The sequence below is a fragment of the Mixophyes fleayi genome, chromosome 1, assembly GCF_038048845.1.
Source record: "Mixophyes fleayi isolate aMixFle1 chromosome 1, aMixFle1.hap1, whole genome shotgun sequence".
Taxonomy (NCBI): Eukaryota; Metazoa; Chordata; class Amphibia; order Anura; family Limnodynastidae; genus Mixophyes; species Mixophyes fleayi.
This window is the reverse complement of record NC_134402.1, coordinates 454588203-454732381: the sequence shown is the minus strand read 5'-3', so window position 1 is coordinate 454732381 and position 144179 is coordinate 454588203. Positions and strand designations below refer to the sequence as shown.

General features: G+C 45.0%; 1 protein-coding gene across 1 annotated transcript; it reads left to right on the top strand.

Annotated features, from left to right (window-relative positions):
- The first annotated feature begins 60068 nt into the window (after positions 1 to 60068).
- On the top strand, positions 60069 to 130563 carry LOC142102186 (von Willebrand factor A domain-containing protein 5A-like). Its single transcript, XM_075186885.1, has 19 exons — positions 60069 to 60170; positions 66660 to 66727; positions 75133 to 75335; positions 77173 to 77395; positions 77982 to 78151; positions 83458 to 83599; positions 84011 to 84180; positions 91660 to 91748; positions 92195 to 92339; positions 94370 to 94449; positions 96549 to 96663; positions 97354 to 97512; positions 98211 to 98314; positions 99173 to 99381; positions 107739 to 107831; positions 116838 to 116885; positions 120189 to 120391; positions 128380 to 128506; positions 129886 to 130563. The coding sequence occupies exons 2-19, from the start codon at positions 66673 to 66675 to the stop codon at positions 129963 to 129965; spliced, it is 2415 nt and encodes an 804-aa protein (XP_075042986.1). The 5' UTR covers positions 60069 to 60170; positions 66660 to 66672; the 3' UTR covers positions 129966 to 130563.
- The last annotated feature ends 13616 nt before the right edge of the window (positions 130564 to 144179 follow it).

The following is a 144179-nucleotide window of genomic DNA, read 5'->3' as shown; positions in this document are numbered from 1 at the left end:
ACCTCCCTCCCTCCATCCGTCTGTCCCCTAATCTTAGCTCCTTCAAACAGGCTCTCAAAACCCATCTGTTCCTCAGGGCCTACCAGTCATCCACCTAAACTTCTCCATCCTTGTTCTCCTCACCTCCCACTTCCCTGTCTGCTCTTGCGCTTGATCCTCTACACTGACTCATCTTGTGCCTGCTGTCTGTTTTCCCTCCCGTTAGTATGTAAGCTCTTTTGAGCAGGGCCCTCTTCCCTTCTGTCTCATTACCATTTCACCTTCTTCTACGTCACTGTACTTGCTATGCCTGGAGATATTGAAGTATTGGTTATATATTTGTTTTACTCTGTACTGTTGTACCCTGGTATACTGTCTGTATAGTCTTTTTGTATTTTGTACGGCGCTGCGGATACCTTGTGGCGCTATATAAATAAAGAATAATAATAATAATAATAATTCATTTCTCCCTCACAGCCCTCCCCTGTAATTGATCCACCTCTGTAATTTATGCTTCCCCCTCGCATACTTTCCTCATATACAAATATTGGGCAGAGGAACAGATGTCTCCGATATCCCGCACCATGCTGCTGCTCGGTGTCACTGATTGGCAGGTGATGACCTCTCCGAAGCACCCAGCTCACAGTCACTTGGTGATATTTTTTTTTCTTGTGGCACGTCAATCCTGGGAGCAGTAAAGGGTTTGTCCTGTACATTAAGTCATTGACCAGCCATTGGAAGGAGCCAGGCTGTTATTTTATGCCCTGTTGCATTTATACCTCCATTTTTTGATCGCAGATTCTCAAGACTCCTTTTTTCCTTTGCCCTTGTAAGAAGCATTAACATTACTGATGCAGGAGAGGAATGTATGACCCGTTATAAATCATCAAGGCTTTAAGTGAGAGATAATTTCTTTCAAATATACTGCATTATAAACCAATATATTCTATATAATGTTAAATAAAATGGTAGGAGAGATACTAAACGCTCCACAGACCCTATCTCTGTAATACGCATATGGTATTCTCTGACAGAGATTAGCAGACTATTATTAAGTGTATTTAGGTTATTCATGGTGTGTAATATGGTACCAGTTAAATTACAGCATTCAAGTATGTCATTGACAGCTTTACACCTTAAGCAACGCCCCACATGACCTTGGATTGTTCACTTTCCTGATCACTAATGTTTGATGCCAGCGATGTATTGTACAACCTAACAAGATTTCTTTGTGCTGTAATGGACACTACGGAGTGACAATAAACATGGGTGACAGGTCAGGAGACATATTTTATTTCCCCCTTTCCTCTGTGTTGTCCAGTCCCTCTTAAGGGGATCTCGGTGGACATCCAGGTAAAAGGCTTCGTGGCCGATGTATCCGCGACTCTCAAATATAAGAACCTGGAGGAGAAGGCGATAGAAGCCGTCTTTGTGTTCCCCATGAACCAAGATTCTGCTGTCTACAGTTTTGAGGCAACCGTGGAAGGGCAGATCTCCAAGAGAAGAAGCAGGTAATAAGGAATAAATAATATTCAAATTATCAGGAATATTTCTTTTTGACTTATTAGTATACTATCCGAGTCGGAACATCCATTTTTATTACTTATGCTAATTACTGAAATATAAAGATGCTTCACAATGTCTGCCTGTTGTGTAGAGCAGTTCTACTTTCATGTTACTTTTAATATTGTTCATCAAAATGTTCAACAAAGAAATGCCAAAGTGCAACCGAAAGCCGCAATAGACGTCCCATTAAAAGTATAGGATGAGATCTAAAGACCGCCACCTCTGAGAGCCTCTACTGATCCATATCTGTGATGCATTTATCATTGCACAAGACTTATTTTCCAAAAAAACATTTTGATCCTTTCCTTTTCCTTCTTTTTGTTACAGATAAGTTGGACCTATCACATCTATTTTTATGATGTTTATTTGGTAGCCAATGTAGGCTTGCAAATATAACAATATAAAGTAGAATACATGTAATGTAGAATTCCCTTGATCTCTGTCAATACAAAAAGCCTTATGTATTGCCTGGGTAACCCAATATGTTCATCTAAATATTGCCCTGTAGTGTTGAAATTAGATATCCTTGTTTTCATCAATCGGCTTTCCAATTCATCTAATGTGTCTTTATCCTGGGTAAATTGATGGCTACTATGCAATTTATAGATAACAAATGTATTTATTTAATTCACACACAAAATATACAGGTTTGTTGTCAGTAAGAAGCTTATGGGAGTAAAATGGCACATTAATGAGGGCAATGATACAGTGATTTGTGCAGTTCCTTGATTCAACTCATCTAGGCTAAAGAAAGAAGCTGAAGATATGCCATGATGACATGCCATTTACTGCTCTCCTGGTGTATAGAAGATAAACTTAGTTAACCATGGACCTTTAGATTGGGCTAACATATCAGCTAAGACATTTGAAGAGGGTGGGTTTCGAAGGGGGAGGGGGAAGAGCAAGACCCTAGGCCAATAAGAAAAAGGGAGACAATGGTGTCTAGAAAAAATATAGGCATCACTAGGTGACGAGACAGCCAAGTGGCATTCAACTTTTCCAGGAAAACTGCAGGGCGAGACTTCCTCTTGTGGCTTTTGCGGGATTGCCACTATTCATGTCAGGGTAGTGAAAGAGGGCTGAGAGTGATGCTTGCTTCTGTATGCCTAGCGTCTTGAAAACCAGTGCAAGGTCCTCCAGGTTATGGAGCATTGCAGATACACCTTTGTGGGACACAGTACGCTGAGAGGGAAGCACCAGCGGAATTTGATACTGTTTTCTAAGTTTGTCTGTCAACAGCATAAAGAAAGTGTCTTTGCTGGAGTGTTTGTAAACACAAGTCTTATAATATCTGGATTTTATGTACATTGAATTAATTTTCCTGAAGCATTCTGGATTTTTGTTGAGCTCCTATTCAACTTTTTAGTAGTGTAGGCAGCATATAATGTCCAGTGGTTGGCTGTCTGCAGGCAGTGCATAAACAGTCATTGTCAGGCGCCGTTCCGCTGTCTCCCCGGGACGGCCGCCTGTATCTGTGCCCACCGCGTCTGGTTGCCTAGCAACCAGACGCTAAAGTTCCGGCCGCTCGGCGCGGCCTTCTGCGCATGCACGTCCCGTTGCTAGGCAATGGGACACTGCTCATAAGTCTCGGCGGCAGCCAGGAATAGCGCTGCCACCCACAAAGCATCCTGTTGGCCCCTGACACTTTATAAGGCACTTCCTGTTACCTCACCAGTGCCAGAGTATCAGGTCTTCCTGCCTCCAGCATTCTGTGCTACTGCTCCAGCATTTGTTCCTGACTTTTCCTTGATTGCCTGTGACCTTCTGACTCGGACCGTTTTGACCACCCCATTTGGATATTCCCCTTGTACTGCGCTACTAGATTGTTACTGACCCGGCTTGCCTCACCATCCCTCCGGATATCCCTGTGTACTTCTATTACCTGAACGTTACCGACCCGGCCTGTCTGACACCCCTACTGTATCTCGCTGTTGACTTGTGGAAGGACCGCGACCTGCGTGTCCCTGCAGCAGAGTCCATACCTCCTTGCTGGGGTCCCTGGTGAACACCAGGGGCACGTTAGACTTCGCACCTTCTTCCGAGCTGCGCCAACAATAGCAGGTACGCTATATAAGTTGTGACAGTATACTCTGGCCATGACGACTGAGGGGCCTGGTGAACCGTCAGCTCGAGATTACTCCTGCATCTGGGTCAGCGAGTGGAACAACAGGAAGCGGCTCAGGCTCATCTCCTGCAATGTGTTCAAGGTATTGCAACCCGTTTCGATGTTCTTCAGGGTACCTTGTCCACCCCTCCAGCCATAACCTCCTCTATGTCTGCATCTTCCAGTGTGGTTACGGTCTCTACACCGGCCTCCTGTCTGCGCATTCTGACACCTGAAAAAATTTACGGAGATCCCAAAAAGTGCACGGGTTTTCTGAACCAATGTGCCATTCAATTTGAGTGCAACCCAGGAGCCTTCCCATCAGAATGCACCAAAGTGGCATTTATCATCTACCTCCTCAGCGGTCAAGCTCTTGCTTGGGCCTCACCATTATGGGAATGAGGGGATCCCCTCCTCAGCAGCACAACCTCTTTCATCAAGGCCTTTAGAAGAGTCTTCGACGATCCCGGAAGAGTCGCTTCCGCAGCTTCTAGCCTGTTAAACCTCCGTCAAGGCGACCTGTCCGTGGGTCAATATGAAGTTTAATTCCAGACTCTGGCTTCCGAGTTAAAATGGAACAATGAAGCACTGGTAGCAACCTTCTGGCAGGGTCTGGTTGATTGGTTTAAAGATGAGCTAATTTCCAGAGAACTCCCTGCTGATCTCGATGCCCTCATCTCGATGTGTATCAAGGTGGACTTGCACTACCAGGAGCGCACGCATGAATGTCCCTCTAGTAAACGGTTCATTCCGCGGCTGGCGCCTCTGTTCCAAAATCCCATCTTGCCAGTAGATGAACCTATGCAAGTAGGACGTTTCAAATTGTCCCCGGAAGAAAGGGAGAGATGCTTCAAGCAACGCCTGTGTCTTTATTGTGGAGATCCGGGACATCTTCTGAGAGTCTGCCCCAAAAGACCGGGAAACTATTCCTCCTGAACGGTGGCAGGGAGGCCGCTTTAGGAGAGTCCACTGTTGCTCCCTACTCCAAAAATTCCCCAGAATTTCTCATGGCTGTCATCCTGAGCACCACTAAAGGTCCCTTCTCCACCACAGCCTTTGTGGACTCCGGCTCCTCCGGGAACTTAATTTCTGCAGATCTTGCCTCGCAGCTCCAAATACCTTTGAAATCCTTGCCTCAACCGAAATCTTTGATGGCAGTCGACGCTAGTCGTGTCATCAACGGCTCCATCTCCTCCGTGACCTCTTCAGTTCGGTTGATGGTAGGAGCACTTCATAGCGAGATGATCCAACTTTCGGTTCTGCCTAAGTCCATTAACCCCCTCATCTTGGGGCTACTGTGGTTAAAGATGCACTCACCTCAAATGGATTAGGGCCGCGATCGAGTTACAGCGTGGGGATCAGGATGTCTTCGTAGATGTTTATCCAAGGTGTTGCCTCCCAAGACTCAAATTATGGCTCACTCCAAGCTATCTAATCTTCCTGCGGCATATATGGAGTTCCAAGATGTATTCAGCAAGATTGAAGCAGAAACCGTGCCTCCTCATCGTCCCTGGGATTGCGCTATTGTTTTGTCTCCTGACCAACCAATCCCCAAAGGGCGGAACTATCCATTATCTCATCCAGAAACATTAGCCATGTCCCAATACATCACAGAGAACCTAAAACGGGGATTTATTCGTAAGTCTACATCCCCGATGTGGTGCAGGCTTTTTCTTCGACCTTGTATCGATTATCGTCCTCTTACTCGCATCACCATCAAAAATAGATATCCACTACCTCTCATCTCTGACCTCTTTGACAGACTCAGTGGATCTCAAATTTTTTCCAAATTAGACCTCCATGGTGCCTACAATTTGATTTGCATCAAAAAAGGGGACGAATGGAAGACGGCCTTTAACACCAGAGATGGGCACTTTGAGTACCTGGTGATGCCCTTCAGCCTCTGTAATGCCCCAGCTATCTTCCAAACATTCGTCAATGATATCTTTCAGGACCTGTTATACACTTCTGTGGTGGTGTATTTAGACGATATATTAATATTTTCTAAATATTTGAAATCCCATCAGGAACAAGTGAAGGAGGTCCTACGTAGACTCCAGAAACACCATCTCTACTGCAAGTTGGAGAAATGCGTGTTTGAAGTCACTCAGGTACCTTTTGTTGGTTTCATTGTGTCAGGTCAAGGTCTTTGTATGGATCCCACTAAGGTGACAGCCTTCCTGGATTGGCCTCAGCCACAAGGCCTCAAAGCGATCCAAAGGTTCATTGGCTTTGCAAACTATTATCGCCAACTTATTCAGGGATTCTCCTCCATCATTGCTCTCATCACAGCCTTAACCAGGAAGACTGCCACTCCTAGGGTTTGGTCCCCGTAAGCCATGTCTGCCTTCGCAACACTAAAAAAGGCATTCTCTTCAGCTTCAGTTCTTTCCCAGCCAGACCAGGAAGGACTTTTCTTCCTAGAAGTAGATGCATCTTCTGTAGGTATTGGCGCTGTGCTATTTCAAAAATATCCTTCTGGCTCACACAACCCGTGTGGGTTTTTCTCCAGACGATTCCTTCCTAGTGAATGTAATTATGGAATTGGGGATAAGGAGTTACTGGCTATCAAAGATGCCCTGGAAGAGTGGCGACATCTGTTGGAGGGGGCCATATATCCTGTTACCGTGTTTACTGATCATCTGAATCTAGTATTCATTTAGGAAGCTCGTTGCCTTCACACTCGGCAAGCCCGATGGGCATCCTTCTTTGCTCGAGTCAATTTGACGCTCACATTTTGTCCTGGTGCCAAGAACGGTCGAGGAGATGCATTATCCCGCTCAATTGATGATTCTGATCACCTTAAACCGTTGGTACCTCAACACATCATTGATCCTTCAAACATTGTGGCTCTCACCAGAACTAAGTCTCCCTCTCCTCCTCCAGGCCACTCATTTGTGGAGCCTCACCTACGGCTTAAGACTCTGCAGTGGGCTCATTCATCCCGCATTGCCGGTCATGGTGGAAGTAAAAAGACTACAGCATTGCTTTGTCGTCGTTTTTGGTGGCCTACTGTACGGGCTGATATATGCAAATTCATTTCTTCCTGTACTACCTGTGCCCAACACAAGACTTCTAGAAAAGCTCTGGCAGGACTACTTTGACCACTTCCTATCCCCAATGTTCCCTGGGAGAGTGTGGCTATGGATTTCATCACAGATCTACCTCCCAGTGCAGGGTTTACCACCATCTGGGTGGTCATTGATCGTTTTTCCAAGATGGCATACTTTATTCCTCTCCCTGGATTACCCATTGCCGGTCGTCTTGCAGACATCTTTATTAAAGAAATCTTTAGGTTACATGGCTGCCCTAAGGAGATTATTTCGGACCGCGGAGTCCAATTCACCTCTCGGTTCTGGAGAACCTTTTGCCATAAATTGAGTGTAGAACTAAAGTTTTCTTCGGGGTATCATCCCCAGACCAACGGGCAGACTGAACGAATTAATCAGGACCTGGAGACTTTTCTTCAGTGTTTCACTTCTGACAACCAGAATAAGTGGTCTAAATTTCTTCCCTGGGCAGAATTCTCCCATAACCAACATGTTCATGAATCTACAGGATTTTCCCCGTTCTTCATTGTTTATGGAAACCATCCTGTCTTTCCGGATCCCTTTCCAGTGTCCTCCTCGTCAGTTCCAGCCGTAGATACCCTCTACCGAGAGTTTGCTCTTATTTTGGCTAAGACTAAGACAGCTCTACTCAAGGCCACACAGCATCACAAGATCTTTGCAGACCGTCATCGTAGGTCCACTCCCCTCCTGAAAGTAGAGGACCAGGTGTGGCTATCCACCAGGGACTTGAAATTAAAAGTCCCTTTGATGAAGATGGCGCCACGTTTTATTGGTCCTTACACCATCCTACAAGTCATCAATCCTGTGTGCTATAAGTTGAACTACCTCTTTCCCTGAAATGTCATAATACTTTCCACGTATCACTACTGCGGCCATTGGTACTCAATTAATTCCTTCGGTCTCCCTGCCAACCTCCACCAGTACAAACTTCTACTGGAACAGAATTCAAAATCAATCGGATCTTGGCCTCTCGCATTCTTCATGGCAAACAGCAGTTTCTCGTCCATTGGAAAGGATATGGTCCAGAAGAGAGATCATGGGTGGACAAGCAAGACCTTCATGCCCCCAGGATTCTTAAGAAATTCCTTCAAACAGGAGGAGGAGGAAGAAGAGGAGGGTATACTGTCAGGCGCCGTCCCGCTGTCTCCCCGGGACGGCCGCCTGAATCTGTGCTAGGCAATGGGACACTACTCATAAGTTTCGGCGGCAGCCAGGAATAGTGCTGCCGCCCACAAAGCATCCTATTGGCCCCTGACACTTTATAAGGCACTTCCTGTTACCTCACCAGTGCCAGAGTATCAGGTCTTCCTGCCTCCAGCATTCTGTGTTACTGCTCCAGCATTTGTTCCTGACTTTTCCTTGATTGCCTGTGACCTTCTGACCCGGACCATTTTGACCACCCCTTTTGGATATTCTCCTTGTACTGCGCTACTAGATTGTTACCGACCCGGCTTGCCTCACCATCCCTCCGGATATCCCTGTGTACTTCTATTACCTGAACGTTACCGACCCGGCCTGTCTGACACCCCTACTGTATCTCGCTGTTGACTCGTGGAAGGACTGCGACCTGCGTGTCCCTGCAGCGGAGTCCATACCTCCTTGCGGGGGTCCCTGGTGAATACCAGGGGCACGTTAGACTCCGCACCTTCTTCCTAGTTGTGCCAACAATAGCAGGTACGATATATAAGTTGTGACAGTCATGAGGTTTGTGGGATGTCCTTGAGCACCCCTCTGGCCCTCAGGTACCCCTCTGAGCCTGCCTTAGTTATGGAGTTCTTCATGGCATCTTTCACACATCTCTTTTGACTGATTGCACACTTTTTGCAGATGAGAAAGCAAAACAGTCCTTTCCTCCTGAGTATTTTCCAGGGTTTAGACCCTGGTTGTAACTGACTGAAGGTTGACGAACTGTGAGTTTTGCTCATTTGCCCATCTTGACCTCTCCTCTATATTTTGCTGCGTTGGCATGGTGTTGAGGCTTCTATGGATTTCCCCCAGGACTTCATTTAAAATAGGGATCGGTCTGTTTGGGACTTTTGAGGGAGTCTCAAGCATGTCAGGAGAGCAGGAGGCTGAGGAGGTTGGGTTCTTATGTGCATGTGAAGAATTTGAGTTCTTAGCAACTTCCTTGGTTGACCCTTATTCCTCCTTTCCCATAGACCAGCACGAGCAGGTATATTACTCTTGTTAAAGGTTTTAGACCATGACTGGTTAGCATTATGAAGTAGAATGTTGGAAGCCGCCATCTCCCATTAAAATAGGTGGTTATTTTATGGAGACTTTAAATACGAGCCATGTGGGATATCAGATGTGGCTCCAGCGTGCTGGCCAGGTGATGTTAAAGATATAGTAGAAAGCTTAGGTGTATAATTGGAAACCTTATGCCAGTCACATCTCTACTTTCTGTAAGTAGTGAGGTCTAGAGAATTTAGGTAGTTCTTCCCCAGCAGGGATTGAAATATATTTCCAGAAGAGAGAATGTATAGCTAGATAAAGACTCTGATGGGTATCACATAAAGGAAGACACACGAAGGTGAGCAGGAATGCAGCTGCACCAGGAAATGTCCACAGGGTGGCAGCTGTGGCTTACATGTGGATAGCATGAGGCTGAGTAGTCTGGAGCATATTGTGAGCTGTGGAACAGTAATTAAAACTCTGCAAGAGTCTGTTTTATTTTCTCTTTGAGTACACAGCAGCAGGATAGTTATATGGCTGGTGACTGTTAACTATTTAGGGGAGGAGCTGGGTGCCTGTGCATTATATTGTGCAGCCAGGCCTATGCTGCATTCTTTCTCTACTAGATGGGGGCATGTTCCGATGTCTGCCTCAGCTGTTGAGTTGGTCCATCTGAAGTCTCCCCTGGCTGCTGTGTAATAGTGTTCAATAGCACTGGATTGGTCAAATATGCATGATTGGGCATATCATCATCACCGTTTATTTATATAGTGCCACCTGTCTGGTGCAAGAGCCCAGATTTACATAGAAGCAGGAAGGGCCTGATTACCGACGGCGGTGACGTGGAATGTCGCCTCGGGGACCAAGAGAAGCGTCTCATTCATCATCATCACCATTTATTTATATAGCGCCACTAATTCCGCAGCGCTGTACAGAGAACTCGCTCACATCAGTCCCTGCCCCATTGGGGCTTACAGTCTAAATTCCCTAACACACATACACAGACTAGGGTCAATTTGATAGCAGCCAATTAACCTACTAGTATGTTTTTGGAATGTGGGAGGAAACCGGAGCACCCGGAGAAAAACCACGCAAACACAGGGAGACCATACAAACTCCTCACAGATAAGGCCATGGTCGGGAATTGAACTCATGACCCCAGTGCTGTACGGGCAGAAGTGCTAACCACTGAGCCACCATGCTGCTCTTGTTTAATGAAAGTTTTAAATAAATAAACAACAAAAAACATTTTCAATCCGTTCGCGGAAAAGATTCTGAGATTTGTGTTTCAGAGGTCTATGTTTCTCGTACATAATGAATGTTATTAAGAGCCGCCCACAGGTTTCAATGCAGTAAGGAACAAAAACTCCTCATTTACCCATGTTTCCCTTCCTACTTCCAAACGAGATCTTATCCTCGATACAAGAATTTTCTCTGGTTTCTATTCATTTTTTTTATTCAAAGTGTTTTTTCCCCTTGTTGAACATTTCACTGTTCACACCCAATTTCCAAGGTCTCTTGATCTTAAGATCTAAAGTTTGATGCCTAGTTCACCCCCATGTGCTTGTGGAAGGAACACAGTTTTGTATGTGTCTTGTACTGCTCAAAATCAGGAGTGGACAAGTTAGGGATGTAGGGCCTGAGTCATTAAGGCAAAAAAGGAGTAAATGTTCTCTGGGACAAACCATGTTTCAATGCAAGGGGTGCAAATAAGTTAAATACTGGCTATTTTTTCATCTAACACACAAAAACTTAATACCTTTATTATTACACTGAAATTTAATGTTGATCTAGGACATGTCCTATCCCAACTATAAATCTGTCCCCACATTTTAAATTTACCTCCCCCTCCAATGCAACATGGTTTTGCCCAGGTGTAAATGATACTCCTTTTTTATGCTTTGCTCTCCTTAATGACTCAGGCCCGTAGTTTCAATAGCTCAGACCTTTACACCCCTGTGGCTTCAGTATTCCCTCGGGGTGCAGAGAGGAGAGGATGGTGTCAGGACCTGGTGTTAAGCATCTATCTTCAGCTTCTATGTCTGCAAAACCATAATAGACCAAGTTGCTTGTTTTTCTTGTCTGCCCTACATGTGTCCTTTTTGCACCTCATCCTATCTTGCCTGTCAACATTATCTGACCAACTTCCCTCCTTCCACCTCCCTTATCTCTATTCTATCTTTTGTCTCCCTCTTTGGTTGTTCTCCATTGTCTTATCACTTCCTTTGTTTGTCCCTCCATCTCTTGTCTGCATTTATTGTCTCATATCTGCATCACTCTGTCCTCATTGTGTCTTGTTCCACACTGTTCACCCCACCTTTGGTCTTCTGCCACCTTTGTTTGTCCCAAACATATTTTTTGCCCCATTAGTTTGTTTCCCATTGCAACTTGTCTGGTGTGGCCTTGTAGGTCCTATGTCTTGAATCTCGGTCCTGAGCTTTTCTTTAAAATTGACATTGAGTAAAAAGTAACCCAATCTCACTATAATGCCTCACAATGGACTGATGGCCGTATGGGCACGGGAAACAAAATATAACCACTGCAATTTTTTTTGCTATGTCACTGTTTGTGTCATCCAGAAATCTGATGAAGAAAAATAATCATTACAGGGGGGCACTAGTAGGACCCCATCTCCTATGGGTGGAGCTTAACATCAGTTGGTTCTGTAAAGCACACCGTATTTAGACAAAAATTATTTACCAGTAGCCCCCCAAAATATTTGTCTTGTTCTTAGCTGAACTTTTCTTAATATAAATAAATGGTGATGATGATGATAATTGGTTTAGGAGTGAAAATATCTGAGCAGAAGGATTTGAACTCATTAAACAATGGATCATTTATTTTCTGTCCATGCTTCCAGCAGATACTTTATTGGACATAACATAGTGAGACCTGCAGAAATTCTGATGCCGCTAAACTCCAGATAGGTAACATTTCTCCTCCTGTATAAACCCATATTCTCCTCCTCTGCAGAACATGGACCCGGCAGTGTGGGCGACACTCCTGGCTGTGATCTGGCTTCACGCCTCCTGTCAGGAGCAGAGAGATGAGTGGGAGTTACTGGAGGAGAAGGCCATCTCCTGGATTAAGTCCAGAGCAGGTAAGTGCGGAATGAAGCAGGACAGTGTTTTTGATTTAAAAAGAACCACCAATGTTTTTGTGTGGTTTGTTAGCTTAAATGTAGTTAAACATATTTTCTGAAAGTTATTTTCTTAGCTGTGTTTTGTTCCAAGGATATGAGTGACTGCATTAACCATGATATCCGTAACAAGATTCATGTCTAGTCTAGGGTAAAGTGTGCAGTTAAATAGTACAAGTGCGATACGAGTCAGCCAGACCTACAGGCAGCGTGGTACAGAGAAAGCAGTGGGGTTTGGAGTATCACTGTAGATCTGTCCCAAACGTTATTACAGTCACCTATCAAGGAGGCAGAAATGCTGGGAGATTGTTTAGCGTCTCTTCTTCCAATATTACATTTGTGGAACATACAGCAACATAAAAATGTACAATAAGAGCAGGGTCCAGTATGACTATTTTTGACAAATGTTACTCATGTTAGTGCAGTTGAAAGATGACCATACGCACCGGCCATCAATGGTCATCTCCCGACCCCCATGACGGCTTAGGATCATTACATGGATAGCGGTTGAGTCGAGCTCAGTCACTGCATTATTGCCTGATATTGATTGCAATATCGCTGCACATGTGGGCACTTGGGTGTGGTACTGCATATCGATGCTGACTACCCCAACAAGACTCACCCCGACGTGACTATTCCGAAGAAGCTGGTTCTCGTATAATCCTTTCTAAAATACATTGTACATGGGTGCATACTTACCTCATCCTCTTAACAACAGCGAAAATGCCATGGGCATAACTCATCATCATCATCATCATTTATTTATATAGCGCCAACATATTCCGTAGCGCTTTACAATTGGGGACAAACGTAATAAACTAATAAACAAACTGGGTAAAACAGACAAAGAGGTGAGAAGGCCCTGCTCGCAAGCTTACAATCTATGGGACAATGGGAGATTGACACATGAGGTTAAGTATACATTTTGCATCTTGGCCCAGCCAGACTGCAAAGGTAGGGTGACTCATAAGCTAAATGATCCTGTCACACAACAATGTTGGTCCGGGGGTAGTTGTCTTGTGTGAAATTGTGTAACAGGCTAAAGGTAGTGAGGTTAAGATGGTGGTTGAGGAATATTATAAGCTTGTCTGAATAGGTAGGTTTTCAGAGAACGCTTGAAAGTTTGTAGAACAGAGGAGAGTCTTATTGTGCGAGGGAGAGAGTTCCATAGAGTGGGTGCAGCCCGAAAAAAGTCCTGTAACCGGGAATGGGAGGATGTAATGAGGGTGGATGAGAGACGCAGATCTTTTGCAGAACGGAGTTGCCGAGTTGGGAGATATTTTGAGACAAGAGAGGAGATGTATGTTGGTGCAGCTTTGTTGATGGCCTTGTAGGTTAGTAAAAGTATTTTATATTGGATTCGGTAGAAGACAGGCAGCCAGTGTAGAGACATACAGAGTGATTCAACAGAGGAATAGCTATTTGCAAGGAAAATCAGTCTTGCCGAAGCATGCAAAATAGATTTTAGGGGTTTGAGTCTGTTTTTGGGAAGACCAGTAAGGAGGGAATTGCAATAGTCAATGCGGGAGATGATTAGTGCATGAATTAAGGTTTTAGCAGTGTCTTGTGTGAGATATGTGCGGATTCTGGAAATGTTCTTTAGATGTATGTAACATGATTTAGATATAGAGTCAATGTGGGGAACAAAGGATAGGCGTGAATCAAGGATTACACCTAGGCAGCGAGCTTGTGGGGTGGGATTTATGGTCATGTTATCAACAGAGATAGAAATGTCAGGTATGCTCTTGTTGGCGGGTGGGAATATTATTAACTCTGTTTTAGAAAGATTAAGTTTGAGTTGACGAGAGGACATCCAAGATGAAATGGCATTAAGACAGTCAGTTACACGGGACAACACAGATGTCGAGATATCAGGAGAGGATAGATAGATTTGGGTATCATCCGCATAGAGATGATACTGAAAGCCAAAGGAACTTATTAGATTTCCAAGAGAAGCGGTATAGATAGAGAACAGCAGAGGACCTAGCACCGAGCCTTGTGGTACTCCAACTGATAGGGGAAGCGGAGCAGAGGTGGCTCCAGAGAAATTAACAGTGAAAGAGCGATTAGAGAGGTAAGATGAGAACCAGGATAGAACTGTGTCTTGAAGACCTAGGGATTGCAGCGTTTGTATGAGAAGAGAGTGGTCAACGGTGTCAAATGCAGCCGAGAGATCAAGGAGAATTAGGAGAGAGTAATGGCGTTCAGTCTTAGCAGTGATCAGATCATTAACAACCTTGGTCAGCGCAGTCTCTGTGGAGTGTTGAGAACGAAAGCCAGACTGAAGAGGATCCAACAGGTTGTTTGCGGAAAGAAAGCGTGTGAGGCGAGTGTAGGCAAGTCTCTCTAGAAGCTTGGAGGGGCAAGGGAGCTGAGAGATGGGATGGTAATTTGAGAGAGAGTTTGGGTCAGAGTTTTGTTTTTTTAGAATAGGAGTAATCACTGCATGCTTGTATAGTGATGGAAAGATGCCAGTAGAGAGTGAGAGATTACAGATTTGAGTTAGAGGTGAAATGAGCACAGAAGACAGGGATCTACCAATTTGCGAGGGAATAGGATCAAGAGGACAGGAGGTAGAGTAGGAAGATAAGAAGAGCGTAGAAATTTCCTCTTCATTTGTGGGGTCAAATGAAGAAAGGGTGTCAGAGGGTAGAGGGAAGGAAATGAGCTGATGGCTTGTTGAGGAAGAGGATACCATTTCTAGTCTGATCTTGTCAATCTTGTCCTTGAAGTAGGAAGCAAGATCCTGAGCACTGATAGTAGATGGAGGGTTCGGGGTGGGAGGATTGAGAAGATGATTAAATGTATTGAAAAGGCGTTTGGGGTTAGAAGCCTGAGCATAGATAAGAGATAACTGTTTTTTTGTCAACTTTATCAACAACTAAATAGCATAATACTCGAGGCGCCTGAGTCATTAAGCACACATACTGCGTCAGCTTTAAACTGCACGTAACTCGGCTCTACATACTCCCGACGTCAGCAAGGAACGGATCTCAAGGTACATGTGGTGATGACTATGGATGCAGGTTTACTCTGCTGTACTAGACCAGACACTGAAGAACACGTACATTACCTCTGTGGAAGATAAAATCTCAAAAGAATACACAGAAAAAAAAATATATTCAATTAATGTAACATGTCAATATTCTAGTCATTTAAAGTTATACATTGAAAAAAAATATGTTTTTTTCTTGTTTCTTTTTAGACATTTATTAGGGTTTTCTTAATGTCTACTGTACATAAGACATTTTTACAGTTGCTCACAAATGTTATAGCTGTATACTCAGCCGTCAGCACTAGTAATTGGCACTAAGACTAGATCTCTAGCTGAAGCAAGAGATACGGCAGAAAATCAGTGTACTTCTGCGTGCGCCTGAGGATGACTTGCCCGTGGCTGCACGTGAACGCCCTTATTGTTCATTGCATACATGCAAGCGCCTATTCCGCACCTCATTCCCACCCTGAAATCATACACTGTAGTAGGGGTCTTTCTGCTCGAAGATGACTAGGACGTGGCTGCGTTCTGTTGCGTATCGTCTGGTACTGAGCATGGGCAGAGTGATTTTGTGGATAATACGCACAAAATCAGCAAATATGTTCCTTAATGACTCAGGCGCGATAAGTCTGCAACGTGTGTAAGGTATTTCCAGGTTCAGTCCCAATGTCTCGTTACCATACAAACACATGTGCATCCGGCTATAATCTACAGTCATTGTTTAATATGTTCACAGGCTCCTCCCTGAGCGAGTTTATCAGAGCCGGGAATGAGTTGCTGAAATCCTCAGTGGATCCTAAAGTGTTCGGCCTGTGAGATAAGGAGATCGGCAGAGGAACCGAGATGGCGAAAGATTTTCTTCCTGGATGTTGGAATATGGCTGCAGTTCAGAATGTCGCTCGCTGCTTCTCCTCTTTGCATGGATACAATTTGCAGGAAAACATTTTTCTTTTTTGTGCCTTGTTAAATCGATCTTCTTTATGAGCCAAACCGAAGTCAGAAGGGTTCAGTTTATAAGTCAGAGAAAGGGGAATATTATCCATCATCACTGTATAACCATTAATGTCCTATGATGCTAAGTCTAGAACCCCTGGATATCTGAGATTAGAGAATGACACTTGAGTGAACATTGCGTTTAACAGTTTTCAACTTCACATTTCCTCTATTTCCGGACACAGACCCCATAAATGTACCTCTACTTGGTAGGGTATAATTATATATATAAGTCTTGCAGCCCTCTTGGTGCATTAACTCATAATCTGACCACTGACTGTTTCTAAACAAGTATTTAACCAATTGTCATAGTGTCCAGCAGTACTTTACTAACCTTACATATCATTATGATTAAAACATCTCCAGTTATTGTTAAGGATGAGCGGGCTCGGATTCCGCTAATCCGAGCCCACCCAAACAGTGCGGATCCGACGGGATCCGAGCACTGTTCGGGTACTTCCGGCCGCCAAAGGAATCCAAAACGAGGCTATGACATCCAAGTCTCGCGTCGGATCTCGCGAGACTCGGATGTCATAAATGCCCCGCTCGCAGCCGCCATCTTCATTCTCCCCTGTGGTTACAGAAGAGGGAGGTTGTTGAGATCCTGTGCTCTGTCCTGCTGATTAGTTTAGTAGTCAAGTGGTGCTTTATCCTGCTGAGTCCAGCAGTACTTTGTCCAGTGCTCTGTCCTGCTGATTCCAGTGGTGCTTTGGCCAGTGTCTGTCCTGCTGAGTCCAGTGGTGCTTTTGTCCTGTCTTTTTTTCTGCTAAGTCCATAGTAATTTGATAATTATCCAAAAATCTTAAAAAAATAAAAATAAAAAAAAATACCAAAAAAATAATTTAAAAAGTATTAAAAATATTATAGAGCAATATATTCTTGCAGTCCCAAAAAATAGGAACTGCAATCAATATTACTACGTTCACTGTTTCTGCAGTCCAAAAAAATAGGAACTGCAATCTATATTACTACGTTCACTGTTTAAGCAGTCCAAAAAATAGGAACTGCAATCTATATTACTACGTTCACGGTTTAAGCAGTCCAAAAAATAGGAACTGCAATCTATATTACTACGTTCACTGTTTAAGCAGTCCAAAAAAATAGGAACTGCAATCTATATTTCTACGTTCACTGTTTCTGCAGTCCAAAGAATAGGAACTGCAATCTATATTTCTATGTTCACTGTTTCTGCAGTCCCAAAAAATAGGAACTGCAATCTATATTACTATGTTCACTGTTTCAGCAGTCCCAAAGTGTGTGTGGTTTAGGGGTACGCTCTCTTGTGCTGCATATAATGGAGTACAAACATTTGGAGGATAAAGTAGGGAAAGATCAAGACCCACTTCCTCCTAATGCTGAAGCTGCTGCCAGTAGTCATGACATAGACGATGAAATGCCATCAACGTCGTCTGCAAGGGCGATGCCCAATCTTCAACACCTGTGGCTGCGAGGAAAAAGCTCAGTTTTCCTAAAAGACCCGCTGGCGGGGATGCTGAGAACATCTGGGGGTAAATGTATCAAACTGCGAGTTTGCCAGCGCGTTGAAATCGCGGCAAATCGCTACTTGCGTAACCTGTAATACAGTAAATACAGGTTACGCAAGTAGCGTAGCGCATGCGCAATGCGCTACGTTAATTGCGTAAGTGCTAAATACTGTAATATGTGATTTCCCCACTAGCGTGGGAAAATACCATAATACAGTACTTGGCTCTTACGCAAACAGCGTAAGAGCATTGCGGAACGGACGTCCTACTAGGTAGGAGGTGTTTGCGGCGGCTCCTGGCTTTTTATTTTTTTTAACTTCAATCAAGACTAAAGAATCGGGAAATTACAAATATGGGCCCCTTCTGGGTGAAGTGTTCCAGTTAGCACAGATTCGTTTATGGAGGTACAAATGGCTGGGACTGGGGCAAGCCGGCAAGATGGATGTACAAATAATAAGGGACATTGGATCAAGAAAGAAGACATCATCGGTAAGTATTTGGGTTTTATTATTTTTAATAAATATGTGTGGTTTAAAAGAGGGTGGTTAGTGTCTTTATTGTGGGTTTTATTATTTTTAATAAATATGTGTGGTTTGTATGAGGGTGTTGTTGTTTTGTTAACTTTTTTATTTGTGGAACTACAGGGCCCAGCCAGCCAGGAATGTCAGGGCATGTTGGCACTTGTGGTTCTCCAAGTGCCAACATACCCTGGCTGTCGTGGGTATGCTGGTGCTTGTAGTTATACAAGCACCAGCATGGCCACACTTTTTGGCAACCTGGCTGGCTGGGACTTGTAGTTCCACAAACAAAATTGGTGTCAGTTTGTTTTTTTTAACCATTTAGCGCCGTATTACCCTACTACCCACAGCCCAGGGGTAGTAGGAAGAGCCCTAGTGCTATCAGCGCTGGGCTGGTTCTTTCTAGCGGGGGGGGCCCGCTCGTTTTTTTCAGCGGACCCCACTCCCTAGGGAATCCAGCCCAGCGCTGAACAGTCTAGGGTTGGTTAGTCATTATGGCAGGGGGACCCCTGCCGCGCGTCCCCCCGCTATAGTGCCGCCAACCCTGGCTGGTTTGCCTAGTGCTGGTAAAGTGAAAATCGGGGGGACCCCACGCAAAATTTTTCCTAGACTGTTCAGCGCTGGGCTGGATTCCCTAGGGAGTGGGGTCCGCTGAAAAAAACGAGCTTTTAGTGCAGCGGGGAACCTGGTCAGTGAGCGGCGAAGGAGGTTCCTTCCGCAGAACGTTGAAATAATGATGTTCATAAAAATGAATAATCAATTCCTCAATGAAGTACAGCACTGCCCTCCAGATCCTACAGAGGGACCTGTGGTTGTGGAGTCCAGCGGGGACAAATTGATCATGTGTGAGGAGGAGGAAGTACACACTGAAGGGGGAGAGGAATCAGAGGATGAGGATGAGGACGACATCTTGCCTCAGTAGAGCCTGTTTAGTTTATACAGGGAGAGATGAATAGCTTTTTTGGTGTGGGGGCCCAAACAAACCAATCATTTCAGCCACAGTTGTTTGGTAGGCCCTGTCGCTGAAATGATTGGTTTGTTAAAGTGCGCATGTCCTATTTCAACAACATAAGGGTGGGTGGGAGGACCCAGAGACAATTCCATCTTGCAAATCTTTTTTTGGCATTATGTGACCGTCCAACAGTTGTTTGCCATGAGCACAAAGTACGACAGTAGTCCTATGGCAAAGCGAATAACTGCGGCCTTAACAGCTATGTTGGTGTTAGACGTGCGTCCGGTGTCCGCCATCAGTGGAGTGGGATTTAGACGGTTGATGGCTTACCCCACTTAGACTCTCCTGGGGATTTGTGGTGTCAGACAACGCCAGTAACATTGTGCGGGCATAACATATGGGCAATTTCCTTTGTGGCTCCATTATCCCAATTAAAAGGATTTTTACCTGTTGGTGTAATGATGTTATAAACACTACACTTGAAAGCTTGAGCCTTTAAATGAAAAAGTCACTCTTCATTGCACAAAGATTTGCAACAGGGACAGTTTTTTTGTTCCCAAAGTCAACAAATAACACGTCGACGCTGTCTGTCTTTGACATACTTGATGGGATGTCACTCACCGGACTGTGAGTGCTTCTTCCCGGACATTTAGGAACCGTGGCCGTCCTCCATCCTGAGGGACTGCGCATGCGCAGCCCTTTCTAAACCTTCAGTGTATGTTCCTTTAACTTAATTGGCAGATCAGGCAACCTCCCTATATTAAGCACCTGTGGTCAACACCACGTTGCCTGATCTTGGAGTCTCATTCCCCATGAGTCTCTGAAGGTGTTCCTGTGTTTCCTCGTTTATTCAGCCCAGCTGATTCCTGTGGTTTCCAAACCACTTCTACCTCTGTGGTTTCCAAACCACTTCTACTACTGTGGTTCCCATACCACTTCTACCATCTACTGTATCATCGTGACTGTGAGCTGATTCCTATCCGCTGCCTCCGTGCACTACAGTCTTCTAACCACTTCAACTCTACCATGTATTATTGGGACTGTTAGCTGATGTCTATCCGCTGCCTCCGTGCACTACAGTCTTTCATTCACTTCCATTCACCTGTTCATGATTGCGACTGCCAGCTGATTCCTATCCGCTGCCTCCGTGCGCTACAGTCTTCAACCTGCAACTCGTCTGTGTTTCATCATCGTGACTGCTAGCTGATTCCTATCCGCTGCCTCCGTGCACTACAGTCTTCAACCTGCAACCCGTCCGTGTTTCATCGTGACTGTTTGGCTGATTCCTATCCGCTGCCTCTGTGCGCTTCAGTCTTCAGTCCTTGTCAACTCTCCCGTGTTTCCTTGAGTCTGCTGCCACTATTGCTACCCGCTATTCTCTGTGATCAACAGTTCCAGTTCAACTCTGCTCTCCCGTGTCCCATCGTTACTGCACCTGCTGGTTGCTATTGGCTACCTCCGTGTTCCTGCAGAGACCCGCTGCTGCTACTCCTCAGCGCTACTCATCCATCTACTGCTGATCCGCTCTCCACGCTTTCCTGTGTTCCCTGCTGGTCTACCTACCTGTGCGCTGCACCTACTAGACCACCGCTTCACCCATCCAGGGACTTCGCATCCTGCCGGCCTCCTGCCGTTCAGGTATCTCTGCACTCCTGTCTGACTGCCTTCTCCTGAACCACGGTATGCATACTTCTCATTGACTGTGCTGTGTATTGCATACCTTGCTGGACTGTGTTGGTTCTCCTCTGGAGTGTGCTATCCGCTGAGTCTATTGCCATCATTGACTGTGTTATCTTATGCTGGACTACTTCAAGAGACTCTCTATGTTGGCAGTGTTGTTCAGTCATCTATACATGTATATTGTGCATATTACTGTGGTTCAAAGTCAAGGTGCCCGTATATATCTTGTGTTGCAGTCTCTCCCCGTGCACCTCCTCACATATATATTCGGTGGTACAACTTGCTGAAGGCAGACCACTGATCCCTGTTTCCTGTATCACCTGTTCCAGTATCCTCTCACATAGCAGTGGTACAACTTGCTATCGCAGACCACTGACTACCCGGATACCTCCACTTGGATTCCATTCCTTCACTCAGACAGCGGTACAACTTGCTATCCGCAGACCGCTGACTCTCATCACCCCCTCGTTTCTGTTGGACATTCCTCCTCACTATAGCAGTGGTACAACTTGCTACCGCAGACCACTGACTACCTTCACGTGTCCTTTGTCCATACAGTTCCTCGTGTATAACTACCTCCATATTGCCAGTGCTGCTAGTCATAGACTTTCCTGAGCATCTCATCATCTGCTATTTCCTGTTCCGTGATCACCCTGCTACCAGAGTACCATATTACCACCTATACTGCTCTGGTAAGCCTATCACCTGGTGATCCCTGGGTAAAGACTCCTAGTGCCCGTGACAGTAAGATCAGGCCATGACAGACCCAGATACGGAACCTACCGCTAAAGAGATGCTGCAGCATCTGGTCAGCCGTGTGGAGCAACAGGATGCTCGCCAACAGCTGTTACTTCAATGTTACCAATCGTTAACCTCCCAAGGAACATCTGGACAGACTGTTACAGCTAATATTGAAGCTCCTGTGCTTTCCTCCGTTTCCCCAGTGCCATCCCAGGTGTCTACAGCTCCTACGCTTCACCTGCCTACTCCGTCAAAATATGACGGGGACCCCAAAACTTGTAGAGGTTTCCTTAACCAATGTTCAGTCCATTTTGAACTCCAACCTCAAAATTTTTCTACCCATCGTTCCAGAGTGGCCTATCTTATCTCATTGTTTTCTGGACAAGCCCTGGCTTGGGCCTCCCCTCTGTGGGAGAGAAACGATCCAATTCTACAAGATAGTGCCAAATTCATTTCCACGTTCCGAAGTGTGTTCGATGAACCAGGTCGTGTGACCTCCGCTGCTTCCAGCATTCTTCGTTTGCGACAAGGCTCCCATACAGTAGGACAGTATGTCATTCAATTTAGGATCTTAGCCTCTGAACTTCAGTGGAACACTGAAGCATTAGTTGCCGCCTTCTGGCAGGGGCTCTCCGATAAAATTAAAGATGCACTGACTACCCAAGAGCTTCCTTCGTCACTAGAAGATTTGATCTCTCTTTGCCATCGTGTAGATATGAGATTTCGTGAAAGAGAGTCTGAGAAAACAACGGCTGTCAAAGCACCTCTTCGTTCAAACCCTCAATTTCGTCCAGCTCCATCCTCTGTGATTCCCATGGAGATAGGACGTTCCAAATTATCTTCAGAGGAAAGGAAACGAAGAGTAAAGAATAGACTCTGTATCTATTGTGCTGATTCCACGCATATGCTCAGCTCTTGCCCTAAGAGATCGGGAAATGCCAGGCCCTAACTAGTTCTGGAGAGGTGAAGTTAGGGTCCCTGGAGTCCTCTCCATTGTCTATGAAATCTAAAGCCTGCGCTTTTGATGTTACGATCTCCTTTTCTACCAAATCCTTTGAGTCACAGGCATTGATTGATTCCGGAGCAGCAGGAAATTTCATTTCTAAATCACTAGTGAATCAATGGTCCCTACCAGTGATCACTTTAAAAACACCCATTACTGTGACGGCTATAGATGGATCACGTCTCATCAATGGTCTCATCACCCAGAGTACGTCTCCAGTAACCCTTCAGATTGGTGTACTACACCATGAAGAAATTTCGTTTTTAATTCTTCCAGTTACGACAAGTCCGATTGTCTTAGGCCTTCCATGGCTTCAGTGTCACTCTCCCCAGATTGACTGGCGCACTCCTCAAGTTACGTCTTGGGGGTCTGAATGTCACCATCGTTGTCTTTCTCAAGTTATTCCTCTTAAAGTACAGCAATCTTCCATCGCATCTTCCTCCCCGGGACTCCCTCCGCAGTATGCTTCGTTTGCCGATGTGTTTGATAAAGCTCAGTCTGAACGTCTTCCTCCTCATCGTTCTTGGGATTGTCCGATCGACCTTCTACCTGGCAAGACTCCTCCCAGGGGCCGGGTCTATCCTCTCTCGTTACCTGAAACTCAAGCCACATCTGAGTACATACAGGAGAATCTCCAGCGTGGCTTCATTCGACCTTCCACCTCTCCCGCTGGAGCTGGGTTCTTCTTCGTCAAAAAGAAGGATGGATCATTACGCCCTTGTATAGATTTTCGTGGACTCAACGCCATTACTATCAAGAATCGGTATCCCATTCCGTTGATCACTGAGCTATTTGATCGCATCAAGGGAGCTCGGATATTTACTAAGTTGGATCTTCGTGGTGCCTACAATTTAATTAGAATCCGTTCCGGTGACGAATGGAAGACCGCGTTCAACACCAGAGATGGGCATTACGAATATTTAGTAATGCCCTTCGGGCTGTGTAATGCCCCCGCTGTTTTCCAGGGTTTCATCAATGAGATCTTTCGGGACTTATTATATGTATGTGTCGTTGTCTACCTGGACGACATATTGATCTTCTCACAGGACCTGCCTTCTCATCACCAACATGTGGCAGAGGTCCTCTCCAGACTACGGAAAAACTCATTGTTCTGTAAATTGGAAAAATGTTCATTCGAATTACCCCAGATTCCATTCTTGGGGTATATAGTTTCCGGAGTTGGCCTGAAGATGGATCCAGACAAAGTAAATGCTGTACTACATTGGCCTCAGCCAACTACTCTTCGTGCCATCCAGCGTTTTTTAGGTTTTGCCAATTACTATAGACGCTTCATTCAAGACTTTTCATCCATTGCATCTCCTATTGCGGCCCTAACTCGGAAAGGGGCTAATACTAAACAATGGTCATCTGAGGCTCTCCAAGCCTTTCAAATTCTCAAAGAGTCCTTCTCGTCTGCTCCCATTCTTCGACAGCCTGATGTGACACTCCCCTTCTTCCTAGAAGTAGATGCCTCTAATGTGGGCTTAGGAGCCATTCTCTCCCAACGTTCGGAGCAACAAAAATTACATCCTTGTGCCTTCTACTCTCGGGGTCTTCTGCCCGCAGAGAAAAATTATACTATCGGGGACAAGGAGTTGCTGGCCATCAAAGCTGCATTAGAGGAATGGAGATACTTGTTGGAAGGAGCTCGCCATCCGGTGACGATCTTCACGGATCATAAGAACTTGTCATATTTGCAATCTGCTCAATGCTTGAACCCTCGTCAAGCAAGATGGTCTCTTTTCTTTTCCCGTTTCGAATTAATTATAACCTTCAAACCAGCCGCTAAGAACAAGAAAGCTGACGCTCTATCTCGAGCTTTTGTGACGTCCTCTGATGTAGAAGAGGTTCCCAACCATGCTATTCTAGACCCCAAATGTATTTCTCTGGCTGCTTCATCCACCAAAATGCTACCATTTGGGAAGACCCTCGTGCCTCCTACTCTGAGGAGGAAAATCCTTTCGTGGTTCCATGCCTCTCGTTTTTCTGGACACGCCGGTGAACACAAGACCTTTGCGATTCTCTCTCGAAGTTACTGGTGGCCTTCAATGAGGAGAGACGTCAAAGAGTTTATTGCTTCCTGTGATTTATGTTCTCAGTTCAAATCCTCCCGCAGAACTCCAGCAGGGTTGCTGCGACCACTACCCATTCCGTCCAAGCCTTGGACCCATATTAGTATGGACTTCGTTACTGATTTGCCACCAAGTAAGAATCACAATACTATTTGGGTAGTGGTAGACAGATTTTCGAAGATGGCTCATTTCGTCCCTCTGTCCGGTTTACCTTCCTCGTCTACTCTGGCTGAACATTTCATTAAAGAAATCTTCCGCATCCATGGATGTCCGTCTGAGATTGTGTCAGATAGAGGAGTACAATTCGTTTCCAGATTCTGGCGGGCCCTTTGTAAAACCTTGGGCATACGATTAGCACTCTCATCGTCTTACCATCCGCAATCTAACGGACAAACGGAACGAGTCAATCAAGATCTTGAGACTTTTATTAGGATGTTCTCTTCAGCCAACCAAGACAACTGGGTAGAATTGCTCCCTTGGGCTGAATTCGCCCATAACAACATGTACCATGAGTCATCATCCAAAACTCCATTCTTTGTGGTCTACGGTCACCATCCGTCTTTTCCGGAATTTCCTGCCCTCCCACCCACCCAAGTTCCTGCTGTGGAGACTACTTGTCAGACCTTCAAAAATATCTGGTCTCAGGTCAAAACCTGTTTGAAGAAGACCTCTAACAAATATAAGTCTTTCGCAGATAAGAAGAGGCGGGCTATTCCACCACTAAAAATTGGAGATCGGGTCTGGTTATCTACCAAAAATATTCGTTTGAAGGTTCCATCTATGAAATTCGCCCCTCGTTTTATTGGTCCATATAGGATCATTCAAGTTATCAATCCAGTATGTGTTAAACTTCTTCTTCCTAAGAATCTTCGGATTTCCAATGCCTTCCATGTGTCCTTGCTCAAACCTCTCATTATCAACCGTTTCTCGACTCCTCCCTCAGCACCGCAGCCAGTTCAAGTTCATCAGGAGGAGGATTTCGAGATTACTGAGGTATTGGATGCAAAAATTTCGCGAGGAGTCCTCCGTTTCCTCGTTCATTGGAAGGGCTTTGGTCCTGAAGAGCGTTCATGGATCAAAGCTGAAGATCTTAATGCTCCTGCCCTTCTGAAGAAGTTTTATTCCAAAAATCCGGACAAGCCCGGTTCCAGGCGTTCTGTGCCCACCTTTAAAAGGGGGGGTACTGTCACTCACCGGACTGTGAGTGCTTCTTCCCGGACATTTAGGAACCGTGGCCGTCCTCCATCCTGAGGGACTGCGCATGCGCAGCCCTTTCTAAACCTTCAGTGTATGTTCCTTTAAGTTAATTGGCAGATCAGGCAACCTCCCTATATTAAGCACCTGTGGTCAACACCACGTTGCCTGATCTTGGAGTCTCATTCCCCATGCGTCTCTGAAGGTGTTCCTGTGTTTCCTCGTTTATTCAGCCCAGCTGATTCCTGTGGTTTCCAAACCACTTCTACCTCTGTGGTTTCCAAACCACTTCTACTACTGTGGTTCCCATACCACTTCTACCATCTACTGTATCATCGTGACTGTGAGCTGATTCCTATCCGCTGCCTCCGTGCACTACAGTCTTCTAACCACTTCAACTCTACCATGTATTATTGGGACTGTTAGCTGATGTCTATCCGCTGCCTCCGTGCACTACAGTCTTTCATTCACTTCCATTCACCTGTTCATGATTGCGACTGCCAGCTGATTCCTATCCGCTGCCTCCGTGCGCTACAGTCTTCAACCTGCAACTCGTCTGTGTTTCATCATCGTGACTGCTAGCTGATTCCTATCCGCTGCCTCCGTGCACTACAGTCTTCAACCTGCAACCCGTCCGTGTTTCATCGTGACTGTTTGGCTGATTCCTATCCGCTGCCTCTGTGCGCTTCAGTCTTCAGTCCTTGTCAACTCTCCCGTGTTTCCTTGAGTCTGCTGCCACTATTGCTACCCGCTATTCTCTGTGATCAACAGTTCCAGTTCAACTCTGCTCTCCCGTGTCCCATCGTTACTGCACCTGCTGGTTGCTATTGGCTACCTCCGTGTTCCTGCAGAGACCCGCTGCTGCTACTCCTCAGCGCTACTCATCCATCTACTGCTGATCCGCTCTCCACGCTTTCCTGTGTTCCCTGCTGGTCTACCTACCTGTGCGCTGCACCTACTAGACCACCGCTTCACCCATCCAGGGACTTCGCATCCTGCCGGCCTCCTGCCGTTCAGGTATCTCTGCACTCCTGTCTGACTGCCTTCTCCTGAACCACGGTATGCATACTTCTCATTGACTGTGCTGTGTATTGCATACCTTGCTGGACTGTGTTGGTTCTCCTCTGGAGTGTGCTATCCGCTGAGTCTATTGCCATCATTGACTGTGTTATCTTATGCTGGACTACTTCAAGAGACTCTCTATGTTGGCAGTGTTGTTCAGTCATCTATACATGTATATTGTGCATATTACTGTGGTTCAAAGTCAAGGTGCCCGTATATATCTTGTGTTGCAGTCTCTCCCCGTGCACCTCCTCACATATATATTCGGTGGTACAACTTGCTGAAGGCAGACCACTGATCCCTGTTTCCTGTATCACCTGTTCCAGTATCCTCTCACATAGCAGTGGTACAACTTGCTATCGCAGACCACTGACTACCCGGATACCTCCACTTGGATTCCATTCCTTCACTCAGACAGCGGTACAACTTGCTATCCGCAGACCGCTGACTCTCATCACCCCCTCGTTTCTGTTGGACATTCCTCCTCACTATAGCAGTGGTACAACTTGCTACCGCAGACCACTGACTACCTTCACGTGTCCTTTGTCCATACAGTTCCTCGTGTATAACTACCTCCATATTGCCAGTGCTGCTAGTCATAGACTTTCCTGAGCATCTCATCATCTGCTATTTCCTGTTCCGTGATCACCCTGCTACCAGAGTACCATATTACCACCTATACTGCTCTGGTAAGCCTATCACCTGGTGATCCCTGGGTAAAGACTCCTAGTGCCCGTGACATGGGATCTCAATGATGAATGCTCTGTACCATGGTCGTCGAAAACAAGAGGTGTTTACGCGCTCGAACTACACCCTCAGTCTATATGCTGCAGAGGATGTAGGAGCAGCCATATGTGCAGTGGAATTTAGACCAGTTGGAGGAGGTATTGTGGCCCCGGTACCAAATTGAGTACCGGGGCCACTCCACTACGCAGTCCAGATAGATGCGTATCATATATTAAAATACGTTGACTGTTGCTGCCAAATCAAAATTTTATGAAAATGACCTGTCATCGTCGAAAACAAGAGGTAGTGACGCGCTCGAACTACACCCTCTATATGCTGCAGAGGATGTAGGAGCAGCCATATGTGCAGTGGAATTGCGACCAGTTGGAGGAGGTATTGTGGCCCCGGTACCAAATTGGGTACCGGAGCCACTCCACTACGCAGTCCAGAAAGCTACCTCGGTTATTGAGGTTAATAATAGCGTAGAAGTGTAAAAAAAACAAAAAACTGGATTTTAGCTCTTTTTATGCTTTTTTAAAAATAAATCAGAACCCAAAACCCTAAATCAGAACCAAAACCTTTCGTCAGGTGTTTTGGCAAAACAAATCAGAACCTAAAACCTCAAGCGAATCAGAACCCAAAACACAAAACACTAAAAGTGCCCGGTGCACACCCCTAAACACAACAATGACGTTTTGCCTTGATTCAGATTCGAGGACGCGCAAAAGTAGCGCAACGGCTCGCGAACCTACTCAGATCCCCTAAGTTCTGGTGTGCTGGGTTTTCAGAAAGCCGAGACTGAGCATCTCTACTACAAATAAGAGGCATACTGCAGGAGGAACAGCCTCCTTATTTGCAACAGCCTCTAAGAAATCGGCGACTTCTTAATCACCAGTTGATAAACCTAGTTCTTCAAGTCCTCTTTCTCTGTTGGACGCAGACACAGACCCTACTGTTCAAGCAGCTATCACTAACCTAGCACATGACATTAAACTTACTTTCCAGCAAGAACTTAAGAAAGCTATTGTCGAAAAATAGGATGTATTATATATTTTCAAAACAATTTTTTTGTCTCAAACATACACAGACATGCAGGTAACGGTAGCTTATGTGAAATATCCAACCCCACACATGTTCAATAAATGGGCCAAAAAACACACCATAGTTCCTTATGGCCTAGACTTGACAGGTAACAGTCTATCACACACATAGCCAAGACCTAGCAAGTATGGTTTTTGGAGCAATTATGGGTATTATAATCCATCTTGTTGATTGGAGAATATATTATATGTGATATTATGTGTTATAGTATAATATTGGTTATATGAGTGTCACAACAGAAGTGTGATGGAGGATATCTTCTGGTGTTGACGTGCCTGAACATGGAGGGGCGGAGTCTAACGCACCCTTGGTATTCACTAGCGTCCCCGCAAGGAGGTATGGATTTGGCTGCAGAGGGTGCGCAGGTCGCGGTTCTCCAAGACAGTCACCAGCGAGATAGGTGAACAGCGGATAGTCAGACAGGCCGAGGTCGTAACCAGGAGGATGATGCAGTACTGAGTCAGTAGCCAAAGAGTAGTCTGGGAAGCCAAGACGGACCAGGAGAGCAGAGTCAGTGCCAAATCAGGACCGAGAAAGAAGTCAATAACAAGCCGAGTCAGCAGGATACTAGAGACGGAAGACAGGAACAGCGCAGGAGACAGGTGTGAGCCTAATACTCTGGCACCCTAGTGGTGTCAGAGGCAGGTTTAAATTGAAGCATGGTGCTCCTGATTGGAGCGTGAGAAAGCTTCCTCTGGATAGGCAGATGCGAAGCACGCTGATTCAGACAGGAAGCATCGCCGCCGCTAGGCAACAGAACAGCCTAGCATATGCATGCAGACAGACAGAAACACTGCGTACCGTAGACAACGGAACGCTTGCCGCCGGAAGGAGTCGGGCGTCCGTCCCCAGCAGCAGCAGCACTGCGGGGATGGCATCTGACAATGAGGAGGGCACTTGCATATAACAATTGACAGGCCGAGGTCGTAACGGAAGACAGGAACAGAGCAGGAGACAGGTGTGAGCCTAATACTCTGGCACCCTAGTGGTGTCAGAGGCAGGTTTAAATAGTAGCAGAACACTCCTGATTGGAGAGTGAGGAAGCCTCCTCTGGATAGGCAGATGTGAATCAAACAGGAAGCATCGCCGCTGCTAAGCAACGGGACAGCCTAGCGTATGCATGCAGATGGCCGGAAACACTGCGCAACATTGCTAGACAACGGAACGCTTGCAGCCGGAAGGAGTCGGGCATGCAGTTTGTTTTGTTGACGCAAGAACAGTTTGCCCTGTTGTGACTAATGGTACATTTTGACATTGATTCAGTCTTCATATCCAGCATGGTGACCATAGAAATCTATGATCTGTCACTGAGCTTGTTGCAGGCGGTAGACAAATCCTCTCTTTGACTGCAGCATATGTAAAGCGTGTTACAAACTTAACATGGTAATGAGCCCTTATAGAACTTAAGCATAGGAAAAGTCCTTCCATAGCACAGTTGCTCCCAGGAGTATGCACAATACAATCTCATTATTTCATGTTGTGCAATGATTACAGAAAACAAGTAAGTGCAGGTTTAAGTGTTACTCAATTAATATTTCTCCACCACCGCCCATCTAACCAGGTGGCTATAGCCTAAAAGCCTCCGTGGAATACAGCCGGAGGGAGGAGGAATGAATAGTACAAGGTGCCTTTGAGAGACAGGTACATTTTATTTATTTAAGAAATAAAACTTTTATACAATTTTGTTCTGGTGGTTTTTTTTCAGTTTTTAGATGGGGATTTCTATGGTCCAAGGGACTGTTGGTGGATGAAGGGGAATTTCAGTGGCTTTGGTATGGAGCCAGGGACTGTTGGTGAATAAGGGGGATTATTAGTGGGTGAGATATGATCCAAATGAGTGTTGGTGGGTGAAGGGGAAATACCCCTTCACCCACCAAGCCGAGTAGTACCAGGAGAGCAGAGTCAATGCCAAATCAGGATCCAAAGAGAAGTCAATAAAAAGCAGAGTCATCAGGATACTAGAAACAGAAGACAGGAACAACGCTGGAGATCAGGTGTGAGCCTAATACTTTGGCACCCTTGTGGTGTCAGAGGCAGGTTTAAATTGAAGCATGGTGCTCCTGATTGGAGCGTGAGAAAGCTTCCTCTGGATAGGCAGATGCGAAGCACGCTGATTCAGACAGGAAGCATCGCCGCCGCTAGGCAACAGAACAGCCTAGCATATGCATGCAGACAGACAGAAACACTGCGTACCGTAGACAACGGAACGCTTGCCGCCGGAAGGAGTCGGGCGTCCGTCCCCAGCAGCAGCAGCACTGCGGGGATGGCATCTGACAATGAGGAGGGCACTTGCATATAACAATTGAACATATTACGAACTTACGCAAAGCTATCTACACCCTTAATTCAGCAAGGAGGTCAGGCTGTCTACTCCTCAAGTTGCTCCTTCTGCGCAGAAACTGCCCTGTAGAGCGTTTAATGCCGAGGTGCTGGCGCCTGCGGACGGCAATATAAGTGTTCATTTTCTCTTCATTGGCCACATACAAAGCTGTGGTGGAAAGCACGGTTAAGTGTTGCTGGCAGCACCCGCGGCTCGGTACGAGTGAATGTTGCTGCTGACATGTTTGCTAGGAATCATCATCATAATTTTTCACCCGTATTGAGCACAATTTGTACAATACCCACACCCGTATGAAGCAAATTTTAGACTTTAACTTGATCTCAATCAACAATACCCTCATACGTCTCACTGACCTTATTTCACTATACATCACTAACAACCTACAGCATCAATTTTCCAGGTATCCTCTCCTTCCTCTTTCTCTCCAACTGTCAGTCCTATCCATCAGCTATTGTTAAGCCTTCAACATTGCTGTTTTACATATGCATTAGTCCTGTGTAAACTCCATCTAGTAGCCAGCCTAGTATCAACTTAAACTGAATTCTCAGGGTCTCCGTAGTTAGTTTCCAATGCACCATGGGTAATGACAGGAGGTCTCCATTTTAGATATTACATGCTAAGAAGAGGTGCAGTATATATTTCCCCTTAGCACAGCATCTATGGTAAGATATTATGTTAAGTTCTGCATTTATGCCATGTTTTCACAGCATTGTTTCTGTACATATTGTGATTGTATTCTATCATTTCTGTATTACAGTTTTACCACTTGAACTACCATGTTCTTTACCGCTTAAATAAACACCATTCTTCAGATTTTCACATCTAGACTGGATTATTAAAGTAGGAGTATTTATGCTGTCTGTCTGATTATACCCAGGCCAAAGGGAAGTTATAGTGAAGACAGAACAACCATAGTTCACCACACCTGATTATCGGTCCTGAAGTCGACCCACTTATCCTCACCCATATTCACATCCTGCACCACTCCCCTCTCCAGGTCCTATTGTTTATAGGGTCAAACCACGATTTCCACCATCCTTTTCCTCAACCCCACTATTTTGAAAACTAACCTATGTACCCATCTCCTGATTATAAGCCTTATTTACACCCTCAACCTGCCACCCCTGACCCTTTTGCCATCTCTGCCCCTTCTGCCATTTCTACCCCCCCTGCCATCTCTGCCCCTCCTACCATTTCTACCCCTCCTGCCATCTCCGCCCCTCCTGCCATTTCTACCCCTCCTACCATCACTGCCCCTCCTGCCATCTCTGCCCCTCCTGCCATCTCTGCAAACTCCTGACCCTCCTGTCATTTTTCCTTCCTGCCATTTCTGCTCCCCATGCCACTCAATTGACGTCTGCTGCACCCCCACTGGCCTCTGCTTCCTCCCCACTGTTGCCTTTCATATAACGAGTTACCCGAAGCAAGACACATCCAAGCCCAAAATATTTCAAGGCTGGCGAAGAGATCAAGGAAATCAAAATAGCTTGTTTTCTTGGATTTATTACACATTGTAAATACAATTATAAATGATATACAGATTCCTGCATGTGTTATTTGGCTTAACAAAAAAAGTAGGTGGCCAGGACATACTCTTTAAATGTTGCAGCATCAACAGATTCAGGAGGGCTGGGGTCAGCATCTACTACCTCCTGGCCAGCAACTTCGGCCTCTTCTACCCAAGGAACCCCACTCCTAATAGCAATGTTATGGAGCGCCACACACAGAGCTATGATATCACACACAGTGCTCAGCGTCTAAGCAACGTAAATCTGGCCTTTGAAAGACCAAATGCCCGCTCCAGAACCGATCTAATGGCTGTATGTGCCGAGTTGTATGTAACCTCCTGCTCCGTGCGTGGGTTCAAAGTAGGAGTGAGGAGCCAAGGGCGGAAAGGGTACGCAGGGCTGCCAAGAGGAATTCAGGGCCCCTGTACAGCAACTTCATGGGGGCCCCCCCTGTTTCAGTGGAGAATTGGGGCGTGGCTATGGCGGGAGTGTTCATACAATTGGGGCATGGCTATGGCGGGAGTGCTCATACATATTTTTACACATTGGCCCCAGTGCACTGGGTTTAAACAGGTTAAAACAAAAATGGTTACAGGATACCCTTATAACCATACATAAACGCATGCATTTGCAAACTTCACAGTGTTGTTAGTAATGGTGTGCTATCTCACTTAAATACCCGGTCTTGGCTATATTAGTCCACAGGTATAATAACAAGTCAACAGGCTGACATAAATAGAAGTCCTCCTCCGCTGGCAGGAACTCGTTGGTGGTGGTGACTGGAGTTTGGGGCACACATTGCAATGAGAGAATGGTGGGGTGAAGACGTGATAAGGGGAGGTGGGGAGGATATTTGTCAAAGATTCCATACCCAATATTCCCCCATGATTCTCTCTATCCACTGGTCATAGGTGACCCATGCTCTTCCTCTCTTTGCCATATATGATATGACAATGAGATGTTGGGACATGTGACAAGGTTTAGGCAGGAGGTTGGTATTAGGGATGTGCACCGGCGACTTTTGGTGTCTCGTGTTTTGTGTTTTGGATTCGGATTTTCTTGAGGTTTTGGGTTCGGATTTGTTTCGCAAAACACCTGCCGAAAGGTTTTGGTTCGGATTTAAGGTTTTGGATTCAGATTTTTTTTGAAAAAAGCATAAAAAGTTCAAAAATCAAGTTTTTGGGCTTATTTTCACTCCTACGCTATTATTAACCTCAATAACATTCAATAACAATAATTTCCACTAATTTACAGTGTATTCTGAACACCTCACAATATTGTTATTAGTCCAAAACGTTGCAACGAGGTCTCTTTCTGGACTGCGTAGTGGAGTGGTCCCCACAATATAATAAGAAAACCATCAACTGGTCTGAATCGCACCAAAAAATGTACCTGGACTGCGTAGAGGAGTGGTCACCACAATATAATAAGAAAACCATAAACTGGTCTGAATCGCACCGAATAATGTACCTGGACTGCGTAGAGGAGTGGTCACCACAATATAATAAGAAAACCCTGAACTTGTATGAATCACACCAAATAATGTACCTGGACTGCGTAGAGGAGTGGTCACCACAATATAATAAGAAAACCATCAACTGGTCTGAATCGCACCGAATAATGTACCTGGACTGCGTAGTGGAGTGGTCACCACAATATAATTTAAAAACCCTGAACTTGTATGAATCGCACCAGATAATGTACCTGGACTGCGTAGAGGAGTGGTCACCACAATATAATAAGAAAACCATCAACTGGTCTGAATCGCACCAAATAATGTACCTGGACTGCGTAGAGGAGTGGTCACCACAATATAATAAGAAAACCATCAACTGGTCTGAATCGCACCAAATAATGAACCTGAACTGCGTAGAGGAGTGGGTCACCACAATATAATTAATAATAAAAAACCTCCACGGCTCTGAATTCCCCAAAAAAAAATTCTGGACTGCGTAGTGGGGTGGCCCCGATACCCAATTTGATACCGGGGCCACAATATAATTAATACACCCTCAACTGGTCAGAATTCCACCAAACAAGTATCTGGACTGCGTAGTGGGGTGGCCCCGGTACCCAATTTGATACCGGGGCCACAATATAATTAATACACCATCAACTGGTCAGAATTCCACCGAACAAGTATCTGGACTGCGTATTGGGGTGGCCCCGGTACCCAATTTGATACCGGGGCCACAATATAATTAATACACCCTCAACTGGTCAGAATTCCACCAAACAAGTATCTGGACTGCGTAGTGGGGTGGCCCCGGTACTAAATTTGGTACCGGGGCCACAATACCTCCTCCAAGTTCCAAGTGTAGTGTTTATAACATCTTAACACTACACTAATTCTAGCACGTCAAAACCTCTTGTTTTAAATAATGACAGGGCATTTAACTTTTGATTTAATTTTTTGAATTTGTTGGCATTTTCTTTTACTTTTTGAACATGGTAAACGACTGTTGAATGGTCACATAATGCCAAAAAAATTGTTGCAAGATGGAATTGTCCTTGGGCCCTCCCAACCACCCTTATGTTGTTGAAATAGGACATGCACACTTTAACAAACCAATCATTTCAGCGACAGGGCCTACCAAACAACTGTGGCTGAAATTATTGGTTTGTTTGGGCCCCCACACCAAAAAAAACAATTCATCTCTCCCTGTACAAAGTACAAACTAAACAGGCTCTACTGAGGAAAGATGTCGTCCTCATCCTCAACCTCTGATTCCTCTCCCCCTACAGTGTGTACTTCCTCCTCCTCACACATTATAAATTCGTCCCCGCTGGACTCCACAACCACAGGTCCCTCTGTACTATCTGGAGGGCAGTGCTGTACTTCATTGAGGAATTGATAATTCATTTTTATAAACATCATTTTTTCAACGTTGTGAGGAAGCAACCTCCTTCGCCGCTCACTGACCAGGTTCCCCGCTGCACTAAAAACTCTTTCCGAGTACACACTGGAGGGGGGACAACTCAGGTAAAATAGAGCCAGTTTGTACAGGGGCTTCCAAACTGGCTTTTTTTCCTGCCAGTAACAATATGGACTGTTTGACATGTCTATTTGGATGGTGTCAGCAAAATAATCCTCCACCATTTTTTCAATTGTGACAGCATCCAATGCAGCGACAGTAGACATGTCTGCAATGGTTGGCAGGTCCTTCAGTCCGGACCAGTTGTTATCAGCATCCCCGCCAGCTCTTTTAGGAAAACTGAGCTTTTTCCTCGCAGCCATAGATGTGGAAGAAAATGAGGGTGGAGCTGTTGGCATGTCACGGTCCTCTTCAGAGGACAATCTCCTAACCAGCAGGTCTTTGCACCGCTGTAGACTTGTGTCCGCCAGAAACAGAGACACAACATACGCTTTAAACCGAGGATCGAGCAAGGTGGCATGAATGTATTCCTCTGACTTTAAAAGAGTGACCACCCTCGGATCCTGGCAAAGCGTACGAAGGGCTACATCCACAAGAGCTACATGCTTGGTGTAATCGCAATGGTTTACCAGCTCCTCCCTCACTTTCTGCAGCTGCTTCTGCAACAACCTGATCAGGGGAATGACCTGACTCAAGCTGGCAGTGTCGGAACTGACTTCTCGTGTGGCAGGTTCAAACGGCTGGAGAACCTTGCACGGAAATCAGTCTCCACTGCGCTTGACTCAGGCGCATCCCCACTCCTTTGCCTATGTCGTAGGTGGCTGTGTAGGCCTGAATGGCCTTTTGCTGCTCCTCCATCCTCTGCAGCATATAGAGGGTGGAGTTCCAGCGCGTCACAACCTTTTGTTTGAGGTGATCGCAGGGCAGGTTCATAGTTTTTTGATGTGCCTTTAGTCTGCGGTAGGCACTGGCTGAATGCCGAAAGTGTCCAGCAATTTTGCGCGCCACCGCAAGCATGTCCTGCACACCCCTGTCACTCTTGAGGTAATGCTGCACCACCAAATTAATGGTGTGGGCAAAACATGGGACGTGCTGGAAATTGCCCATATTTAATGCCCGCACAATGTTACTGGCATTGTCTGACACTACAAATCCCCATGAGAGTCTAAGTGGGGTAAGCCACTGGGAGATAATTTCCCTCAGTTTCTCTAATATGTTGTCAGCGTTGTGCCTCTTATTAAAGCCTGTAATACACAATGTTGCCTGCCTTTGCACGAGCAGCCATTTTGTAGATGCTGCTACTGATGCAGCTGTTGCTGTTGCTGCGGAAGGGGATGCATCTACCCAGTGGGCTGTCACAGTCATAAAGTCCTTCGTTTGCCCAGAACCACTTGTCCACATGTCCGTGGTTAAGTGGACAGTGGGTACAACCGCATTTTTTAGAGCACTGAGGACACTTGATCGTACTTCTCTGTACATTTTTGGTATCGCCTGCCTAGTGAAGTGGAATCTCGACGGGATTTGGTACCGGGGACACAATACCTCCATCAACCCTCTAAATCCCAGTCCACTGATGGCGGACACCGGGCGCACGTCTAACACCAACATAGCAGTTACAGCCGCAGTTTATACGCTTTGCAATAGGGTGACTACTATCGTATTTTGTGGTCATGCCAAACGACTGTTGGACGGTCAATTGTTTTGTGAAAGACTTAGCGGTCTTACGACTTCCCCTCTGGGAAGATGAACCGACTAACAGCAGCAACAGCAGCAGTGGCAGTAGTAGGCGTACCGCTGCAGGGATTCCTCGGATGAATCCCGTATTGAAGAGGACTCAGTCTGGCTGCTGACTTGGGCTGCAGGACTGAATCTGATGGAGATCGTGGAGGAAGTTGACGAGGAGGGTGTTGCTGGTGTGTATCCAACTGGACCATGGGATTTAGGTGTCCCCTGTACCGATGACGTTCCTAGCCCCAGTTCCTGAACTAACCACTGAACTATGAAGGTTATTCAGGTGACGTATAAGGGAGGATGTCCTAGGTGGGCAAGATCCTTACCCCTGCTTATTTGAGCTTTACATAAGCTACATATGGCCATACATTGGTTGTCCGGATTTGGATAAAAATAACTCCAGACCAAAGAGGTGCATTTTTTGGTCTTCTGACCAGGCATGACGATGGGCTTTTTCATCCCATGGACATCAGCTGTTTCCCCCCCTGGTGCCTCATTTACAATAACCACATCACCATCCTCATCATCAAGTTCCTCCACAGCGCCAGCTACATCATCAATAGCCTCCTCCCGAGCCACCTCTTCCCGTACAGTGATGGGAAGGTCAGGCTTGACAACCACCAACACCCTTGGACTCGCCTTGGGGATTTGTGATAATTTCTCTTTAGAAGCAGAGTTGTTTGCTGTTTTGTTGCCGACAGCATAACTCTCTTCAATTTTTTGTAGGGGGGGGAGGAGGAGGAGGGGCTAAGATCCTTGGGTGAAGCTGGACCATTAGTCATGAACACGGGCCAGGGCCTAAGCCGTTCCTTGCCACTACGTGTCGTAAATGGCATATTGAAAACTTTACGTTTCTCCTCAGATGATTTTAAGTTTCTCTTTTTGCTATTTTTGGAGAACTTGGGCTTTTTGGATTTTACATACCCTGTACTAGGAGATTGGGCATCGGGCTTGGAAGACGACGTTGATGGCATTTCATCGTCTATGTCATGACTAGTGGCAGCAGCTTCAGCATTAGAGGAAGTTGGGTCTTGATCTTTCCCTACTTTATCCTCCAAATTTTTGTTCTCCATTATACGTAGCACAAGATACTGCTGACTGTGTGAACTTGGTAATATTGCAGTACCAATGGGCTTATACTGCAGGATTGGTTTTGCAAATTTTGTTGTAATTAAAAAAAAAAATTAATTAGTTTTTTGTATTTTTTTTTATAACTTTTTTTACATTTTAAACACTTGGGAATATTGGGGAAATAACTATGCCCTTAGAAGCACAGAGCACAGGACACAGCACCACTGGACTGATACTGCAGAACACAGCACAGCACAGCACAGAACTAAACAGCACAGCACGAGATCTACCAGGACAGAGGACCACCTAACACACCCTCCCTCTACCCTGATCATTGCCCGAGTGAAGATGGCGGCGACCAGGGCCTGATCAACCACTAGGCTGACCAGGCTGCAGCCTGGGGTGCTGGGTCCTGGGGGGCGCTGCCCTGTGGGTATTTTTTTTTTTTTTTTTTTTTTTTTAAAATTAATTTTTTTTTTTTTTTCTTCATTCATTATTTTTTTCGGGGTGGGGGGAGGGGGGGTCGCCGCGTGGGGTGGAGGGCTCGACAATCAAAAGCAATGGTGGTCAGTGGTTAGCAACACACAGCCAATCGCCAGGCTGCCTGTTGCTGTGCAGCAGACAGGAAGCAGGGACGTCTTCACTTCCTATCTGCTGATCTGAGGAGAGGAGCGACGCTGGGCACAACTACAGGTTAATTGAAGGGGGGAACTGCCCTGCATATCTATAGGGAGGGGGGGAACTGCCCTGCATATCTATAGGAAGGGGGGGGGAACTGCCCTGCATATCTATAGGAGGGGGGGAACTGCCCTGCATATCTATAGGGAGGGGGGGGAACTGCCTTGCATATCTATAGGGAGGGGGGGGGACTGCCCTGCATATCTATAGGGAGGGGGGGGAACTGCCCTGCATATCTATAGGGAGGGGGGGAACTGCCCTGCATATCTATAGGGAGGGGGGCGGAACTGCCCTGCATATCTATATGGAGGGGGGGAACTGCCCTGCATTATCTATAAGGAGGGGGGGAACTGCCCTGCATATCTATAGGGAGGGGGGGGGAACTGCCCTGCATATCTATAGGGAGGGAGGGGGAACTGCCCTGCATATCTATAGGGAGGGGGGGAGGGAACTGCCCTGCATATCTATAGGGAGGGGGGGGAACTGCCTTGCATATCTATAGGGAGGGGGGGGGAACTGCCCTGCATATCTATAGGGAGGGGGGGGAACTGCCCTGCATATCTATAGGGAGGGGGGGAACTTCCCTGCATATCTATAGGGAGGGGGGCGGAACTGCCCTGCATATCTATAGGGAGGGGGGGAACTGCCCTGCATATCTATAAGGAGGGGGGGAACTGCCCTGCATATCTATAGGGAGGGGGGGGAACTGCCCTGCATATCTATAGGAAGGGGGGGGGGAACTGCCCTGCATATCTATAGGGAGGGGGGGAACTGCCCTGCATATCTATAGGGAGGGGGGGAACTGCCTTGCATATCTATAGGAGGGGGGGGGGACTGCCCTGCATATCTATAGGGAGGGGGGGGGGACTGCCCTGCATTTCTATAGGGAGGGGGGGAACTGCCCTGCATATCTATAGGGAGGGGGGCGGGAACTGCCCATGCATATCTATAGGGAGGGGGGGGAACTGCCCTGCATATCTATAAGGAGGGGGGGAACTGCCCTGCATATCTATAGGGAGGGGGGGGAAATGCCCTGCATATCTATAGGAGGGGGGGAACTGCCCTGCATATCTATAGGAAGGGGGGGGGAACTGCCCTGCATATCTATAGGGAGGGGGGGGGAACTGCCCTGCATATCTATAGGGAGGGGTGGGAACTGCCTTGCATATCTATAGGAGGGGGGGGGGGACTGCCCTGCATATCTATAGGGAGGGGGGGAACTGCCCTGCATATCTATAGGGAGGGGGGGGAACTGCCCTGCATATCTATAGGGAGGGGGGCGGAACTGCCCTGCATATCTATAGGGAGGGTGGGGAACTGCCCTGCATATCTATAAGAGGAGGGGGGGAACTGCCCTGCATATCTATAGAGGGAGGGGGGGGGAACTGCCCTGCATATCTATAGGGAGGGGAGGGGGAACTGCCCTGCATATCTATAGGGAGGGGGGGGGGAACTGCCCTGCATATCTATAGGGAGGGGGGGAACTGCCTTGCATATCTATAGGAGGGGGGGGGGGGAACTGCCCTGCATATCTATAGGGAGGGGGGGAACGACTGCCCCTGCATATCTATAGGGAGGGGGGGAACTTCCCTGCATATCTATAGGGAGGGGGGGCGGAAACTGCCCCTGCATATCTATAGGGAGGGGGGGGAACTGCCCTGCATATCTATAAAGGGAGGGGGGGGAACTGCCCTGCATATCTATAGGGAGGGGGGGGGGGAACTGCCCTGCATATCTATAGGAAGGGGGGGGAACTGCCCTGCATATCTATAGGGAGGGGGGGAACTGCCCTGCATATCTATAGGGAGGGGGGGGAACTGCCGTTGCATATCTATAGGGAGGGGGGGGGGACTGCCCTGCATATCTATAGGGAGGGGGGGGACTTGCCCTGCATTTCTACTAGGGAGGGGGGGGAACTGCCCTGCATATCTATAGGGAGGGGGGGCGGAACTGCCCCTGCATATCTATAGGGACGGGGGGGGAACTGCCCTGCATATCTATAAGGAGGGGTGGGAACTGCCCTGCATATCTATAGGGAGGGGGGGGGAACTGCCCCTGCATATCTATAGGGAGGGGGGGGGAACTGCCCTGCATATCTATAAGGAGGGGGGGGAACTGCCCTGCATATCTATAGAGAGGGGGGAACTGCCCTGCATATCTATAGGGAGGGGGAACTGCCCTGCATATCTATAGGGAGGGGGGGGGACTGCCCTGCATATCTATAGGGAGTGGGGGGGAACTGCCCTGCATATCTATAGGGAGGGGGGAGGGAACTGCCCTGCATATCTATAGGGAGGGGGGGAACTGCCACTGCATATCTATAGGGAGGGGGGGAACTGCCCTGCATATCTATAGGGAGGGGGAGAACTGCCCTGCATATCTATAGGGAGGGGTAACTGCCCTGCATATCTATAGGAAGGGGGGTGGAACTACCCTGCATATCTATAAGGAGGGGGGGAACTACCCTGCATATCTATAGGGAGGGGGGGGACTACCCTGCATATCTATAGGGAGGTGAGAGGGGGGACTGTCATGCATATGTATAGGGAGGGAGAGGGGGGCTGTCATACAAATCTATAGGGTGGAGGGGGGGGGGGGCTGCCATGAAATCTATAGGGAGGGAGAGAGGTTGATATGTATGAAGGAGGGCAGAGGAGGGGGGGCTGATATATGTGACTAGGGGAGTTTTGATGTGACGGGGGGGATAGCTAGCTAGCAGAGTGGAGGTAAGGAAAATAGCTGCAAGGGGGATGGACTGCAGGATCGTGGAGGTAAAGAAAATGGCTGCAGCAGGGGTTAAGGAAAATGGCTGTGGGGGGGGTTGTGGTTAAGGAAAATGGCTGCAGGGGGTATTTAAAAAATACAGCAGCTTGGGGGGCAGAATCTCATGATTGTGTGGTAGTCACATGGGTGGTCTCAGCAATCACTAGAATACTAAATATTAGTGAGATGGGGCTGGTAGAGGTTTGTATTTGATTGACAACAAATATTCAGATATAGCTTATATATGCCTGTCCAATAGGGTACTTTTAGCTGGCCATAATGGAGTGTTTTGTTTTAACTAAAGGGCCTAATCATTCAGGTTTGCATTATAATAACATTTTTGCATATCAAAACAGGACGCCAACTTTCCAGAAGCCAGCGAAAGGATAACAAAGTTGCAAGAGAGAAGAGCAAGAACAGGTAAGAGACAATGGCACAATCTGTCTAAATTTGAATGCTGGAGAATACACCTGAACATTCATATTCAGGAGTGTTCCTATACACCTATATATTCGGAGGAGGGGGGGGGGGCGCTGCGGCCGTATTAGCCTAGGGCGGCCAGAACCCTTAATCAGGCCCTGGCGGCGACTAGCGGGGAAATTATAGGATCCGAGTATCGCAAGATCCGACAGCGGGATTATGACTCCGAGCCTCGGTTTCAAGTTTTCATTTGGCGCCAATACCCGGATCTGTCTCGGATCCGACTCGGATCGGCAACGTTCGGGTGGGCTCGGATTCAGGAAATTTGAGTGCGCTCATCTCTAGTTGGTATATGTTATAAGGGGAGTGTGAGGAGGACATAATGTGACCCAGGACAGCAGAGAGGTGTGGGTGGCAGCTGCATGCGACTACATGTGGTGTGCCAATAATGTATGTGTTCCACCACTGATAATAACAATAAAATCAGCTTACCTTTTGGTCTGTCATTGCCCCAATCTGCCTGGTTACCTTGAAGGCTCCAGGTCACCAAAACTCTGATACGCTCATCCACTGCAGCTTGCTGATAGCAGCTGTGTTGTTGATTTCTCTACCTCTTGATCTTCCCATTCATATGAAATGGCAGGGGCAATGCCAAACCCGCTTAGTTTGAATAGGCCCAACTATTATCTTTGTGAGCTTCACCCAAAACAAGCAGCACCACGTCACGCAAGAGCACAGCAAGGGACTCTCGCGTGACGTCATTGGATCGGCAGACCCGGCGGCCGTCAGAGAAGAGCCACAACCGCACACCAAAACCACCCCCCCCCAGGACAGCAAAAAAGAAAAAGTTCTTAGAAAAAAAAAAAAAAAATTGCCAGAGCAGCCCCTGGCCCCCTGGCACACCCGGGCCCGGGTAAATAGTACCCGTTCCCCCTCCCCCCTCTCGGCGGCCCTGAGGGTATGCGTTGTATCCTATAAGGGGTGACAAGAAAGAAGAAGGAAAAAATATGAATGAAAAACTTCTATGTCTATCAAAACACAAACAACACGTTGTATGACAAACAGTGTCATGTTTGCACCGTAAAAATGGTGGAGTTATTACTTCAGAGAAGCTAAGAGGTCCATATTGTAAATACAACGAGGGTTGGTCCTTTTGAAATGTTGATACAGTTTTCTAACTGGGAAATATATTAGAATGCTTCATGATAATCTGCCAGTATACTTAGCTATTGTTATCCCAGTTGTCGAAGTCAGCAAATTGGATAAAGTCATTTCAATTAAAGTCGAGCAAACTTGGTTGTCTTTGTCTGAAAAGATGCGTACGGTACGCTACGACGTACAAGGACACGCTACGGCGTGAAAGGGCGTACGCATCCACTACACGTGGCAGCAACACTTATTGGTCTTTTACCATACATTCGCACAAACACGCATACTTATAAAATAGTACACATTAATGGTAGTTGCAACACATAGTCAGTTATGTCGAAATATAGTAGTATTTGTATGTTAAATTAGAGTTACATGTATATTAATGAAATACACGGAACAGGTTGAAGGAATCACATCATGAGTGGTATCATAATGAACCTCGTTACATATCCTACTGTTTGGTTCACTCTGCGAGGGAATCGCAGAGTGCATACACAAGTTATGAATGATAGGGAATTATGAACTACTTAAGACTAAGGAATCTTGGCGGGAAGAGCAGAGCATACCCCCTGCAGAGATGACCCCCTCCTTTGGATTCCTTTGTATGAACTGGCCAATGATGACAACCCCTTGGACCTTCCTGAGACCTGGACCAATAGATGCAAGCTATACCATCTTCATTGTATTACTGTATTTGATTGTGTATATAAGCAGCAGCTTGTGATCCAGTGTGCAGACATCTTGTCCCCAGACTTCAGGATTGAATGACTGCACTGGATCCAGAGCGCCTGCGATAAGTAACGGCTGTATTTACTATTACTTCGCTTGAGCATATATATTCTATTATTTGCGAATAAATCTTTGTGCTTTGGAAACACAACTCGAGGTTCGACAATCGTTATTGGTTAGCGACAATACGCACATAACACAGTGTATTCACGAAGAGCAATAGAAGTGTAAAGCAAAGTGTTTTTATTCAGGTAAATACACAAACAAAGATTACTCAGATCCACTGATAAGAACAGGTTTCTAAGGAGGCTGTTTAGTAAAAATGGCAGGAACAGGTATTATAAGTTTTACCCCAGTCCGGAAGGCACAAGGCTGTCCAGGAAAGCAGACAGAGTCCAGGGATAAGGCAGTGATCAGACAAACAAATCCAAAAAGCCAGGCAGAGATCAAGCTAATTAGCGAGGTCCAGAAGTCTGTCCAAAAGGTCAGGGCAACAAGCAAAACAGCGTGGTCCAAGGTACAGGCAAACGATATGGGGTCTCAGGCAAGCAGGCAAGGTCCAAGGTACAGGCAGGGGTCATACACAGAAGTTCAGCCCAGCAGGTATATGCCAAATAGCACAGGAGCAGGTTAGCAGCAGCCAGGAACAAACGGATGAACTGCACAGAGCACAGCTAGAGGCAGGTACTAAAAGCAATGCGACAGGTGCAGTTCTAATTAGGCATAATGCAAGGAGATTAACACCTTCAGGCAAGTAGAAGAGTTCAGGAACAGAACAGCAGCACCTCTGGTGGTATGAGGCACTGCTGCTAGGTACAAACAACAGACAGAGTTGTAACAGCTATAAAACTAAAGCCATGAATATTACATTTTTTAAGTACTACACATATGAAATATACTTATGTTAAAAAAAGAAATAATTTTGCACCTAATTGCCATGCGTTACCATGAGACCTTGCACCCCCTTGCCTCTGTTGCAATGTTTGCCACGTCCCTGATTGCCGGAAGGCAAAGAAGTCATGTGTACTCCCTGGCCACACAGCTACCAGGTCATGAATCTAGAGAGACGGGTCACATATAGCCTGGACATTTATCAATTGGAAATGCTTGTAATATCAGGATGACACGAGGTGGGAGCCGTTAACGACGTACCACCTCAGCATCAGCCATCCCAAAGAGGCTGACACGTGGCTTGAAGACACGCTCCCTGGGCCAGCGACGATGGACTAGCTGTTGGTTTTGGAGGAGTGGACGGCTGTTGCCCTCCTGCGCTGCCACCTGTGCCTCGGACATTTCTAAGTAACGCTATCTTTGAGAGAGAAAAAGAGAGAAGGATGTAGTGGGTAAAAAAATATATTACCTCATGACATTGAAACTTTCATGCCTGTTTGCACATTAAAGATTTACAATATGCTTACACCTACAAGTGAGTTAGCAACACTTATAATGGGACTGTAAAAGAAAAAATTATATGTTAAACAAATAAAACAAGACACACAATTATACATCGTGTCACATTACTAGGCCATAACATGAAACAAAGTAGGAAAAACAAAAAAAATGGCACATTACTAGCGGGATATATGTATGAACAAACAAACACACAAAAAAACGTTAATAATTTATTTTTACAAATTATGGTACTAGTAAACAGTCACATTTTGTTTTGTTTTAAACAAAACAAACTTTGTTAATTGCTTGCAGCTGTCTGAGGATTGTACAGGAAAGAATGCAGACACGCGCAGATGTATACAATATGGCAGCATACAGCGCATGCTTTTATCGGACTTGGTTGGGAAGCATACGTCACAATGATGAACCGGTTTACTTTTGTGTCTGTTGGTGAGTGACCACAGAATCTTAAACTAGACTTCTGGTAGGTGCATACCATACGGCGAAAACCACGTTGATACTTACGGTTGCCCAACCCTGACTTGGACGTCACCGCACAGGAACGCCCTCATTCCGAATTGACTACGACACCACACCCCTTTACCTCCATGTTCACACTCCAAAAATATAGCCAGTAGATAGTGCCTGTTGCATTTCCATTCGTAGTGGACCTGCGTTTGCTGAGAGCCGAGTGTCTCTGTGGTGAGCGTGCGCAGATGGAATTTGTGCTCGATACGCATAAAAAATAGAGATGCGTAACTTAATGACTCAGGCCCAATAGGTGGTCCTTGCATTTAGCCAAATAAAATTGTGTGAGAAGTTGCAAATATTTACTAAACTTGTCAGAAATAAAAAACTACAGTTGCAGGATAGTTCATTGTGCCTAACAATGTGATCTAGAACAGTGTTTCCCAAATCCAACTCTCAGGACCCCCAACAGTGAGGGTTTCCAGGTCACAAGTGAAATAATTATACCACCAGTAGATCTTTCAAAATGCGTCAGTCAGTAATGATTACACCTCTGCTCCAGCAAAGAGATATTGAAAACAAGCACTGTTAGGGGTCCCTGACAGGGGCAAACGCAGGATTTTTAAGGGGGGGTTTCCAAATAGTTGAATTCGGAACAAAGCAAAATAAAGCATAAAAAAATCATTCCTACCACACACTAAAATACTGTACATTAAAACAATCTAAACCCTTCATTAAAATGAGTATTGAAACTCCATATCAAAACTAGCAATGGTACTCCACATTAAATCTAACATTGATACCGCGCATCAAAATAGCATTGATAACACACATTAAAACTAGCAATGATACTCCACATTAAAACTAACATTGATACCGCACATCAAAATAGCATTGATAACACACATTAAAACTAGCAATGGTACTCCACATTAAAACGAACACTGATACCGCACATCAAAATAGCATTGATAACACACATTAAAACTAGCAATGATACTCCACATTAAAACTAACATTGATACCGCACATCAAAATAGCATTGATAACACACATTAAAACTAACAATGCTAATGTACATGAAAAAAACGAACAACAAAAACAAGCAAAAAACATTTATAACATGACACAAGTTTGGACTATATATATATATATACATATATAAGGTTATAATTTGTCACGAACAGCACTCACCTGAGTCTGCGTGACGCATATGTGACACAGGGTCTGTCTAAAATGATTAAATCCTTCCCTATGTATGCCACACACTAGCTTTGCGATACTAATTACCACCACCAAGGTTGTTTCGGATAAGAGCTGACACTCTTATTTAGGAAGCCTTCGGTTCTCCCTAGCATTAATCCAACACAATTTACTTTAATCAGAGTTCACTTAAACCACAAGGTTTGCACAGTTTCAATTAGGTAGCGTCTGGACCAAACTGTCGCGTGAATTCATAAGAACACAGAGACTAGAACTTATTAAGTGTAATTTAATATGGAAAATACATCCACAATGCTTAAGATAAAAAGATAATAAAATGACATACAAATAGAGTGCAATTGTTTCTTATAAAATAAAAAGGATAAAACACAGAATTGATACCTCACTTAGAATCAAGTTTGTGGTGCCGGGAGGAGCAGGAAAAAATGGAACCTCTTCAATTAAACTCCCTCAGAAGAAGAACCCAGGGTTACATTTTCAATACAGTTTTAAAGTCAAGCTACAGGGCCCCCCAGCCCCCTTCCCTGTGAGGTCAGAACCAACAGGAGGGGAGAATGCAAATTAGGGTCTTATGACTTTGCTGTTTGAATACCTCTAAGTCAAGTTTTCTTTACACCGTCCTAACTTTTCAACAGTATGGTTTACGAACATGATTTTACCTTCACACAACAGGTCCTAAGTTTCCCTTCATCTGCATACCACACATGCCTCTGGTATGTATGATATTGGAGAAAATGATATGATCTTTTCCTGTGCCCTTATTCAGCTTGCATCTGTCATTAACATACAACCCAGTCTCTGCAGTCGGCCTGTCTGGGGCCTCCCAAACATGTGTGAGATTTCATTGTCTTGCAAGAGATCTCCTCAAAGGCATTCACATTTGCCATCCTGCCATAAATGGTATAAGGTGCTATCCTTATATACCAGCCCCCCTGGGTGGTTTAACATCCACAATTGTATAATTGTATAACATCCACAATACGTATAATATCCATATAATTGTATATAAATATTGTATTAAAGGATTAAAAAAGTAGAGGAATCCTATAATACAATATTTATATACAATAACACAGCTCTGCATACCCTGCAGGCTGCCCAGAAATGGAGTCTTTGGTCTTTTAATAAAAAAAACTACATCAGATTCATTGTGGGGAGTACCTGCAGCTCTTTTACTATTTAATCTTTGTTATCCATTGAAATAGCCCTACCGTGCCTCTTGAATCCAGCCAGTGATGCCGGGTGTTCTAGGGAGAAGCTGCTGCGCTCGCGCATGCGCAGCAGCTTCTTCTCGACGAACAGGAGATATACAGCAGCCGCGGCGCTGTGACAGACGCGTCGCGGCGGTGCTGTAAGAGGAAAAATATTTGGCATGCTTTGGGCCGACCGATCCACGGAGGGAGGGGGGGGTTTCTGGAGACTCAGAAACCCCCCCGCGTGCACGCCTGCCTGAGGACTGAGTTTGGGAAACACTACTTTAGTGCATCATGCTGTTGAGCATTGGCCACGCCCCTCTACCATTGAAATTCAGTGGGAGGCTGCAGATTTATTGCTGCATGTTCCACTGAATCGATGACACATCAGAGAACATAGGTTTTAGCTGAACAAAATGTGATCTGTCCACATTTTTTTTAGATGTAATAAAACAGGAAGAAGTGTAATTTTCTACGTTAACATATCAGTATAAAATGTAGCTATTTCTGCACCAGGTAACTTATTCAGGCTAATTACAGCATTTAAAAAATTTAATCTGACGGATTAATAATAATCACATGACCCTATTGCAAGGCTGGTGCTGCATTCTCCTGCACCCCCTGCCCGGGGGCGGCACATGCATCGCTCCCTTATACCCCTGTGCTTGCTCCAATGACCCCGCTCTGTAGAGAGGAAAACGGGGGACTCAGAAAGTGTTGACCTGCCTGTGCGTTGCCTGTAGTATGGTGCCTACCTGTCAAGCTTATCTTGTTCCGCTGGGTCTGCCTAAAGTGCAGGACCGTAACTACAGTGGTGTGACACTTGTGCAAGGTTGGGGGGGGACCAGTTCTGCTTTTTTTCTTTAGAGGAGTTAGACCTAGATATTTGGGGCCAGCACTTGCTATGGGAATTGTTGGTCTCTGGTCTGGATCATCTGCCATATTCTACTTTATGGTGTCTGATACAGAGCCCCCACCCCACCCCCAGCTCCCTGACTGGCTCAGCTTACTGTTACATGGAGCGGGGCAGTCAAAGCCAGGGGTGGGAATTAGTCTACAGTCCGCTCCTGGATCCCACCTGGACTGTCACAGAGCTGCATGTAGTGAAGCATTTAGTGACATCATCACTCATTCTGATAAACTCTCTTGAATTATTTTTATATTATTATTTTTTTTAATTCCCAGTTTTATTGGTTGATGCAAGAACAGTGTGTCCTTCTGTTCCCAATGCTAAATTTCACACTGACTCAGTCTTCATGTCCAGCATGGTGACCATAGAAATCCATAATCTGTCACAGAGCTCGTTGCAGGCGGTTGACAAGTCGTCTCTTTGACTTCAGTACATGGAAAGCGCGTTACAAACTTAATATGGTAATCAGCCCTTCTAAAATTTAAACAAGTATGGGAAAAGTCCTTCCGTAGTACAGTTGCTCCCAGGGGTATGCAGAGTACAATCTCATTATTTCCTGTTGTGCAATGACTACATAAAACAAGTAAGTGCAGGTTTAAATGTTACGCAATTAATATTTCTCTGGAAGGGAGCAGTAATGAATAGTACAAGGTGCAAACAAACAAGAGGTATTTCAGTGGGTGGTATGATGGTGAGGGATAATTATGATGGGTGAGGTATAATGCCAAGGGGGGTCTTGCAGTGGGTGAGGGATAGTGTTTGGGTGTGACAGTGGGTATGAGGTACAGTATACTGCATTGATGAATGGGTGAGAGGTTTTTCGGTGAGTGGCGAATTTAGTGAGGAGTAAGTATGGTGGGTAAGGTGGTCCTTAGACCACTGAGCCTGCACTGAGCATTAGTGATCTCTGCTTTTCGCTCCTCAATGCCTGCTCCATTTGTAAGTGAAGACATTCTGGTTTGTATGGTGGCTCAGTGGTCAGCACTTCTGCCTCACAGCACTGGGGTCATGAGTTCAATTCTCGACCATGGCCTTATCTGTGTGGAGTTTGTATGTTCTCCCCGTGTTTGCGTGGGTTTCCTCCGGGTGCTCCCGTTTCCTCCCACACTCCAAAAACATACTGGTAGGTTAATTGGCTGCTATCAAAATTGGCCCTAGTCTCTCTCTCAGACACAGAGTCTGTCTGTGTGTGTATGTTAGGGAATTTAGACTGTAAGCTCCAATGGGACAGGGACTGATGTGAACCATACTTGCCAAATCTCCCAGAAAGTCCGGGAGACTCCCGAAATTGGGGTCAGTCTCCCGGGCGAGCTGGCATTTCTCCCGCATCCCAGGTTTCACCGAGAATCGCGTCATTTGACGCGATTCTCTGTGATTTACGCCATTTTGGAGGGCGGGAGGGGGCGGGACGAGGCCAATCGCGTCATTTGGCCTCGCCCCGCCCCCTCCCACCCTCCAGTCACGCCCCCTCTCGGGAGTTAGCAAGTATGATGTGAATGATGGCTTTACATTTTGTGATATATGTAAATCCATAAATTGGTGTTGGAAGGTTATGTGGTACTTCAAATGCTAATCCATTGTACTACATACTAACAGAAAGATAAGCAGCTGTGGCCACATTTAACACAGTAGCAATGACTGCAACATATTATTTAGTTAGACTCATATCTTCCTGGGTGATAGATGAAGATTTGCATTGTAAAGCTGGGTACACACTGATGCAGTTATCATGCAGCTCACACAATAAACCACCGTTTCATCATATATTCCATTAGTGTGTAGGCTCCCACGATCATAATTTATCTCGCCAAAACACATCGCATCTGTTGATTTGGTTTTACCACTTCCTAAAAATCAAGATCAACGATGGAACGATGTCGGGCAAATGTGACAGTGTGCAAATGTGGAGGACTTATCTGAGTGGGGTCGTTGTCCATCTTCGGGCGGCGGCGGTCCCCTCTGTTCGGTCGGGGCGGTGAGCCAATCAGGGCTCACCTCCCGGCCGTTTGAAACGATGCGGCGGCGGGCCAATCAGGACCCACCATGTTATTGCGTAGCGTCACGTCGACGCTGCGTGATGACGTCAGCGCGTCGCCATTTTTAGTTCGTCGGCGGACGTGTTGCGGAGAGCTGCGGGATCAAGCAAAGAAGTAAAGAAGACAGCGGAGACCAGTAGCGGCAGCAGAGAGCCCTTGTTAGGGCTAAGAGAGCCTCTGCTGCCTGAAGACCGGCGGGATCAAGAGCAGAAGCCGGCGGCAGAGCATAGAGGCGGCGGCAGCGGGGAAGGAGCCAGGAGAAGCTCCCCGAAGACAGCAACAAGTAAGGCCCTTGCGGGCAACAACTCTCCCGGGTCCCCGCCCGCATCTCCTTCACTAAATTCGGGCACTAGGCCCATGGCCACGTTCGGGCACAAGGCCCGTGGGGACAGAGTATTAGGGGCACAAGGCCCAGGGAACTGGGCACTAGGCCCCGATCAAGTAGTGGGCCAGTAGGCCCTGTTAGTAGTTAGAGAGGGGGAGGCTCAGAGCCCCCAGGTATGAAAAGGGCACAAGGCCCTTAGGTAGTTAGCGGCCTAGAGGCCATAGAAAGGCCAGAGGGCCTGAGTAGCAGCTGATAGCCCGTAGGCTATAGAGGGTATAAGGCCCTTAGCAGTTAGCTAGGGAGGCCACAGGCCTCAGTAGGCAGGGGCTAGTGCCCCTAGGTAGCAGGTCGCAAGGCCCTAGTAGGTGGGCTCAGAGCCCTGAGTTAGAGAGGGGGCTGCGGCCCATAAAACATCTGTGTGTAGCTGGGCAGAGGCCCATGGTGTTTAGGGCATAAGGCCCTGGTGGTGTGTGGTTGAGGCGTGAGAGCCTCGTGAGTGTAGGCGCGGTCCTGTGTGAGGTGAGCACACAGAGTTAGGAGGTACAGTAGAGTGGAGGCTCCTGTGGTGCTGTAGCAACCGGCTGGTTGGCTAGCAGCGGTGTGCTCTGGTGAGTAGCATGCAAAGTACTGTATACTGTATTTATTCTGTCTGTGCGGCGAGTATTGTTTGTATTACAGTATTTTGGGGTGTGCTACATAACTGCGTCCAGGGGCAAGACGTCAGGCCCCCATTAAAGGTAGGCTCTTGTTCCCTGTGTTTTTCTGTACTAACCCGTGCTGTGGGGACAAGTGTAGTTACCAGCATACACATAGTCAGGGAAGAACACACGTAGTTTTTCGCGTCCCTTAGGTCCCTGGGGTCGCACTGGTTTCCAGAGGGGGTGACTGAGTGAGTCAGTGGCAGTGCAACACAGCTCAACACAGTTCCAGGGGCGTCCCGTAGTTCAGGTTGAGTGTCCCAGTCCTCAGTTCCGTGCAGGTTCCCTGGCGGTTCCGGCGTGGGACACGTGTTCGATACCCGGGTGCAGGCAGTCGGGCGGTTCAATTTGATCGGCTGTTCCAGGCTGCAGTCTGTACGCGGGTTAGTGTGCTGTTCCAGTGAGCCTCAGTCGGGCCTGGTGCAGCCGGTCCTTAGGATCCATGGGTGACCCCATAGCAAGAAAGCAGCTTCTTGGTACGACCTGGGTGAGGGGGTTAGGAACCGCCCTCCGGTATAGTCTGTGAACACCGGCTGGTGTTCCCCATAGTGGTTAGTGAGTAGTTCCGTTAGCGCACCACACCTAGTTAGTTGTAGCTGTATAGTTTAGTTGCGTTGCCGACCATTAGAGTGTTGTTAGGGTCGGGTCGCTGTTGTAGACAGCTTAGCATTTGTGGGTGCCCATCTTAGTCTCACTGACAGCGCAGAGGGAGGCTGTGTGTTCCTTGTCATCCGCAGGTCTCGGGGAGGTGCAGGAGAACCGGATCGGAAGTGGGAGTGTCCCGGTGAGTATCACGCTCGATTCCCCCTTTCGGTTAGGCCCTCACCGGCAGGTGTGCGAGGTACTTGAGGCGGGACTAGTCCTGGTCTCAAGTGCCTGTAGTCCCCTGTGCCTTGGCAAGAGCAAAGTGAGGAGGCGGCAAGGGAGCTTGGACTGAGAGTGTTCTTGTTCATTGCCGTATTCTCGGACAGTCCTTACTTGGTAGGCTCGGTTTAACTCTGTTTCTCCTCTTAGGTGTTATTCGCGGGCATCCGGAGAACTCCCCAATCTGGGACCGAGGTAGGATCCAGTCATCCACGCGAATCGTGGTAAGTTTGGAGGTACTAGGAGTTAGTCGCCCTGTGAGGCACATCTCCTCGAGGGACCTTACATTTTGGCGTAGTCGGCAGGATTCGCGTTTGCGATGACTGAATCACAACATACCACGCCTCGCGCTCCGCGCAGTCAGCCTAATGTGATGGCTGTGGGTGCCGCACTGTCCCACCTACCTAAGTTCGATGGAAAAAATCTTGCGTTAACTGACTGGCAGGAACGGCTGCATGGCACTGCCAGGTTATATCAGATTACCGACTCCATGAAGGTGGAGCTGGCTCTGAACGCCTTGGAGGGAGATGCCAGGAGAACGGTTCTTCTACGACCCAAACCCAATAGAGACACCTTGGATGCGATCTTCAAGATCCTGGGAGAATTGTATGGCGACACCTCGTCCGTGGCCGTGTTGAGGAAGAGGTTCTTCGGGCGTGTGCAGAGGGAGGACGAAAGTCTAACCCAGTTTGGCAACGCTCTCCTAGAACTGGTGAGAGAGCTCTGGAAGAGAGACCCACGGGGGTCGGGCACCATGGGAGACGCGGATGTTCTGCTGCGAGACCAATTTGCCATGGGGCTCTGGAACGTGCCGCTCCGGCACATTCTTCTGGACAAAGTGCGGGATAAACCTGGCCTGACGTTCCAGGAAATACAAGCGGAGGCTGTGTCCCGGGATAGGGATGATCATTACGGGCCTTATGCGGTAGCCCCACAGCAGGTCCTTCTTGCCAGTAATCCATCCGGAGCAGAGGCCCACCCGTTGGAGAGTTGTGTGAAAGACCTAAAGGAAGCTCTGTTGGCCATGAAGGAGGAGGTTGCACAATTGCGGCAGGAAGTCCGCTGGCCGCGGGATCGCCGAGGTGAAGGGGGACCTACAGAAGAACGAAGAAGCACCCCCAGGTCACAGCAAGGCCCAAGACCAACCATTCGCTGCTGGAGATGCCAATGCGTGGGACATTATGCCCATAATTGTCCTGAACCTCCGAACCGGGAACCGTTAAACTAGAGTCCCTCGCGGTGAAGGGGCCACCCGCGGGGGAGATGGAGGCAAACCCTAACTTCACCAACTCGGCTGACTTGGTGGGGGAGTGCCCTACGGTAGTAGCCACGTTATGGGGGAAACCACAACAGTGCCTGCTAGACACGGGGTCTCAGGTGACCACTATGTCAGAGTGATGTTTTCTGGAGAATTATGCTCACTTGCAGAAGAGTCGGGCCCAAACGTGGATTAAGCTGACCGCCGCCAACAATCTGCCCATCCCTGTTGTGGGAGTAGTCTGGTTAGACATCGAAGTCTGCGGACAGACCTTGGGAAGAAAGGGCATTCTGGTGGTCGGTGGAAAGGAGCTCCGTCACGGCCCGGTGATTCTGGAAATGAACGCCCTACAGAATTTGGATCAGGCCTTATTCCATGCCAAAGGGCCTCGATACTGGAGAGAGTTGGACGTACCCCGGCCTGTGCAGCGGGTTTTCCAGAGGATGGTGCGCCAGTGTGATGAAGAACCGACTGAGTCGGGACTGGAGCTCCTTGGGTACTTACGGACCAACTACCAACAGACGGTGGAAGTACCCCCTGGTCAGGAGGTGCTGCAATATATGGAGGTGAGGACAAACAGGAGATTGGAGGGAAGAGTGGTGCTGGTGGAACCGGCCGGTTCGGGACTAACGGCAGAAAGACCGCTTGTGGCTCGTGCGTTGGCCAGGGTACATCGAGGAAGGGTACCTGTGCGATTATGCAATGTGCAGGACCATATCCAGACGATGGGTCCTGGTACGACTGTCGCTCGAGTTATCACCGTTGAAGCAGAGCAGATTGGAGGTGACCGGCAGATACTTCTCAAACCCGCATCAGAACAACAAGGGGGCCTGGCGGTCCAGGTGGAATGTGACAATAGCCTGTCCCGCGAGTGGAACGGCAGCACCATTTTGGAACAAATGGATGCCTCCTTGGAAGGGATCGAGCCCCGGGATGTTATCCGGCTACAACAGATACTATGGGCCAGACAGAAAGTTTTCTCCCGAAGTGAGGAGGATTTTGGGTACACGGAGGAACTGGAGCATATTATCCATACCGGAGACAGTCTGCCCATTAGGGAGAGATACCGGCCGATCCCGCCCAAGTTGTACCAGGAGGTCAAGCTGATGATCAGGCAGATGCTGGATAGCTACGTGATTACCGAAAGTAAGAGCCCGTGGGCAGCTCCTATCGTCTTAGTACGAAAGAAAGATGGTGCCATCAGGTTCTGTGTGGACTATCGGCGGTTGAATAGTTGTACTGTCCGCAATGCGTATCCGTTGCCCCGGATTGAGGAATCACTAGCTGCGCTAGGGAAGGCAAGATATTTCTCCACTCTGGATCTTGCCAGTGGATACTGGCAAGTGCCAGTGGCTGTAGAGGATCGGCCGAAGACGGCCTTCATCACTCCAATGGGTCTGTTTGAGTTCTGTAGGATGCCTTTTGGTCTCACTAATGCTCCCGCCACCTTCCAACGGTTAATGGAGAGATGTCTGGGAAACCTGAATTTCGACGCTCTTCTGATCTACTTGGATGATATCATCATCTTTGGCCCCACGGTCGAAGAACATCTAGATCGACTCGACGTCGTCCTACAGCGTTTAGAGAAATTCGGCCTGAAGTTGAAGCCGCAAAAGTGTCATCTTCTGAAACCTCGGTTGGAATACCTGGGACATGTCGTGTCCCAGGATGGAGTGAGCCCCACTCCGGACAAGGTGTCTGCGGTGTTGGACTGGAAGATCCCTCGGACGGTGACGGAATTGAGAGCATTTCTGGGGTTAGTGGGCTACTATCGGAGATTCATCAAAGACTTCGCGAAGGTGGCTGGCCCGCTGCACAACTTGTTGAGGGGAGTTGTCACTACGGCTAAGAATCAAGCCATAGCCTGGGGAGCTGCTCAGGAAAAGGCGTTCACGCAGCTCAAAGAAGACCTGACAACGGTTTCGGTGTTGGCGTACGCTGACTTCGAAAAGCCCTTCATCCTGTATACCGATGGAATTCTCAAGGGCCTGGGGGCCGTGCTAGCACAAGTCCAAGACGGCAGAGAACGGGTCATTGCCTACAGAAGCCGGAGTCTGCAGGATTCAGAGAGGAATCCCGATAATTACAGTTCCTTTAAGCTGGAGTTGCTAGCGGTAGTTTGGGCAGTAACCAAGAAGTTCACGGAATACTTGACCGGCGCTGAGTTTAAAATAGTGACCGACAACAATCCGTAGCCTTATCTGGCCACGGCAAAGTTAGGGACACTGCAACAGCGCTGGATGGCTTGGTTGGCCAAGTTCCGATATAAGATCCGGTATCGACCCGGAAAGGCTACTGGAAATACGGATGCGTTGTCCCATTATCCCCTGCAAGGGCCAGAGGGGCCCAGTGATGAGGACAGGGAAGGGGAAGAGATCCCGGATCTGACCCAGTTGACATCTCCTGTTTGTGCTCTGAGTGTGCCCAAGACAACCGTAGATTGGGCCGAACGACAGGCTCAGGATGCTCCATTGCGGTGTGTCCGCCAATGGAAGCAACAGGGACATTGGCCCTCTAGCGAGGAACGGCGTCAACTGCCTATAGCCGGACGAAGGCTATTGCACAGATGGGATCAACTGACTGTGAGAGAAGGGGTATTAGTTCGTCGAGCCTACCTGGAGCAGGAGCTCCGTCCGGTATGGCAGGTGGTGGTGCCTGAGTCCATGGCGCGGGACTTGGTACTGGAAGCTCATGAACAAGGCGCTCATCTCGGGGCGGCCAAGACCCATCAATGGCTACGCAGGCAGTACTTCGTACCCGGCGCTAAGGCGTTGGCGGAAGAGGTCTGCCGAGCCTGTCCACGATGCGGGGTAAGTAAGGCTGGTGAGCAGCATGCGCCCGTGCAAACCATCCAGACGGGGCGACCCTTGGAGCTTCTTATGATTGATTGCATCCTGGTCGGGGAATCAAGTAGTGGTCATAACTACGCGTTGGTCATGACGGACCACTTTACTAAGTTCACCGTCGTCGTGCCCACACGAAACCAGACTGCGGAGGCGGCTACTCGCGCCATTGTGGAGCACTTCATTCGGAGATATGGGTGCCCGGAGCGGATTCACTCGGATCAGAGCCTGTTTTCAGGGACGTCTCATGGGAGGTCTGTGTGACACCTATGGGGTACAGCAGTCCCGGACCACTCCTTATCACCCTCAAGGTAATGGCGACTGTGACAGGTTCAATCAGACCTTGCTGCAAATGCTCAGGGCTCTGGAGGCTGGACAGAAAAACCGCTGGATGGAGTTCGTCCAGGACTTGGTGTGGGTATACAATAACCGGGTACATAGTACCACCGATTATACCCCATACTTTCTTCTGTTCGGCAGCCTGGAAGAGAGTGGCGTGATTTGGAGTTGTCCGTCCCAGAAGAAGCGGACAGTTGGACTCCCAGCGGCTGGGTAACAGAGCAGAAGAGGAAGCTGAAAATTGTCGGGGACGTGGTTAGGGGGCAGCTACGGTCCAAAGTCCTTCACGGACCAACCAACAGCACGGCTTCTCCCTTCGCTGTGGGTCAGCGAGTACTGGTAAGAATAAAGAGGCCAGGAAATAAACTCAGCGATCGGTGGGAAGTGTTACCATATGTGGTGCAACGGCGAATGGCTCTTGACCTCCCAGTGTATGAAGTGGTTCCTGCGGAAGGGACTGGAAGACCGCGGGTGCTGCATCGGAATATGTTACGTCCCTGTGGTTTTCTGGATTTGGCTTCCGATGTCCCGGAGAGAAGTGAGCCAGATCTCATACCCACCCCGACGGGGGTGGATTGGCAGGCACCAACGATCACAGAGGACGTTGATACTCCAGATTCCACTCCGGTGAACGTGGACCCTCCCACACCGCCACTTCTACCTAGAAGATCGCAGCGACCGAACTTGGGCCAGCCTGGAGAACGCTATACTGACCCCAATTTCGTGTGGACCCGGACTTTGTCAGCAGGGACTGCCGACATTAAACCGGGGGGAAATGTGGAGGACTTACCTGAGTGGGGTCGTCGTCCGTCTTCGGGCGGCGGTGGTCCCCTCTGTTCGGTCGGGGCGGTGAGCCAATCAGGGCTCACCTCCCAGCCGTTTGAAACAATGCGGTGGCGGGCCAATCAGGACCCGCCACGTCATCGCGTAGCGTTGCGTCGATGCTGCATGACTATTTAAGTCGGTGCGCGTGCCGCCATTTTCAGTTCGTCGGCGGAGAGCCAAGAAGACGGACGTGTTGCGGAGAACTGCGGGATCAAGCAAAGAAGTAAAGAAGACAGCGGAGACCAGTAGCGGCAGCCCTTGTTAGGGCTAATTAGCGGCCTAGAGGCCATAGGAAGGCCAGAGGGGCTGATAGCCCGTAGGCTATAGAGGGCATAAGACCCTAAGCAGTTAGCTAGGCAGGCCACAGGCCTCAGTAGGCAGGGGCTAGTGCCCCTAGGTAGCAGGGCACAAGGCCCTAGTTAGTGGGCTCAGAGCCCTGAGTTGGAGAGGGGGCTGAGGCCCATAAAACAGTGCACAAGGCTCTGTGTGTAGCTGGGCAGAGGCCCATGGTGTGTAGGGCATAAGGCCCTGGTGGTGTGTGGTAGAGGCGTGAGAGCCTCGTGAGTGTAGGCGCGGTCCTGTGTGAGGTGAGCACACGGAGTTAGGAGGTACAGTAAAGCGGAGGCTCCTGTGGGTGCTGTAGCAACCGGCTGGTTGGCTAGCAGCGGTGTGCTCTGGTAAGTAGCATGCAAAGTACTGTATACTGTATTTATTCTGTCTGTGCGGCGAGTATTGTTTGTATTACGGTATTTTGGGGTGTGCTACATAACTGCGTCCAGGGGCAAGACGTCAGGCCCCCATTAAAGGTATGCTCTTGTTCCCTGTGTTTTCCTGTACTAACCCGTGCTGTGGGGACAAGTGTAGTTACCAGCGTACACATAGTCAGGGAAGAACACACGTAGTTTTTCGCGTCCCTTAGGTCCCTGGGGTCGCACTGGTTTCCAGAGGGGGTGACTGAGTGAGTCAGTGGCAGTGCAACACAGCTCAACGCAGTTCCAGGGGCGTCCCGTTAGCGCACCACACCTAGTTAGTTGTAGCTGTTAAGTTTAGTTGCGTTGCCGACCATTAGAGTGTTGTTAGGGTCGGGTCGCTGTTGTAGACAGCTTAGCATTTGTGGGTGCCCATCTTAGTCTCACTGACAGCGCAGAGGGAGGCTGTGTGTTCCTTGTCATCCGCAGGTGTCGGGGAGGTGCAGGAGAACCGGATCGGAAGTGGGAGTGTCCCGGTGAGTATCACGCTCGATTCCCCCTTTCGGTTAGGCCCTCACCGGCAGGTGTGCGAGGTACTTGAGGCGGGACTAGTCCTGGTCTCAAGTGCCTGTAGTCCCCCGTGCCTTGGCAAGAGCAAAGTGAGGAGGCGGCAAGGGAGCTTGGACTGAGAGTGTTCTTGTTCATTGCCGTATTCTCGGACAGCCCTTACTTGGTAGGCTCGGTTTAACTCTGTTTCTCCTCTAAGGCGTTATTCGCGGGCGTCCGGAGAACTCCCCGATCTGGGACCGAGGTAGGATTCAGTCATCCACGCGAATCGTGGTAAGTTCGGAGGTACTAGGAGTTAGTCGCCCTGTGAGGCACATCTCCTCGAGGGACCTTACACAGGCACTCACCACAGTGTAGGCAGATATCTGTAGTGTGTACAGAGTCACAATCTTTTCAGCAGATGGTTATGAGAGATGGACATCCCAGATCTAAAGGTAAATTCTGTAGATGGGTACACATGATTCTGCATGCACCTCGGGATTTTCGGTCATTGAAAAATGTGTTACAGAATTTGCATCTGAAGTAAAATGCAATAGTCTGTATCCAGTTTAACAGTAAAATGCAGACCCTCCCCTGTATGCTGGATGCAGTATAAACAGACAGGACGGAGTTAATCCAGGCAATCTGACACTGTGGACACTCCCTCCTGTACTCAACACTGCAGGAAGTAACAAACACATCAAGGACTGGAAGAGAGAACAAGCTGTTTGCAGAGGTGCAGTATACGTGCTGTAGATGTAACATGCTGAACAATCGGGAGGCAGGGGGTGCAGATTACACATGTTTATGAGGCATGTAGAATGTATGAGTTCATTTCACAGAGGTACAGTATATGTACTGTAGGTGTAATATGCTGGATAATAGGGGGTGCAGATTACACATGTTTATGAGGCATGTAGAATGTATGAGTTCATTTCACAGAGGTACAGTATATGTACTGTAGGTGTAATATGCTGGATAATAGGAGGTGCTGATTACACGTATGTATAAGATGCATGGAGAGGATCAGCTGATTGCACAGAGTAACTATAGGTGTAACATGCTGGATAATAGGGGGTGCAGATTACACATATGTATAAGATGCATGGAGAGGATCAGCTGATTGCACAGAGGTACAGTATATGTACTATAGATGTAACATGCTGGATAATATCTGGAGCCGGGGGCACAGATTACTCATCTCTACAACCTGTATGAAGAGAGAACAATAACAGTGCCAATTCTCATATGGGGATGTGGCAACGCTTAGATAGAAGGGTGTGTTGGCCTCGGGGCTTCCATTGTAAATGACCCATTGCAAACATTCAGGTATATTTTGTCTTGGGATCAGGTGGTTTGTCCTGGCTGGGAGTTACCCAGGTCCTTAAAATATGGTAATTATGTAACTGTACACATGTGAGGTTTTATACTGCTCTATACATAACAGTTATAGAAAACACTCTCTGTGTAGCATCAGTTCTCTGGGGATTAAATAAACATGTATAATAATATTTCACCAATAAGCCGCCTCCCTCATATATATAACTCTGTAGTTCGGGAGCTACTCACCCCAGGCCGCATTGAAAGGTTGATGGACAGCCGTCCAATCAGCTGGATAGACAACCTTTTCATACAGGCGGTATACATTCAATTTTCTTGGCGTTGTTAGTTGTCAGTACCTCCAGAATGAGTTCTAAAAAGTGTTATATGCAACACTTCACAGGCAACCTGTGGCTCTCCAACTGTTGTGAACTACAAGTCCCAGCATTCTGGTCAGCTCTGGGGCTATGTTAAGTTTGCCATCCCTGTGTGCCCTGTATAATAGACAAGAGTTGACTGCTGTCCTATATACCACAATCGTACCCACGCCTCTTACATAATTTAATTGAACGACATACACACTCTCTCTGCCTTGTTTACAAAATGTTTATTAAAAAAAGACCAATGTAACAATATATTCTGGTTCCTGTTATTCATCCAAAAAGATCTGTCGCTGCCTTTGGTTTTTAACCCACACAAACCAGAGTTTTTCACATATCTCATGTCTGTGACTAGTTGATGGGTTCAGCCACTTAGACGGTTGGTTTAGGACAAGGGTAGGCAACCCCCGGCACGCGTGCCAGACGTGGCACTTGGACCACTTCTTTCTGGCACTCTGGAGGGCTGCAGCTGCCTTACTAAAGCAACCAAAGATAGTCGAAATGCAACAGTTCCATTTTGATAATCTTCAGCTGTTTTAATGAATCGGTTCCATGGTTCCCTTGTGGAACGAATGATGTGTGGATGTGCGTGCGGAGTCTCCAGAGAGTAAGTATGAGGCATAATATAAACTTGAAGCACAACTTTGTGGCACAATATAAAATGGGGGCACATCTATGCTGCATAACATGAATGTTTATTTGTTGGTCTTTTTACTATTAACATTACCATGATATCAGCATGATAAAATAAGAAATACATATACATGCACACATACAACTGGCACTCCTGGGCTTGAAAAAAAAAAATCTGACACACTGATAGAAAAAGGTTGCCAAGCCCTGGTTTAGGAGAGTCACAGTTTTTTAACATAAAGAAAAAATTGCTGACAAATGGTTATCTGTGTTTCTTTATAGTTGGTACAAGTTTTACAGAATTCTTCCTACATACAGCTTCAGCTCGGTTATTATCAAAAGTAATGGGCATATTTACGAAGCTCCTAGCTGTATTATTAGGTAACCCTGTTAAAGTAGGATCGCAGCGGATATCGGAGATCTCTCCTGCGGTCCCACTGTCTTGCGTGATTTACCAAGCTCAGATCATTTCTGGCTAACTCCATCTGATGATGGTAAGGGGTAGTGATGTATAGAAGCCGGGGTCCGTAGATGGTGGGTGAGGAGTTGAAGCAGGGTGGTTAGAGGAATGGACTGTTAAGGAATCCGAGAAAGTGGTGAATTAAATCTGTGTGTAAAATTATGAATACTGATGTGTCAAAAGATTTTGAATTAAAAAGGAATAAGGGGAATATATATAAGTGATTGCATAGATGAACAAGGGATAATGTACAATAGTGTGGCAGACGGTGGTAGTATGGTCGGTATTCATAGGAAACGACTAGGTGGCATGCATTAAAAGGGCTAAAAGAAGGCAGAGGTATGGGGAGAAAAAGAAATGGGGGTTAGGTTGTAGGAAGGAGGAGAGGATGAGGCGCTATGAGAGAGGGTGAAAGGAATGTATATGAATAATTGGGAAGAATAATAAATCAATTGACATAAACAAAATAAATAGATGAAGTAAAAAATGAAATACATTGGGGCAGATTCAATTCGGCCAAGTTAGTGTAGGATTAACGCAGCGTTCGTACGATTACCTTTAATACAGTCATTTTAACCCGGAATTGTATTTGCAGCTCCTAGAGAAGCGAGCAAACATCAGCAATGAAATTGCCATCCTAAGGGTAACAGTGCACATAGTGCACTGAAACGGCCCCACTGAGTGTGACTGCGATGGTCCTCGGTTGTAAGGTTGTGGTGGGGTGTAGGATTACTCCTACACAGAGGCAGGAGATAATATGTATATTAATGTGACGGGTATTACAGACGGGGCCGCCAAGAGAAATTTTGGGCCCCAGTACAGCAACTTCATAGGGCCCCTCTATAGTAGACTAGAAGGGAAACCTATGTGCCGCCGCGCACATGCTTTACACACATATAACCTCCCTCTGCCCACATGCTTTACTCGCATGTGCCCCCCCTCTGCCCACATGCTTTACTCGCATGTGCCCCCCCTCTGCCCACATGCTTTACTCGCATATAACCTCCCTCTGCCCACATGCTTTACTCGCATGTGCCCCCCCTCTGCCCACATGCTTTACTCACACGTGCCCCCCCTCTGCCCACATGCTTTACTCGCATATAACCTCCCTCTGCCCACATGCTTTACTCGCACGTGCCCCCCTCTGCCCACATGCTTTACTCGCACGTGCCCCCCCTCTGCCCACATGCTTTACTTGCATATAACCTCCCTCTGCCCACATGCTTTACTCGCATGTGCCCCCCCTCTGCCCACATGCTTTACTCGCATGTGCCCCCCCTCTGCCCACATGCTTTACTCGCACGTGCACCCCTCTGCCCACATGCTTTACTCGCACGTGCACCCCTCTGCCCACATGCTTTACTCGCATGTGCCCCCCTCTGCCCACATGCTTTACTCGCATGTGCCCCCCTCTGCCCACATGCTTTACTCGCATGTGCCCCCCCTCTGCCCACATTCTTTACTCGCATGTGCCCCCCCCCTCTGCCCACATGCTTTACTCGCATGTGCCCCCCCTCTGCCAACATGCTTTACACACATATAACCTCCCTCTGCCCACATGCTTTACTCGCATGTGCCCCCCCTCTGCCCACATGCTTTACTCGCACGTGCCCCCCCTCTGCCCACATGCTTTACTCGAACGTGCCCCCCCTCTGCCCACATGCTTTACGCGCATGTGTCCCCCCTCTGCCCACATGCTTTACTCGCATGTGCCCCCCCTCTGCCCACATGCTTTACTCGCATGTGCCCCCCCCTCTGCCCACATGCTTTACTCGCATGTGCCCCCCCCTCTGCCCACATGCTTTACGCGCATGTGCCCCCCCTCTGCCCACATGCTTTACGCGCATGTGCCCCCCCTCTGCCCACATGCTTTACTCGCATGTGCCCCCCCCTCTGCCCACATGCTTTACTCGCATGTGCCCCCCCCCTCTGCCCACATGCTTTACTCGCATGTGCCCCCCCTCTGCCCACATGCTTTACACACATATAACCTCCCTCTGCCCACATGCTTTACTCGCATGTGCCCCCCCTCTGCCCACATGCTTTACTCGCACGTGCCCCCCTCTGCCCACATGCTTTACTCGCATGTGCCCCCCCTCTGCCCACATGCTTTACTCGCATGTGCCCCCCCCTCTGCCCACATGCTTTACTCGTATGTGCCCCCCCCCTCTGCCCACATGCTTTACTCGCATGTGCCCCCCCTCTGCCCACATGCTTTACACACATATAACCTCCCTCTGCCCACATGCTTTACTCGCACGTGCCCCCCCTCTGCCCACATGCTTTACTCGCACGTGCCCCCCTCTGCCCACATGCTTTACTCGCACGTGCCCCCCCTCTGCCCACATGCTTTACTCGCATGTGCCCCCCCTCTGCCCACATGCTTTACTCGCATGTGCCCCCCCTCTGCCCACATGCTTTACTCGCATGTGCCCCCCCTCTGCCCACATGCTTTACTCGCATGTGCCCCCCCTCTGCCCACATGCTTTACTCGCACGTGCCCCCCCTCTGCCCACATGCTTTACTCGCACGTGCCCCCCCTCTGCCCACATGCTTTACTCGCACGTGCCCCCCCTCTGCCCACATGCTTTACTCGCACGTGCCCCCCCTCTGCCCACATGCTTTACTCGCACGTGCCCCCCCTCTGCCCACATGCTTTACTCGCACGTGCCCCCCCTATGCCCACATGCTTTACTCGCACGTGCCCCCCCTATGCCCACATGCTTTACTCGCACGTGCCCCCCTCTGCCCACATGCTTTACTCGCACGTGCCCCCCCCTCTGCCCACATGCTTTACTCGCACGTGCCCCCCCTCTGCCCACATGCTTTACTCGCATGTGCCCCCCCTCTGCCCACATGCTTTACTCGCATGTGCCCCCCCTCTGCCCACATGCTTTACTCGCATGTGCCCCCCCCTCTGCCCACATGCTTTACTCGCATGTGCCCCCCCTCTGCCCACATGCTTTACTCGCATGTGCCCCCCCTCTGCCCACATGCTTTACTCGCATGTGCCCCCCTCTGCCCACATGCTTTACTCGCATGTGCCCCCCCTCTGCCCACATGCTTTACTCGCATGTGCCCCCCCTCTGCCCACATGCTTTACTCGCATGTGCCCCCCCTCTGCCCACATGCTTTACACACATATAACCTCCCTCTGCCCACATGCTTTACTCGCACGTGCCCCCCCTCTGCCCACATGCTTTACTCGCACGTGCCCCCTCCTCTGCCCACATGCTTTACTCGCACGTGCCCCCTCCTCTGCCAACATGCTTTACTCGCATGTGCCCCCCCTCTGCCCACATGCTTTACACACATATAACCTCCCTCTGCCCACATGCTTTACTCGCACGTGCCCCCCCCTCTGCCCACATGCTTTACTCGCATGTGCCCCCCCCTCTGCCACTGCCTTATGGAGATGGGTGCAACCTGTCCGGTCCCTGCATAGACTGTCACAGCGCATAGTATGTGACTTGACAGCCTGTGCAGAGACCGCATAGACTGCCTTCCCGAAACCCTCCCCCCCTCCCAGGAAACACAGACACACAAAAAATGCCACAGTAATCAGTACCTGCTATCTCCCCTCCCTGTGCCCCTGATTACAGTCAGTGGTCATGGTGGGAATTTAGAAGTGGCTGTATGGTAAATGTAACTGAATGGCCAGGGGCTGTTTAGCCCCCAAAGTTTTAGGGATTTAGTTTAAACTAATTTTAGATGCTTTTTAACACTATTTAGCAAAATGCACAGCTGTATTATGTGGTGACACTTAATATATCTTTGTATTTTACTAAATAGTGTTAAAAAGCATATAAAATTAAGGCTCTGACCCCCACCTCTTCTATATTACACACCCAGACTGAGGAGCAGATTTATCAATCCTTCTGATACGGAAAAGCGGAGGTGTTGCCCAGAGCAACCAATCTGATTCTAGCTATCATTTATCCAGTACATTCTAGAAAATGATAGCTAGAATCTGATTGGTTGATAAATCTGCTCTGTGACTAACATCCAGTATGCAGAAATCTGTCTCTGACTAAGGTACATGCCTGATTCCTGAAACAGATGCTGAGAATGATGTTAAGTAATGAAGAAATAAATCATACAGCTACTGGTTTGTTCCTTCTGCTGAAGGAAAGTTACTAAACAAAATGTTGCCAAAACTGATGCTATAAACATGGCAGCCATTTTTTTGGAGACCAAATGCACTGAGGCCCATGTAAATAGCTCAGCCACTGTGGCTTCTACATTGGAGACCAATTTGATTCTGACAATTACTCACCAAGTGGTGAATAGACTGAGCAGTGAGGAGACCTACTGTTCTATACCAACCACCGATCACAGAACAATAGCAGCTTACATTTTATTCCTGTTATATGAACACTACTGACTACTTAATATTCTTGTGCTGACACCTGTTGTGTCTTATCTCCTACAGGACGAGTGTAAAGATGTCTGAGCTTCCTCCATGTTGTGGTCTTATCATTGTGTCCTCCAAGAAGCCAGGTGAGATATCTCCTCTGTAACCAGACTGCAGTAAGACTGACACAGGAGCTGGTGCCACACAAGTGGTAGTTACATCTGCCAGATGAGCTGATTTACACTAGGTTGGTCTGACAGTGGTCACATGTTCGGGCTTCTACCAATGATTGTCCAGAACGATGAAACCTAAACTGGATTTTATTGTTCATAATGGAAAAATAACTACATTTAGACGTTACCCCATATGGTGTAGCTCAGGGTTTATCCTCCAGGAATTCTGGATATAAAGAAAAGAAAGTTTTGATCAGTGCTCATCAGTTATATCAAATCAACATATGCATCAGGCTCCGCTTACCAAAAATGAAATGCAAACAAGAAAGTCAGCGCTAACTATCGTGTGCCAATGTTTTTAATTGTGCACACTGAATCTCAAACCATACAAACTATATGCAATCATGAGTATTATAATATATTATCTGTTTACGGATCATAATTAATGTGTCTGAATAGCACAAATTGTGAATGGGTATAAATCTGCCTTTTAAACAGTTGTTGGTAATAGAGTCATCATTCCAAATGCAGTCTTTAGATTAGAACCTATGATATATGGGGTAGATAAGAAAATGTCTCTGCATGCTCTAAATGGAGCAAATCCCAATTCGTGCTAAGAAATCTCTGCAGAGTGATTACTGACCGTTCCTTTAGGGGAGGGGGGGGGGAATAGGCATATAGCAGATGGTATAATGTTAGAATAATACGGAACGGTAAAGACGAGTCCCTCCGGATCCCTTAGCTTGCCTTAAAAGCAATTGATGTGTCTAATAATATCTCACCGAAAATCAGCATTATTCCTCCGGTAATTGGTACTCATTCCCCATAGGTCAGCATAGAACTGTTGAAGTCAGATCGGCAGATTTTAAAGATTAACAGCTCCCATGTAAAATTTATAAGCTCAGATATGCAGACACTAAGGATTAGCAGCGCCCGTGAAGACTTAACTATGGCATTTAAGAATTATTTAAAATTGCGAGTCCTTGATGCCTTTCTCCATCATCAGGACAGTTTCCTCAGAAGGATAAAGTGTATAGATTGTCCAGTTGTAGTGCAGAATATTTTATGTGGCCAATAGGAGGCTCCCACTCATTAGTCGACTGATGTATATTAACAACTAAGGTCGGGAAAACATTGCAGGTGAAATACATCTATACCTAACCAGTAATGGAGTAAATCCCAGTATATCACAATGTATTGGTTTCTGGTGAGAAGGCGTAAAGTACACAACAGTATGTTGTGTGTTAATTTGACAAGTTACATTTGATATTCACTAATTACGAAATTCAAACCGGTCATTTGGCAATATATTACAATACTCTTGACTGCATGTACTTGCTATGGTTTTAGATTCAGTGTTAACAATAAAATAATATTTTTAGTATTTATTGGTTTCTGTGTGGAATCTCTGGCACATGATAGTTAGCGCTGGCTTTCTTGCTTGAGGAGCCTGATACATATATAACTGATTAGTACTGATCATACTTTGTTTTCTTTATATCCAAGACAGCAAAAAAATAAAATCCGTAATGTAATCGGAAATATTTTACAAGTCATTGTTAGGGATTAGAGAGAACCAATAAAATGTACTTTCTGCCTTTCTCACTTCTGCTCCCTCCATATAGGACCTTCTGGCTGTAATATGAGCGTAGAATGTTGAGTGGAAGTGTCAGACTAACTAGAACTATAAATAAATGATGATGAACTTGAACAGTCACTCGATAGAACACTCAGTAGTACTACAACTGTATAGAGGTGTACTCACATCACCTCGGTGCGTGAAGAAATATTTGTGCGCTCATTAATAAAAAAAAGAAAGGAGCATTCCTGCTGGATAAAACAGCACTTCTACTAACACAGAATGATTTAAATGAATCCAAATGTATTTATTTTTTCATTCCGAACAATAATATCTAATTTCGATTTCATGGTTCTGGTCAATTATTGGTAGAAAACCAAAACACCATTTTTCTAGACACTGCCGTATCTCTTACTAATCAGGTAACCACCTAAGAAGTAGATGAGTTGTTTTTATTGTTATTTTGGTTTTTTTTGGTCCCTCTATCAAAACTAGAGATGTTCACTGACCGCCGTGTTTTGGTTTTGGATCTGGATTAACTTTGTGTTTTGGTGTTGCCAAAACCACCCTCGCGTGTTTTGGTTTTGGATCCTTATTTGTTTATGTTTTTTTGCTAAAATCACATAATTTGGCTCTTCTTTTTTTTTTTTTTTTTTTTTTGTTTCTACATTATTATTAACCTTAATAACATTAATTTCCAGTCACTTTTTGTCAAGTGACAAGAGCACTGCTACCCCTCCTGTTTCTGTGTGAGCAATGGCGCTGGATCTCCTGGGCAGGGAGGTACTTATGGAATCCAAATCCCACAAAATCCGACAATGCAACAATGACGTTTTGCCACGATTCAGATCCAAGGACGCGCGAAAGTACCGAGGGGGGTCGCGCGCCTACTCGGATCCCCTAAGTTCGGGTGGGCTCGATTTTCAGAAAACCGAGCCTGAGCATCTCTAATCAACTACCCTTTAGTGGTAAACAATAATCAAAATTTGTCACCCCCTAATTGCGTGTTGAAATGGTTATAATAATGACTAATGTAAATACATGCAATAAAAATGCAAATAAATCTTAAAGTTCCTCTAAAATAAAATCACATATAGGGGCACATTTATCATTCATCGGCAGAATTGAGAAATAGTTATCAATCCTTATCGCATGGATAAGGATTGATCTATTTCTCAAATTTATTAAAAATGGAACACAGAAACAGCAGTTCCGAAAAACTGCTGTTTCTGTGATAAAAAAAATCATACTTACCCCCCTCTTCGGGACGCGCTGTCTCTAGGATCTCCTCCACGTCATCTTCGTTCCTCTTCTTCTTTCCATTGCGCATGTGCAGTTCCACAATTCTGCGAGCGGTGAGTGACAGGGAGGGATCATGTGATCCCTCCACACATGCACTGTCCAGCTCTGCTCTTCGGAGCAGAGCTGACAGCATTGGGTTTTTTCATTTCTGATAATGTATGCCAGCTTCACATGACAATTTCCCGAAAAAAATGTTTTTTCGGGACTTGTTAGATTGCGGCCGGGAGCAGTCACCATTCTGTTGAATGGTGACTGCTCCCAAAGACGAAGAGGAATGCAAAGCAGCAGATATCCATGATATCTGCTGCGATGCACCCTTAATAAATTTGCGGAGGACAGGAGGACACCTTAATGACCGGTTAAAAGCACTATCGTGCTTTATTAAATATGCCCCATAGATCTAAAATAAATCCTACATGTGCATAAAAAATCTCAACCTGATTTCAGGCATGTGATACTATGATTAGGAAAAATTAATTACAATAAATAAATTGTGAATTGTTACGTTCTCATTACTATATGTGGAATAATTATTCTATAGACCCATCTGTTACAAATGAATCGTGGAACTACTGCGCTGGTTTCTGACAGTCTAATTAAAAATCAGTCCACGGTGCTGCATTAGACAGGGGGTAGTAAGAAATGTGATGCACTGTTAGCGGAAAGTAATGAAACGGATATCTGGTGAGCAGCTCAATATTGTCCACTGCTTCCTCTGCGCGTGATATAATATATAATTTTTGTGAAAGTGCGAAGCAGGGAAAAGTTTAGACTCTTCTCTATCAGATGTGGGATGATCTTACCTCAGCTAGCTCATATACTTATAGAAGCTCCTGTTTCACATTAAGCACCCTTTGAAGTTGTTTCTAATATACAACATCTACTCCTATATAGGGTGAGTTTCAAGTGAAACTAGTCCTGACTTTCACATCTCCGCTCCCTTCCCACATTCTCTGCACCAGTTCTTGGCAGGCTGGTAGAGCAAACTAATATTTGCTATAGCGAACTTTTGTCCAACTTAATTCACCCAGGTAATAACTTGGCACCGAGTAGGGATCACTGGTTTCTGTGTTTAGGGGTTTTAGTAAAACGCTCACTAGATCGGTCGGGCACCATCGTTTGCTGTTCTTTCTCTTAAAAACCTGACTCTGTTCCTGCACAGGCATCAGTGATACAATGAATACACTGTTTACATTTATTTATTCAAGGTTTACACAAAGTAAAAATAAATACAGTGCTTATATTTACAGAAAAAGAAATCTGGCGCACAGATTACTCTGGGTATTTAGCTTGTTTATTTTAAGAGTTTAGTCAACAGAGTGACTACGGTCATACTGAACACATTTGCCATCCAGCACCCAGAAGGAGATGATTGCACAGGGCATGAAATAACTGCTATGGGTTGGTCTCCCAAAATGTAAAGTTTATATTTTCCATTGAGAGCAAGTGTCTCCCCCTCTCCCTCATTTTCTCGTCATCTACCAACAATTTATACCTTCTCCTGTGATTCATTTCCCCCTCACAGCCCTCCCCTGTAATTGATCCACCTCTGTAATGCATTCTTCCACCTGGTGTACTTTCCTCATATATAGAGATGGGCGGACTCGGTTCCCTGAGATCCGAATCCATCCGAATTTAGCCTATCTGAGTACCGAGCAGCAGGCTCGGTACTCTCCCGCCCAATCGAAATCGAGGCAAAACGTCATTGTGACGTATTCGTATTTCTGAGCTTGGTTCTCGCGAGATTTGAAAAGCATAAATACCAGCCTCCACAGCAATCCATCGCCATTTGACAGAGGGAGAGATCAGGGTTAGGTCACAGGCTATATTAGCGGAGGGTCAGAGCAATTAGTGTACACATAACTGTTTCTATACTAATCTCTACAATTACAATATTAATACCATTTGCAATTATTAGAGCAGTAATAGAGGAGGATAGAGGAGGTTTTTTTTTTCTTTTTTGGGCACTCCAAGTGCTTTTGGGGTGTCTCATATTCCACAGTGTTTTACACTAAATTTTCTGGCTGTCAAAAAAAGTAATCTTTGTCAGCAATATCTATATAAGACAATATTTTGCACTACAAGTGATTTGGGCTCATTAAAATGGATTCAAAGCAGTCCACATATGAGCAGAATCAGCAACCAGGTTATGTCACCAGTCCTGATGGTAGTGTTCCCAGTACGTCATCTGGGAAAGGCGATGTAAAAGTACATAGTCTTTTTAAATCAGGGAAAAAAACACACACACAACAAAAATGTACCGTGTTGAAGCAAAAAAGAAGTGTAACTGAGGAAAAGTTAAGTGCCGATAAAAGAAAAAAATTGCCAACATGCCATTCTACACACGCAGTGGCAAAGAAAGAATGAGGCCTTCACCTTTCTCTATTAGTGGCAGATCAAAAAATGTTACCGAGCCTTCTTCTTGTACGGTCACTCGTGACCAAGCAAGACCAAGTAATTTGCAGTCTAAAAGTGGTGCGCAACTACTGTTACGCGTCAAAGCCGAGCTGCAAGAAAACAGTAAGGCATTAGAGGATAATGTATGCTCTGAATCAGAAATGACAACAATCCCTGTGGAGAGTCCATCCACAAGTGGTATGTCTAATCGTGAGCATTCTGATAATGTACCCATAAAGAAGGGCCCTTTCAGCAGTTCTGCTGATGTGTACTGAACAGCCCGAGTGTAGCTGGTGATACACCAAGTGACACTTTGGAATTAGAAGAGGATGAGGGTGAGATTTGAGTAGCCGACGAGGGCGCTGATGATGATGCGGTTGATTGTGTAAGTCCTGCGCCAGAGGCAGCAGGGTGGCAGCAGTTCTGGCATGTGAGGTTCTGGCACCAATTTGCACTTTCCAAACACAAGCAGGGATGATGCAGGTGGCAGACCACAACAGTTTGACATCTGGGCTGGTTTGAAGGATTTGACAAAAAAATGTGTGACCTTGACCATAACTCCAACCAATCCTACTATTAACATGCAAAGTATGGTGGAGGACCTATCAGGGATTAAACTGTATTTTTCCTAATTTACAGTCATAAGGTTTGGGTGTAATATACACCCAAAGACAAGTGCTCAATTGCTAAGAGTCATTGATGAAGAGGAAGACAAGCAGGCTTGTCTATAGAATTTGCAAGACCAAGTAATTTGAATTCCAAAAGTGGTGCACAACTACTGTTATGTGTGAAAGCCGAGCTGCAAGAAAACCGTAACGTCAATCCCTGTGGAGAGTCCATCCACCAGTGGTATGTCTAATCGTGAGCATTCTGTTAGTGTACCCATAAAGAAGGGCCCTTTCAGGAGTTCTGCTGATGTGTGCCTGAACAGCCCGAGTGTAGCCGGTGATACACAAATTGAGGATGCCACTTTGGAACTAGAAGAGGATGAGGGGAAGATTTGTGTAGTCGACGAGGGCGCTAATGATGAAGTTGATGATTATGATGCAGACAGATACCAAATTGCCTTTCTCAATTTCTATTTATATTCTAGATTATATAAAGGCCGAATAGTTTTCTATTTTACTCCTAGTGGAGAGGGGATCTGATGATAACAGATACCAAACTACCTTGGTCCATTAATTTTTTTATATTGTTCAGTCTATGCAGGCTGCTTCTCTTCTATTTCACTACAAGTGGATGGGAAGGGGGGGCTTATGCAGACAGATACCAAACTGCCATTGTCCATTTCTTTTTATATTATAATTGTACAGTCTATGCAGGCAGCTTTTTTTTCTTTACAACTACAAGTGGAGGGCGGGGAGGGGTCACAGACAGCCACCAAACTACCTTGGTCCATTAATTTTTTTATATTGTTCAGTCTATGCAGGCTGCTTCTCTTCTATTTCACTACAAGTGGATGGGGGGGGGGGGGGGGCTTATGCAGACAGATACCAAACTGCCATTGTCCATTTCTTTATATATATATATATTTTTATTTTTTTTATATAATCTATTTTTATTGAAGTGAAACAGCATATACATATGTATGCAACAGTATTAACACATAAATATGGTACTTCAAGCATTTCGTTGCACAACAACAATTGCAGATTCACCCAAAGTAGTGTATATCTTCTTAAACCTTCTTATAAAAGATAATAAAAGAAAGAAAGTAAGGGGTATAGGGGATAGAGATAGAAGGGGAAGGCTGGGAGGGAAGGCATGGGGGGGGGGGAGTTAGGCCTCATACATTCCACTGAGCAAACAACACGCTGTCTTTAAACTCAATCCATTCCGACCACAGCACGTAGCATTTCTTTATATATATTCAACTATAAGTGTAGGGTGTAATATACACCAAAAGACGATGGCTGCCAATAGGCTAAGATGGGGAGGAAGACAATCAGGTTTGTGTGCAGCATTAAGGACGGCCTACCAGGGATTAAACTGTTTTCTTCCTAATTTATTAGCTTTAGAATTACCTTGCTTATCCAAGAAACAGGTGGAGCACTAAATTCGGTTATTTTATGCCCAAAAACATTGATTTTTAAACAAAACTGCCAAAACAAAACCAAACAAAACCAAAACACGCAATGGCTTTTTTGCAAAACCAAAACACGACGGTAATCCAGATCCAAAACCAAAACACGGGGGTCAGTGAGCATCTCTACTCATATACAAGTATTGGGCAGAGGAGGGGATGTATCTGATATCCCGCACCATGCTGCTGCTCGGTGTCACTGATTGGCAGGTGATGACCTCTCCGAAGCACCCAGCTCACAGTCACTCGGTGATGCCTAAGACTAACATGGTGTGTGATACCAGGGGCATCGCCTAATTTACCTGCTGTTACTATACAAGGTAAAGAGGGGAGGGGGGGTCTCATGTAAGTTTGGAGACAGCAGGTGGTGACCAGATTTACATTTTGTTTTCTTTTGGCACGTCAATCCTGGGAGCAGTAAAGGGTTTGTCCTGTACATTGTCATTGATCTGCCATAGGAAGGTGCCAGGCTGTTATTTGATGCCCTGTTGCATTTATGCTCAAAACTCCCTTTTTCCTTTGCCTATGTAAGAAGCATTAACACTACTGATGCATGGGAGGAATGTATGACCCCTTATTGACCATCAAGGCTTTAAGTGAGATATAATTTATTCCAAATATACTGCATTATAAACCAATATATTTCATATAATGCTAAATAAAATGGTAAGAGAGATACTAAACACTCCACAGACCCTATCTCTGTAATACGGATATAGTCTTCCCAGAGAGGGATTGGCGGTCTGAGATTAAGTGTATTCAGGTTATTCATGGTGTGTTATATGGGACCAGTTAAAGTACAGTTCAATTATGTCATTGACAGCTTTGCGCCATAAGGAACGCCCCACATGACCTTGGATTGTTCACTTTCCTGATCACTAATGTTTGATGCCAGCAATGTATCATACAACCTAATAAGACTTCTTTGTGCTGTAATGGACACTACTGAGTGACAATAAACATGGGTGACAGGTCAGGAAATATATTTGTTTTCCCCCTTTCCTTTGTGTTGTCCAGTCCCTCTTAAGGGGATCTCGGTGGACATCCAGGTGAAAGGCTTCGTGGCCGATGTATCTGCGACTCTCAAATATAAGAACCTGGAGGAGAATGCGATAGAAGCCGTCTTTGTGTTCCCCATGAACCAAGATTCTGCTGTCTACAGTTTTGAGGCAACCGTGGAAGGGAAGAAGATTGTAGCAGATCTCCAAGAGAAGAAGCAGGTAATAAGGAAGAAGTATTATTCAAGACATTATCAGGAATATTTATTTTTGACTTATTAGTATACTATCCGAGTCGGAACATTCATTTTTACTTATGCGAATGACTGAAATATAAGTATGCTTCACAATGTCTACCTGTTGTGTAGAGCGGCCTTGGCGTTCAGGTTAGGGGTGGCAGAGGACACTAGTCCACTGATTGGTCCTGGCACAGGATCAGGGACTGGGTTCTGTTCTGTTTAGAAGAGGGTAGTAGGGGGTACTTCACAGTAGGACTGAGTACACAAGCTGATTTTGACCCAGAGGTACCCAATGATAGAGCATCCTTCCTCTGCACACATAGCCCTTCCTACTTTGGACCAAATATTCCTCTGTCTGTTGATCATGGTAGCTCCTAGCTCAACTAGTCATGTGGGATCCATGATTGGTGTGTACAGACAGATTGGGTCTCTGGGAGATTATCTGGGAGTTCTACACCCAATGTCACCTCCCTCATCTGATTCCTATGATACATACCTGATCCTGTTCCAGATTGTTACAGCTTTATAGCTTCTTCATACTCATGAGTAACATCCTGTAATATCATCAAACCGCAACTTTGATTGCATTTCCTCTATATGATTACTTGAGCTCGGTGTCACAAGGACTTCTGCCCCCACAAACGGCTATTTTAAACCAAGAGCCAGGGGCACCAAACCGTTTTATCACAAGAATGCTATGCATGTAAATAACTTACATTACAATTAGATTTTTTTTTTTTCCTATGTAGAACTGGTTTCTGAGTTTTGGGTTTTCAATAAAACGCTCACTAGATCGTGTAGGGCGCTATGCAAAAGAAGAAGCCGTTAATAAGGAACAAGTGTTATCAAGAATTTTTTTTTTGGACTAATTAGTATAGTATCCAAGTCTGAACATCCATTTTTATGACCTATGCTACTGACTGAAATATAAAGATGTCTCACAATGTCGGCCTGTTGTGTAGAGCAGACTTTTAAAAGTTTGAAAAATTTACTATTTTCATGTTCATTTTAATATTGCTCATCCCATGCTCAATCAAGAGATGCCGAAGTGCCTCTGAAAAGGTGTAAATAAACTTCCCATTAAGAGTATAGGAGGAGAGCTAAAAACAACCACCTCTAAGAGGCCATTTTACAGAACTGAAATGTCTACTGATCAGTATCTGTCATGTATTCATCATCGCCCGGGGAGAGCTGGCAGATTTTAGCCCGGGGGCCAAGGTTCTACTCAGCAGCCTATTTTAATGGGAAAAAAATGCAGGTGACCCAGCCCAAGACAGCTGACTACGGGACTGGACTGGGGGATAGGTGCCTCCCTGCCCCCTAGCCTGCCCATGATCATCGCACAAGACATATTTTCCAAGAAAGATTCTAATCCTTTCCTTCCCTCCCGTTACAGATCAGTTGGATCTATCACATCTATTTTCATGATGTCCATTTGGTACCCAATGTAGACTTGCAAACATAACAAAATAAACTAGAATACATGTAAATGCTACATGTACTATAGATTCCCCTGATCTCTGTCAATACAAAGCAGCCTTATGTATTGCCTGGGTAACCCAATATGTTCATCTAAATGATGCCCTTGTTTTTATCAATCAGCTTTCAGATCCATCTACTGTATTTTTATCCTGGGTGAATTGATAGCTGCTGTGGAATTTATATAGAGTACAATTGTGTTTATTTAAAGCACCCAAAAAAATATACAGGTTTGTCCCTAAGAAGCTTGTGGGAGTAAATAGCACATTAATTAGTGTAATGATACTGGAAAGTGATTTGGGCAATCTTTGATTTACCAAGTATTGATTCAACCCACCTAGGCTAAAGAGACCTACGATGAGGCCATGAGTCAGGGTCAGCAGGCGTTCCTGCTGGAGGAAGACGAGAGCTCTGCCGACATCTTCAGCTGCAGCGTTGGGAACCTACCTCCCGGTCAGGAGGCTGAAGTGACCCTGAGATATGTGCAGGAACTGCCTGTGGAAGCGGATGGAGCTGTGCGTTTTGTGCTTCCTGCTGTCCTAAACCCCAGATACACCCCAAAAGGTACAGCAGGGGGATGATGGTATTCTCGTTCGAGGCAGTAAATTAGTAGTTGGATCATATTTTGGTTGTAGCAAATCCTATATTTGATTGCAAACTATATAGAACTTTTAAACTAATCGTTAATGGTGAATATCAAATCGCTTAATGAAGAGTGTACAGTGATATATTTGTGTTTTGAGGAGGAGAGTTATGGAGACATTCTGGTTACCGTTGTCTGCCTGGGTGCGCTCACACTCTCTCAAACTCCTGTGTGGCAGCTCTAGATTGTCCCAAATAATGTTCCTGCCATTAGAGAACAAGAGAGTAACATCTGAATGCATAAAGAAAAAAATGTACTAAGAATGTCCTTGTGTTTGTCTCGGGCAACTAGTAGTAGTACATACCTTTATAGTGACTCCTCTCTATTCAGATTTAGCAAGAAACTTGCTTGTCATGTTTCCCAAAATTTTATACTGTACCTACCTCTCCCTCCAGGTTCTTCCCTTCTCTGCCAATTACTGGCAGACATTTTCTGCCATCTCACATGCCTAGGGTTGATTTTATTTATTTTTAACTTTCCTGGTGTCTCTCCTTTGTCTCCATACAGATCATGATGTGAGTGTAACCGCCACACGCCCACAGGTGCCTATTGGTCAGATCCCGTACACCCTGAGTCTGAGCGCTCACTTCCAGTCTGCATACGGCATAACCAAGATAGAATCTAACTGTGACATCACCCCTCTCCAATACACTGATGCTGACAAAATTGCGGCCAAGGTGAGAAGACAGCACCTATGTCATGTGTCTAATGTTTTCTGGGGGTTGTAGAGCAGCCAATCCTTCTTTTCCCTATTTTGCCTCTTGAGTGCAAGATATGCCAAAGTCTACATATGAATGTACGTGTATAATTTTTTTTCTCTAAATTTTTACATTTTTCTTTTATTTCAATGGATGCGTAGTACGGAAATACGCAAAATTGTACATCCAACTCTACACGAGGCCCTGTTTATTTGATTCTAGTTTGTCACATTTAAAGTGCAGAATATATTGTATACATCGGTAAAGTAAAACTCCTGTTTATAAATGATGTGTATATATAAAATGAAATACGACAATAACAAACCTACACAAGTGTATGTATAAGTCTGTACCTTAAATGTCTTTTGGTACTAGATGTTTTACAACGCCATCATCACAAACAAACCATACTGGTTTTGTTAGGGACATTTAATACCTGCCTGAAATGTTAAGAAATTCGCCAAGCACACAGGCAGGCACAGGTGCCTTATGAACAGCCTGTGAAGCTGACACTCGGTTGTCAGACACCTACCAACCTGAGCTTGTTCCCTGGCACAGGCCATTGTAGAGTTCACACAGCTTGCTGCGTGTTCGTCGGTGGTAGGCGACGGTAACTGTCCCTCTACTTCCTTGGCTGAACCTGCAGTGACTGACCACTTACATTCAAACGTGTTTGGATGGGGGTCACCAGGTACAGCAGGGATGCCTCCAGACGAACCGGTCTGGGCACAATGTCAGCCAGTGCAGGATCTGGTGAGTTCCTCCTCATTAGAGAGGACTGTAGAGAAATCCTCACCAACTATTTCTAGGAAGCGTCTGAGTTTAGCCCTGGTTACATGCTGGAGAGGGTCTGACTCTCGGTGTTCTTCCCAGGAGGAAGGTGAAGTGGTATAGGAATCTGACTTGGAGGATTCTTAGTGGGTTGTTGAGGGCTGCTAGACCACAGGATCATTTAGTGTGGCTGGCACTGAACATTCAGGACAACATGGAATCTGAGGAGCCTGACAACTGTTTAAGAGAAAAATAAGTTATTGCTTTGTTTTACCTTCCTGTGGGATGTGGATTTGGATGCTGTTCTTATTTGAGCCAGCTTCAATGGTCTTAGCTCGCCGTACTCTCTATTGTAAGGCCTGAGTCAGTCTATGGAGTCCATGTCTTGATGTTTTATTTGGTCAGGAATTGATTTTTATCATTAGCCAGTCGAGAGGTGGGTAGAGTTCCTTCCTGTTGGTGAATTTACTTAAAACAAAGGGTCGCCTTTTTTGTTCCTTTTCTTCTTTCAATAAGGGGAAAAATGAGGAGCCAAGATGCCTGTTTACTGCTCCCTGCGGAGGGCAGCCTAGAGCAAAACAGGTTTGGTCTTAAAAAACAATCCAACAAGCTTACAGAAAAACCATCTACATGACTGGCGATCTACCTACCAGGCATCTGTGGTGGTAGCCAATCTGCTACTGTTCAGTTCCACTTCAGATTCCTATGTAAGTGGCATTTTGGATTGGGGATACATCATAGATCAAAAGAACTGTGAGGCCATGCAAGATGCCACTCGCACCATTCTGTCCACAGGCGTAATAATTCCAGTTGCAGTGGAGCAGAAGGGAGCAGTGTTTTTATTAAAACCTGGTTTTGGTCCTGTGACACAATGGCCCTCCTATACCACCCTGTCTGTTGTTGCTGGGAACCGGCTGGGCTTACTTTGCCACTGTTCCCTTTCGTTATCCCAAATGTGCCCTCTAACCACAGTAGAAGGGGCTTACAAATGATGCCATCACTGGACTCCTTACCAGCATCCAGTGCCGGTTTTCTTATGGGTAACTGACGCTGCTAGTATACCCCGTTACTGGTGTACCTAGGCTGGTACCCCTGATCTCTTCCTATGGATCAGGGTTGCTGTGGATGGATCCCCCCTGGCTTATCACACTGGCCAGAGCTGCTGGGTAGTGGGCAGAGCAGTGGTACCGGAAGGCTGGGTCCAAATCTCAGTACAGGCGGGAACAAATTAGAGTTGGGTCTAATCTGTAGGTCACAGGGATGGAGAAGTTTCCAAGCAGGTCTTTGAAGCAAATTATGTTCTTTGCTCACACTGGTTGAAGGTACCAGTGAGCAGGTCGAATGAAACCAGAAGAACAATACAGAACAGTGCTTTTTTTATACGGTTTTGGACACCGCCTCACAGGGTAAGCCAGCCCCCTTGAGGTCTGAGCTATTTTTAGTATCAGTATGCAATATGTTTACCCAAATATGGATTTACATGCAATGCAAAGCTAACAATATTTACACTTATCTGTGATATCCTAAAACTTGCTGTGATTTCCTGCATCTTGCATTAGACACAGAGGAAATCTAACAGCAAGTCTAATTAAACCTTCCTGTGCCTTCAGGTGTTGGACCCTCACACAGCAAAAGTGGAGGGTCCCATGTTAATCAATTTAACATGGGATTAACATAGGTCCTTTCTTTAGACAGTTGCAGAATACACATTCCCTCCACTCTATTGCTAACTTGAGAATCCCCAAAGAAAAGTTACAAAACCCCAAACAAGTCATTTTCCTACACCAAAATACACAAAAGACTTCCTCAACAAATGCTTATTGCATAAGGTATATACCTCAAATAATACATTTCCTCTAGCAAAGTTAAAACAAAAAATGATTTTCCTCCACTGGTCTCCGAAAGAAAGATATTTCCTTTACCAAAATACACACAATATCAAAAATAAGTACATTTGCAATTATATAAATAAGCGCCCTGCGCTATTTCCTTTAAATAAATTTATGCTATGAGTTTTTTTTATAAGTGATCCAATCACAGGTCCCAAATTTAGTAATTTCGCCCCAATTTGAACCTAAAGTTCATCAACACCTATGTTTGGGTGATGATGTTCAAATGGAGTCAGGGGTACAGAACAAGACGAGTTTCTGGTATCTATCGACAATGATGCTTGCTTGCATGTCCCAATCTGTGAGGATCACAAATGTCTTCTCAGATTTGAAGTTTGGTCCCTTTTCCAGGTTCAAGCTCCAGGTAGGTTTTCACAGAGTTCATTGCTGCTCTTTTGAGCTCGAAGAATGTGATCATCATCCCTTTATGTAGACCAGGCCTGTCCAACCTGCGGCCCTCCAGGTGTTGTGAAACTACAAGCCCCAGCATGCTTTGCTGGTAGACAACCAGTTGATAGCTGGAAGGGCATGCTGGGACTTGTAGTTTCACAACATCTGGAGGGCCGCAGGTTGGACAAGCCTGATGTAGACGATATCTTGATCAAGACAGTTTGCTTCGGGAACCCTTGGGAGGTGGCACACAATCTGGATCCCCACAGTTGAATTATGAAGTGCCAGAAATCTAATCTTCCCAGAGGCTGGTGTTTCTGGGATTGGTTTTTTGACATTCAACAGCAGAAACAGTTTCTTCCAAGGGAAAAAGATACTCTTTACAAAAAGTAGTACATTGTCTATTTGCTCTCAGAATGATGTCAGTCCATTTTTGCATGAATGTTTTAGGAACTTCCAAAGCCATGCAGTTTACAAGGTTTCATTTCATGCTCTAGTTCTGGGACAACTTCTCTTTCGGATAAAGCCCATCAGGATTCAGTCCTACAATGCCACTGCGGTGGCATACATCAATAATCAAGGAGGCACAAAGATCTCCCTTGCAATGATTGAAAACTGACAATTTTTCTCGGTAAGGAAGACCTACACCCAGGGGAGTCAGCCAGACATAGTCATGATGGCATCTTGGCTGAACCACAAAATGGTTTGTTTCTACTCAATGGCAAGGGATCCGCAGGCGTTACTTATATAGGCAATGGGATTTTCATCTGATTTATCTGTTACCCATCCTTCTCAAAAATAGGTGCTGTTGGTGGCACAGGGTTGGCCAAGACGCTTGTGGTACACAGATATTCTGCGGATGTTAGCGACTCTGTCATAGCATCTCCCGCTAAGGATGGATTTGCAAACCAAGGGACAGTTTTACCATCTAGGATTAGAGCAACTGACTTTTGCAGTGTAGCTGAAGCCATGATCCATAAGGAAAAGGGGTTCTCTGATCCAGGTGTGCAGACCAAGCGTGAAGAGGTAAAGTTTTCATTTTGCCTGGTTACTCCTGTTTTTGCAGGATGGTTTGGATAAAGGGTTGACATTGATTTACTTGAAGGTTCAGATTTCTGCTCCTTCTGTCTCTCTCCAAAAAAGTTGGCAGTTTTACCTGAGATGCAGACTACAGGGGTTGAACCATTTGTGACCACCACATGGTCCTCCACTAGTACCTTTGGACCTGAATTTGGTGTTTGAAAACTTTACAACACCCTCTTTTGTGAACCACTGAAAAATGCAGATGTGAAGTTTCTAACTTGGGGAAAACTATTCCTCCTCGATTTCCATGGCACGGAGGCTGTCTGAACTTGGGAGCGCTATCGGATCTCCTTATCTTTCATGAGGATATTGCTTTTCTTAGGACAAAACCATATTTCCAATCTAAGGTGGTTTATAAATTCCATTAAATTGAAACAATGTGATGCTGGCTTTAGGTCAGTATCAGTCTATGGAGGAAGAGGGACCTCTTCACTTTTTGGAAGTAGTTGCAGATATGTATGAAGAGGATATGAGTTCAGGGAAAGAGTTTGAGCTGTCGGTTGTCTGTGATGCTCACAAGAGGTTGCCCTGTCTCTAAACAGATGATAGCTAGGTGGACCACTTTGGTGATTGGGAGGGAGAACCTGTTAATTACACTATTTAGGCACAATCTACCAGATCAGTGGGCGGCGCCAAACGATGCTTTAGCTGAGCAGCTGTGTCGACGATGACTTCGTCCTCTGTGCATACTTTTATGAAGGTTTAATGTTTTTGCAAGCAAAGATGCTAGTTTTAGTCGGAAGACACTGCGTACAACAACCGAGCTTACCTATCCAATTGTGCAGCTTTGGGACTTCCCAATAAGATGCAAGGGAGAACTGGACTTTAATACTTATGTTAAACCATTTTCTCTGAAGCCATTGGGGTACAAATGGCCCAAAGGACTGAAACAGAGTTACTGCAGGATGGGGGTAGAGGAGTGAGGAGCAAACCGTTGTGAATAATTTAAAACTTACGTCCTGGATGAACCTCTGTACTCCATGTTTCATTGCCCCCCCAACCCTTCAATTGGTTAAGAGAAAATATTTAACATAAGTATAAAAAGGTCCAATTTTATCTTGACTGTCCATCTGATCTACTATAGAATGTAAACCTGATATTAAGGAATATTCAATTGTTCTTTATAATATGATTGCATTTACATGTTTCCAGGTGTCGCTGGCAGAGGGGCACAAGTTTGAGCGAGATGTGGAGTTACTTGTTTATTACACGGAGGTGAACAAACCTAGTGTTATTGTGGAGGCGGGGCTTGAATCTACTGTGAGCACGCAGGAATCCGTACCAGCTTCATCAGGTGACACAATCAAACTACATATGTGCCCTATTGCTGACTTCATACATCTTATACTTTGCCCTATCCAGGGTAGAACTGTCTCCGTGTACAGTAAAAGCCACATTCTGACCTCATGGAGCTTTCAAGTTGTATCTGTAACTTTATTTCTAAGGTTTAACGTGTTGAATTCGCCACCTTATAATAGTCATATTACATTATCTTTATGTATGATACGATGCTGAATGTTTATTAGCACCAGCCTACAATACATTAGCGATGAATATATCATTTCTTAATTCTCTTGTTTTTGGGGGTTTTTTGTTGGCAAAATGGGGGACATCTGTTGTAGACTGATTGAAAACATTGTAAATAAAAGTATTTCCATTCCCTCTAATCATACATCCACATTGCTTTCCCCTCTGTGTTTTATAGGGTCCATTATGTCAGAATCTGTCGTCATGCTGAATTTCTACCCCAGTTTCCCAGAGACCCAGGAACAGTCCAACTGCGGAGAGTTTATATTCGTTGTGGATCGGTCTGGGAGTATGGAGTGTGCAATGAATTCTGAGCCAAATGCTCCACTACGTATTCAGAGTGCTAAGGTCAGTGCAATGACCCCAGAAATGTAATTCTCAAGGAAGTTTTCTGAGTGGGTTACAAATGTCCTGTGATTGGAAAGAACCTAAATATGAATGTTTGTAGGTGACTTGTGTTCAGCTGTGTCAAGTGCAGAGCATTGCATTGCACATTGTGAGCTAAATTAGTTCATCCTTAAGTCCTCTTTTTCCTCTTTCATCCTCCATGTCAACCGTTACAATGTGCTAGTTCCTTCAAGTTTGTGGTAGAGACAGGAAATTAGAAATGCTGCCAAGTAGTATGTAGTGCACTTCCTTCTTTTTGCCCGGGTCTCCGTGCCACCACCGATGACGGTGCCAGCCAAGTAGCAGGGCAGGCTACCTGTACAAAAGTGGGGCGAAAGAGTTCTGGTATGTCCTACTGGAACATACCACCCCACTTCGAGCCCTGGGGATAAATGAATCCAACTAGGAACGAACATGGTACAAAAAGTAAAAATGTAACTCGAGTCCATTCTACAATTGCTTCATTCATTTTTCATTATCTCCTAAAATACTGCCGGCTTGTCTTAAATTTATCATGAGTTAGGGACATCAGGACTATTCGTATTACATGAGCTTTTTGTGTGGTTTATTTTTATTTTCTCTTTCATCCAGTCTGGGGGACACTGCTTTACCATGGGTTGTGGAGGGGAGCTTGGGAGTTGGCACCTAACTAGTTAATGTAGTACTGCTAGCAAACCCCTCCCCTCTACAAACCCCCTGCCTCTTCCTGTACAATCCAGTTTTTTTTAGGTGCCCTGGAGTTGGGCAGCCTTTTTGTTTAGTGCTTAGTTTAATGTTAATTTTCTTTTTTCTTTTAATTTTTACTTTTTTTTCAGGTGGCAGCGCTGGAGTGTGTTCTAATATAGAGAACACACTCACAGCTTGGCAGCGCAGGCATTCCCCTGTCAGCTGAGAGCCAGCGGTTCTCACTGACAGGGACTGAAGTACAAAGTGCCTGATTGAAGGGAGTGACAAGCGGTCTCATGGACCGCTGCACTCCTATAGCCTCCCCGATAACCGGCGCTGCCATTACAGGCATAGAGCGCCGGTTATCGGATAATGGAAATGGCGGCGGCCATCTTGGATTTTGGCTGCAGCGCCGAGGAGAAGGGGGCAAAACCAAGATTCCCCCCTCAGACATAGGAGGGGGGCATCTGAGACCTTCCGCTGCGGAGACCTCTGTCCTAGAGGTCTCCACCACTCTGCCACGATTATGCAAGTTCTTTTGGAGTTTTTTGAGGAGAAAAACATGGAAAAGAACTATAGGAAGGGGGAGCTAATACATAGAGTTCCCCCTCTCCTTACAGAGAGAGAGATGGTCTTTCTCAGGTCTTTTGGCGCCAGCACAAGCCCGGGAAGAGGAACAGAGCTGAGGAGAAAACACAGACTGCTGTCAGATCTTCTCCCCCTGGTGGCCCTTGGGCTAAGTATCACCTTTAATTACACACATATCTGATGTTGTAATACTGGGCTAGCAGGTTTACACTATAGCCTCCTGCTAGCCATAGATATTTTTGGTGTTTACTATTTGCAAGTACAACTTTTAAAAATATATCAGTTGATTACTTGGTATTACTCTGTTCATTACATATTTTTCTCTCCCTCTCTCTCTATTATCTATCTGTATATTCAGCTAGATTTTTGTTTAGTCTGTGTGCTTGGTGTGCCTTCCTTTATAAATATGACAGATAAGGGAAAGGGCTCTATGCCAAAATATTTCACATGTTCTAAATGTAATGTTACATTACTATGTGCTCAGAGGCACCCGTTGGCGCTCTGCATGACATGTGAAGCAGAGGCTTCCACTACACAGACACAGCAGTTTTCAGTCCCACCGTCGGTGGAACCGGCCTGGGTAACCTCCCTTACAGTCGGTTAGCTCTTTAGCTCAAATGGTCCTTCAGTCTAACCAGTTGCTGACTACTGTGGCAACTTCGGTGACTAGTAATGCTAATACGCAGTTAGACCTCCCGGCTTCCTCAGGTTCTAGTGCTTTGAGTTTGCAGGGACCATCCTCATTACAGACTGACCCAGCCCTGGTTGCTACAGAACCGGCGTGGTCTACAGCTTTTATCAGAGGGCTGAACAAGCTTAACCAGCTGCTTGACCCCTCAAATACCCCGCCTGCTAAAAGAAGGAGGCCTAGATATGTTAATCCCCTCTTGGCTCTCTCAGATTCTGAGGAGGAGTCCGAGGAAGAAGGGGAAATTTATTCGGACACTGACCAAGGTCATTCCTCAGAGCAGGGAGAATTGTCTAAAGGCCAATTTGTTAACGATTTGGTTTTAGCGGTAAGACAGGCGTAGGATCTCCCGGAACCGGAAGATGTTACCCCCAGGGACAGAAGTCTCTTTAAAAAGGCCAAGAGAAAGGCCAGCTGTTTTCCCCCTTCCGCGGAACTTAGAGATATTGCTGAAGGGGCATGGAAACATCCTGATAAAAAAGATTCTCTATCCCCAAGAGGTTCTCTTCCCTGTATCCCTTACAGGAAGAAGAAGTGGTTCGCTGGGAGAGTATTCCCAAGGTGGATATCCCTATTGCTCGATTGGCAAAGCATACCTTACTCCCAGCCCCTGGTTCAGCGTCCCTTCCGGACGCCAATGACCGCAAGGTTGAATCCCAGCTCAAACCCATATTTGCGGCTGCGGGTTCTGCCTTTAGACCCACATTTGCCTCGGCCTGGGTGGCTAGAGCCATGGAGGCAGGGGCAGACCAGCTAGCTGAGGCCTTACAGGACTCCGATTTTCTTCCCCTAGCCTTACACTTAAAGGAGGCTTCAGGGTATATTTATGAGGCAGCCCAGAACTCAGCGGTAGTCTCCTCTTCCATTCAGGCGGCCTCCATTTCAGCCAGAAGGACGCTTTGGTTGAAATCCTGGGAAGGTGATGCGGAATCGAAAAGGTCCGTTGAAATTATCCCCTTTTCGGCTGCAGGTTTGTTCGGCCCGGAATTAGATACCCTTATTTCCCAGGACACGGGGGGCAAGAGCACGTCCTTGCCAGTTTATGCTAACCATAGCTGCACCCTGAGGGGTAACTCCTTTCGTCAGCCCTTTCGTGGGGCCTCTCCCCACAGGGGACAGCCCTTTAGAGGCAGGCAATCCAATTCCAGAGGCCCCTCTACCAGAGGGAGGTACTCGTTTGCTTCTAAACGCCAGGCCCCTAAATCTCAGGAGAAGCCTGCGTCCTGACAACCACCCTGTATTGCAGGGGGCGCCTGTGGGGGGACGTCTGTCTCTGTTTTACGAACAGTGGGCAGCGTCCTCCCAAGATCATTGGATTCGGGAAATTATTTCAGAGGGGTACAAAATAGACCTTTCAGGACCGGCTCCATGCCGTTACTTCCAGGCCCCTCTTTCCCGAGATCCAGTAAAAAGACAGGCTATACAGGATTGTGTAGCTTCTCTTCAAGCTCTGAAGGTCATCTGCAAGGTTCCAGATTGCCAGATAGGAACAGGGTTTTATTCCAACCTATTCCTAGTCTCCAAGCCGGACGGCTCCTTTCGCCCTATCCTAAACCTAAAGGGCCTTAATGTCCACTTAAAGGTGGACAAGATTCGGATGGAATCTCTAAGGTCAGTGATAAACGGCCTAGAGAAAGATCAGTTCATAGCGTCCATAGATATAAAGGACGCGTATCTCCATATTCCCATTTGGATCCACCATCAGTCCCTTCTCAGATTTTCGGTGGGATCAGTTTCGGGCCCCCCCCCCCCCCCTTTGGCCTATCAACAGCGCCAAGGGTCTTCACAAAGATTATGTCAGTGATGGCAGTATGCCTTCACCTGCAGGGTGTTCAGGTCGTAACTTATTTGGACGACCTGCTAATCAAGGCTTCCTCAGAGAGTTGCCTAAGCTATCACCTATCCCTCACCCAAGCGGTTCTCGAGGGCCACGGATGGCTGATAAATTTAAGGAAATCCCAGTTGGTTCCGTGTCAGCGCAGGGTGTTCCTGGGACTCATCATGGACACCAGCAAACAAAGGATATTTCTCCCGGTAGAGAAGATCACCTCTATTCAGAAGGTAACCTCTCAGGTTCTGTCTTCTCCCAGACCCTCAATGCACTTGTGCATGAGGCTACTGGGAAAGATGGTGGCCTCCTTCGAGACCATTCCCTTCGGTCGAGCTCATTCTCGATGTTTCCAGTGGGACCTATTGTCGAAGTGGTCAGGTTCACACCTACGCCTAGATCTTCAGTAGATTTCTCTATCCAAGAGGGCAAGAACATCTCTTCAGTGGCGGCTGTGCCAGGATCACTTGAATGTGGGCAGATCCTTCGCACCTTGGTCGTGGATCATAGCCACGACGGACGCCAGCCTCAAAGGTTGGGGGGCGGTGGTCCTGCACCTCCGGCTCCAGGGATGCTGGTCGGTTCAGGAGTCGGCTCTCCCAATAAATGTATTGGAATTGAAGGCCTTTTTTTTTCTAGCCCTTCAGGGAGCGCAATCCCTTCTTCAGGGCCACCCAGTCCGTATCCAGTCCGACAATGCCATGGCCGTGGCATATGTCTCCAGACAAGGAGGAACCAGGAGCGCAGCGGCGATGGATATCGCAGCCCAAATATTGGTTTGGACAGAGCTATATGTTCTGGCAATATCAGCAGTTTTCATTCCAGGAATAGAAAACTGGGAGGCGGACTATCTAAGTCGAAACCAGACGATGCCGGGGGAGTGGTCACTTCACCCGGAAGTCTTACAATCTCTGGTTAACAGGTGGGGTCTTCCAGACATAGACCTCATGGCCTCCAGACACAACAAAGAGGTCCACAGGTTCTGCGCAAGGGTAAGAGATCCCCTAGCGGCGGCAGTGGACGTCCTGACGATGTCATGGGAGTTCAGGTTGGGATACCTGTTTCCCCCAATTCCCATGCTTCCTCGAGTACTCAGACGAGTTCGGCAGGGCCTTCTGCCAGTAATTCTAGTCGCTCCCTCTTGGCCGCGCCGAGTGTGGTACGCAGACATCATATCTATGGCGGAAGGGCCGGGGTTCCGCCTTCCGTATCGAATCGACCTGCTTCTGCAAGGTCCATTCCATTTCCAGAATGTACCTCAGCTCAATTTAACGGCATGGCTGTTGAAGCCAGCCTCTGGAAGGCTAGAGGTTTTTCGCCCAGTGTAATTCAGACTCTGATGCGAGCCAGGAAACCTGTTTCTTCTCGGATCTATCACCGGATTTGGAGGGCCTACATTAGATGGTGCGAAAATAGGATGTTCCACTCGTCCTCTTTTCGACTTTCCCGTCTATTAGCCTTCCTTCAAAATGGCCTGGAAGCAGGCCTTAGGTTAGGTTCCCTAAAGGTCCAGGTTTCGGCACTTTCTGTATTTTTTCATAAGAAATTAGCCGAATTGCCAGACATTAGGACTTTTTTCCAGGGAGTTTTACATATCCAACCTCCCTATGTCCCTCCTACTGCTCCATGGGATCTCAACATGGTCCTAGAGATGCTCAAGGGCCCCCCCCTTTGAACCTTTGAGTAAGGCAGACCTAAAGTGATTGACCTGGGAGGTCCTCTTTCTTTTGGCTATCGCTTCGGCTCGTAGAGTTCCGAATTAGGAGCTCTGTCCTGTAGGGAACCATATTTGGTTTTCCACGAGGACAGAGCGGTGTTAAGAACTCTACCTTCTTTCGTACCAAAAGTAGTGTCGGCTTTTCATCTCAACCAGGAAATTGTAGTTCCGGTTTTTTCATCTTCTTCCCATACGGATCAGCAATCGATGGAAAAGTTAGATGTGGTTAGGGCTCTCCGCATTTATGTTAAGAGAACTTCCCAGATTAGACGTACAGACTCTCTATTTGTCCTTTATGACGCTAATAAGAGAGGCTGGCCAGCCTCAAAACAGTCCATTGCAAGATGGATTACGTCTACCATCAGACAAGCTTATATAAAGGCTAGCCGTCCTGTGCCGGAGAGAATCACAGCCCATTCCACCAGATCGGTTGGGGCGTCGTGGGCAGCATGGAATGGTGTTTCTGCGGACCAGCTTTGCAGGGCAGCCACTTGGTCCTCTGTCCATACGTTTACTAAATTTTATCAATTTAATGTCTTTGCATCAGCAGATGCAAATTTCGCTCGTAATGCTTTACGAGCGGGATTTTCAGAGTAGTCCCACCCTTTAGGGGCTGCTTTAGAACGTCCCCATGGTAAAGCAATGTCCCCCAGACTGGATGAAAGAGAAAAGAGGATTTATGTACGTACGTTAAATCCGTTTCTCTGATTCCGTCTGGGGGACACTGCGATCCCTCCCTTCTGTTATTCTTCTGTGTGCTCTTGTTTGACTGCCCTTTTTTCTCCTGGGGCTTTTTAAAACTAACTGGATTGTACAGGAAGAGGCAGGGGGTTTGTAGAGGGGAGGGGTTTGCCAGCAGTACTAAATTAACTAGTTAGGTGCCAACTCCCAAGCTCCCCTCCACAACCCATGGTAAAGCAGTGTCCCCCAGACGGAATCAGAGAAACGGATTTAACGTAAGTACATAAATCCTCTTTTTTTACACGGATGTTTGCGACCATACAAAGGATGTATTTGTATAGCATGCGCCTGAATGGTGAAAAAACAAACAAACCACTATACATGAAAAGTATAGGACAATCCGTGATATAATCTGTTGAGAAGCGGGAGTTAAAGGCTATGTGACCACACGCTGGCTAGAGAACTATTTTTTAATGAGATGATGCACTTTTGTCCCACAGAACATAAATCTAATTTTTGCATGCCTTTACAATTCGAGATGCATTCATACCCCCTTCTGCATTTATCTGGGACCACCCTACCCTGATCACCTGTAATACTGGCAGACTTTAGTTTACAGCAGTTGCAGATGTTTTATTCCACTCAGAATGTTAAACTTCTATTTTAGAAAATTCCCTTCTGTGTCTAACAGTTTTAATGATAAATCTGTAAATAAGACAGAGGGTCCTTGTTCTAGAAGATATATCTATGAAGATGCCCAGTCGGACCTTCACGAAGTAGCTTAGACAATTAAAACCATCAGAATATATACAGCTTTATTAAAATGAAAAAACAAAAGAAAAAAGCTGTACAGTATGTCGCAGTATGTAGTGATGATAGGGCATTACCCAACTACCGGATAGAAGCCTATTAAGCTCCTCTTGGCTGTGTAATAATGAAGTAGTTTGGGGCAAAATGGGCCTCTGAACAAAAACAATGATGGGGCCCCCTACAGGGTAAATGCTGGATCAGTCTTACAGTTGTGCAGACCAATTGCCAGACACATCTAAACAAAACCTTATGTGCATGAACCTTAAATTCTACCATAAACATAGTACATCTAACTATAGCCCATTATCCGTCACACTAACATAATCTAAGGTGCATCAAACAGTTAAAAATGTAGTGAAATTAGTAACAGTAAGTGTCATTTTTAATGAGTGTAAAAAAAATAAATAGACCTTTTAGCAATGGATTGTGTTTCACTCATCCAGTTCTGTCTCTTCTCTCCAGGACACCCTGGTTCTTCTACTGAAGAGTTTGCCCCTCGGATGTTACTTCAATATCTATGGATTTGGGTCCGACTTTGAGTCTTTCTTCCCGTAAGTATAACAAGCTGTGAGCGGAGTAGTCTAATGTGAGTGAGACCGCTCCATTCAGCTGGTTGGGGGATCACATCTGGTTGCAGTTCAGCTCAAGCAACGCAGATCATGGGCAGAAGCCGAGCTCATACCATGGTGCTATCTTGGTTACATAGCGACCTGGTCATCAATAGGTCTATTTCACACTTGATGAGGATGTCTGTTTATTGTCGCTTATTGGGGTGATAATCCTATATTAATACCAATGCTACTCTGGCAATGTTGGCCCAGAAGGGCGAGGATTAACTTAACTGACGATATGCAAACCTGTTATCCAGCTAGCCAGACTTGGGATTTTGGTTCCACTAAAAAAATACAATGTTTAAAAAAGCCTATAAACCTTAAAAAGTACATGTAAGGACCCATGTTATATGCAGTTGTACATTGTAATTATTGGTGTTCCTCAGGGAGAGTGTGCAGTACACTCAGACATCCATGGAGGAGGCTGTGAAGAAGGTTAATGAGATGGATGCGAACTTTGGAGGGACAGAAATCCTTCAACCTTTACAGAAAATTTACAAAACAGCCGGGAGATCAGATCACCCCAGACAAGTAAGTGACCCGTAATGAGTGGTGGATCCGTGCAGTAAAGTATCGTAACCCCATTATATATTAATATTGCATAGATACCACTGATCCTGCGGCTGTCTGACATCAGTGTAACTGGATGTCCGCCGCCACCTTAGCTGGGGCTATCCCATTCAGCCCTTGCTGCCAGGGTAGCTAAGCGGTGTTTGGGGCGGGACCCCTTTATCAGGCTGATGTTATTGGGGTCAAGGGAGTTGACAAGGACCTGTCCTATGGACAAGAGCCACTGTAGCACTGGCTAGGGGGGGAGGGAACACCTTGCAGATGGTTCCTCTTCCTTGGCTGGTTTCTCTTCAGGAGAAAGCCCACCAGGAAATCATTCCCTGGAAGAACTGGAGCTGAGTGGCTGTGCTGTACCTGTGGCTGCATTCCTGCTACTGGGTACTGGGCTCAAACTCCTGTCCTCTGGGATTGTATTCAAGAGGCTCCTGCTGCTGTCTGGAAGCCTGGTTGGCTAAGTACCTCATGTTCTAGAACTTTAATTTTATTCTGCAAAATCCTTTATTTCGGGTATAGGAGATTGTTACAGGTTCTTGTCTTCTGGTTCTTTTGACATTATTCTATATCGAAGGGACTTTGTGGAGTCTGCACCATAATTATAGATTAATTCTAAGTCAAATTATGTTACTGTGTGATTGGTTTCACTGTACCCTTTATACTTTGTCTGGAAAACGGGACCAGTTTTAAGGCTATAACTAGATTACGGAAGTCTGATTTTCACCTGTGTTCCAAACTTGCCAATCCAGATGACCGGTGTGCGGCCTGCGAAGCAAATGCGCACTCGGGGGGAAAGATGTCTGAGCCTGCTTCGGGTGATCCCTGGTTCAGTCCATTGCTGAGCTTTGTAGAAGTGCTGGGGGTTTTACAGAAGTGCCTTGTAAATCCTTTCTTGCCTCTCTCTGCGGGTGCGCCTGGACCATTCTCTCTAACTTTGGAGACTGTCATTCTGGCCGCGATGTGTTCCTCAGTTATGGACCATGGCATGGCGTATTCCTACACCAGGAACTTCATAGGTCGGCTTTTGCTGCTTGGTTGTTGAAGCCTAGATCTTTAAAGCCAAGGGATTGTCCGAAGACGTTCTACAGACAGTTGAAATCTAGTAAGCCAGTTTCAGAAATAGACTATCATAGGTTGTGGAAGACATATGTGGTTTGGTGTGAACACAGGAGATTCCACACATCTTCCTTTTTGGTTTTCGTGTCTTTGTTCCTTTCTCCAAAATGGACTGGACAGTGGCCTTAGGCTTGCTTCCCTTAGGGTTTGGGTTTCGTATCTCTGTATACTTTCAGAAGAAGTTTGCCCTTATTCCAGAGGTAAAGACCTTCTAGCAGAGTGTTTTGCACATCCAGCCGCCCTGTGTCCCTGCAACAGCGCCATTGGATCTTAATTTGGTTCTTTCAGATCTTCAGCTAACTCCGATTGAACCTTTGGAGATGATTTGAGTTAAAATATTTGTCCTGGAAAATTGCATTCTTTCTATCCATTTCAGCTAAAAGGGTTTCAGAATTGGGGCCTTGTTCTTCAGGTCTCCCTTTTTATATTCTGTTTAAATCCATTTCTCCGCATCCATCTGGGGAACACTACATTCCCCATCTGTTCTGCTGTTTGTTTGGTCAGTGTTCCATTTACCCTATTCTTTAGGACTTTGCAATGTATAAACTAGAGGTGAGTAGAATTGGGAGAGCAGAGATGCTTGGTCTTTCTGAGTTAACTATAAAGTGCCCAGCTCCTGCGCCCTCACCCAATTTAAGGTAGCAGTATTCCCTAGATGGTTTTGGAGAAGCAGATTTAACATATAAATATCCTCCTTTTTATACTCATGCCGCTATCTTGCTTTTCCCAATCTAGGTCAGATAAGAGCCAATACATGACTTACAGGTCTGGTACAATGATCCAGATACACAATTAGATATTGATGATGATTAATACAAATGCAGTCTCATGATTACAGGTTGTAATGTTGTATGATGAATCTGTACTATGTGTCTTCTCAGCTTTTTGTCTTCACGGATGGAGAAGTTGGGAACACAAAGGAAGTCATAGCGGAAGTTCAGAAAAATGCCCATAACCACCGGTAATTACAATAATCCTTCATGCATTGTGTAGAAATGTGTTGGGTTTTGTGTATGTAAGAGTTCTAGTAATCAGGACTAACTCACTTTCTGCCCCATTGTTCTCTGCAGTGTTATACTGGTATGTCTCCTTGCAGGTTTTCAAGTTTTTTCTTTTTAATTGAATGAAATATAATAATTGTACATGGACTCATACATAATAATCAGAAATAATGAAAAATTAATCTCTAGCGGCTGCTAACCTCTTGCTTGACGTTCAAGCTGTTGGAGAAAATTTGACTTTGCAGAATGTAAGAGCAGTGATCTAGAGAGTCATGTATGCATCAAGAAACCTTGTGTACAATATGCTCTGGAAACACAAAAGAACATAAACACAAACCCTAACAGGGCTTTCTTTTCTCTACCATGGATGTGGGTACTGCTAGTTGTAGTTTGGGTACCCCCTGATCAAATTGGGTGTTCCTTGAATCTCTAAATGGAATGTTTTACCAAATCTCTAAGTGAAAAGAAAAAAACACAACCTTTGCAGGTTAAAAACTTACTGCCCAATTACTAATTATTTTCTGAAAATTTGGACACCCTTTCAATTTACTAATTAGTACTTTTTTTGTAATGTTTTTAAATAGCTCACTGTGTGTGTCCCTCTTCCACTTCACAAATCCTTTACTTAACTTCTCTAAAAGTAAAGAAACAGACATATATAGGTTGGCTAAAAATGGAGGTTTATTTAGTTAAATTACCTTTTGTTGGCGGAGAATGAGCACTGCGAGACAGCTACCAAGCTAATGACAACAAGCAAACTTGAACAAACTGGCAAAACCGCCGTGCATCAACTTAACAGGGAATCTCAACCCTAAATCTCTGGCATGCGGTAACTTGGCGTCAGAGTGACTGTACTCCCTCTAAACTCACGATTTCCACCCCCTCACTTAGCCGGACAACGGACTCTCCTCATCGAAGGACCAAAGAGTTACTGCTGCCTCAAAACACTAGCGCCTTAATTATCAGCCGCTGACCGCAGTGCCTTCCTACCAACTGTACCTGCTCTCTGGCGAACCGGAAAAAGTGGTTAAAACAGAACTAATTAGCCAAAACTATCCCCAGCGTGGGTGGGCAGGATCTTGTGACGAAGAGTGAGGCAACCAGGAAGTGCTGCCTCCTGTATGAAAACCATGACCCTGCCACTCTACAACCATTGGTCGGGCTGGAACTACGGTTAACCCTCTAAAGGTAAGTGTAAGCTCAGATGTAAACCCTGTCGCTATTTAAGTGCTTTCGACTTGGGGCCTCACTTGTCATGAAGGCCTCAATACTAGATCGAATTGTTAAAACTATACCAAGATTGAATAAACAGTCTGACCTTTCAAACCTCACTGGATGTTGTTCCTACTCCCAATATTCATGGCCTCCTCTAAGCAGCTGACTGAGGACTTGGAAATAAAGATAAATGATTGTTACAGTCATGAAACTTTTTGGAACAAAGTGCTGTTGCCAGATGGAAGAAACATTTTATACTTTTTGACAACAAACACAGAAGGTAGATTTGGATAACAGATGAAGCATTTGAATTAAAGAACATTTTGCCAAACATTCGGCAATGGACCTGATATATTATGGTAGATTTATTATGCTTTTTGGGTTGCGTGGCAGTCAGTGACATAGGAAATATTGTTGGGGTGAAAGGAAAAGCCGAAAATGCACAGTAAAATGTGCAGAAAAAATGTCCTATTTGTTTGTACCCTGCTGAGGTTGCAGCAAGTTCTTTTCACTTAGAGATGCAGTGAAACATGATGTTTGTGGCCAAACTTTTGCATACAACTGTCACCTAAAAGAACAGGACTAATCAGATAGTGACCAACCAAGGTCCAAGCTGACCTAGATTATATGTACAGTTGCGCCCTGCGCAGTTCACATTCTCCATCTCAGAGTAGATTTCATTATTAAAAGTAGCTGGAAAACAAGACTTCCTCCTTTACAAACTGTTATCATCATAATCAGTTTACAAAAGGATTAATTCTGTCTGTTACTTAACTTTTTATCTCCATTTAAATCCTGCTTCTTTCTGTCACTGTATAACCCCGTGTCCATGATTACTTTACAGGTGTTTCACATTCGGGATTGGTGAAGGAGCCTCCACGTCCCTCATTAAAGGCATGGCCCGGGCAGGGAGTGGGACGTGTGAGTTTGTCTCTGGCAAGGACAGAATGCAGCCCAAGGTAAGAGTTAATCTGCCCATTTGAACTTGTTCCATCTTGTAGAACAGATACTGATGCATTCAATGGGTGTAGAACGTTCTGAGCCATTATCTAGAAACCCACCTCTCGGTCTCTGTGGTGTTCCTCAGTCACCATCTCACCCTCTCAAGTCGTGAAGCCTTTTGTCGGATTTCCAAGTGGTGCATAAAACATAAAAATGTATCAAATGATTCAAATTTGTTCATTTTTGGTGGTTCTCTGCAGCGCCTTTTGGGGCACACGTAGGTATAAGTGAGAGACCACAGAAAATCCACTGATGTGGAGACCTCTGTTCCCTTGTTCCCTCTACGTGCTCATCACAACCAGTCGTCCTTCCATTACACGAAGGTTGAGTAACAGAAATGCTGCTTTAATTATAGCTCTTAGAAAGGATCTAAACCACGTAGATTGGTATCACTGACATTCTCAAAACAATATCCCCTGTAATATTCCAGTTCCGGAAGTCTTACTCATTCCCATGTCAAGGTGTTAGGGAAGCCATAGGAATGTGGTGTGATAATGTGATCTTTATACACCGTGTTTCCAGCATGTTGTGAGAGATGTCAGTGACATATGGGTGTGTATGTTATTCATACACGGACAGGTGACATGTAGTAACGCACATCTTAATCTTTAATCTTAAATCTCGTTGTTCTTTCCTAACCCCATCAGGTTCTTCGAGCCCTCAAATGCTCCTTACAGCCTACTGTGAAGGACGTTTCTCTGAAATGGACCCTTCCTCCTGGTATGGAATCTGTTCTCCTGTCCCAAGTACCCACCGCCATCTTTCAGGGTCAAAGGTCTATTGTCTATGCCCAGCTAAAGGGAAAGGTGAGTTAGATTTGTATGAGTGAATGTATAAGCTGTGTTCTGTGTTACTTGACATGAAGCAGGCTAGGAGGTCAGACCATGCGCACGTTGACTCCAATGACTTAAGCATTGTAATTATTGGCCCAACCCACTTAATACAAACAGCATTTTCATCCAAGACACGGGCCACGAACTGTTTACATAAAATTAACTGTCTCCATCTAAATTACTGTGTAGCTCAGATTACTGTGATGTAATGAACTAGTCTGGCTCTATTGTAAAGTCTCAGCTTTTTAATTTACAGAAACAACACCAAGGGATATATTTATCAAGCTGGGATATCCAGTGAGTTTGAAAAGTGGAGATGTTGCCTATAACAACCAATAAGATTCTAGTTATTTATTTAGTTAATTCTACAAAATGAAAGCTAGAATCTGATTGGTTATTATAGGCAACATCTCCACTTTTTACACCCACCGGCAACTCCCAGCTTGATACATTTACTCCTACGAGTTGTTTTATGCTCTGTGCTTTGCTATATAGAGTTATCAGTGTTCCAAAAATAAAATTTAGTTCATGTTTCCCCCTCTGTTAATCTATGTGGAATTATTGTGTGTAGATTGCCTGCGTTTCTGCAAACCCTATGTCCATTTTTATAGAACAGTCTGATTATTCTGGGTGTGCAGAGTATAAAGAGTTTTTTCTTATTTGTCTTGTAGGTGGAGAAAGAATCTGAGGGTGACGTCTGCTTACAATACACTTTTAAAGATGAAATTTTAAAGAACAATCTTCGTGTGCTACTTAAAACTGAGAAAGTTGACCGGTACATTGATAGATATAGATATATAGATATATATATAGATATATATATATAGATATAGAGACCATATTTTGAAATAGGTACAAGCCAATATTGCAAAGGTCCCCAGTACTCTCTATGGTCACACACAGACTTAAAAACTACAAGTGAATCACCTAGAAAGATTTTTAACCTGACATAATTGTGTTGAAACTTTTTTATTTTTAATTCTGTGAATTTTGCATCTTCAGATGACTGTAATGTATTGTCCTGTGATTGCCCTCCTGCAGCGTTTACAAAATGTCTCAGTGGTTTCCCTCTGTGCTTTTCAGCAATGTCCTAATATACATATGCTGATTTGAGTATTTTGCATTGATTTGGGATATGACACAAAGATGCAGAGAGCACAGATTTGTGCTATAGAGGCGTTGCTGAAAAACTCATGAAGAAAGATGAAACAACGTATATAGTAAATGCTGCATGAGGATATGTACATGCTAATAAATCAATGTACTCTGAAGGTGAAAACTGACTGTAAACCTCACAAATAAGGATACAGATGCCTCATATTCTACTGTGCTCTCTTTACTGGAAAAATGGTTTACTGTAGAAACTAAATATGCCTTAAAGGACTCTTCCTGTTTGCCAAAACAAGGGCACTGACCATTGAGGGATTTTTGTACCCGAAGCTGGACACATGCGGTTCCTCTGGTCACTCAACTTAGTCTTATATTGCACCTTGTGTTGGTCAGATACAATTTGTTCATCCAAGCAAAGCTCTGGTCCCCCATGTACTAACTGGTCTAATTCTCACACCAACTATTAACAACCCGACAACAACGCTCTGATCCCCACATGTACTAACTGGTTTTATTCTCTCAGACCCACCATCCACAGACTGGCAGCCAAAGCCGTGATCGCTGACCTGGAGAATGGGACTGACTCAGACTCGGAGGAGGCAAAGAAGAGAATTTTGGAGACCAGTCTACAGTCCGGAGTCATCTCTTCTCTTACAGCCTTTGTTGCTGTCAACAAGGACTCTAAGACGCCCGTAGAGGGTACTGCCGTGCGCAGGGACATTCCGGCTCCAGGTACGTAGCTTGACAGGCTGCACAGTGCTCTACAATAGAACAGTGTACATAAAGGTGAAATTATGCCCCATATGGTTTACACCTTCCTGCCACCCTTCATTATCATCATCATCATCGCCATTTATTTATATAGCACCACTAATTCCGCAGTGCTGTACAGCAAACTCATTCACATCAGTCCCTGCCCCATTGCGGCTTACAGTCTAAATTCTCTAACATACACACAATTTGGTCAATTTGTTAGCAGCCAATTAACCTACCGGTATGTTTTTGGAGTGTGGGAGGAAACCGGAGCACCCGGAGGAAACCCACGCAAACACGGGGAGAACATACAAACTCCGCACAGATAAGGCCATGGTGGGAATTGAACTCATGATCCCAGTGCTGTAAGGCAGAAGTGCTGCCCACTAGCTACACCTATAAATTGACAGAGCTTGTTCACACTGGCAAATAAATAAAACCAAAACAGATTTTGCTAGTAAACCAAGATTTCATTTTTTTAGAGTGATTACCCCCCCCCCCCCCCACCCCATACCATTAATAATAAGCACACCTACTTCTAATACTTTTAAATTAATAAAAAAAAAAGCCAAAGCTGCCCAACAGCTTTACAACATGGTCCAAATACATTGTTTAGAGTATGTGATAAAATGTTGGGAATAGACTGTCTCCTTCCACCTATTTGGGGACACTTCTTCACCATGGGATATAGAGGGCACTCTGCTGGGCGTAAGGCACCTATCTAACAATACATTTTGCTCCTACCCCTCTGTCTCCTACACTCAGAATATTCAGTTTTTATTTCAGTGCCCAAGGATTAGAGCACCTTTTTTTCTTTGCTTTTGGGGGGGGGGTTATTTTTTATAGCTGCTTGGCCAAATTCCTCTCATTTTCTGTGCTCCCAGAAGGGATCACCTCGTTAGCAGTGGAATAACTGACTTCTGGGACCTTTTGGCCATGACTGGGCTGTGGCGCACGACCACAGTCTGGGAAGTCACGGCAGTCAGTCTCTGTCACTCAGACTTAGACTTATTGGCAACTGTCCACCCTGACTGCCAGGGAGCTCAGTACTCAATCAGCGAGGAGGATTCTACACAGGCTGCTCACCTCTGGTGGCCAGAGTCAAGTGGGGGGTGCAAAATGCAAGCTCCACACTGGGGACGGAATGTTGCAAGGTGACCTGTCTCAGACCATGCTATGGTTAAACTGGACTCGCAGGGGGAGGTGCATTTTCCCCCTGTAGCAGCACCTTCCCTTTCCGCACTGTTACTGAGAAGAGCCTGCCATTTCTCACAGGCTGCAAATCTCTGCGGTGCTAGACTTCTGTGCTGCTGTTCTGAATATAAGAAGTATTTTTCATGTTAAAGCAGCACACACACACACAGACACAGAGATTTGTTATTGAGTACTGAGTTTGTTAGCCACTATTGGTACTTGGGCCCGAGTCATTAAGGAGAGCAAAGCATAATAAAGGAGTAACTTTGCACCTGGACGAAACCATTTTGCATTGGAGGGGGAGGTAAATTTAAAATGTGGGAACAGCTTTATAGTTGGGGTAGGGCATTTCCTAGATCAACTTTAAATTTCAGTGTAAAAATAAAGCTATCAAGTATTTGTGTGCTATATGAAAAACAGCCAGTATTTAACTTATGTGCAAAATAATAAACTCATTTGCACCCCTTGCACTGTAACATGGATTGTCCCGGAAAACATTTACTCCTCTTTTTGCCTTACTTTCCTTAATGACTCAAGCCCTCCTCTCTTTAAACTTAGTTTTTTGAGTACTGACTTGCTAACCACTCTGTTTTGTCACTACTCTCCTGCTTGGGTTATTAAGTACTGACTCTTGGCCACTCAGTTGGGTTACTGTGGTTTACTGTACTCGCATGTTTTATGTTATCGAGTACTGACTTTATTTAGCCCCATGGCCTGTTGAGTACTGAATTTATTGTGCTATAAAGCCTGCTATTTCACTCTGTCTTGCTTGTGTTCTACATGCTCTCCCCCCCTGCTGGTCCAAATACCCAGCCGACTACCAAATGGACGTTCGGATACTGATGCATGGCTTGTGAGACTGGGGACCAAGCTCCGCATGTTTGGGGAAAGATGTGACCGAGATAGAGCTAGCGCCTTACACCAGGCTGGCTGTGCTATCGCAGAACTGAAATAGTGTGCAGTGCATTCCTCTGTTTACATATTCCTCCTAATATGCCCTTAGGGATTCCAGCAGCAATCCTAAGCCCCCCTTCCTATCAGGAAACCTTAGCTCAGTGGGCTACAGAACCTAGATATAGTCCAGGAGCCAACCTGGGTATGAAACCTTGAGAAATCCGTACAGGGCCTGGCACAAGGTTCTCGCTCACTGGAGAGATTGTTGGAGACTTTGTCATTCACTAAGCCTCATAACTGCCAGGCTCACCCAAAGTCCATTTCTTAGGAGATTCTGAATCTGAACTCTCCTCTCAGGAAGAAGGTGACTCATATTATGAGGACCTGACTGGATTGGAGCTTGACTCCTCCAGCACACAGGGGGTTGACTATCTGAATTTAGCAGTATGACAAGCTTTTAACATTCAGCATGCAAAGGACACTGTGTGATGTCCTGATGTTTCTTTTTTTCAAAAGGAAGAAGAATCAGACAGTTTCTTTCTATCCCCAAAGTTGACTGAGATTTTGGGTGAGGCTTGCCAAAAACGAGATAGGAGATTTTGGGTTCTGCAGAGGTTGCGATTCAATTACCACTTCTCATAAGTAGAGACTGAGAAATGGGAAATTCTACCAAGAGTGGATGCCCCCATTGCAAAATTCGCTACTAGTCCTATTCCGAACGCTGCGTTATTAATAGGACAACATGGATATTATTATTATTATTATCCTTTACTTATAAGGTGCCACAAGATTTCCGCAGCGCAGTACAGAATACAAACAGTTGACCTTACAGGGTAAAACAATACAGACCAATAAACAAATAAAACCAAGACTTCAATAGCTGATACAGTGAAGTTGGAGGAGAAGAAATGATATAGAGACAGAAGGGAAGAGGGCCTTGCTCGTAAGAGCTTACATACTAATGAGGAGATGCAAGGGAATTCTTAAATATATCTTTGTTGCTGCAGATTCATCACTCACCCGTTCTTGCAGCTTTGTGTAATCAAAGTGGACTGAGGAGCTCTTTGATGCCTAGATTGGAGTTGTTGCCCTTAGCGGATCATGTAATGGAAACATCAAATTATTTGGGAGACTCTATCTTTGACATTGGACAAGATGTCTCCAGAACCTTGACCTTGGTGTTAGCCACCAGACGTATTCTTTCACTCATGGGAGGCTGATTCAGAGTCCAAAAAGACTTTGGAAGCATTACGCTTTGAGAGTACTGTTCTCTTTGAGCTGGACGGGATCATCTCTCTGGCTGCAGGAGGGAAGCTAATGGTCCAAAGTCTTTGTTTCTCAGGAAAGAGAGAAAAAGTGGAACTTCTACTAGGGGCCATCCACATGAGGGTCACTAAAGAGTTGAGCAGGCTTGAGCGGTCAGGTGTCCTGGTTCAAAGCCCTCAGAAAAACAGCCCGCATGACTGGATCCATCATCATCCAGACAGATCTGTGGTGTGGGCAAGTCTCTTGCTCTTTTGGTATCAGTGGTTTAGGACGACTTCAGAGCTGTTGGTCGGAGGAATCATTAAAGAGGTTACATCTTGGATCTTCTTCCCAAGTGATTCTTCTCCACTCTCCCAAGAGACAGACCCAGGAGACTGGCCCTTCAGGTGGCTATCCAGTCCCTTATATCGGCTGTAGTCATCATCCCAGTTCTGAAAGATAAGGAGGGTGGGATTATTACTCATCCTATTCCAAGTACAAAATCTGGACTTGACTTTCTGGCCCACCCTGAACCTGAAGTGCCAAAACTTGCACATGCGGGTGGACAAATTCAGGATGGAGTCTGATTAGCCATTTTTCTCCTTAGTGGACATGCGTATTCCAATCTGAGCAAGACATTAAAGACTTCTCAGGTTTGCTGTAGAAAAATGCCATTATCAGTTCAAAGCACTACCCTTTGGTCTGGCTACAGCACGAAAGTTATTCTCTAAGTCATGGAGGCTCTCTAAAGGCTAAAATGGATGACTCGTATTGTTCCTGGATGACCTTTTGATAAAGACTGCCCCTCTTCTACTAACCCATTTGCACATGACAGCATAAATGCTGGAATTGCACAGGTGGGTTTACTTGCTTCCACTCCGACTTTCCAGGATGAAAATCTAGCCAGGTGGACAAGGTCCAACCCTCATTTTATCAACACACTTATTTTCAAACTGTCGCTGCAGATTCGTCGGTCCCTTCTGTGATGGTTTAAGAGACAAAAAACTGAACAAAGGCCACTTTGTTACTATGTATGCTCCTCTTTTCCTCTTATGGGGCATAAACATCCGTATTCAGTGCTGCATATAAACCACCAAGATCCAGGAGACCTCTGGTGATGGAGAGCCTGGATTATACGCTGTGGGGATACGGCGGTACGCCACATCCTGGCGTGAACTAGCAGCCGGGCGTGTACTTTAGTTTCTGTGCTCTGTTATTATCCTTGTGGCATAGATGTTAGAGGGTGTAGGGACATCCTCCAACACCAGGGGGAGCTCTCATATGATTTAAACTGGTTCACTTATATTTTTATACATGCTTTCTGGTTATGTTATTACCTATGCTAGTTCTAGTTATTAATTAGCTGCCTCCTGAGGCTGATTGTCAGCCCTGTCCTCCTCTGTCCTGATTGGCTCTTAGTACTATTTAAGGCAGTGAGATCTGAGCCTCACTGCCGGTTATAGCGTCCTTTCTCCAGTACTGCTGCCTGCTATTTGTTCCTGTGTTTGGTGTTTAACCTGAGATTGATTACCCGTGTATGACCTATTGCCTGTTCCTGGACTCTGAACCTGTGCTTCTGACCCTGATCTGTTGCCTGAACCCGGATTCTGAACCTCTGCTAGTGACCCTGATCTTACACCTGTCCCTGGATCCTGAACCTGTGCCTGTGACCTTGACCTTTCTGCCCATACCTGACATATCCTCTGGTGCCCTGCCCAGTCCGCTGACATCTGGCCTGTCACTACTCCGTGTGCAACCTCCTATACCTGTGCGCTACCATGTAGCATAAACACATAGTACTATGAGCAGAAGACCTGGGGGCATCTGAGTACCTGTGAGCATAACCAGTCTCTACGGGAAAGGCGGCTGCTAAAGGTGAAGACCTCATCTACCTGTTCTGTGTGTTTATGCCGCACTGGTGGCCATAACAAGGGAATGTTTTGTCTCGGAAATTTCGGCTGTAGTCATCCAGGGGTTGCATATTTTGAGAGGCTGACTTCTTTAATCTGCATGCCATTCATCCCAAGGAATTGCCCCTTCATCCATAGGTTATCAACTGTTTTGTTTGGTACTGGGGTCATTTGGAGGTAGACATGATGGCCCATTGACTGAACCACAAAGACCCTGGGTTCTATAGGCTTTCCTGGTGGATGACATGGCTGTCCCCTGGAAGAACCAGCTAGTGTATCTCTTCGCCATGATACCTCGTTTGCAGAAAAAGGCCAAAAGACTGTGTCCCAATAGCTCTGGTAGAGAGAAGATCATGATTCGAAAATTTTCTCTGTATGTCAACAGACCCATGAAGGCTACCTCGCTGAAAATATCAGGGAGATTTTACCACCAAGGCTTAGCTCAGCTGGCATTACTGTCATGGCTGTTGCGGTCATGGTTCTTCAAACTAAGGTGCTTTCTGAGAAGCTGCCTCTAATAATTTCAGTTTGGAAACCCTACATCAATGAAGTTCATTAATACTATAAGTTTTCGTGGGGAGACCCCATGCTTTTTGTCCACTCCTTAGGAGTAACCAGCTCAGCAATAGTGCTGGTTGTGCTTTTAGGTGGGACTACATTTGTATAAATGCTAGTAAATATGTGCTACTCATAATCATCCATTCATATCTTTACACCACAGTTCATTTAGGCTACTAAAGCAGCGTATCTGGAGATGTGGCCTACTCTGAGTAGCAACCCTTCCACTGACAATGGCACTGTATACTAAGCTGGTATATTTCAAACATCCCTCACTGGCACTGTGTATACTGCCCTGTGTATACTGTCCCCTCTTGGACAGCTAGCACTGTGTATACTGATATTAGTGAGCTGGTATACCTCACACATTCCTCTCTCTGACACGGACACTGTGTATACTGATATTAGTGGGCTGGTATACCTCACACATTCCTCTCACTGGCACTGTGTATACTGATATTAGTGAGCTGGTATACCTCACACATTCCTCTCTCTGACACTGTGTATACTGATATTAGTGAGCTGGTATAGCTCACACATTCCTCTCTCTGACACTGACACTGTGTATACTGATATTAGTGAGCTGGTATACCTCACACATTCCTCTCTCTGACACTGACACTGTGTATACTGATATTAGTGGGCTGGTATACCTCACACATTCCTCTCACTGACACTGTATATACTGATATTAGTGAGCTGGTATACCTCACACATTCCTCTCACTGACACTGTGTATACTGATATTAGTGAGCTGGTATACCTCACACATTCCTCTCTCTGGCACTGTGTATACTGATATTAGTGAGCTGGTATACCTCACACATTCCTCTCTCTGACACTGTGTATACTGATATTAGTGGGCTGGTATACATCACACATTCCTCTCTCTGGCACTGACACTGTGTATACTGATATTAGTGAGCTGTTATACCTCACACATTCCTCTCTCTGACACTGTGTATACTGATATTAGTGGGCTGGTATACATCACACATTCCTCTCACTGACACTGTATATACTGATATTAGTGAGCTGGTACACCTCACACATTCCTCTCTCTGGCACTGACACTGTGTATACTGATATTAGTGAGCTGTTATACCTCACACATTCCTCTCTCTGACACTGTGTATACTGATATTAGTGAGCTGGTATACCTCACACATTCCTCTCTCTGGCACTGTGTATACTGATATTAGTGGGCTGGTATACATCACACATTCCTCTCACTGACACTGTATATACTGATATTAGTGAGCTGGTACACCTCACACATTCCTCTCTCTGGCACTGACACTGTGTATACTGATATTAGTGAGCTGTTATACCTCACACATTCCTCTCTCTGACACTGTGTATACTGATATTAGTGGGCTGGTATACCTCACACATTCCTCTCACTGACACTGTATATACTGATATTAGTGAGCTGGTATACCTCACACATTCCTCTCACTGACACTGTGTATACTGATATTAGTGAGCTGGTATACCTCACACATTCCTCTCTCTGGCACTGTGTATACTGATATTAGTGGGCTGGTATACATCACACATTCCTCTCACTGACACTGTATATACTGATATTAGTGAGCTGGTACACCTCACACATTCCTCTCTCTGGCACTGACACTGTGTATACTGATATTAGTGAGCTGTTATACCTCACACATTCCTCTCTCTGACACTGTGTATACTGATATTAGTGAGCTGGTATACCTCACACATTCCTCTCTCTGACACTGTGTATACTGATATTAGTGAGCTGGTATACCTCACACATTCCTCTCACTGACACTGTGTATACTGATATTAGTGAGCTGGTATACCTCACACATTCCTCTCTCTGACACTGTGTATACTGATATTAGTGAGCTGGTATACCTCACACATTCCTCTCACTGACACTGTGTATACTGATATTAGTGAGCTGGTATACCTCACACATTCCTCTCACTGACACTGTGTATACTGATATTAGTGAGCTGGTATACCTCACACATTCCTCTCTCTGACACTGTGTATACTGATATTAGTGAGCTGGTATACCTCACACATTCCTCTCACTGACACTGTGTATACTGATATTAGTGAGCTGGTATACCTCACACATTCCTCTCACTGACACTGTATATACTGATATTAGTGAGCTGGTATACCTCACACATTCCTCTCTCTGGCACTGTGTATACTGATATTAGTGGGCTGGTATACATCACACATTCCTCTCACTGACACTGTGTATACTGATATTAGTGAGCTGGTATACCTCACACATTCCTCTCACTGACACTGACACTGTGTATACTGATATTAGTGAGCTGGTATACCTCACACATTCCTCTCTCTGACACTGACACTGTATATACTGATATTAGTGAGCTGGTATACCTCACACATTCCTCTCTCTGACACTGTGTATACTGATATTAGTGAGCTGGTATACCTCACACATTCCTCTCTCTGACACTGGCACATAGACTCTGAGACTCGCACATTGTACCCTAGTTATTATATCCTTTTATTTTTCAGTTCTTTTTTCCTATGGAGGAGGTGCTCCACGAATGATGGCCTGTTGTATGAGTGTGTCGCCTCCAATGTTTGACTGTGCAATGCCAGACCCTGGTAAGTGTTTTCTCTTCGCATTATTTTGGTCACTTCTAGTGTCATTCCTCTACTAAACTAAATCGTCATATAAGAATTATTTAAATTATTGCTGCTTTCTCCAATATCTGTAGTCTGCAGTATCATTTTTTTGTTTTTAAAAAAATAAAGAGAAGATACCAAGAAGGTAAATGTGATTTCGCAAGCTTCCATTGGGGGACACCAGGAAACATTGGGTTATAGCAGTGGTTCCCAAACTTTTGCAGTTCGTTGCACCCTTAGAGTCTCCATAATTTTTTAGGCACCCCTCCAAAATAATTACAGAGCAGTCCTGTTTTAGAAGTAGTTGTTTCAAAAAATTGTAATAAGTATTTAGGTCAGGACAGAAAGGCTTATTTAGTTGTATGCAAAAATGCCCCCTCTGCATCCAGACACTCTGCCCCCACTGCGTGACAGAGGGCAGAGGAGCTGGGGCAGCGTGACAGAGGGCAGAGGAGCTGGGACAGCGTGAGAGAGTCCCCCTACTCTGCCCTCTCTCACGCTGCCCCCCTCTGCCCTCTCTCACGCTGTCCCCCCTCCTCTGCGCTCTGTCACGCTGTCCCAGCTCCTCTGCCCGCTCTCACGCTGTCCCCCCTCCTCTGCCCGCTCTCACGCTGTCCCCCCTCCTCTGCCCGCTCTCACGCTGTCCCCCCTCCTCTGCCCGCTCTCACGCTGTCCCCCCTCCTCTGCCCGCTCTCACGCTGTCCCCCCTCCTCTGCCCTCTGTCACGCTGTACCCACTCCTCTGCCCTCTGTCACGCTGTCCTCCTCCTCTGCCCCTCTCACGCTGTCCTCCTCCTCTGCCCACTGTCACGCTGTCCCAGCTCATCTGCCACGCTGTCCCCCTACTCTGCCCTCTGTCACGCTGTCCCAGCTCCTCTGCCCTCTGTCACGCTGTCCCAGCTCCTCTGCCCTCTGTCACGCTGTCCCAGCTCCTCTGCCCTCTGTCACGCTGTCCCAGCTCCTCTGCCCTCTGTCACGCTGTCCCAGCTCCTCTGCCCTCTGTCACGCTGTCCCAGCTCCTCTGCCCTCTGTCACGCTGTCCCAGCTCCTCTGCCCTCTGTCCCCCTCCTCTGCCCCCCTCCTCTGCCCTCTGTCACGCTGTCCCTCTCCTCTTTCCCCCTCCTGTCACGCTGTCCCTCTCCTCTGTCCCCCTCCTGTCACGCTGTCCCTCTCCTCTGTCCCCCTCCTGTCACGCTGTCCCTCTCCTCTGTCCCCCTCCTGTCACGCTGTCACTCTCCTCTGTCCCCCTCCTGTCACGCTGTCACTCTGCTCTGTCCCCCTCCTGTCACGCTGTCACTCTCCTCTGTCCCACTCCTGTCACTCTGTCCCTCTCCTCTGTCCCCCTCCTGTCACGCTGTCCCTCTCCTCTGTCCCCCTCCTGTCACGCTGTCACTCTGCTCTGTCCCCCTCCTGTCACGCTGTCACTCTGCTCTGTCCCCCTCCTGTCACGCTGTCACTCTCCTCTGTCCCCCTCCTGTCACGCTGTCACTCTCCTCTGTCCCCCTCCTGTCACGCTGTCCCTCTCCTCTGTCCCCCTCCTGTCACGCTGTCCCTCTCCTCTGTCCCCCTCCTGTCACGCTGTCCCTCTCCTCTGTCCCACTCCTGTCACGCTGTCACTCTCCTCTGTCCCACTCCTGTCACGCTGTCACTCTCCTCTGTCCCACTCCTGTCACGCTGTCCCTCTCCTCTGTCCCCCTCCTGTCACGCTGTCACTCTCCTCTGTCCCCCTCCTGTCACGCTGTCACTCTCCTCTGTCCCCCTCTTGTCACGCTGTCACTCTCCTCTGTCCCCCTCTTGTCACGCTGTCACTCTGCTCTGTCCCCCTCCTGTCACGCTGTCACTCTCCTCTGTCCCACTCCTGTCACGCTGTCCCTCTCCTCTGTCCCCCTCCTGTCACGCTGTCCCTCTCCTCTGTCCTCCTCCTGTCACGCTGTCACTCTGCTCTGTCCCCCTCCTGTCACGCTGTCACTCTCCTCTGTCCCCCTCCTGTCACGCTGTCACTCTCCTCTGTCCCCCTCCTGTCACGCTGTCACTCTCCTCTGTCCCCCTCCTGTCACGCTGTCACTCTCCTCTGTCCCCCTCCTGTCACGCTGTCACTCTCCTCTGTCCCCCTCCTGTCACGCTGTCACTCTCCTCTGTCCCCCTCCTGTCACGCTGTCACTCTCCTCTGTCCCCCTCCTGTCACGCTGTCCCTCTCCTCTGTCCCCCTCCTGTCACGCTGTCCCTCTCCTCTGTCCCCCTCCTGTCACGCTGTCACTCTCCTCTGTCCCCCTCCTGTCACGCTGTCACTCTCCTCTGTCCCACTCCTGTCACGCTGTCACTCTCCTCTGTCCCCCTCTTGTCACGCTGTCACTCTCCTCTGTCCCCCTCCTGTCACGCTGTCCCTCTCCTCTGTCCCCCTCCTGTCACGCTGTCACTCTCCTCTGTCCCCCTCCTGTCACGCTGTCACTCTCCTCTGTCCCCCTCCTGTCACGCTGTCACTCTCCTCTGTCCCCCTCCTGTCACGCTGTCACTCTCCTCTGTCCCCCTCCTGTCACGCTGTCACTCTCCTCTGTCCCCCTCCTGTCACGCTGTCACTCTCCTCTGTCCCCCTCCTGTCACGCTGTCCCTCTCCTCTGTCCCCCTCCTGTCACGCTGTCCCTCTCCTCTGTCCCCCTCCTGTCACGTTGTCACTCTCCTCTGTCCCACTCCTGTCACGCTGTCACTCTCCTCTGTCCCCCTCCTGTCACGCTGTCACTCTCCTCTGTCCCCCTCCTGTCACGCTGTCCCTCTCCTCTGTCCCCCTCCTGTCACTCTCCTCTGTCCCCCTCCTGTCACGCTGTCACTCTCCTCTGTCCTCTCTGCCGCGCGCCAGCCATAAAACAAACAAACAGAAACACATACCAATCCGCCGAGCGCCAGGACCCAGCAGCCTCCTCTCTCACGCAGCAGCTGTCACTGATATGACAGCTGCGTGAGAGAGGAGAATGCTGGGTCCCGGCGCCCGGCGGATTAGTAAGTGTTTCTGTTTGTTTGTTTTTTTTATGGCTGGCGCGCGGCACCCCTGAGACAGCGCCGCGGCACCCCTGTGAGCCGCGGCGCACAGTTTGGGAACCGCCGGGTTATAGTGCAAGCATCCAGGCGTGAGGGCACTTTAAGACTTAATAACAGTTCATCATATCTCCTCCCCCTTTATTCCCCTCTGCTGTAGGTCTCAGGTACGAGGCAGGGTCTGGTTTTTTTTTCACTGGGGCTGCTTGGAAAACCATTACTTTTTTATAGGTTTTATATATTTTTAAACTGTATTGCTCTGGTGCCATAAAGGTGGTACTCAATGTCCGCGACTGTGGCTGACTTTTCTGCAGTGCGTAGCATGAATGGATGTAACATAGTAACATAGTTGATGAGGTTGAAAAAAGACCACAGTCCATCAAGTTCAACCTATTTTGGATCTTCTGCGATCCTGCACTTATATTTGAAATTGATCCAGAGTAAGCAACCGCCAATCTGTTTCAATTGTGAAAATCCCCCCAGACTCAATATTGCAATCCAATTTTTACCCTATATCCACTACTATCCTTTATTTTAAGTTAACGGTCGTATGCCTGGATACACCTTTCCGCTAAAAATTTGTCTAACCCTTTCTTAAACATATCTATTGAATCTGCCATCACAACCTTCCCTGGCAATGAATTCCATATATTGACTGCCCTTACTGTAAAGAACCCCTTCCTTTGCTGGCTGTGAAATTTCCTCTCCTCTAACCTTAGGGGATGACCACGTGTCCTGTCTATGGTCCTTGGGGTAAAAAGTTCCCATGAAAGCTCTCCGTATTGACCCCTAATGTATTTGTACATAGTAATCATATCTCCAGTTAGACGCCTCTTTTCTAAAGTAAACATGCCTAAACTGGCTAACCTTTCCTCATAACTTAATGACTCCATACCCTTTATCTATTTTGTCGCCCTTCTCTGAACCCTTTCTAGTTCCAAATTATCTTTTTTATAGAGTGGTGTCCAGAACTGTACTGCATATTCAAGATGAGGTCTTACCAACGATTTATACAGTGGCAAAATTACACTGTCTTCCCTTGCATCTATGCCCCTTTTTAAGCATGCCAATACTTTGTTTGCCCTTGCAGCTGCTGCTTGACATTGAGCACTATTGCTAAGTCTACTGTCTACGAGCACTCCCAAATCCTTTTCCATTATAGATTCTCCTAAATTAATTCCATTTAATTTATAGATTGCGTTCTTGTTTTTGATCCCTGAATGCATAACCTTACATTTATCTGTGTTAAACCTCATATTCCATTTGGCCGCCCAATCCTCCAGTTTATTTAAGTCCCTCTGTAGAGAAGCTACATCTTGCTCTGATTTTATTACCTCACAGAGTTTAGTGTCATCTGCAAAAATAGAAACTTTACTCTCTAAACCATCACCAAGGTCATTAATAAATATATTAAAAAGGAGTGGCCCCAGCAAGGAACCTTGAGGAACTCCACTTCAGACTTTTGACCAATTAGAAAATGTTCCATTTATCACAACTCTCTGTTCCCTATTCTCTAACCAGTTTTCGATCCAAGTACAAATTTTGATTCCTAGACCCAGTTCCCTTATTTTGTAAACCAACCTCTTGTGTGGCACTGTATCAAAGGCCTTTGCAAAATCTAAGTAGACCACATCTACTGTCCTGCCCTGGTCTAAGTTCCCACTAACTTCCTCGTAGAAACTAATTAGATTAGTTTGACATGACCTATCCCTCACAAATCCATGTTGATTCCCCCTAATAATTTTATTGCGTACCAAGTAATCCTGAATACTGTCCCTTAAAATACCTTCCAGTAGTTTCCCCACTATTGATGTCAGGCTTACAGGTCTATAATTCTCTGGTTGTGATCTCGTCCCCTTTTTAAACAACGGCACCACATCTGCTATTCGCCAATCCCTTGGTACTGAGCCTGATGAGATTGAATCTCTGAAAATTAAGAATAGCGGTCTAGCTATTTCCGAGTTTAATTCCATAAGGACCCTTGGGTGTATGCCATCTGGACCTGGAGCTTTATTTATCTTAATATTTTTCAGTCGCCTTAGGACTTCTTCCTCTGACAACCAAGTATTAATTAATGGCATGGTTTCATTTCCATTTTTATGTATTACTCCTGCCATTTGTTCCTCTCTGGTAAATACTGAAGAAAAGAACGTGTTTAATACCTCTGCTTTTTCCTTAGTATCATTTATCAATTCACCCATCTCACTTCTTAGGGGTCCTATATTATCTTTTTTAATCCTTTTGCCATTTATATACTTAAAAAACTTTTTGGGGTTTGTCTTACTTTCTTTTGCAACGTGCCTTTCATTTTCTAATTTAGCCAATCTAATTTCCTTTTTGCATGTTTTATTACATTCCTTGTACCTATGGAAGGACTCCTCTGACCCTTCAGACTTAAACAATTTAAATGCACGCTTCTTCCTTTGCATTTCTTCCCTTACCTTTTTATTTAGCCACATTGGTTTAGACTTAATTCTTTTACATTTATTTCCCATAGGAATGAACTTATACGTGTATGTTTCCAACAACATTTTAAAGACAGCCCACATTTCTTCCGTATTGTTTCCTTCAAAGGCTTTGTCCCAGTCTATGCTCTTTATAGACTCCTATAGCATATTAAAATTTGCCTTTTTAAAGTTTAAAGTCCTAGTTGATCCCTTATACTGTTGTTTCTGGAAACTAATTTCAAATGAGACCATATTATGATCACTGTTTCCCAAGTGCTCCTTTACTTGAATATTTGATATTACGTCTACATTGTTTGTTATTACTAGGTCCAGTATAGTCCGGTTCCTAGTTGGTTCCTCTACTAATTGGGACATGTAATGGCCCTGATGTGCGCTGCTATCAATGGGAGATCAGAGGTACTCAGGTCACAGATTCCTCCCCAGCTTCAAACGCTGGACTCCTCTGGAGCCCACAATAGTTGCCACAGACTGTGCCTGGATTTTCTAGGCAGTAGCTGCAGGGTCTCCTCACCGAGCACTGGAGGAGCAACAGATGCTGAGTATAACCCTCTCCCAGCATGTGAATGAGTTCTCTGTACAGCGCTGCGGAATCAGTGGCGCTATATAAATAAATGATGATGATGATGGGTTCCTTAGGCAGCTGGGTCAGGTGGGGGTTACATCAGTAGTGTGAGCACCTGCTAGGCATTAGATTAGTGGAAGTTGGTGGAAGGGGCTGTCCTTCAGGACAGCTACCAATCCAGTTCTGGGCCCTGGGTGGAGGTGCTTCTTCCCTCTTCCTGCACTTCCTACCTGGTGGTCTCTCACATCCACATGTGCAGACATCAAAACAGCAGCCATGTTGAGCTACAACACTCCCTTTCTCTGTCCTTCCATCTATAAGATACTAGATTGTGGGATTTGTTTTCTTAGTGGTTAGTCGCCCTGATTTATTGGGCTCTGGGGCTATCTTGCAGACACGCATTCTTTTCTTCTGATTGTGTGTGTGTCTGTGTTTATTTGTTGTTTTTTTCTTTTGTTTTTTCTATCTGTGTCTATCATGTCAGATAGAGAGAGATTCATGAGGACTAAGGCTTCTGTGACTAAGTATACCTGTGTTGGCTCCAACACTAAATTTCCTTCTGACAGCCATGCATGGATGCTTTGCTAGTCTGAGGATCTGATGCCGTGTGAGCCTGGGGGCTCTGGTTCTGACCTGGTGGAACCTATCTGGCCTAAGTCACTTGCCAACACAATGGCTGAGATTGCTCAGTTAGTCAATTCCCAATAAGGGGGGGGTGATCTTTCCAGGTTTCCTCCAGCTCTTCAGGGAGTCTAGTGTATTCTGTGCCTGCAGGGCCAGGCCAAGGTCCTGTCTCAGCTTGCAGACGCAGCTTCTCCAACGGTGCGCACCATTGGAGAAGCCGCATCTGCAAGCTCCGAGGCTAGGACTACGCCGCCTAGGGGAGACACCAACATTTTTTTTTTCCCCAGCACACTGCTATGGCCTGCAAAGACCTGTCATGGCAGGTCTTTTGCTGGCTATAGCAGTGTGCTGGGGGAAAACTTTTGTGTTTGTTCCTTTCAGGATAACCCCACCCTTTCAAGCATGTTGGTGTCAGTAGCTGAGAGGGGGTACTGGCGCTGATTTGTTGTTTGGAGGTCTCTGGGGTACCTCATTGGTAAGTTTGCTCTCAATTTAAAAACACATATGTATGGCCCAAATATATGGGACTCTCAATGTTTAGAGATAGGACTGTTTCTTCATCATGGTGTAGAATGTCTGGCTTTAATGGTGTGATTGTTGAAGCCATGATTCTTCGAGCGAAGGATTGTCTGAGTGTGTGGCACAAACCATGCTTTGGGCTGGAAAGCCAGATTCAGACTGAAATTATATTTCACCTTAGTTCTCTGAAGGTTCAGGTGTCAGTTCTTTTGGTAAATTTGGTGTTGAATGCTTTGCAGTATTCACCTTTTGAACCCTTGGACTCTGTGGTCTTGAAATTCCTTACCTGAAAGACTGTCTTCCTTTTGACCATTTCTATGGTTAGGAGAGTTTCGGATCTAGCAGCCTCTTCCATGAGTTTTTCATGAGGATAGGGAGGGGAAGATTGACTAAGATGAGGGTGAGGAGTTTAAATTTAATTCTGTAGGCCATGGGGAGCCAATGTAGTGACTGTTGGAGGGAGACTGCAGAGATAGAGCGGCGGGAGAGAAAAATGAGGCGGGCAGCAGCATTGAGGATAGACTTAAGAGGGTCAAGGTGAGAATCAGGTAGGCCAGAGAGAAGGAGGTTACTGTAGTCAAGGCGAGAGATTACAAATAGATATAGATTATCTCTATCTCTATCTCTACTGTTGTAACAACCATTGCAGATGGGATTGTTCTAGTGTTGACTGTTCCACTATCCCTGGTTAGCTATGAGCAGCAAAGAGGCAGATAAATTAATATCTATATGGACCTAGTAATTATATAGATCATAGCTATTTGTTATACCACGGAGACCAACCATATGATCTATTTTATTATATTTAGATAATCTCCTCATTATGCTTAGCGATATACTTATGGCTATGTAAGCCACAAATATTTGAACATCAATATCATTCTATATGCTGACCTTTCATCACCCATACCTATGGTAAGCTTTATACCCCCATCCTGCTAAGACAGGATTCTGTGTCAAGTGCACCCAGCAATTTTAAATTCACAATTGGTTTTATTAAGTCTGATATCATTTTATATATTAAGCTGGTTTCTTTTATATTATAGTTAATTAAAGTTACATTTTATTGGAAGTGTTACATATATACTATTCATTCTGGGACATTTAGTGCACCTTATTTAACAAACTCCTGTTCTATTCTCCTTTGGATGTTAATAAGAGTAATGTAACAACTTATCAAAGATGCATTCTTGTTACAATATTCTGTTATTAATATACAGCTCGCACTTGGAGAAAGAGATCCTTTTTGCTCGCTTTTGAATCTAGGGGGTATATTTACTAAACTGCAGTTTTGAAAAAGTGGAGATGTTGCCTATAGCAACCAATCAGATTCTAGCTGTCATTTTGTAGAATGTACTAAATAAATGATAACTAGAATCTGGTTGCTATAGGCAACATCTCCACTTTTTCAAACCCGCAGTTTAGTAAATCTAGCCCTAGGAGTGTCACTGTGATTTTATCAAACCATAAACCAATAAAACATTCTCTAGATTATTTTCTTCCATTATATGATTGTTGGAAGTGTACAGCATCATATATATATACTGGACTAGTATGCCAGGGAGGGATTAAATAAGAGGGAGGGGAAACGATAGAACAAAGGAAGTCATTACTCCCTACTTATGGCAAAGAACAGCTAAGAGGTGTGATGTCTTCTGTTCTCAGTCTGTGTCATGTAGATCGATACATTATAGAGATAATGTTACACCTGATAATCCCATACTGGATGGTCTGATAGAAAGATCTGGGCTGCTCACAGCTTTCATTGTTTATGTTTTTACAGTAATGATGTGCGGTTCATCGGTTGCTGTGTGTGAAATGAGTGTGGAAGGTAAGTTTCAATATTCTGTCACAGAATTGATTAGAAGTCTGTACAGTTTCTACATGTAGCAAACAATCAGAACACTGTACTGCCAACGATTTAATCAGACATTGTATCCTCTTGTGCTCAATGGTAATGTACACACACAGCACTGACAACTGTTGCGTGTTTTGTACATAAAACCACATTTGGGGGTAGATTTACCAAAGGGCGGTTTGTTAAATACGCCGGTTTTCGGCTATTTTTGAGGCGGCTTAAAAAAACGCCGGATTTACTGAAGCCCAAACCGCCATTAAATGGCCAGAGTTGACATTTTTCAAAACCACCAAATTATAAATCACCATCCAAATTTTAACAATGATGAACATACAAACTACCAGATTTACTAAGCTGGGGTTTGCAAAACCGTCAACCAAATGGCCAAAATAAAAGAGGTGGATTGAAGGGGCAAATTTAAATTTATAGCATTTATATTATGGGGGAAATGTGAATATATAATAATATTAACTGATTGTTAATGGTGGATATAATTATTTATGTTGCACTGTTTGGCATTACATAGTGTCTGAATAATATAATAATTAAATAATTTTGTTCCTTTAATATAATGGGAAAAAAATCCCCCATAAGTTAATATTCATTTTGCCCTATAATCAATAATGATTACCCAAATAATTTAAATGTCAATGGTGCTTTATCTTATGTTCTGAATGGCAAAATTGCCATTCGGGAGCAGGTATAAAAACTGTCCTGTCAGGTCACGACTGTCCCCTATAGTAAATGCGGCAGTTTGGACCACTTAACCGCCGGCTATGTGTTTTAAAACGGCCACCAAACTCAAATTTTTAGCAAATCTGGCCCTTGGTGTTCTTAAAACTTCAAATTATTTGTCTAACTGATTTCTCTATTACAAAAAACAAAGTAACAATGATGTGTTCTATTATCTGCCCAATATATGTTCTCATTTTGTTCTGATTACACTATTAGAATGGTACTACATACAGAATGTTGCAGCTCGGCTCATCTTCCTCTAACACCGCACCTCTTCCGCTTCTCCTCTGCGTAAATCTCTTCATTGGCTCCTTATCTAGCTCAGAATTCAGTTCATGCTCCTTACCCTCACTTACAAAGCCCTTACCAACATTTCTCCTCCTTACCTTGGCTCAATGTACATACCTACCCGGTTACTCCGCTCTGCCTCTGACCTCCTCCTCAATTCACCTCTCGTTACTGTCACGGTCTCAAGCGATAGCAGGTCTTTACAATGCGAATCCTAGGGTCTGCACAGTTTAGCACTACACCAACAGGGCGCGGAGTCTAACGAGCAGACGGTGTTCGCCAGGAACTGCCGCAAGGCAGTATGGTCTTAGCTGCGTCTTGCTCGCAGGTCGCGGCCCCTGCTAGAGTACTGCGCGAGGCCCTCTTGGGAAGTTTGGAACCCAGCAGGTAGAATAGCAGGTATTAGAATAGAATGTCAGCCTTGCAGAGGAGTAGTAGCATGTACGAGAGTAGAGTGTCAGCTTTGCAGACTAGTGGAATAGATGGTTGGTACCTGAATGGAGTGTCAGCTTGCAGACGAGTATAGTAGCAGGTACGTGAGTAGAGTGTCAGCTTTGCAGACTAGTAGAATAGATAGTTGGTAGCTGAACGGAGTGTCAGCTTTGCAGACGAGTATAGTAGTAGGTACGTGAGTAGAGTGTCAGCTTTGCAGACTAGTAGAATAGATAGTTGATACCTGAATGGAGTGTCAGCTTTGCAGACGAGTATAGTAGTAGGTACGTGAGTAGAGTGTCAGCTTTGCAGACTAGTAGAATAGATGGTTGGTACCTGAACGGAGTGTCAGCTTTGCAGACAAGTAGCAGGTACGTGAGTAGAGTGTCAGCTTTGCAGACTAGTAGAATAGATGGTTGGTACCTGAACGGAGTGTCAGCTTTGCAGACGAGTATAGTAGCAGGTACGTGAGTAGAGTGTCAGCTTTGCAGACTAGTAGAATAGATGGTTGGTACCTGAACGGAGTGTCAGCTTTGCAGACAAGTAGCAGGTACGTGAGTAGAGTGTCAGCTTTGCAGACTAGTAGAATAGATGGTTGGTACCTGAACGGAGTGTCAGCTTTGCAGACGAGTATAGTAGCAGGTACGTGAGTAGAGTGTCAGCTTTGCAGACTAGTAGAATAGATGGTTGGTAACTGAACGGAGTGTCAGCTTTGCAGACGAGTAGCAGGTACGTGAGTAGAGTGTCAGCTTTGCAGACTAGTAGAATAGATGGTTGGTACCTGAACGGAGTGTCAACTTTGCAGACGAGTATAGAAGCAGAGTAGCCAAGTCTAAGGTACCCAAAAGGCAACTGAGGAACAGGCACTGAGGGTTTGGAGGAAGTGCCTTTTGTATTTGGCGCCAGGATTGCCTGGCCAATAGGAGGACAGGCATAGATTTCATAATTTGCGGGTCTGCGCATGCGCAGACCCGAATCCAAGATGGCGGCGCCCGGGACGGAGCGGACCGCCGGAGGCAGGTAAGTTTGCCGGGGGTCGGGTGAGCTGCCCGATACCCCGGCGGGTGACAGGTACTTCTTTCCATGCTCACCTCCAAGACTTTTGCTGTGTTGCCCCTAATCCTTGGAACTCCCATCTCACTCGACTCTCCCCCAACCTTCAGTCCTTCAAACGCTCACTCAAAACTCACCTTTTCAAGCTCGCTTATCCTACCACCTCCTAACCATTCTATCCATTGCCTCTTCTTGTTTGTCTGCTATCTCCATTTTCACTCAGTTGGTCCTACTACCTCTCACCACCCCTCCCTCTAGAATGTCAGCTCTCACAGGCAAGGTCCTCTCTATCTATTGTCCCACATCTGTCTACTGTCAGACTCCCTTGTAAGTCCCATCATGTATTTTGCTGCATTTTGAGTCCCCATAGCATTACTCACACTCATCTGTGCTACTTATGTGTATTACCTCATCTATTTATTACTTGCCTCTGTATCTGGCGCCACAGAGTGGTGCCAAATAAATAAATAATAAAAATAATAATAATACATGGATCTCCACGGGTCTGGCATTGGACATAAAAAAACAACAGGAAAGAAAGTAAAGAACATTAAATTAAAAACAAATGTAGAATTTCTACAGAAAAACGTGATGTTATAGGAGTTGTTTTTATATACACGTATTATGCATTTATAAAATGCCATTTAATGGTGACCGACACAGTTATATAAAATACAGTATCTGGTTGATCCTAGTTATGTTGTGTGTAAGGGTTTATTTTCCATTTGTCCTTTTGACTATTATTTTTTTTCAATCTTTAATTCTTAGAAGTGGAGTCTCCACAACATTTCCCAGTGGAGACTATCCAAACTTTTCCACTGGACCCTCCCCAACCTCTCCCGGTGGAGACCCCCCCTCTCTTGAAGCTGATTTCCCTGCAGAATGCTGACGGCTCCTGGAATATGACCCCGGAATTAGCCACAATCCTGGGAATATCTGAGAAAGACCTAAAAGAGAAGAACCCCGATCAGGTATTATGTTCCTGATAATATCAGGTGTCTGGATAATGTTGGGGATAGGAAATATATTCTAACAATTTTTTTCTGTTTGTCAGTAAACTGTCAATGGGTTAAAGCAAATTTAAATTAAACATGGAAATTGTAACAGAACAAAAGGAGAGAAAACTGAAGCTAGACGGATGTAGGATTAGAGGGAGAGGTGGATGTTGCTGGTATATGCGTGTGATATGGTTGTAGGTCACTTTCTCTTATGTACAGCAAATCCCTGGTAAGGTCAACATTATGTGGGGTATGTGCTTGCTACAATGGGAAAGAATTGTATGTTGTCGCAAAATTAAACTTCAACTATTGAAACCGTATGGCAGAGAATTCTTGCAACCTATCAATTGCCGCCATGTCAGTTTCATAAATTGACAAATAAAAATCTATGTGGTTGAATTATCCCTTGATGGAGAGAGGTAAGGGGAATTTCCAGTGCAAGTGCCTTTGCAACATTATTTAAATGCTTTACGAGGGATTTTTCTATTTAGTGATGGAAGAATAGGAGGAGAGAGGGGCCAAACTCAGGATGTGTTGGTACGTCGGCTCCCATTATTTCTTTCAAGAGTTTGATCAGTTTGCTAATATGATGTAAGTTTAGTACAATGCCATCATATATACAAGTTGGTGCTGGTGGCATCTCCAGTAAGAGGCCAAAACCATTGGGTAAAAATCTATGTAGCATGTTAGGCGTTTTGTACCATCTAGACATGATTTTTAAACTGCGTATTCCCCATGGAGATACTAAATGTACAGGCATGAGTTATTTCAAATACTTTTATCCCATTCACTAAAGGGCTAAAATATTTCAAATAAATCATGCGTGCTCGCTAAAGGTCTCTGCGCCAGTGGTTCCCAAACGGTGTGCCTAGGTTCCTTGAGGTGCCTCTGCGATCTCACCGGGGTGCCAACAGGCATGAGTTATTTCAAATATTTTATTCCATTCACTAAAGAGCTAAAACAGGTGTATTGTTCTTATAAAAGGTTTTAGACCCTGGCTGATTAGCATTATGAAGCAGGATTTTGGAAGTTGCTATCCCCCATTAAATAGATGGTTATTTCATGGTGACTTTAAATACGAACCATGTGGGACATCTGATGTGGCTCCAGTATGCTGGCCAGGTGATGTTAAAGACAGCGGGTAGTCAGCAGAGTCTGCAGGACACTGTTTCCGTCATATAGGAAACCTGGGGGTATAGAACCCTGTCATATCTCTACTTTCTGTCGGTTATGAGGTCTAGGAAATTTAAAGGGGATTCGAGCTTATTGGACTTTAAAGGTGAGGTTAATGACCGTAGGTAGTTTTTTTTCCCCAGCAGGGATTGATATATATTTCCAGAGAAGATAATGTATAAATAGGTAAAGGTCGGTGACTGTTAATTAGTTAGGGGAGAAGTTGGGTGCCTGTGCATTATATTGTGCAGCAAGACCTATGCGCCATTCTCTCTACTAGATGGAGACATGTTCCAATGTCTGCCTCGGCTGTTGAGTTGGTTGGACTGAAGTCTTGCCTGGATGCTGTGTCCTAGTGCTTAGTGGCACTGGATGGGTCAAAGGTGCGTGATTGGGCAGAAGCACTGTGGATGTGGCTGGGACAGGCAGATAGGAGTGTTCTTCACAGTTTTGGGCAGTGGGAGGTCTGTGGTGAGGTTAAGTATAGGAAGCCAGTAGAACTGTGCTTCAGGAACCTTGTCTCTCACTGACAATACCGTCTGCTCTCTGACAGATGGAAGGGACTAAGACATTAGATTGGGAAAGCCATGAGTACCTGGATCTGTTACTTGTGGGCAGGAGGCCATTCTCCGGGATGTAGGGAGTACCAGGTGTCCTCAGGAGGTAAGAGGATAAGATTAGGATGTTCCTCGAGGTACTTGCTGGTGTTATGCTACTGAGAGTGGAAGGTTTCTCTCACGGAGGACCCCTGAGGCGCAAGTAGAGGAGTAGGCATTTCGGATTTGCCGGACTTTAGGCCGCTGAATGATGAGGCCCCCGGAATTCATTGTCTCCCCATTGTCTCCTGGATTGCTGGGATGTAGGGGTAATCTCTTGTAGTGTTTGGTGCCAAAATAGTAAGATGATGATACAGAAGTTGGCTGCTATATTTATTGCAGTCACGTAGCTCACTTGATCTGTGCCTCTTCACCATGCAAGTCAAACCACGCCCCAGGGACGGGATTTTTAAAGCATCTTCTATTGTGATGGTTTTCCGTCATTTACTCTTTGTTTAAAAGCGCATAAATTTCTAAAGGAAATATTGTAAGCCTGTAAGTGAGTCAATCGACAAACAATGTAACTCCTAAAACTTCCAAATGTTGTACTAAGGTCCTTAAACTCAGATACTGTGCAGAGCTTCAAGAGAGGTGGGTGATTTTTAAAAACCAAAACTTTTCAATCCGTTCGTGGAAAAGATTGTGAGATGTGTCTTTGAGGTCTATGTGGCTCATACATAATAATTGGGTTTAAGAGCTGCCCACAGGTTACAGTGCAGTAAGGAAGAAAAACTACCTGGTTACCCCTCCTATTTCCAAGTGGGACCTTGTCCTCTATACAAGAATTGTCTGGTTTCTATTCACTTTTTTTGTTCGTTCTTTTTTTCTGTACTGAATATTTCACTTTTCGCACAGAATTGTCTCTGTCATCCTCTGGGCGACACTGGACCATGGGGTATAGAGCCTCCTTCAGGACATGGACACTTTAAAGAAACTGATTTCCCTGTAGGATGGGGAGGTATAAGAGGAAGGAGCATTTAATTGCTAGAATTATTTAGAGTGTCCTCAGAAAAGGGTGTGTTTTTGCTGGGCTGCCTTGGCAGTCTGTGTTTTTGTTTTTGTAATTTTAATTTTTGGTCACCTAGTGCAGGCAAGTTTTTTTGGGCTGCAAACTGGAGAGGGTAAGAAGTACTGTGTAGGTTCAGTCTGTTGAAACCCCGCTCCCCGATGTGGGATGTCTCCCGGGGCCTTGCGCCTCATCCACCGCAGTTTGCAGCTGGGGCACCAGTGCTGCCACCACATCATGGGGTAGGTGGAGCAGCACCAGACCGCACCGGGACTGCAGCAAGGGAAGTCCTTCTTTCTGACTTCAGGAAGGGGATGTTAAAAAGACGGTCAGCTTCTGTCTGGTGGAGCCTGGCCTGGTAAGCAAGGCTGCTGCAGAGCCAGGGCTCCACTTGGGGATCAGGGTCAGGTGGGGCCACCTCATCAAATGTAGACCAGCACTAGGCACAGTCGCAGCTCAGGGAGGTTTGTCCTCTAGGGCGCTGGCTGCTGACTTGCTGGGCCCTGGGGGGAGGTGTGAAAATAAAGTCTCCTGCACCATATCATTCTCTTCCTCCCTGGCTGATTGCAGCTGTGTTCTGTAGATCAGTCTAAACCAGTCACTTTGCCAGCAACCTGCTGCCTCTTCTCCTGCTCTTTTCCTTATCATAGGGATAATGAGAGGTATATGACCAGGGCTGGATTTACCCGAGGTCTAACTGAGCTATAGCCCAGGGGCCTCAGGCATCCAGGGGGCCCTTCAAAGTCCTCAGCAGCATTATTGATCGGTCCGGGGGCGGGGGCGCCTCCAGCCCGATCAATGCTGCTGAGCACTGTCACTGTAGTCCTCCGTCCCCGGCGCTCAGTAATCTGCTTACTGAGGAGATCTCGCATGTGAACTCTCGCGAGATCTCCTCAGTAAGGAGCCTACAGCGCGCCGGGGACGGAGGACTACAGTGACAGGTAAGCGCTTGGGGGGGGCGCCCTCACGGGGTACGGGGGGGGGGCGGCGGGTGGCTCACATTGGGGGCCTCACGGGGGAATGGAGGCGCCCTTAGCCCAGGGGCCTCCATTCCCTTAATCCGGCCCTGTATATGACTGAGTCCTGGGGGAGGTGCAGGTCCAAGCAGCTTCATTGCACTCCCATCCCTGACTGATTTCAGGTGTGTACTGAAGATCAGATACTGTACCATGAGCTATACTCTCTCTTTCTACAGCAGAAGGTAATTACTGCTAGCTAGAGTGGAATTGCATTAGGATTGTGTGGTATATTTGTACACAAATTCTGCTAAGTTTTCCTGATGACTGGTTCATTTATCGATATTGTGTACTTTGTATCGGCCTTTTTCCTGCTCTTTTACTTTTCAGGGCGGATAAATAAAGGTATATAACTACTAAGTCCTGGGGGTAGATGCAGGTCCAGGCTAGATAATTTGCACTCCCTGTGGATTCAGGTGTGTACTGAATATCTGCCAAGCTCAGATACTGTGCAAGCAGCTACACACTCCTCTGTCTCTCCAGCAGCAGAGATTTACTGCTAGCTAGAGGGGCATTGCATTGACATTGCATGGTATATTTCTGCAGAGTTGTGTCTATTGATACCTGTTTCACGTTTTCATATTGTGTACTCTGTATCTGCCTTGGTTTTTCTTCCTTGTCTGTCATGCCAAATAAAAGATGGCGGGGCTTCATTTGTGACTTGTCATACTTTTGAAAAATATGAGGCTATGATCAAGTGGACAGTTAGACAGGGATGTCTTTGGCGGGAGGCTAGCTGTCGTACGCACTGGCTGAGATTACCTCTGATTGGCTAGAAACGGCCTGGGCTAAGGCACTAGCACAGTCTAATTCTGTGTGTACTACACAAGACGGCAAGGTGTGGATGATTTAGTGCGAACTGTTCCCAGGTACTATACATCTAGGACAGCGGGTAGTCAGAAGAGTCTGCAGGACACTGTTTCCGTCATATAGAAGGAAATAGGAAAGAAGAAAAGAATTCTACGCACAGGTTATGTTCCACAATGAAAAGGGGTCACACAATAGAAAGAATAAACTGCTCAAAATTAAATATTTTCCTATTAGAACTGAGATATTCATCATCATTTATTTGAACACGGGGTGCTTCCTTAGGGAGTAGAAGTCTTATATTGGGGCACTCCTCTTATTCTTATTAATTAAACATAGATTGTTGATAAAAGATAAATCTTTATTAATACAGATATAAATACTAATACACAAGTATTATAATCGGCGAAATATTATTAAAACCAGATAGAAGTAATGTCAACAAATAAAAAGGTAAAAAAGTGATCAGATTAAATGTTGTATAAATACAACAATAAACTGGAAATTACTTAACTATGTATTAATTGGTACTTGAGAGTAATTTAATGCCTAATGTACTGATATAATTCAAATAATAGTTAAATCTGTATATGATTACTGGCTGCTTAGGACACAGTTAGATAAGAGAGTGGTTCACTAGTCTAAATGTAATGGAATGTAATATAAACGTTGCAGAATGTTAGCTGTTACTTTTCACTGGTGTCTGTTACATTCTTGCCATTGTTTGTTGGCTTCAGTTTTAAAGAGCCTGTAAAAGGTGTCACTTATGTGCTTATACTATCGCTTATATAATTGGTATTTGGCAGCAGTAATTATGATCCCCATTACAATCTATTCAGGGGCTTAGACCATGAGAGCTGCTTAAACCCCAATAAATGCCCCCAATAAACACCGCACTGTTCCTCTTTGATCTACATATTCTAGTATTGTTACTAATACATGATTTCTCTGAAGAGAGACTTTTAGATGAAATAATTCAATGAGAAACTGCATACAAAACATAACTCTGATCAAGGAGGCTTTGGTTAATGAGAAATAATTCTGATTAAATAGAAACTGCATATACAACATTTAAAATATCGTATTGTCCCTCTTTAATTTGTTTGTTTGAGTGGTTCTGCTAAAAACATTCTCTTTTAGATTTCTGTACCCTATATTAGTTATATATATCATTACCGATGTATATTTTAGAGCGTTACTAATTAAACTGTCAGGAATGGAATGTGTTTAACATAGGACGGAGATAGATGCCTGAAATCCTCTTTTCTATTTTACTAGTGTTCGTAATTATACATTTCTGAAAGCTGGTTTTAAGGGCTGCTGAATTCACTGCCTTTTAAATAGGATCAGAATATTAGCTGAGTTATTGCTGTATCGCGATAAGAACAATAGTTATGAGTTAACAGGCTGGATTAATATAGATCATCCGGGATGGTGTCTGCTTGCCGAGCCAATTGGCTCCTAGTGGAGGAGAGCAGTGTGTGCCTGTCTGCTGATTTATAGGGGTCAGTAATTCAGTTTCACTTTAGCTTCCTGGGAATAGATAGATTTCCTACCTTCTTACTACCTGTCTTACTGTGGACCAGCATTAATTGCCATGTGGTTGGCCAATCCCACATTACTTACAGCAGGTGTGATTTTCTTCCAGTGTTAGTATAACACTATGGGAGGGGTTATCTTCCCAAAAGCTGTTTGTGTTAAGATGTCACTCATAGGGGGGTATTCAATTGTTTCTTTTAACGCGCTAAAACAAAAAAAAACGAGCACTCGAAAAAAACTTCATATTATACGGTAATTTTGCGCGCGTAAACAGTTAATACGGTACTTACTCGCTGCCAGCGGGCTGAATTTCAGCTCACTGCTCAGGGAGCTGCGAGATGAAATTTAGCGAGTAATTACCGTATTAACGGTAATATTTTTAGAGCGCTCGTTTTTTTTTGTTTTAGCGCGTTAAAAGAAACAATTGAATACCCCCCATAGGATGAAAGAGAAAATGAGAATTTATACTTGCATTAAATCCATTTTTTAGTCCATGGGGGACACATGGCGTCCACCCAATAACACTCCAGTTATCCTGAGAATAAGTTTACCAAAGCTAAATGTTTATTTTTCAGGGATAGAGTTGTTTTTCTCTCTCTTTTATTGTTTATCTCTGGTTCTGTCCTGTGGCTCTTGGTTAGTTAAATAACTGACTTCCCTGCAGGATGGGGAGGTATCAGAGGGAGGAGCATTTAATTGCTACAATTATTTAAGGTGCCCATGTCCTGAAGGAGGTTCTGTACCCCATTGTTCAATGTCCCCCGTGGAGTAAAAGAAAAGGATTTAACGTAAATATAAAATCTCATTTTCAAGTCCTTTTTGATAGTAAATTCTAAAGTTTGAAGCCTGGTTCCCCCCCATGTGCTCCTGGAATGAAACCTGTTTTGTCTGTGTCTTGTACTGCTCAAGTTCAGTAGTGGATAAGTGAGGGATAGAGTTTCTGTAGCTCAGACCTTTGCACCCTGAGGGGATAACGAAGCCACAAAGGTGTAGAGAGGAGAGGATGAAGTCAGGACCTGTGTTAAGCATCTATCTTCAGCTTCTATGTCTGCAAAACCAGAATAGGCCAAGTCTTTTGTTTCCCTCTTTGTTCTCCATTGTCTTATTACTTCCTATATTTGTCTTAATTTATTGTCTCATATCTGCATCACTCTGTCCTCGTTGTATCTTGTTCGACAGCCTTTGCCCCACCCATGGTCTCTCTTCTGCCACCTTTTGTTTGTCCCAAACATATTTTCTGCCCCATTAGTTTGTTTTCCCATTGCAACATGTCTAGTGTGGCCTTGTAGGTTCTATGTCTTGAATGTATGTGTCCGTCAAAATTTAAATTGAATAAAAAGTAACTCAACCTCACTATTATTCTGCACAACAGACTGATGGCCGCAGGAGTACGGGGACCAAAATATAACCAATGCAAATCTTTTTGCTGTGTCACTGTGTGTGTCATCGAAAGATCTGATGAAGAAAAATTATTATTACAATGGGGCACTAGTAGGACCCCATCTCCTATGGATGGAGCTTAACATCAGTTGCTCCTGTACACATAATGTCTACAGAGAAATTGATTTTCCAGTAACTACCCCCCTACCAGAAAAAAAAAATGTAGCTTGTTTTTAATGAATGCTTATTAATATAATTGGTTTGGGGTGAAAATGTCTGAGCCAGAGTGTTTGAACTGATTAAACAATGGATCATTAATTTTCAGTCCATGCTTCAAGCGGAAAATTTATTGGGCATAAAAAAAGTGAGACCTGCAGGAATTCTGATGCCGCTGTACTCCAGATGGGTAACATTTGTATAAACCCATATTCTCCTCCTCTGCAGAACATGGACCCGGCAGTGTGGGCGACGCTCCTGGCTGTGATCTGGCTTCACGCCTCCTGTCAGGAGCAGAGAGATGAGTGGGAGTTACTGGAGGGGAAGGCCATCTCCTGGATTAAGTCCAGAGCAGGTAAGTGCGGAATGAAGCCGGACAGTGTTGTAGATTTAATAAGAACCACCAATGTTTTCGTCTGGTTTGTTTTACTTAAATGTAGTTAGACATATATTCTGAAAGTTATTTTTAATTTAATTTGTAGCTGCGTTTTGTTCCACGAACATGAGGGACTGTATTAACCATGATAGGAGGTTATCCGTAACAAGATTCATGTCTAGTCTAGGGTAAAGTGTGTTGTGAAATAGTACAAGTGCGATACGAATCAGCCAGACCTACAGCCAGCGTGGTACAGAGAAAGCCGTGGGGTTTGGAGTATTACTGTAGATCTGTCCCAAACGTTATTACAGTCACCTATCAAGGAGGCAGAAATGCTGGGAGATTGTTTAGCATCTCTTCTTCTAATATTACATTTGTGGAACATACAGCAACATAAAAATGTACAATAAGAGCAGGGTCCAGTATGGCTACTTAATCATCATCATTATCATCTATTTATATAGCGCCACTAATTCCGCAGCCCTGTACAGAGAACTCATTAACATCAGTCCCTGCCACATTGGAGCTTAGTCTGAATTCCCTAATATAGACACATGCTCACACAGACAGACAGAGAGGGAGAGACTAGGGTAAATTTTTGATAGCAGCCAATTAACCAACTAGTATGTTTTTGGAGTGTGGGAGGAAACCGGAGCACCTGGAGGAAACCCACGCAAACACAGGGAGAACATACAAACTCCACACAAATAAGGCCATGGTCGGGAATTGAACTCATGACCCCAGTGCTGTGAGGCAGAAGTGCTAACCACTAGGCCACTGTGCTGCCCAATGTTACTCATGTTGGTGCATTTGAAAGATGACCATGCGTACCGGCCATCAATGGTCATCTTCCGACTCCCATGACGGATTAGGATCATTACATGGATAGCGGTTGAGTTGAGCTCAGTCACTGCGTTATTGCCTGATATTGATTGCAGTATTGCTGCACATGTGGGCACTTAGACAACTACCTGAACTTGTCAGCCCACCACGGTTCAACCCAGTCATACTAATGACGTTACTATGATTAGCAGAATCATTGTGAATAACATTAATAGGGTTGTATCCTGCAGTGACTGTAGCAGAAAAGGTAGGAGTCTTCCCAGAGCACATAAATATGAAGGCCTAACTTCCCTTCCTTGAAAACGTCTTCTCAACCTAGTAACACATCTAGGTGTGTGGAGAGAGGTGGGCAATTTGCAAAGAAATACCCCAAATTTTGGGGTTCTCTTGTATAACACTTGATATGTCTGCAGTGTGTGTAAGGTATTTCCAGGTTCAGTCTCAATGTTCTCGTTACCATACAGACACATGTGCATCCGGCTATAATCTACAGCCTTTGTTTAATATTTTCACAGGCTCCTCCCTGAGCAGGTTTATCAGAGCCGGGAATGAGTTGCTGAAATCCTCTGTGGATCCTAAAGTGTTCGGCCTGTGAGAGGAGATCGGCAGAGGAACCAATATGGCGGAATTATTTTCCTCCTGGATACTGGAATATCCCTACAGTTCAGGATGTTGCTTTTTCTGTTTTCTTAGATTCAGATCGCAAAAAATCTGTGCCTTGTTTTATTGATCGTCTTTATGAGCCAAACCAAAGTCAGAAGGGTTCAGTTTATAAGTTAAGGAATGAGAAATATAATCTATTTGCACTATTTAACTGTTAACACCCTGTTCTCAGTGTAGTCTAGAACCCCTGAGTATCTGTACATCAGAGGATGACACCTTAGTGGACAATGTCTATAGCCCACTTCACATTTCCACTAATTCCAGGCACGGGCCCCATAAATGTAGCTCTACTTTGGAGGGTATAATTACTTGCAAGTCTTGTAGCCTTAAATACCTCTTACTATTGTGCCTTACATACGTTCGGTCAGATGGTCTGACAGCGTCATCTTGTAACCTCGCAGCCCTCTTGGTGCGTTAACCCATTATCTGTTCACTGACTAGTTCTAAACAAGTATCTAACCCACTGTCATGGAGTCCAGCAGAACGTTACTGACAATACATATCAATATGATTAAAATATCTCCAGTTAATGTGTGTCAAGATATTCTCTTTATTAAGTTGTGTGTACACCTGGAAAAGGAAATGTCTGAATAATCCTTTTTCCTAAATTAAAGGGGTGGTAGTCATTATACTGATGCTGATAATTCCGACAATCAGTAGAACAACAAAATAATGCCAATTGCAATAACCCCTATATAGAGAAAATGCACCTACTATAAATAAGACAGACATCATGTGCGAAGCACCACCTGAACGGCTCCTATACATTCCGACAGCAGAAGATGCGGCAGTTCAAATTTGCGTCGCTTACAGACAACAAATCAGTAACACCCATACGATGCACCTGTGTGTTTGTGTGATATGGGGAGAGACTGTGTGGGATTCAACCCTGTCTGCAGTCTGTACCTGCTGATTCCTCTCTTAGAGGTCCGTGGAAATCCACTCCCTTTGTCACAATACTCATATTTTTGAGGTTATAAACTGAGCGATGAAAGAATCACTACAAAAACATTAAAGAAAGAAACACAAAACAATTGGGGTTTTTTTGTAAATTTTTATTCGGAAGAGACAGAAAATATTTTATTTGGGATAGTTTCCTGGCTCCATATTGAATGTGGAACTTTATCATGACGTCTTTGCCAGATATTCTGTAGAGCACAATTTTGCAGATGCTTACAAAACATATGTACAAAAAACCAAATTAGACATAGTGAAGGAACTGTAAGGGAAGATCTGGAATAGTAGTAAGAATTTGGATGCTATTTGTTAATGAAATGCAACAAGTAGCTTTGTAAATTTGATACAATTTTATTTCACATCCCGTTTCAGCATTTATTGAAATGCTGAAGTCTGTGTAAACAGAACACTGGCGATACCAGCATACATGTTCTTATAAAGGGAGATACTGACAGGATATAGTCTATATCTACAGGAGCGGGATACGTATTTCCTGTTATCATTAAGATTATACACATACTAAGGCAATATCTTGTCATATGAACATTATCTTAATTAGTAACAGGGAACATCTTAATTGATATGAGTGAGTGAAACTGTATAAGGGATGTAGTGCAATTGCTCCATTTGGAATTTACCAATAGATAGACAAACACTGCTAATCATATGTAAGGGCAATCAGAAGAAATATTTTTTAAATACAATACTAGGTGATGATATCAGCACTGATAATTTATGTGATAGTGTTTTGGTTTTTTTTAAGTTCTAAATTAATTTTTTAGGTGCATTGGAAACCCATGTGAAATTAAATTATCTGGAACATATTTCACAGGATAGCACAAAGATGACAGAGCGTCAGGAACTCAGGATAGCACATGAGTAGAGGGTCATAGTAGTGAGTCAGGAAATCAGGATTACCCTTTGGGTAGAAGAGAGTTAGGAACTCAGGATAGAACACAAGTAACAGAAAGTCAGGAACTCACTTTTGCACATAGATGGCAGAGTGATAAGAACTCAAAACAGTGCAGGGATAGCAGAGTGTATAAAACTCACAATTGTAAATGGTAGAATGGGGCAAAAAACTTGGGATTGCAAACTGGTAGCCGGATGTCAGGAACTCAGGATAAGTACAGATTTATAGCAAAACCCCGCACCAATGAAATATTTGAGATAAATTCCAAGTCTGAATTATGCCAGTAATTCCATAATATATCTTATTTCTGCAATCTGTTACTTTTTCTATTTTGTAGGGGTTAGCTTGCGTAATACAGTCAACAAAAGTCCCTCAGAGAGACAAGAAGTAACTTCAAATCAAGGTGCCTAGACCAACAAAAAATAAACTTATTAAAAAATTATTTTAAAAAAAATATTCAATGTTTCCAGCTCCATAAACACTTCTTTATTCAATGAAACAAAGTACAGGTAAGGTGAAGAAAAATAGGGAAAGTGTGTATTAAAACACTCTTATGTAATTGTTTGTCTGATAAAGGAATTCTAGTATTTTTCCATGTTTGTTTGTCTTGTGTTTTATTCACAAGTAACTTTTTTGTTTATATTATTTCTTAGAGCTACTGGTAAATTGTGTTGCATTGTGTTTGATGGTTATATCATAATTGGCTACATTATGATTTCTAATGAAAAGTAAGTTAGAAAATGTAAAACACGTGTATGTTATAGTTTATTTATATTCACTTATGTCTTTCTATATCATTTTAAATTAATATTGGGGAAATACACAATGTAATTATCGAGTATCTAATAGACACACTTGTAATGATATATAATTTAAATCAAGCATTATCAAAGAATATTATAATCTGACCAATACATGATATGTACAGAGTCCTATATAATCTCATTTATTCACATTGACCTCTGATCTCTCGGTAGTCTAACCATACTTATAATTTATATAATCAATAAAAGGAAGAAACACGTGAAATCAAATCATTGGACAAGAGTGTCATGAAACTCATAGGAAAGACTTGGGTTCCTTGCGGTCTTCATAGCACGTAGTCTAACAAGGTGAAAGTTTTTGCCAGGGACACCCACAGATCGCGGTTCTCGGATGGGTTCCACGCAAGACTGACAGAAGGTGATGTGTTGCCGACAAGGAGAGTTCAGGATATCATTGAACAATGGATAAGAGGATACAGGATAAGTAGAGAGACTTTTAGCACTGGATACAAAGGACTGCAGAACAGAAGGGAATACATGATACCAGTATTAGCTGAGAAGCATATGACGCTAGATACCAGGATCAGTAGAACGGATACAGAATACCAGGATTAGCTGTGAAGCATATGATGCTAGATACCAGGACTAGTAGAACAGATACAGGATGCCAGGATTAGCTGAGAAGCATATGAGGCTAGATACCAGGATTAGTAGAACAGAGACGGATACAGGATACCAGGATTAGCTGAGAAGCATATGAGGCTAGATACCAGGATTAGTAGAACAGACACAGATACAGGATACCAGGATTAGCTGAGAAGCATATGAGGCTAGATACCATGATTAGCAGAACAGACACAGATTCAGGATACCAGGAATATGATGATGGATACCAGGATTAGTAGAGCAGGCACAGATTCAGCATACCAGGGTCTAATTAATCTCACAGTTTTACAGGCTACAGGACTTGAAGATCTGGCACCATTTAAACAATCCAGGAGCCTTATATAGTTTGAGAAATGAGGGGGGGGGGGTGTTAATAAATCAGCCAATGGCTGAATAAAGAAAATCATAAAAGACAGGTTTGTGCCAATCCTAGATGTCGGCCGCCATCGGAAGAATCTTGGCGGAGGAGGCCTGCTTCGCTCACCGGACCCCAGTAAGCAAGCCAGAGGGTCCGGTGCGTACCAAAGAGTGATTTAAAAAGCAGGATATGTTGCAGCAATATTTTAGCCTTGAAAAAACTCTACACCGAAATATGCGTTAGCATTTCCGCTACCTTCTCCGTAACATTTATTATTTTACTTCTGACATGGATGTGTGAGTGTTTGAAAACTTAAGTTGGGTACACACCTATCCAATTATCGCATCTGAAGTAAGATCGCATAGGTGTATACCCAGCTTTACTCTCATTTTATGATATGTGAGACACAGTTACTTATCTGCAAAGGATCTAACACCACGAGTACCATTTCACTGGAAAAACAGTAATTGAGGAATATACTGGTCTAAAATTGCAGCTAAAAACAAGTTATAATTAAGGTCATACATTATATGTCCTTAGTTACAAAGTGAATGTAATTTGTGTTTTTTGGGATTTTTTTAAATGAACATAAATCAAACAAACATAAGTCATATTCAAGTACAAGTAGAATTGACCAACAATTCTTTTGTGGCCCGTAAAATATCTGGACATTTCCGGCATTTGGCAACAGTATGTAGGAGATTTCAGCAGCTACAAGAGCAATTTAATTTGCCCTGACACCAACTGAAGCAAGAGGTGGTGACAAGGTGGAATTCCACTCTATATATCTATATATGCTTCTGTGAATGGAGGAACAGCAAAAAGCCACCCATGCTTACTCCACAAGCCATGACATTGGGAATGGAGGGGGGATGTATTTTACTCAAGCGCAGTGAAGAATACTTTCCGTGTTGTGCAAAGTGCTGAAACCATTTGAAGTAGTCACCTGTGAAGTAAGTTCAGACACTGCTAGCTTGAGTCAAGTGATTCCCTTAATTAGACTTTTGGAAAAGCAGCTTGAGAAACTGAAGGAGGAGATTAAACAAAGCAATTACACTAAGTATGTCAGACTTGTAGATCAAGTACTTTATTTGCTTCGTCAGGATCCAAGAGTTATCAAAATCGTGAAATCGGATCACTTCATTTTGGCAACTGTGCTTGATCCTAGTTTTAAGAGCTATGTCTTCTCTTTGTTTCAATCTGACCCAGATCTGAAAAAACAACCACAAACAAATAAAGGGGCGCTGTATCCACCAAATTTAATAAAATGCATTAAACATTAAAATATCGATAACAATATACAATATTTGTAAACATCAATAGACGTCTCATAAAATTGAAATAATCACAATACTCTACTCATAGCTCCCGGGGACCAGAATCCACTGGTAGACAAAGAATAACCGCTGTGGTGATATAAAGCAGTTAGAATCCTTCAGTGTAGTGGAGAAAAACCCCACAATAATCTGGCCAATAGAGAGTAACGTGCTCTCAATTGTGCAGCGATAATCACCTGTCAAACAAATCCAATTAAGCACGCAGCAGTAGTGATATAATGAACACTAATCCAATAGTTCTCCTATTTGGATGATTTTATTAGTGCTCGTAATGTATAGATAGCCGCTAAAGCCAATAAGAACAATGGAAGTCCTTTGATATGAATAATTAGCAAGCGGTTTATACATACGTGGGTTCTCCAGATTTGTATAGATAGTCAACAGCCGGGCGAGTTAGACTTTAGCATGCAGATAAACTGCAGCAACAGAAGTGACAGCCTTAGACACAGTGATCAAGCACTTTAAAGGCTCATGGAGACACCACGGAAGCAGTTTTCAAAATCCACTTGCTTAATGTCCAGTAAAGTACCCCGGGGCATAAGGATTAAATATCCAAAGGTAGTGAGTAGAAGCAGAAGGTAACCTGACGCGTTTCTCCGTTTTAATCACGGTTTCATCAGAGGTATAATGTCCTTAGGGAATCCACACACTATTTAATGCTAGTTTGTAAAGCACATGACCAAAACTGGCCAATAGAAACATGATTCCAATTGTTCCCTGTTTAGAGCAGTGTACAGGTGAAACTTCGTAGAGCTTATTATGAACAGACATCAACGGTATGTCTAATAAACAAATATACATTTCTACAGACTGTGTCAAGTATACAAATGACAATAGCAATCTTGTAAGATTTAATATATAGATACCTGAATACACTTGCATAGAAAACTTTATATAGAATAGATATATGTATTCCATTCAAATCTTGAGCTGTATGACTCCAGTACAGTGATATTATAGCATGACTAAAGCCTAAAAACAATTGTAATTAGTTATTATTTATATATCATATATCGGGTACTAGATCCGATATTAGCAGGGGGAAGGTCTCCCATCCAAAAAATAACCCAGCCTTTTCATGCTTAGCTTCTGCTGACCAGTTATCTAGGACCCACCTAGAGCACAGAAGCAGCTACCGCTGTGTGCCAATGTCACCTGCATGTGCTATATACTGTTGTGTGCTTTGCAAAAATCTTAGACACCCAATGATGATGCAGATGACTCAGCACAACATTTTGACATCTGGTCTTGTCTACTGTAAAATTTATTAGCTGTAGAATTACCACAGTTATTCAAGGAATGGGTGGAGCGATCAAATGAACCATAACTGATTTCATGATCCAAGGACAATTCCATCTTGCACCACATTTCTTTTCTGCCACTGCTGTGTGACAATGTTTCCTAGATGTGCTATGAATTGCCGTGTGTTTGTGTCATTGCTCTGTCGCTTAGCATTCAGCCAGGTCGATGCAGTCTTTGTTTGAAAGTGTATGAAAATACTATTGTGACCTGTGAGGTGGTCAAAATTGACTGCAAATGACTTGAAATTAGTGTTATTGAGGTTAATAATAATGTAGGGGGGAAAAAGCAAAAATATGTGATTTTAGCAAAAACAAATTGGGATTTTAGAAAGAAAATTGGGAACCAAAACCAAAACACGCAAGGGCAGTTTTGCCAAAACCAAAACACGAAGTTAATTCAGATCCAAAACCAGAACATGGGGGGTCAGTGAACATCTCTAGTTTTTAAGGATAAAAAGGAATTGCTCCAACAATATTGATTTTCAGAAACATCCTACCACGTAACATACATATTTTGCAGAATGATGCTGCCCTGAAAGAAGTCATTGGTGAAATTATCCCAATGAGTTGCAGAAGAGTTAAAGGATATGCCGGCTCACTGGCAATTCACTTCCAAATTAAAAAATCCAGGAACAAGGGATCATATAAATGTGGTGGATGTAAGTGCTGCAAATTCATGTCCACCGCAACAGAATTTTATGATAGATATGGGCTAAAAAAACAAATCCAGAATCACATCACATGTGACCCCACTGGAATTATATACTGCTTAATATGTCCCTGTAAGAAGAATTATGTGGGGATGACAAGCAGACCTCTCAAAAAGAGGAAACTTGAACATGTTCATTAGAACATTAGAAACGCAAGATCAGACATGTCCAAGATGAATACCCTAACATTAGTAGCCAGACATTTTCTGATGATGATGATCGTGAAGGCAGTGCCACAGGACTGAAAGCATTTAGCACTGAAAAGGTACATTTAGGTGTACGAGGAGGTGATCTAATTCAGGAATTGCAAAAGAAGGAAAGCAGGTACATTTGTCTCCTTAACACACTGGACGCAGATGGAAATATGAGTTTTTCCTAATTTTCATGATTACTCACTTTGAGACACGGAAGTAATATTATCTAATTTTTATGATCATTGGGGTTTTCAGTGTACCTCCTCATAGGATCTTCAGAATTCTTCTCTGTTTAATAGACACTCAATTAAGGGTATATATGTTGAATACGATAGTCTTCACATCCATTGTAAATGTTGATATAATTTATTAATTGTCACTTTATCAAATAATCATATCCAAAATATATTTCACGTTTTCTCATATTAAACAACTAGCCCATTCTGAAGACAGGTTCCAGCATTTGCGAAACTTACGTTAGTGTGGTAAAGTCACCGTGATGTTGGACTACAGCGACAGACAGGGGGGTGGCAGAATCGGGGATAATTTACCTTACTTTAGTAATCCTAATGCAAAGTTGATATAATTGCTTGGCGGAATTATCCAAGTCAGATCGCAATTAATGTGTAACATTTTCATCTGATACAGTGTAATTCACACTAAGGTTCCACCAGTCTATATAAGGATTTTTTTTACCACAGAATGCCATGGTGACGTATCTATAATCCATACAGTAAAACAGTCAACCGTTAATATTTCTGTGAATAAAGGAACACTAGTAATACAAGAAGAGCAACTGACTGTAATTCAATTGAAACCAGAGGCCTCTTCTTGTCTTTATCTGACAGCATTAAGGATGCAATGTGAAATAATACAGAAATATATTTGGACAATATAGTTAAAAATAGTTCAACATTGTATCAAATTTCAATAGATAAAGATACATTTAAACCACCTAACTTTGCATAGTGACAAAGTCCATCTAGTGGGCAAAATTGGTTATGAACCATATTTTCATGCATGCAATATCATCATCCCCATTTAATTATATAGTGCCACTAATTCCGCAGCGCTGTACAGAGAACTCACATCCCCTTTGGAGCTCACAGTCTAAATTCCCTAACACACACACACACAGACTAATGTTAAGTGTCTTAGTAGCTAAATAACCTACCAGTATGTTTTTGGAGTGTGGGAGAAAACCGTAATACCTGGAGGAAACCCACGCAAACATGGAGAGAACATTTTTATGTTCTCCCCATGTTTGCCTGGGTTTCCTCTGGGTTTTCCGATAGCATCTAAATTATCTGGTTTAAAGCACACTTATTAGCTACTTGTACGATACAGAGATAATAATAATATGTGTTCCCATCTGACCAGTATATAATATTTGGACAAACTGTGTGAAAAGCAATTCTGCAGAAAAATAATAAAATCACATAGGTCAATGATTGAAACTGTTTTTAATAGTTTCCAATTCACAGGTTACCAGGTTCTGAAGGCTCCAACACCACTATACAATATACTAAAAAGATGGACTATACAGATGCCTGCACTGTAAGATATAGCGGACAAACCATTTGCTACGGAAGTTTGTTCCATTCATTCAATATTTTAATATTTTGCTTTTAATAAAAAACTTGATATGCACACATAATAAAAGTTATATTTTTATTCTTTATTTTGGTTGGTCCTATGGGGGATGCATCAATCAGACTTTAAATAACAGCCTTCATTAACACACAATGAGTTTAACAGTTGTACTTTTTTCTCTTTTATGGTGAATGTTCCAATACACTACTATGAGAGCACACAAGTATATTCATGCAAACAATTAAGTGTAAAAATACTTAAGGGTTTATTAGAGATCAAAATTTATCTTGCACGGTTTCCTTTTTCTCTAGGATTGTAGTGATAGTTAATACCTTGATCTTTTCTAACCTATCCTTATAGTCCCCTAAACGTTTAAATTCTATACTATTGTCTGTACTGCCTTTATGTCTATCACAATCAATTATTGGTTAATATGGATAAAACCGCAATTATTTCTAACAAGATCTCGGCCACAGCCAGTTATTCTTCTTTACCTTGCTAAGTCTCAGTGACTATCTTTTTTTGTGTGTACACTTCTTATTACCCTCACCCCCATCCCATTAATGAACACATAGAGTCTGTGTGAGTGTATTTATAGTGTCACTTGTGTATGGTACGACGCAGCTTGTCTCTGGTAATTCCCCTGTACTTAGACTGTCATATATGGATAAACAGCTGCACTAAGTTCTATTTTTATTTCATATTACTTTTAGTTACTATATTTTGGTAACTACATTTATCTTTCATCCACTCTGGGTTACACTGCAATCAGGAGGGTGAGCTGGGCATATAAGGATTAAAAGCTCCCCCCCTCTCTAACCTCACTCAAGTTCAGATTAAGAGCCCAAGGAGTTGGGCTGCATTTCGTGCGGCTGCTTATGGTAGCCCTGTTAGGGTTTAGTTTTAATTAATTTTTCAGATACTATTGTTACACTTCAGTTTGAGACACTTTTAGCCCTTTTAGCCCATGTGTAAGAGTTTGGCTGCATACCTCCTCATAAGCCCCATTTTCATCTGGGGCAAGTTCCGGGGAGGGGATTCTTTTTGTGAAGCAGGTCCTCCAATTCACAAGATGGCAAATGGAGGCCCGACGTTAAACATTCTAACATTACACCCCCCTTCCACTCTTGGCAAGGTGGCACTTCTTCTTAAATGGCTGATGCCACTAGGGGCATAAGAGTTTGCAGGGACTTGTACCGTAGGACATATTGCACTGGGTCCAAGAGGGGAAGAGTCACCCCAATGATTATGGTATCTCTTCTCTGGTACAATTTATGCCTCTAGGTGCCTCCAGAGAGGAGGACTACCAACAGCTGTGCAGAAAAAAATGGTCAAGAGGTAAACTTCATTCAGTCACTTCTTTTTTCAGGAATGATTGTATCACGTATCTTACCAGTTTTGCTCCATGTGGTTCACTGTGTGCTTTGGTTTCCCTTGGTTGCCTCTATCTGCTGTTCAGCCTGTCGTTCCTCTATCATCACCGCCATCTTGCCTACCGGTCTGCGCATGCGTTTCCCTGGGAACCTTCAAAACCTCTGCTCTGCAGTGATTGGATCATCTGCAGCCAGTTCCCTTTATAAGGGCCCTTCTCTCTTTCATGGGTGTCAGATCATCAGGTCTCTCTACTTGATAGGAAGCATTTCCTCTGACTCCTGTTGTTTCTGACATCGTGGATGGTGCAGCCTGTTGCTACTCAGAATACCTGTGCTGCTTACTGCTTCCAAGCAATTACCTGTGCAGCTCATCTCTACTCAGCAATACCTGTGCTGCTCAGAATTCCTGTGCTGCTCTCTGCTTCTCAGCAACACCTGTGCAGCTCACCACTTCTCAGCATTACCTGTGCTTCTTACTGCTTCCCAGCAATTACCTGAGCAGCTCATCTCTACTCAGCAATACCTGTGCTGCTCAGAATTCCTGTGCTGCTCTCTGCTTCTCAGCAACACCTGTGCAGCTCAGCACTATTCAGCAACACCTGTGCAGCTCACCACTTCTCAGCAGTTACCTGTGCAACTCATTGCTTCCCAGCATTATCGCCGCAGAGCATCGCTCATCATTGGTCCTGTTACAGCGTTATAACACCTGTGTGGATCTCAGTGCTATTGCTCTCTGCAGCTCATCACTTCACCGCCATATTGGTTCAGCTTCCCTCACATTCAAGACCTGTAGATTCACTGCAGAGCATTACTCCTCATCAGTTCTGTTCCAGAGCTATACGCCTGTGTGGACCTCTACGCTCCGTGCATCTTTTTACCACTACTACTGTTCTGCCTAACAACTACTTGGTGGTTCTGCGTATTCTTTGCTCTGCACCCCCTAGGGGACCGCAACCTGCGGTGGAGAGCAGCCAAGGCCATATTCCCTTGCTGGAATACCTGGTGAACATCTCTCCACCGTTAGACTCCGCACCTCTCTGGGGGTAAGCTGTCACTCTAGCAGCGATCAGGACCATTCCCATTATCTGGCTTTCGTGACAGATTGTTCCTGTCCTGGAGGGACAGAAGTATTTTACTCAAACCCTTTTCTATGTGCAGAAGCCAGGCAAGTAATTTCAGTCAATCTTGAACCTAAAAACCCTGAACTACAGAAGAGTTTCAGAGTTACAGCCTTCTGGTGGACAGGTTCAAGATAGAGTCCCTAGGATTCATCATCCGTGGCATGAAACACATGGATTTCTTGGCATCCTTGGATGTAAAAATGCTTCATAACCCGATCTGGGAAGGGCACTAATGACTCCTCAAATTCGCCATACAAAATAATACTTTGTCCCTTTTTGGTTTGGCTTTAAGATTTTCTAAAAAAGTCGCCTCATTTAAGATCTCCTACTCAGGGTAGATTGGACTTAACTTCTGCACTCCCACCTGTGGTCCTCAGAAGTCTAACAGAGGAATGATAAAGTCACAGAATTCAAGTTCATTGTATGGTGATCCTGAGTCTACTATTTGACACCAAGGTGCAGAGGTATTTTTATTTTGTCCAGAGGACAAGAGCCTGTCTATCCAATAACTGGTGAAGAAGGTCATGGCTGTGGCATATGTATGAACTATTCCCTGGTTATACCTGTTGTTTAGAGGATTATTATAGGGGAAGATAAATTTGTCCTGGTGATATCTACAGAATACATTCCTGGGTTGGAGAATTGGGAGTCAGCCTGCTTGAGCAGACACTCCATCTTCTCAGGAAAGTGGTCTCTTCACCTGATGGCATGTCGGCACAACAAAAAGAGAAACAGGTTCTGCTTAGGTGGATGCCAAGACCATACCATGAAGATTCTGTTTTCCATCAATTCCCATACTTTCCCAGGTTCTCAAGAAAGCCAAATAGAAGGTAGTTCCTGTAATCTTAGTGGCTCCTAATTGCATAAGGAAATTACAGTATGCTGACATTCCGAAGATGGAGGCAAAACGAGGATGGAGGGATGAGGGGATTTTATGTATCAAGAGCCATTTCTACGCCAGAGCTTACATCATCTGTTTTTAAAGGCATGGCTGTTGAAGCCAGGATCTTGGGAACAAAAGGATTTTTGGAGGAAGTTTCCAATCTACGTTGAAGTCAAAAAAAAGCTGACACCAGGTGAGAATTATCCTAAGGTGTGATATCTATAGTTTGGTGTGAACAAAAAGGTTTTTACACGTTCCTTTGGGTTTCCATCTGTTTTCTTTTCTACAGGATGGTCTTGTCAGTTGACTCAGACTTAATTCCTTTGGGTTTAAATCTCAGCCCAGTCTATTTTCTTTAACAAGAAATTATCCCTTATTCTGGAGGTGCATTCTTCCTTGCAGGGCGTTTTACTCATTCAGCATTTTTATGTTCCAACAACAGGTCCGGGGTGCCTTAACTGGTTGTTTCAGCAATCCAGCTTGGGTCATCATGTTGTGCACAGCTCTGTCTGAGTGTACCCTCAGCTAGGAGCAGCTTTGGATTGTCCCCTTGTTGCAGTGCTGTTTTTTCCTAGGGAGGGAGGCCCACCTTTTCTTGTGGGCTCAATTCACTTAGGAAATTATCCCTTTTGTTAAACTGACTTGGGATGTGTAACACATAGGACTTACGCTGCGGATTTCTTTATTATAGTGTGAACTGTCATAGCCTGGTGCTGATTGTGAATTTTGTGATGGGGCGCTGTTCGTCCTCCTACATATCAGCTGTGTAAGCTGGTTCTTACTTCATTTTTTGGGGGGTTCATTTTTTGGTTTTGTTTTTTTAAATGTATATATTTCTTTTTTACACGCTGGTCATCATCTGCACCAGGATTACCTGATGGGTGTCCCTGCAGATGTGCCCAACTCTAATTATGCCGCAATTATGTGACCATGCTCTTACTGCGCTCGGCCTGTGCTTACCCCCCTGTTCTGTCTCTCTCAGCGTAAGGAGTTGTAAGTATCAGATGCGGCCTGATCTGCACATGGATCTTTGGTACACATGCACAATACCAAGAGGCTTATTTTATGCAAAAAAGAGATTTATGTCCCTCTCTGTGTGAGCACCAATAGGTGGTCTTTGCATTTAGCCAAACAAAATAATGTGAAAAATGCCCACATATTTACTACTCTTGACAGAAATATATCAATTACAGATGCAGCACATTTCTATGAGCGGTACCAGACAATAATTAATCACACTGTTCCCTCATGATACAATGGGATCTGCAGGGTTATTACTGCACGATACTTGATCCAAAACACTTCAGGAACCGCAGTGTTTAGCTGAACAAAAGGGGCTCTGTTTACACTAACACCCAAATCTCACAGGGCTTTTAGATGTCGGAATTGGGAAACAGAGACATGTCATTTTGTATGTTAATTAATCAGGATAAAATGTAGTTATGTATGTACCAGGTAATTTATTCAGAACACTTACTGCATTTAAAAAGATAAAAACGGAAGGAGAACATAATCACATCCGAAAATGTTAGTATGGCTTTGAAGTAACGTTCATTCTTCCCACTGGGCTTTTTTCAGGTGGATCTGCGAACCCAGACAGAGAAGTGGGCGTGCACCTTGTAATGCGATAGACCAGTGTTTCCCCACTCCAGTCCTCAGGGACCCCTAACAGTGCATGTTTTCCCATCTCCTTGCTGGAGCACAGGTATATTCTCTTCTAAGTGACACATTTTGAAAGATCCACAGGTGGCAGGGCCGGATTAACCATAGGGCTAACTGGGCTACAGCCCAGGGGCCTCGGGCATTCAGGGGGCCCTTGAAAGTGCTCAGCAGCATTATTGATCGGTCGGTGGTGCCCCCTCCCCGGCCGATCAATGCTGCTGAGCACTTTCACTACGGTCCTTCCCTGACGCGCTGTATTCTCCTTACTGAGGCGATCTCATGAGTCTCACTCTCACGAGATTTCCTCAGTAAAG

Coding starts and splice junctions, on each gene's coding strand:
- LOC142102186 (XM_075186885.1), top strand. CDS start 66,673: ATGTCTGAGCTTCCTCCATGTTGTGGTCTTATCATTGTGTCCTCCAAG. Junction 75,336..77,172: donor ATCTCCAAGAGAAGAAGCAG/GTAATAAGGAAG, acceptor CAACCCACCTAG/GCTAAAGAGACCTACGATGA. Junction 96,664..97,353: donor AGGACAGAATGCAGCCCAAG/GTAAGAGTTAAT, acceptor TAACCCCATCAG/GTTCTTCGAGCCCTCAAATG.